The sequence below is a fragment of the Dipodomys merriami genome, unplaced genomic scaffold (assembly GCF_024711535.1).
Source record: "Dipodomys merriami isolate MVZ:Mamm:240054 unplaced genomic scaffold, mDipMer1.0.p SCAF_5, whole genome shotgun sequence".
NCBI lineage: Eukaryota > Metazoa > Chordata > Mammalia > Rodentia > Heteromyidae > Dipodomys > Dipodomys merriami.
Window position 1 is genome coordinate 61,093,556 of NW_027206068.1, and position 141,279 is coordinate 61,234,834.

Below are 141,279 nucleotides of genomic sequence, written 5' to 3' on the forward strand. Positions count from 1 at the left end.
TCCCAAGGTCATGACAATAGTTCAGATTTTCTCTGATGCTTGTTAAAATAGGAAGAAAGACTTTATTCAAGACTATTGTAATAGAGGCCAATGGTGGAGATAAAACAGCCTAACTTCTGGAAATCTAAGACAAGAAGAGGTTTATAACCAAGAGGAAGGATGAGGTCAGTGGATAGAAAATTACTGAGGGGGGAGGGGGGTCTGGGAAGGTGGCTCAGTGGTAGAGCGCTTGCCTTGTATGCATGAGGCCCTGGGTTCGATTCCTCAGCACCACATAAGCAAAAAGAAAAAAGACGGAAGTGGCGCTGTGGCTCAAGTGGTAGAGTGCTAGCCTTGAGATGAAGAGCTGAGGGACAGCGCCCAGGCCCAGAGTTCAGGCCCCACGACCGGACCCCCCAAAAAAAAAAGTTACTGAGGGAAGAGGCTGGAAAGGTGGCTCAATGGTAGAGCGCTTGGCTTGCATGCATGAGGCCCTGGATTCAATTCCTCAGTACCACATAAGCAGAAAAAGCTGGAAGTGGCGCTGTGGCTCAAGTGGTAGGGCGCTAGCCTTGAGCTGAAGAGCTGAGGGACAGAGTCCAGGCCCAGAGTTCAGGCCCTACGACTGGAAAAAAAGAAAGAAAGAAAGAAAGAGAAAGAAAATTACTGAGGGAAATTCAAGGATAAGGTGATTCCTGCTAAGCTGTCCTAACAAGATTATTGTGAAGGCCAAGGGTTTTTATGCTAATTGTGAAAAGTGAGGAACTTCATAAGCTACCAAGAATGATCAGGTATCAAAGTTGGGAGACTATAGGAAGGTCAAAGACAGAACAGGTCTAAAGTTCAGCCCTATTTAAAAGCAGGACTCAGAGGGGCCTACAATTTGGTTAAGGACAGAGCCTCCATCATAAGTTAGTTGAAATCTAGGCATGGTTCAGGACAGAATTTCCATTTAGGTGGGGACCTCATCTGTGAACAAATTTAAGCAGGCCTTAATCCCCATCTGGGATATAAAATAATGCCAAAATCACAGAGGAGAGATTTATCTACCCTTAGAGGTAGAGTCAAGGATTTCTTTTCCTGTGTGTCTGTGGTCTAGTACAGGGCTAGGCCACACTGGCCTCGCTGAATTGATGCTCAAAGGGAGTCATGAATACAAACAGCTGGAGACACAGGGATTAGTATCCACAACTGAGTGAATAAATCTGATAGTTTCTTTTTTCTTGTTGCCAATCCTTGGGCTTGAACTCAGGGTGTGGGCACTGTCCCTGAGCTTCTTTTGCTCAAGGCTAATACTCTACCAATTGAGTCACAGCGCCACTTCTGGCTTTTTCTGTTCATGTGGTATTGAGGAATCAAACCCAGGGCTTCATGCATGTTAGATAAACACTCTACCACTGAGCTACAGTCCCAGCCCCATAAATCTGATATTTTCATCTTGACAAGATTAACAATCCTAATATATTTTATGTTAAACCTCCACATAGACACACACAGTTCAAAATATAGTAAATTGCTAAGGCAGGATTTAGATTTGGCTTCAAAAATTCAGGCTTCTAAATATTATGCTCTTAATTATTATTCTCTGAAGATAGAAGGTACTCATTTCAGGTAAATTAATCACTACTTCTCGCACAATCATACATGATATCCAAGCAGACACAATTTACTAGGATTATTGGGAAAAGCAGGAAAAAAGTAAGGGTTCATGCCCCAAGTGTTTTGCCCCTGTGGTTCTAGACTATAAACCTGTTACCCAGCCATTTATAGCCAAGGCTGCTACATTTTCTAAATCTCATCCATGGGACTAGAGGATACCAGATTTGGGATTGAAGGGTAGGAGATAGATCCTTATAATAATGAGGAAATCAGTTGGTTAGACATGAGGGGATTTTAAGTATGAGGGGATTAAAGAGGGTAATCTATGAACATTAAACCAAAAACAGAGGCTAAACATAGGTGTGAGGACATCTTAGGCCAAAGAGAGAGTAGCCCAAGTAAAAGGATAAGACAAAAAGTTTAGCTAGGTGAGTTGTAACTGGATTAATGAATATAGAACTGGTGAGATGGGAAATGGCTCATGAAACCAGGCTGAAATATTGGTCATGTGGTTATCTTTGTGCAGAGCCTGGTGTGGTGTGGACTCTCAGGGTGCACACCCGGCTCTTCTTCAGTCCTTCCTTACAGGATGGGATAAATGAGGTCATTTTTGGTTTTTATATGTGAAGCCTGTCATTTTTTTTTTTTGCCAGTCCTGGGGCCTGAACTCAGGGACTGGGCACTGTCTCTGAGCAGCTTTTTGCTCAAGGCTAGCACTCTACCACCTGAGCCACTTCCAGCCTTTTCTGTTTCGAACCTAGGGCTTCATATATACTAGGCAAGCACTCTACCACTAATCCACCTTCCCAGCCCAAGCCTGTCATCTGCTTGAGTGGCAGGCTTGATGGGGAGGAATTCTTAAGTTTGCCACTACCTGTGATCCATCTATGGAGCTAAGTTTCATAATTGACCTCTGTGACCATGTCCATCTCCATCAAGTATCACAATTCTTACCAGGAACTGAGATACAGAGGAATCATGTGATGCAGGGAATGGTTCAACCAAGGTGAATGAAACAGAGTATACATATAGTAGAAAAAGTGGGGGATAAGGGAGATGGGAACATAGGTTGCATGATTAAACATAAACTCTAGACTCATTCCAGACTGGTTGGTGTGGACTCATCCCCCAAATTTAATTAGGTAGTATGTAAAGAATGCTTGTCTATGGCAGGCAAGCATTTTATAAAGATTATCCTTCACAAGCTTGCAAGGCAAGTAACATTAAATAAATAACATCTTCAAAGTTATACATTTGGTAAATGGTGAGGGGAAGAGCGGGGGTTTGGGTTGTATCCACATTTTTTTTCTGTGATAATATAGTATCCATTTTTGTAATTACATTAAAACTTGGGACACCAAACATCAAATCCAATCCATACATACCAGAGGACTGTTAGTGGAAATTCAGCCAAGAGTCATCAGAAACTGAATAGAGATGGGGGTAGTTGCCAGTTGCCAGTGGGCAAGCCTGGCCAGCCTAAGACAAAAGGGAGAAATGGAGGCTGAGCTGGAAGGGTTGGGAGGGTAGAAATGGAACTTGGTACTGAATATTAAAAAGCAGGCCACACTTTATGTAAATACATTCCACTCTCTTCAAACTAGCCAATTGTGAGCAGATTGTAAACATGAACTTAGCCAATTGGAGCAGAGAAGCAGGGCCTGCTGTGTTCAGGATAAAAAGGGAGCAGCTTGCTAGATTTTTGGCTGGTGGTGCACCCTATGTAAAAGTAAACCTTGTCTTGCTGAGTTCCTTTCAAGATAGTTTATTCCTATGAAACACCCTAACATCCTGAGCCATTTCTTTCTTTCTTTTTTTTTTGGTCCAGTCGTGGGGCCTGAACTCTGGGCCTGGGCGCTGTCCCTCAGCTCTTCAGCTCAAGGCTAGCGCTCTACCACTTCATAGTGCCACTTCCAGCTTTTTTCTTTTTGCTTATGTGGTGCTGAGGAATTGAACCCAGGGCCTCATGCATGCAAGGCAAGCGCTCTACCACTGAGCCACCTTCCCAGCCCCACATCCTGAGCCATTTCTAACAAGGTCCATGGCCAAGGGGTTGAGAGAAGGAGAATGTGTGGTTCTAGGGGCCATGCTCAACCATATACACACACATATATGTATATACACATATGTCTGTATATATATATATATATATGGGTCAACTGCTTTGAGACTGACCACTCTCATAGCAGCATAATGTTAGAATTGCACTTTCTTGTTTCAATTGCACTTTATTTCTTACAGTTAAACTACCATAAGTGTGTATGTATAGGGAAATCATCTTATATAGAGAGTTCTGTGCTGTCTGCAGTTTGGACACCCTCTGGGAGTCTTGGAACATATTCTCTGTGGACATATAAGGACTACTTTAATAGTGAAATTAATTTAGTGGTTGGGAATAACATCAAAAAAAACAATGAAATATTTCACATAGGGGAATTGTTTTTTAGTGTGTGTACAGTGAGTTGCAAGTCAAAATTGGTTTCTAACTGGGCCAGGCTAGAAAACAAAAGTCAGTGCTGTAGAGTAGTTTTCTTTGGAGATTTCCCTTTATTCTGCTACCATCTATGTTAGTGAGGGCAATTTTCCTTCTCTGTATTCCCAGTTGTCACATGCCAGTAATTAGTAAGTCTTCACCCACACTATAGGATGGATTAACTGTCTAGGTTAGTGAAAAGCTTGAATTAAATTATTATTTTAAAAGAGCTTCAAGTTTATTATTTTCAAATACAGTAAGGGGAAGCACCAACTGTAGACCCAGTACACAAAGGTGGGTTTTGCCTGGGTAAATAGACAAGAGTAATTTGTAATTGACATTTCAAAGAAGTCTAAGAAACAGGCTAGCCTTGTTTAAATCCTAATTACCCTCTTTGTATGTAAAAAGATACTTGTAAAGCTTTCAAAACAACTGGTTCTTGTAAGTAGATAATTACTCCTCTTCCAATCTTGTTTACACTATTCAGAACTTCAGTGAACTCAATCCCCCGCACCCCCCCCCATAGATAGTACAAAGGTTAACTTCAGCTAGCCCTTCCTCAAATTATCACAGATTTCTAATTAGTGAATTCTAAACAGGGTTTCCCTGTAACAATATGCCAAGGACCCATATGATGTGTTCTTTATTGCAATGTACAACATCTGACAGGTTTCCAAGTAACAGGCCACCTGGATATTCTCTATCTGTCAGGAACATGTGGTCAAAGAGGTGGATGAGAGGGTAAGGAGGAAACACAAATCAGGCACAAACTTTCAGGAGTGATGAGGAAAGACAAAAGAAAAATACCTATTTTCAAAACTGTATCATATACTAAAGGCATCTTTTTTTGGAATAAATAATACCCCATTTTAAAAGTTTACAGATAAAAATAGGAAATTATATTAAAAATTGTAGACTAGAAGTTGTTAGAGTGACCTAGGGAAGATGGCAAAGAAAGGTACATTATAACTATACTTATCCTCTTTTGAACAACTGCTTTTCTTTATGGTGCTGGGGACCTCCTTCATACTAACATTCACTGAGCAACTTACTTTGTGTTGTGAATTTTTTTTTTTTTGGGTCCGGTTGTGGGGCCTGTACTCTGGCCTGGGCACTGTCCCTCAGCTCTTCAGCTCAAGGCTAGCGCTCTACCACTTGAGCCATAGCGCCACTTCTAGCTTTTTTCATTTTGCTAATGTGGTGCTGAGGAATCGAACCCAGGGCCTCCTGCATGCAAGGCAAGTGCTCTACCACTGAGCCATCTTCCCAGCCCCAGTGTTGTGAATTTCTACTCTATGCACACACACACACAAAAAAGTGAAACATTTTTAAGGCAAAAAATTGTAATCCTGGGCAAAATTGTTTTCTAGTTATTATCTCTTGATTTCTTTCCCAGTCAGATCCTTACACTGCCTTATTACCAGGGTCCTGCTGTCTACAAATGGTCTTGTTTATTAGGGTCCTCTGTCACCATAAAGTTTCATATGTTCAAAATCTTGATTTAGCAGTGAAAACGCCAGGCAGGGAGCCAACTCTGCTACTAATTAGAATAAATCAAAAGATTTGGAGGGAGTAGGAGGACAAAAACCAGGTTCCAGAAAAGGGTCTATAGCCAGGGTTACTAAGACTGATTGGCAGGTCTGAGAGCTCAGTTAGAGAGGCAAAGAGCTTGGAGAAATGCCAGTGAGGGCCAGAGAACTTGTCTCCTTCCTGATTGCACTTCCTCACATACAGAAAGCATCTGGGGAGCCCCTGTTGATTGTTTTTTCCTCCCCCCCCTCCTGCTCTAGCAGAACCTCATTTCCTTCTATCTTCCTTGCCCTCCTCTTACTCAAGAGATAGGTTTTGATTGCTCCAAGTCAATCATGATAGTGCTATTCCCCTTGGTAATGAGTAGTTCAAGCTGGTGATTGCCATTTCATCCTAGGAAAGGAAGTTGAAGCTGGTGGGGACATGCTTCAAAAAGTTTCATCTTAAAAAGGTCATACAGAGAGAAGAAATGGCCTTTTATTTTTTGGTAGATGTCTCTAGCCTGCCCATGATGAGTACACCAGTGACAGCTAGCTAGTGTCCATGTCACATGACTGTGACAGAGTGGACATGCAAAAAAAGAGTAGGACTTGAGCTGATAAATTAACAATTTCTGGAACCATTCTACTTTTGGAGTTCCTGTAGGTAAGATGATTTTTCATATTGTTTAAGCATTATCGGTTAGTTTTCCTGATACTTTACAACTGGCCTAAGATGACAGTGCTTTTTATTTTTTCTCTATGATTTGTAAAATAGTCTATTTTGTCTGGGAATTGCTCTGTGATGCTTAAATTGTCAATGATGCAGCAGAGAAGGTCAGTTGTAGGACCTCCGCAGATACCCAAATCTGTGGATATTCAAGTCCTTTCTTGTTTGTACTGGGAATCATCCCTAGATTACTTGTAATGTTGAATACAATCTGAAAACTATATAAGGGCTGGGAATGTGGCTTAGTGATAGAGTGCATGTATGAAGCTCTGGGTTCAATTCTTCAGTATCACATAAACAGAAAAAGCCAGAAGTGGTAAGGTGCTAGCCTTGAGCAAATGAAGCTCAGGGACAGTGCCCAGGCTCTGAGTTCAAGCCTCAGCACTGGCAAAATAAATAAATAAACAAATAAATGCTTTGTAAGTATCCACTATAATGTATTATTTAGGGAATAATGACATGAAGAAAAGTCTGAAAATATTCAAATGTATATAATTTCCCTTTCCCCAGCAAGATTTGCTGAACTAGTTGATTCTGCAGATGTGGTACTGAAGAGTTAAAAGTGGCTTCGTTTCTAAGCAGTAGCCCTCCTGTTGCTCATATTAACCTTGGGCCCACCTGAATTTCAGAAACCGTCTTGTTTGTGCTGAAACTGCTAAACCATAGATTACTTGAACAAAGCTACTCTGAAGTCAGGCCCCACTTTGTACTATAGCTGGCCTTGGGTCCTCACAAACTTCTGGAGATGACCAAGCTGGCCCAAGATAAACAGACCACCAATTACTCCCTGATAAGCTTTCACTGTTCTGGAATGTCCAGATGGCCCATTAAGACCCAGCCAGTTTGATAACTCCCTACTACTTCTTATCGCCTTGGAATGCCCTGCTGATGCCTCTGGTTGCTGTAAATTTGTCAGTCTGTGATTTTTTTTTTCCCTTCTCCTTTTGTAACTTTGTAGTTTTTGCCTTTATAAACCCTGTGACATTTCAGCTCAGGGCTCTCCTTCTAAGCTGCGCTGAGTCGGTGTGTAGGACGAGGCCCAAGCTGCAGCCGCCTGAATAAAGCCTTGCTTTTGCATTTCGGAACGTCTGACTCTCCGTGGTCTTCTTGGTGGGGGTACAGCAGTACTGGCTGATCTGGGTGAGTTGGATTCTTTTCATTGGAGCATTTTAATAGAGGAACAATAGCTGAGAAAAGGTCTTTATGAATGTGTTGAGCTTTTTTGGTGTTGACTGCCTCATCCCTTTTCTTGTCTGGGTGCCTCTTCTTCTCCTCAATGTCATGAATGCTGCTACAGTATGCTCCTGCCATCTCCCACTCATTTTACCTTGACCAGGTGTTGATCCTTCAGTGGAACTTTTTTCCAAGCTAAATCTCTTTTTGAGACTTTGGATTTTGATTAATAAAGAAATTAGTTTCTCTCTAGATAACTGGACCTTATACAGGCCTTTGGGGTGGAGGGTGTCCGCATTTCCTTTTAGGTAGATTAGCCACTAGGAGAAGCAGGTTATAACTGAAAGGAAAGCAGGAATCAGAAAGGCAGAGGGTCTGGAAGTTTTTCAAATCTCTAGTTTCAGTTCATTCCTGAGGCTCATGTGTTATCCATATCATGACATCATGGTGTCATGTTTCAGACACTGTGACACGTCATTAGCAGATTTTACAATAAATTCCTTCATTTTCTTATGCTAGCTCTATTACTGTAAACAAAAGCAAGCAAACAACAACATTGGCAGCAAAAACCAATCCTTAAAGTAGTAGTATATTGGTAAGGAACAATTGGTTCTGATTATTCACAGCTCATATTTTGTAGATTTGTTGATTTTCCTGATATAAATGCACCCACTATCACTGATCTCAAGTTACCAAGGTGCCATCTACTGAATGTGGAGTTAAGGAGAGATACCGTGCTTTGGCTCTGGTGAGCTGGTCTGAGATGGCTCCAGCACACTATTGTCTAAAGAACACAACACATAACATACTTCTCAGTTCACAGAAGGTTCAGGGACATGTGCTGATGGCTGCTGAGTTAGGAATTCCGGTATACAAATCTTTTAATTAGTTTCAAATGTGCAAGGTCTTAGACCTTGGGAAGTAGAGGATGTGGGATTAAGATTTTAAATCATATTGAAAAAATGCTCTTTTGGGATAATAATGCTTTCTTGTGCATTGGGAATTTGAGGGGGGTGGAGGGTTTGGACTGGGGAAGGAAAAGAAGTTGGGAATGGAGTTGGGATGAGTGGAAGGAGGCCTGAGTGAAGGCAGGCTTCAGGCCTTGACCGAAAGGAGAGCTCACCTCCTTTGGTGAGGATTAGTTTCAAATGCCTAGATATCTGTGTATATCGGTGTTTGTACTTTGATTAGAATTTAGTCCTTGACATTTATTTATTTATATATGGAAAAGTGAATGTGTTGATGTTACTGATAAGAAGAATAGATCTTACAAACTTAGCTCAGTTGAGACCAAGCTGGAAATCATTAAAAATGTTGGAAGATTCCATTTTAGCATCAATCACATATTTGGACTTAAGCCTGTTGACTGTATTCATTTGGAAACAAGGATCAAAATTCAAGAACACATAGAAAATACTGAAGAATATATTCTCGAAGAATAAAGGCAGTGTGAACTAATTTCTTATATGAAAATTAATTCCAGGTGGAAAGAAATTGAGATATAATACAAGGAAATTATAAGAGTACTAGGGAAGAAAAAAAAAAACTAGCAAAAAGGTTTTCTAATCGAATTCAAAAGGAAGTCTTTTCCAAGCATAATATAAATAAAATCCAGAAGCCTCAAAGGAAAAGACTGATACTTGGATTCCATGACAATATTTAAACCTTTGCAGAGAGAACAAAATAATACTCAGTAAATAAAGTAAAAAGACAAACTGGGGGAAAATTTTTGGAACCCAATGAGCCTTAACAATAAGATAAAGCCAAAAAACTTCATTAAAAATTGAATATATGAATAGAAAGGTCACAGAATGTGAATTCCAAATGACTAGTAGAAATATTAAACAAAGATGCTCAACTTCACAGATAAAGAAATACAAACAAGGGGCTGGGAAGGTGGCTCAGTGGTAGAGCACTTGCCTTGCATGCATGAGGCCCTGGGTTCGATTCCTCAGCACCACATAAGCAAAAAGAAAAAAGCCGGAAGTGGCACTGTGGCTCAAGTGGTAGAGTGCTAACCTTGAGCTGAAGAGCTGAGGGACAGCACCAAGGCCCAGAGTTCAGGCCCCACAACCGGCCCCCCCTCAAAAAAAAAAAGAAATACAAAGGGAAAAAAATGAAAAAGTTTTCTTATTTAGATTGGTGTGCATCCAATTTTTTCTGATACTAATATTAGGAAGATGTGAGAAGTAGATTCTTTGAAAAGCAATGTTGGTGACAAAATGGCTACAATTTCTTTGGAGGGCAATCTGGGAATATTAGAAATGTTTACTATATAGCCAGAAATTCCATTTTATAGAATTTGTCCAGCAGAAATAACCCTACAAGTGGATAAAAGCATAGATAGCATACCTAAGGATATTACTATAGTTTTGTCTGTGTTTAGGTTTCTAGTTTCTCAGAATCTGCTTTTATTTATTTATTTATTTTTCCTGGTCCTGGGGCTTGAACTCTAGGCCTTGGCGCTGTTCCTGAGCACTTTTGCTCAAGGCTAGAGCTCTACTACTTGAGCTACAGCACCACTTCCAGCTTTTTGTGATTATTTGGATATGAGTCTCACAGACTTTATGTCTGGGCTAGCTTTGAACTGTGTTCCTGAGATCTCAGCCTCTTGAGTAGCTAGGATTACAGGTGTGAGCCACTGGCACACAGCAGAATCTGCTTTTTTAAAATGACACTTTCATTGTGCTGTTTTCTGATTAGAAGCACTCAAGTGCACTGTAAGATATTCAAATAACAGTTTTGTTAAAGTGAAAAGAGAATTTTACTATCCAAGATAATTACTACTAACAGCATGCATATTATTTCCATACCATTTTTATGCATAAATACATGTAATAATCTGAACTCTTGCTTTACAAAACTAGGAACCAAATAGATTCAGATAAATATTTGAGATGTAATTTTCCACATTCTAACTCTAGCCACTTGCTATCCAAAACTTAGAAATTGGATGTTGAGAAAATTTAATATTAAATATAATCTGAATTCACTGCCTAAATTTTAACCATTACTGTCTCAATTTGGAAATAAATCGATTTTGAAAGGGATAATTGCATATTTTTTTCTTTCAAATGTTAAATTGTAGCAAACATTGTTCAATAACATGCCTTATGTTTTTGCTTCTAGATATATGATAGACATAATTTCCTATTAGCTCATAAAGATCTTTCTCATTTCTTTTTGTTTGCTTTTTTCTTTTCTTTCTCTTTCCTTTTTGCTCTTCCCTTTTCACTTCCCTGTTCTCTCTCTCTCTCTCTCTCTCTCTCTCTCTCTCTCTCTCTCTCTCTCTCTCTCTCTCTCTCTTCTCTCTCTCTCCCCCATACCCCCGTTTCTCCCTTGAGTCGCTGTCTCACAACGTAGCCCAGGCTGGCCTGGAACTTGTGATGCACCTGCCCAAGTAGTGGGATACATGTGTGCAATCACTATGCCTTGTATGTCACAAATTCCTTTAAAATATTTTGATTAGGATACATTAGTTGTACAAGAGATATTTCATTGTGACATTTCCATATATGCACACAATGTGCCTCATCAGCCTTACTCCCTCTGCCACTCTCTCTCACCCTACTCATCTCCCTTCTTAAAAGTGTTGCAGCTGTCCCAGGCATTGGTGGCGCCCATCTGTAATTCTGGCTACTCAGGAAGCTGAGATCTGAGGATCTCAGTTCAAAGCCAGCCTGGGCAGGAATGTCCCTGAGACTCTTATCTCCAATTAACCACCAGAAAACCGGAAATGGCACTGTGGCGCAAGTGGTAGAGGGCTCACTTTGAGCTGAAGAGCTGAGGGACAGCACCCAGAGATCAAGCCCCACAACTGATTAAAAAAAAAAAAGTATTGCAGCTGGTTTCATTGCTCTATTTTCACATAGGCATATTTACCCTACTGACAGCAGAGCCTTTTTTTTTATTGCTGTGTCATTAATTTTTGTAGTGTATACTTTATTTTTTTCAGTGTATATTAATTGTACCAAGTGGTTTTACCATAGTATTTGAATGTGTATATGTTATATTCTAATCAGAATAACCCTTTAATTGTTTTCTCTTTACTCTTGTACTATTCACAATCTTTCTTCATACATGTCCTATTTTGTTTTTCTTTTTGGTGCCAGTACTGTGGCTTGAACTCAGGGTTCTGTCCTTTAGCTTTTATGCTCATTCCACTTGAACCACATCTCCACTTCCAGCTTTAGGCTGGTTAATTGGAGAGAAGAGTCTCATGAACTCTCCTGGCTAGGCTGTCTTTGAATTGTGATTCTCAGTCTCCGAAGTAGCTAGGATTACAGTTGTGAACCACTTGCACCCAGTCCAGGGTGTGTGTGTGTGTGTGTGTGTGTGTGTGTGTGTGTGTGTGTGTGTGTGTGTGTGTGTGTGTGTGTGTGTGTGTGTGTGTGTGTGTGTGTGTGTGTGTGTGTGTGTGTGTGTGTGTGTGTGTGTGTGTGTGTGTGTGCGCGCCAGGAGGGGGGGGGGACCTTGGGATTTGAACTCTGGGTCTGTGTACTGTCCCTAAGGTTTTCTAGCTCAAGGCTAACATTCTACCACTTGAGCCCAAGCTCTACTTCTGGCTTTTTTGGGTAATTAATTGGAGATAAGAGTCTCACAGACTTTTCTGCCCAGGCTGGCTTTGAACCATGATTCTCAGATGTCAGCCTCCTGAGTAGCTAGGATTACAGGTGTGGACCGCCAATGCCCAGCCCACTTTGTGGTTTAATTCTTAATAAGCATCAAGATTACTTTTGTAACTGAGATAAGATTTTGTTTAACTCAGGTTGAAATTAAAGATTGTTTATTATCTTGAGAAATAACTACCTCACCCTATTATATCAGTTATGTCTAGGATTTACTTTTTACAGTTTAGACTTTTTTTACCCTCTTCTCAGAACTTGTTATGTATGTTAGGAGAATGTTTATTTAATCATATATACTTTTGTCTATACTAGTGATATCTAATAGGAATGTATTGAGAAACACTTATGTAATTTAAAATTTTCTAGTAACTACAAGTTAAACAAGGTAGAAAGGATAGGTCAATTAATTTTAATTAATTATTTTTTTTTTTTTGTCGGTCGTGGGGCTTGAACTCTGGGCCTGGGCGCTGTCCCTCAGCTCTTCAGCTCAAGGCGAGCGCTCTACCACTTGAGCTACAGCGCCACTTCCGGTTTTCTGGTGGTTTATTGGAGATAGGAGTCTCACAGTCTCTCCTGCCCGGGCTGGCTTTGAACCGCGATCCTCAGATCTCAGCCTCCTGAGTAGCTAGGATTACAGGCGTGAGCCACCAGCGCCCGGCTAGTTCAATTAATTTTAATAATATATCTTATTAACCCAGTATATCTAAAATATTATGAGATATAAAATATTGATGAACTATTTAAAATTGCATTTTCTACATTAAGTCTTTAAAATCTGGTATGTATTTAACACTTAACAAAAAGTTTTGATTTGGCTACTAAATTTTCAACACTTAATGGTCCTGGGGCTGGGAAGGTGGCTCAGTGGTAGAATGCTTGCCTTGCATGCATGAGACCCTGGATTTGATTCCACAGCACCACAAAAAGAAAAAGCCAGAAGTAGCACTATGGCTCAAGTGGTAGAGCGCTAGCCTTGAGCTGAAGAGCTCTGGGACAGTGCCCAGGCCCAGAGTTCAACTTCCATGACCGACAAAAAAAAAAAAAAGATCCTCCCAACATGACAAAGTACTTTTTTTTTTTTTTTTGGTCAGTCATGGGGCTTGAACTCGGCCTGGGCACTGTCCCTCAGCTCTTCAGCTCAAGGAGAATGCTCTACCACTTGAGTCATAGTGCCACTTCTGGTTTTCTGAGTTGTTTATTGGAGATAAGAGTCTCACAGAGTTTCTTGCTCAGGCTGGCTTTGAAATTCGATCCTCAGATTTTAGCCTCCTGAGTAGCTAGAATTATAGGCGTGAGCCACTGGCACCTGGTGATGAAGTACTTTTAAAGGACACAGATATTTTACACTGCTTCAGTTTGTTTTTTTTTTTTGGGTCCGGTCGTGGGGCCTGAATTCTGGGCCTGGGCGCTGTCCCTCAGCTCTTCAGCTCAAGTCTAGCACACTACCACTTGAACCATAGCACCACTTCCTGCTTTTTTTTTTTCTGCTTATGTGGTGCTGAGGAATCGAACCCAGGACCTCATGCATGCAAGGCAAGCGCTCTACCACTGAGCCACCTTCCCAGCCACTGCTTCAGTTTTAAAATTTAAGTTAGTGCTAAGATTAAAAAAAAAATCAGTGGAAGTGGCGCTGTAGCTCAAGTGGTAGAACGCTCGCCTTGAGCTGAAGAGCTGAGGGACATCGCCCAGGCCCAGAGTTCAACCCCCACGACCGACAAAAAAAAAAAAAAAAAAAAAAAAAAAAGAGTAAAAAAAAAATCAGTGCCTCAGTCAGACCTTTCAAGAGCTCAAAAGCCATATGTGGCCAGTGGTTGCAAGACCAAATAGTAAAAGCAGAACATCCTCCCTGGACTGTGCTGGTCTAGACATTGAGTTCTAAGCAGATAAAAATCTGTCTTTCTCATCTTGAGAAATAGCTAACTGAACTACACATGGTAGATTCCATAAATAAGGAATCCACTCTTGGGTCCTGGAATGGAGGAGTCATCATGAATGGGTAAATGGTGAGAGGTGACATTTACCTCCTTCTGGATGGAACAATTATTGTACTTAGAAGTCTTTTGAGTTGGCTGTTGCACACAGCAAATGACTTGTGGAGGATATATGTTTGCTCTTTTCAACTGACTTAATATAAAAGCAGAGAATTTGCCAGGCTCTGAGGGCTCACTCCTGTAATCCTAGCTATTCAGGAGGCTGAGTCTCAGGATCGTTGTCCAAAGCCAGCAGGGGCAGGAAAGTCCATGAGATTCTTTTCTTTTTCTTTTTTTTTTTCTTGCCAGTAATGTGGCCTGAACTCTGGGCCTGGGCGCTGTCCCTCAGCTCTTCAGCTCAAGACTAGCACTCTATGACTTGAGCCACAGCACCACTTCTGGCTTTTTCTGCTTATGTGGTGCTGAGGAATGGAACCCAGGACCTCATGCATGCAAGGCAAGCACTCTACCACTGAGCCACCTTCCCAGCCCTGGGATTCTGATCCCCAATGAACCACCAAAAAGCCAGAAATGGAGCTGTGGCTCAAGTGGTAGAGATCTAGCCCTGAATGAAGAAGCTAGGCCCTGAGTTTGAGCCCAGTACTGGCAAATAAACAAAACAGAACAACCCTTACAGAATTTGAGTAATGAACACTTAGGCTGACACAAGGCAAAGGCTGACTTGGGAAAAAGGCAGGAGGAGGCTGCACTGACAGTGGTTGTCTGCTGGAGAAAGAAGGGGGCAGCAGAGAGCCACCAGGCTGGTATGCTATGGGGATAACCAAAGGGCAGGGCAATGAAGAAGACAGTAAGGATGAAACCAAATCAAGAGGAAAGCCAGGCTACAAAGCACAGTGGCAAGAGAGAGGCCAAATCAGGAGAGGATGAGGGTATCCTACCCAGGAAGATGTTGAGAATCTATTGTTTTCCTTATCACATCAATAGGTTTGGTGTTTTCTTTACTTAAATTACAAACAAGAGGAAGATACTTATATTGTTTGCACAAGGAAATTGTAGTACTTGAGGATATAATGGGGATGGAAAAGATGGGGAGAACTGTGTAAAGGGTGACAATGACCAAGATGCATTGTACTTATAAACTGATGTGCTGAATTGAAACCCCTTTGTACAACCACTTAAAGATAAATAAATGAATAAATAAATAATGTGTTAAAAAATAGAGACAAAAGTAAGGGCAGATGGTGATCCCATAGGCACATATTTTTAATAATAATACTTTAAGCCAGGTGCTGATGGCTCACGCCTATAATCCTATCTACTCAGGAAGCTTTCTTCTGAGAATTGTGATCCAAAGCCAGCTCAGGCAGGAGCTCAGGGACAGCACACAGAACCTGAGTTCAAGCCCTAGGATGGTAACAACAACAACAAAAGATTAAATTGTTTTTTTTTTTTTAAAGTAGTTTTGGTGATTTATCTAGCCAAATCAGTGCACTTCCTTCTGATATAGCTATCGTTGTAAATATATGCTTTGTTTTATAACCTGCTCTTTAAAAAAACCTTAATATTTTGCAAGCATCTATTTGAATCTAAAAAACATAGTGTTTTAACACAAAATTTTGAAAAATGTAGTGGTGGGGATTGATCTACAATGTGCAAATTAATTACATACTCTACCATTGGAGCTATATCATCATACTTGCACACATTGTTTATTTTGCTTTTCTGCAGGTCCTGGGACTTAAATAAGGGCCTGAATGCTGTCTGTGAGCTTTTTTTTTGCTCAAGGCTAGTGTTCTATCACTTGAGCCATAGCTCCACTTCTGGCTTTTTTAGTAGTTTGTTGTAGATTAGTGTGTCACAGTCTTATGGGTGGGGACAGGAGGGAAAAACTGGGAGAGAGCCACAGAAGGGGAGTCATTGTTCAAAAAGAATTGTACTCATTACTCATTACCTCATTCACGTAACTATAACCCCTCTGTTTATCAACTACAATAACAAAAACAACAAAAAGGGTGTAATAGGCTTTTCTGTTCAGGTTGGCTTCAAACTGTGATTGTCAGATCTCAGCCTCTGAGTAGCTAGGATTATAGGTGTGAGCCACTGGTACCCGGCCCTGTATACCTTTTTAATATTTCACTCATCTTTGGTAAGATGAACTCATGGTATAGATTTACTCTGCCTGACTTAACCAATTACCAGTTAGAAGACATTATGATTTTTCTATGTTTTAAAATTATTTTAAGCACTATAAATCTTACATAGATTTTTGTGTGTTTTCTTTTTTAAAATTAAAAAATTATTTTATTATACATCTGCTGTACAGAGGGGTTAAGGTTACAGAGTAAGGTAGTAGTTTTTGTGCATTTTCAAAGATGACTTCATTAGAACAAATTTCTTAAAGTGAGATGATAGGGCATGGAAGTGTTTGATTTGCATTGCCAAACTCTGCGCTTGGACAGGTTGTAATTGGATACATTTTTCCTTAGTGCTCATTTCCCTAAATCATCACCAATTATGGATAAGTATAGACTTATATCAGAGAAATGAACAAAAGCACAATGAAACAAAACCTAACAAGTTTACTAATTCAGTTGGTGGAAAAAAAGTGGCATCTCATTTTTAAAACAGCCATTTGTTTTTGAGTCAAGGTCTTACTACTTAGCCCACGTTGGTCTCAAACTCACAATCCTCATGGCTCTGTTTCCTGAACGCTGGGATTACAGGTGTGTATCACCACACATAGCTCTAAAATGAGCATTTCTTTGATAATTATAGATGATAAACTAATCCTCCCCGCCCCTTCCCCATACTGGGATTAGAATCCAGTCTCTTTAGTGACAGGCAAATGCTTTATACCCAAGAATTGACCTTTTTTAGTTTTTAAAAATGTTTGCTCATATTCTCTCTCTGTGTGTATGTGTGTGTCCTGCCTCTTTTTCAATTTGTCCACTATTTTTATTCATCCAAAGATTCTTTGCAATCTTGTAGAGACTCTAATTGTTCACCCTATAATAAGGATATTAATTCTTTCTCCTACATGCTACAAATATTACTCCTATACATTGTTTGCTTTTCTATTGGTTTTTGGGTGGAGTTTTTAAAAAAGATCTTAGGTTTTTAAATAAACTTTCTATTTCAATATCATTTTCAGAATAACTTTAGATTTACAGAAAAGTTATCCAGATGGTAGAGAGAGCCCCTGTATACCTTTGCCCAATTTCTCCTGACATTAACATTGTGTTTATAAGCTCATGCTTCATTTGTCAAAATAAATGGAACTCCCATATGGTTTTAAAGGTGCTGCAGAGGCTCAAGCAGCTCTGATATGATGCTCATTTTCTGCAGTGGGAAAAATTTTTGATTATTTGGAGCACATTTTTCTCCTCACAAAACCCAGGATTTTGTGCATTACTGGTCAAAGCATTAAAGTGTATTTTTTGTGAAATATTACTAATAGTTTATTTGTAAAATTCATTTTTTTAACTGTGAATACCATGTTTTGATGGGCAAAAGCATCCAGAAGTTTGATTCTGAAGAGCTTTGGAGTCTGGAAAGTATATTGAAAGGTTTAATTGTAGCCATGTCTACTGTTGTCTCATATAGTATCCTTCTTGCCCTGTAGTTAGGCTAGCTCACCTTCTGGGGTTAAAGGGCAGAATCCTGAAAAGTGTGCCTAATGTCACCCTCACAGGAAGCATTAGAGCCATTAGAGCACTTTTCTAAAACAGGATATCATCTTTCTCTTTCTAAATTATAGCTTCCCCAGGGAAGGGCTGATAAGGAAGAATGTGGTTTAAAATGGTCTTTCCCTAGAGTTGCATAGAAAAACCTGGGGGTAATGGGGATACTGTGGAGTGTCAGAACTGGCAACCAGGGCCTCAGAAGGGAACCTTAGTGTTTGCTCTACCTCAGAGCAGCCTGGGCGCTTTGTGTAAACCTCATTTCTTTATTCCCCAAAGCAAGGGGGCTTTAAGGATCTCATTCCAGCTGGATATTTTCTCTTAGAAACAGATTTTATTGGGGATGATGGATATGTGTTATGTGATATCGATTGTGGTGATCATTTCATCATGGGTATATACCCACGTCAAAACTTATAAAATTTAAAATATATGTGGCTTATTATATGTCATGTTTAGTTTGGTGCAACTTAAAAAAAAACAAACAGATTTTAGGGTTGAGTATGATGGCATATGCCTCCGATCTCAGCTACACAGGAGGGACTGGTATGAGGATCATTGTCTTGAGACTGGTCCAAGACCTTATCCAAAAACAAAACAAGGCAAAACAAACCCTAAACGCCAAAAAGACTGGAGGCATGGCTCAAGTGGTGGAGGTCCTTCCTAGCTAGTGCAAAATGTAGAGTTCGAATCCCAGTACAGCCCAAATAAAAAAAACAGAACTCCACAGTTTTCATCCAGCTAAAAATCTACTGGGCAAGGATCATTTTTAGTGGTAGGAATACAACCATGGGGACTTCCTAGAGTTTTCCCTACAACTTCCTGTTAAGGCTGTACTTCTATTTACTTTTGAATATATCAGGGCTACAGGTGTGATTCAAGTGGTAGAGCACCACCTACCTAACAAGTGTGAAGCCGTGAGTTTGAACTCCAGTACCTCCAAATAATTTGCTATGTTCACCTATTTGGGAGATGTTTGTTTTCCCAGTCAAGCATTATCCCCAAGTGCTCACTGTGCTTTGGGCTGAGGGTGAGGGGTGAGGCCTCCTGTAGACTCCTACTGCAGTCCTTTTCAGGAAGAAAAGAGAGCCATTGTAACTGGATTGAGTTCTTTGGATTTTTCTCAGCAAAACCCCACTTTGAAGTCTTATCAGTAGGAACACAAAGTCTTATAGACGCACCATATAGTCTGCTATTTAGGTGGGGAGAAGTTAGTAGGACAGCTGTGGAGGGGACTGGCTACCTGCTTTTCCTTCAACACTCTCTGGAAAGCACCTTTCCCCTCTCTTCTATACTTAGCAAGGCATCAGTTACAGATTTGGATTGTTCTACTGAGATCCCTCTCTAGGCCCATCTAAGTACCTACCCTCTACCTATTGCCCAGTCCACACACTTGTCATGTTAATACTGGGTCTCTCTAGGAGGCTCCTTCTGGGTTCCAGGCTTAGAGGATCTCTGGGTGGGCCACCAAGACGATCAGGTTCATTCATTCAAGCTGTGTCATCATCAATCACTTACATACGCAAAGTCTTCCAATCTCTGCATTTCAGGAGGAGCAAACTGCTCCTCTTGAGTTGTGAGGCTCTCTACTGACTAGCTCTACCCTCTCATAGTTTAAGTCCCTATCACTTCCAGATTCCAATCTTTGTTCTAGCTGAGCAGGTTTGCTCCTTCAAGCCAGGGGTATGTGCATGTGTTTTTCCAATTCTCCACCTACCTTATGTTTTCCCGCCACTAACAGACAAATCCTACCTGCCCTAAAACCCAGCTAGAGCCCTATCTTTTTCATGGAAGCTTTTTCATGGATGTTCCAAGCACATTCATTTCAATTAATCAGACTATTTACTTTTTTGTTGGGGACACAAGAATGAATGATAGGCGTTGCTTCTTAGTTTTTGTTTTCTCGTTGTTTCTTGGTTTTGTTTTCTTTCTAAAGAGAAAGAAGAACCCAGTTAATCCGTAATTTCTTCAACCAGAAATAACACCCCCCCTTCTCTGTCTGTCTGTCTGTCTGTCTGTTTCTCTCTCTCTATATATATATATGTGCCTTTTCTCCTTTATGTAGGCACCTGAGCATTGAAAACCCAGGGATTTATTGTATACAGAGATGAAAATATTGGACACTCTGGGGATGGATGAAAAACTGCAGCTGTTGGTGCTTGATTCTTGATTCTTGTTAGGCTGAACATAATGAGCGAGTGACTTCAAAGCAATGAACTATGATTCTTAAAAAGAAAATAGTTGTATTTTCTTCTGCTGCAAGGAAGAATAAAGTCAGTCAGACTATGTTTATGGACAAAAAGAGATTGCTTTGTTAATTAAAAAAACTAGTTTTGTTTAAAAAATGTGTTTGCAATATGGTCCAATCTTTGCTAAAGCATTGGAAAAATTTTGGAAAGATAAGTACTCAATGGTTTTCTTTGGGTGAAGGAATTTACTAGTCCTTAAATAAAAACACTTCCTTTTAACCCAAACTTTTCTATAACAAGCAATTTCATTGTTTTAATCAGAAGGACATTTTCATTTGGGGAAAATGTGCAGAAATAGGGATATCAATTTGGTCCAAATGCAGATGGATCACTTTAGAGACAGTGCAAAATTAAATATTAAAAGGCATTCTGCTTTGTTTATTTAATACAGAGTGAGGACTGGAATGGGCCACATCTACAGGGACCTTTAGCAGATGTGGACTGAGCGTTGCAGTTTCAGGGTAAACACTATAAAAATAAACAAACGAGCAAACTAATGGAATGTGATAGACAGGATGCCTGAGTAATTACTATAAATGCTTTGCCCTTTTTTTTTTGTAAGAGTCTCAGAAAGGACTTTAACCTCTAGGTCTATTAATCTGGCTTCTATCACTGAGCTGAGCTAGTGGCACTTTATGTTTTAAATCATAAATGTATGATTTGCCCTTGGTATACTCTGGCGATTTTGTTTTCTTTCCATCAGAGTTTGTTATCTCATCCTAGAAATGGAAAATGTACGGACTGGTAATAGCATGCCCCTGGGTGTTATCTACAACCTTGAGAGTTTCCCATGCAGGTGGGAATTTTCTCATTCTCAGAGGACCAACAGATCTGCCTTGGCTGCTCTACCTATAAATAAAAATTCAGGAAGGACTCTGAATTCTGGAAAAAGCCTTGACCATGAGGTTGATCCTGTTATATGGCGCCCTTTTTGGGCTTATCTACTGTCGAGAAACATTTGTGGGGTAAGTTTTGCTTTCTGGGGCTCGTTTGAAGTTTACTTAGCTCATTCTTGAAGCCTCCCATTGGATATTACAGGATTATAGGTGTTATGTGTTAAATGTTCTCAAAGTTCTCTTGGCTGGGAGTGGGGGAGAATTGTGGTGGGAAAAATGGGAGGTGATTAAAAGAGATGAATGGCATTGAAAAGGATAAACAAGTGAAAATTGTGGAAACATAGAAATGGATTGCTAATAAAAGGACTTTTCTTTGAGAATAAAGAACGGGATTACAATTGGGAGTACACATGGCTCAGGCCAGGCTGGCCTCTGGTATGTCTGGACAACAAAGGAAAGGTTAGGGGTCTTGTTTAGATAGAGAAATCTATGCAATATATGCAAGTGATTTCGAGTACAAGTTCATTGGCACTTTGAGTACTTGTGGGAGCTGCCATGATGATTGGCAAGTTGGAGCTATAAGTGGGTAAAGCTAGTGTTAAGGTCATAATTAGCCGTTTATCAGCTGCTAAGTAAAAATGGTCTTAAATATAGGGCAGGCAGTTCTGTGACATAAATCCTGGAGAGGGCCTTTTCTTTCCCATGGTGCAAAAGCTCGAATCTGTTTTAGTGAAGAGTGACAAGGATGACTCCATTTTGAATAATGAATTTTCAGCAAATGGATCACACATAACTTTTTTTTTTCCCCCTCTGGTCCTGGGGCTTGAACTCACCTGGGTGCTATCCCTGAGCTTTATCACTCAAAGCTAGCACTCTACCACTTTGAGCTACAGCGCCACGTCCAGTTTTCTGGGGGTTAATTGGAGATAAGAGTCTCACCGACTTTCCTGCCCAGACTGGCTTTGAACTGCGATTCTCAGATCTCAGCCTCCTGAGGCTTTGAACCGTGATTCTCAGATCTCAGCCTCCTGAGTAGCTAGGATTATAGGCGAGCCACTGGCGCCTGGCTAGCATCTCCTTTTAAAGGAAGACTCTTGGGTACCTAAGCATTAACTAAAAGTAATGAGACCCCAGTGGAGAAATTTTTAGGGCATTTGTGGCAGATGGGTCTTAGGAGGCAGAAGAGCCTCGGAGAGCTTATGTATTCCACTAGAGTTCATTGGAAATTGGGTAGAACTTGGTTTCAGAAGACCTACATAGGCCCCTGTCTGTGACTTGTACCTGTTTCTTCCCTATTGCACACATGGACATGAAATTAGCCTGCTTTGGAGGAGGGAGAAAGAAATCTGGTTCTTCTACCCATCTTTTTTTGGGAGGGGGGACTTGAACTCTGGGCCTGGGTGCTGTCCACAGCGCCACTTCAGTTTTTTTCTTTTTGCTTATGTGGTGCTGAGGAATCGAACCCAGGGCCTCATGCATGCATGGCAAGCGCTCTATCACTGAGCCACCTTCCCAGCCCCTACCCATCTTCTTTAAGAATCTATTTGCTAATTTTGAGATCTCTCTCTTCCTCCTTCCCTTCTCCCCTCCTCCGTGTGTGTGTGTGTGTGTGTGTGTGTGTGTGTGTGTGTGTATGCACTTGAGTGTGTGTAAGGAGAGGCAGAAATAGACCTTAATTGGTTTGAGTCTCAACTTCTCCTGTCCAAAAGTTGGGTTTTCAGATGGAAAGCTGATACATTTTCAGTTTCAAAAATGAACAAAACAACAACAAAAAAATCACATTAAGTCTACCCAGATGTGAATCCAATTCCTCTTACAAGCATCAAATTAATTATACCATTAAAAAAAACTTCTTTTCTGAAAAACAAGAACAGGCACGTTTTAAAAGCCAATGTTATGAGCAGCAGGTGTGACTTGACAAATTCTCATTAGCTAAAGGAAGGGTAACTTTAATGGCAAGCTTCCTGCTAAGAGCAGATAGCCTCTTAATTATTATTTAGATAACATTTCCTTGGAGGAAATAAAGCCATTCTATCACCTCTTCATTCTGGAGCTGTGGGTCACTATGCTATTTATTAGCTTCTGGGATGTCAAAGAGATTATTGACTGCTGCATTCATTGCTTATATGCAGAGGCTAATCAGAACAGAAAATAAAAGAAAAAGTGCCCCGAGTTTCACTCTTAAGGTCATATCTCTGTTTAATATTCTTTAGAGACCAAGTTCTTGAGATCATCCCAAACAATGAAGAACAAATTAAAAGTCTGATACAACTAGAGGCTGAAGAACATCTCCAGGTATTTGTGCTAGTAATGGCTTTTGTCTCCCAGCGGGAATACTCTACAGCCAGTCAGGATGATTGACATCCATTCTGGGCTGTATTCTGATTCCTCTGAGGTAGTATGGGATACTAACTCATGGAGTGGGGATTCCATAAAACTGGGCTCTAATCTCAACTACGTGACACTGGGCAAACCATCTTCCTTTCCTATGACTTACTTCCCTAGTCAGAAAAATGGGTATAGATTTACCATTCCCCTAGCTCACAGGTATATTGTAAGAATGAGATTGGATATTAACTGTGAGTTATTTTGAACACCTTTAACATTATTTCCCCCATATAATTAATGATTATGAAATGAATTGGATCACTAAAAAGCCAATTAAAAAATTGCCATTAGAGCTGAAGGCATGGCTCAAATGGTAGAGTGCCTGCCTAGCAAATACTAGTCTCCAAGTTCAAACCCAGAATGGCCAAAACCAAAACACCTTACCATAGTTTTAAATAATCTTTTTTCTGCCAGTTTTAATATCTATCTGTCTATCTATCTATCTATCTTCCATCTATCTATCTATCAAAGAACATTAATAACCATGCCTGGGAGGGAAACATAACACATTTTCCTATGACTGGATATTTATAAAATGCTTGTTGGTATTAATAGTGATTCTATAATGATTCTGGTTATATGGGCTCAAAATAATATTAGTAACAAATTGATTTGCTGAAATCCAGCAATACTAAACTATCTATTTCCCCCAGAAAGTCCCACTCTTTTCATTGGCTTGGCCCTTTATCCTTTTCAGCTCGACTTCTGGAAATCACCCACCATCCCAGGAGAGACAACTCATATCCGAGTTCCCTTTGTCAGTGTCCAGGCAGTCAAAGTTTTCTTGGAGTCCCAGGAAATTGATTATTCCATCATGATTGAAGATGTTCAGGTAATTATGCCTTACTGTGGCCTTCCAGAGGCTTGCTGAGCCTAGAGTACTGTCATCCTACAGTAGTAGTGGCTGAATGCCCCATCCTCTTCCAAAGTGCTACCAGATAAAGGAAAGAGCATGACCTTGAGCCTAAGGACAGGATGAGAAAAGCTTGGTAGTGGGTACTGAGGATCACAATTCCCTTATAAACAGAAATCCCATCTGTTGACTAATATGCAGTTGGTTTGTCTTAGGTGCTGTTGGATCAAGAGAATAAAGAGATGCTATTTAATCAGAGAAGAGAACGGAATGGTAATTTCAACTTTGGGGCCTACCATACATTGGAAGAGGTAGGCATTTCAAAATGAGTATCAGAGAAATGTGCCATTCTTTCTTGTGAGGACAAAGTGGTGGGTGACTTAATAACCTAGACATTATTCTCCATTTTGTCCTAGCCTCTCCAAGTCTCCATAGGATTTCACAGGCAGTACCCATGTCATTGGCTAAATGTAGGACCTGAAGTCTACTTGCCCATAATCACGCAGTTATTATGGAAGTGTTCAGAATGTCTTAAGTGAGCTAACAAACAGCCTTGCCATATTCTTCCCCTCAAAACTCTGGCGCAGATTTCTGATCTGCACTTCTCACAGGATAGCTGTGTTTTATGGTTGCTACTCATGATGGAGTTATGGGCCAATTTGACACCTCTAACTTCCAGACAAGGGTGAAGTCTCCAGCCTGCCTAACCTCCAAGGCCATATGGTAGCAAAGTTTATATAGATTCTTTTGTTGTTCCTGTGTGTTGTTGATCCCTTTCTTTACTTGGGTCACATGATAGTAGGTGGGCTGCCTTTACCTTTTTGTAACAGACCTGTAAAGGTCTGTCTCTATTGGCTGACTTCAGAGTTGAGGAGGGAGGGGTATGAGTGCAGATGGAAGTTGGGGGTTTAAAGGGCCAGGGGGGTAGGGAAGAGACAAAGAAGAATTATCTGGTTGGCAGCAAGTCTCTAATTCACAATTTTAAAATGCAAAGAGCTCTGAAATTTATTTTGCTCAATTTTCCTTGTTAGTCAACCTTCTCTGACCTACACTTATGTAGAGGCTAAAATCTGACCTGACTAGTTCATTTGTTTCACTGCCAGAAATAGCAGTGTGTTTAAATATGAAGCAACATCCCACAAGTAGTACACCATATAATAGACACCATAACCCCCCCTACACACACACACACACACACACACACACACACACACACACACACACACACACACACACACACACACACACACACACACACACACACACACACACACACACACACACACACACACACACACACCACCTGTATCTTAGTTTGGCATGAGGAAGAAACAAGACTTACTCACTCTCTCTGTCCCACACACTGGTGTGTCCCTGGGACAGCAAACATTGACAACAGCTGGAAGAGGCTGTTTTTATCCTGGGAAGCCTCTAGGTGTGCCCAGCAATGGACACAGCCTGGCTGCCTGTAGGATGCACAGAATTTCAATGAACCTTGAAAATCGGTGAAGTGGCCTGGGGCTTGAGGCTGCCTGGGGCTGGTGTTTCTTTGTCCCCCAGCCTGCACTAGCCCCTACATTTTGTAGCACCAACCTCGACACCCCTCCCCCCTCTCCTTTGTGTGTGTGTGTGTGTGTGTGTGTGTGTGTGTGTGTGTTTATGCAACTACCAGTTTGTGTTCTGCTAGTTCTCTTGTCTGGAGAAGCTGTACCTCAGAGCTGGGGGGAGGAAGCTACAAGCAGACCAGACCAGACCAGTGTCATTTTTGTTGTGCACAGAATTGTCTGTACTGCAGCAAAATGGCTTCTCCTGTCCAAATGACTCAGCATCCCTGAGCTGTGATACAAACGCCCCTCACATGCTTCCAGGGAATGGGATGGAGGGAAGGCAATGCCATCATAATCATAGCTTGGCAAATTATCTTATCTCTTCCACTGAAACCCTTTCAGATCTCCCAAGAAATGGATCACCTCGTGGCTGAGCACCCTGATCTAGTGAGCAAAGTGAATATTGGTTCTTCTTTTGAAAACAGGACCATGAACGTGCTCAAGGTACACCCACTAGGACAGCCGTGGGGTTTTGTTCTGGACACTTCTAGAATCCTGCCTCTCTTAGCTTGGCCTGCCAGAGCAGCTTTTATTTCTTTTTCTTTTTTTCAAATCCCCTCTCCTAACCGGTCTTTGCTGGTTTCCAGCAGCTTCCCCCCTTCCCCCCCCCCCCCAGCCCCCCTTCCTTTTTTTTTTTTTTTTTTCTCTTTTCCTGCGCTGGCTGACGCAGGTCTGCAGGAGAGAATTAATGTTCTTGTCCTGAGAGATGCGCTCCCGAGAACCAGGCGAGCTCGCCAATAGAAACCGAGGAGGGGGAGGAGGTGCTTGCCAGGCTGGGGCAGCGGAGGGGGAAAAAGGGAGGAGGGGAGGAGAGGGAGGGAGAAGAGGAGAGGTAGGAGGAGGGTGGGAGGTGTTTTCAGATTCATCAAGGTGGGGGTTGTTTGCTGTTTCTCCTTTTTCTTTTACCTTTTTTTCTTTTTTCTCTTTCTTTTCTCCTTTCCTCCTTCCCTCCTTCCCTCCCTCCCCTTCTCTCCTCCCCTCTCTTTCCCTTTCTTTCTTTCTTTCTTTCTTTTTCTCTCTCTTTCTCTCTTTCTCCCTCCCTCCCTTCCCTCCCCTCCCTTCTCTCCCTCTCTCTCTCTTCCTCCCTCCCTCCCTCCTTCCCTCCCTCCCTCCCTCACTTCCTTTTTTTCTGTCATGGGGCTTGAACTCAGGGCCTTTGAACTGTCCCTGAGCTTCTTTTTGCTCAAGGCTGGCACTGTACCACTTGAGCTACAGCACCACCTCTGGCTTTTTCTGTTTATATGGTACTGAGAAATCAAACCCAGGGCTTCCTACATGCTAGGCAAGCACTCTACCATTAAGCCACATTCCCACATAAAGCTAGTTTGAACAGAATTTAAAAAGCACCAAGTATTTGCCTGAGCTGCAGGAAAAACAAATAAAACCCCCCAAATCCTACAGTATGCCCTCTCCACCAAAGAAGACAACCCAACTTCAAAGGCCAATGCTCTGAAATGAAGGCATAGTTAAAAAATGATGGACAAAAAAAGGCTAAGGTTTAACTGCAAGTTGTTAGCCCTAACAGTACTGATATAGTTTCAAGCTTTTACACTTTGCCCTGAAAAATAGTGAAAATTATTTCCCCAGACTTCCTAGAAAGCGTTTGTTAAGGGGGGCAGATAGTAATGTCACAACTCCCTGCTAAATTTGGAAACATTATGGCTAGGAACCAAACTGACTAACTGGGACAGATGGAGTTCTCCAGAGCTGGGTTTTCCCAAAGCAGGTCTGGGAAGAGTAGTTTGCCTACTTAGTGACCCTGCGTACACTTGCTAATACTCTCTCTCTCCCTCTCTCCCTCCCTCCCTCCCTCCCTCCCTCCCTCTCTACCCCCTTATTCTCCCTCTCTCTCTCCCCTCCCTCTCCTCCTAGCTCCCCCTCTCCCCCTTTCTCTCCTCCCCCGCTCTTCCCCCCTATTTTTCCTGCCATTGGGTCAGGAAAACTCCAGATTATCCATTGGTTTGCATTTTCTTGGTGTTCCCTTTTCTAGATGGTTTGATGGGGTTGAGGTTGTTCTGTGTTTTTGAAAGTTCTCTGCTTTTTATATCTGAACTCTCTGGAGTAAATGACACAAATCACTTTCAACTAAAACTCCCCGCACCTGTGAAATGTAATATTTTAGTGAGAATTTGCATTTCTCATTTACCTTATCTGCTGTGTTTAGGATGCTGCACAGAAATAGGAGTTGATGGCACAAAAATAATCTTTTCCTCCCCATTTACGCATCCAATTGGCAAAGCCACTGTTCCAAATTAAACCCAGCCACTTAGATCATAAAATTTAAACTCTGGAAAGCACCTCTGGAATCTGCCATCCTGGTTCATTTTTCATTTATTTATTTATTTATTTTGTGAAGCACTCAAAAGGTTGTCAAGAGCATTCCTAAATTAAGATAATACAATCTTTGCATACATTTGGAAAATAGAGAAAGAAATACAAAGAAAATAATTTCCCATCATTCTAATTTCATCAATATGCAATAGTATCATAAACTTCGTTTTTCCTCCTCTCTATTCTCTTCTTGTTTTCCTATTTCTCTTCCTTTTTAAAATCTCTCTCTCTCTCACACACACACATTTACACTAGTCCTTTCAACATGGCATCCTGCTCTGTAACCTGTTCCCTCCCCCAGTTTACTATATGTGAACATAATTTTCATGTCATTACATTATCAACAATGATTTTTTTAAAGACAAAAATGAGGAAATCTGCCTGTTGCTAACCTGCATCAAGCTTATATTAATCGAAGGGAGTGAGCAGAGAAGAAAAACCTTTTGTGAGAAGAATGAATCCACAGTGTCATGTTTGCATCCCTTCTCGATCACACTGAAAACAGAGAGGACAGGGAAAGAAGAGGGAGGGGCTGCGGTGTCCTCAGCAGCGGGGCTCTTTACATTGCCTGCCTTGTTTTGCAGTTCAGCACCGGAGGACACAAGCCAGCCATCTGGCTAGATGCTGGGATCCATGCTCGAGAGTGGGTTACACAAGCTACTGCACTGTGGACTGCAAATAAGGTCATTTTGCCTAGAATCCCTCACTTTGTCTTTCTGGGGTCAGGCTCAGTAAGCAAGCACACAATAGACCCTTAGGGTTGGCTGGCACTCTCAGCCAAGCCCTTCTCTTACCACACAGAAAACAGAAAACAGACCCAGCCAAACTTTTTTGGTGGTGTCCCATCGGGGGACCGTGTCACTGTGTCTCTGGGCCTGCCACTGGGCTCTCAGTTAAAAAAAAGACACAACAAGCTAGAGAGATGGAAGGAGGGGAGACAAGTGAGGCAGACCCTAGGGTGAGATTTTAGTGGAAGAACAGATTTGAGAAAAATCTTTGCTGCTTGGAGCTCTGAGGGCTGAGGCCTGAGATGCTAGAAATCTATACAGTCATGAAGGGAGGCTCAGATGGAAAATAAAAACAGGTATAAGAACAGTTTACTTTGACCTACAGACCCGAAGTGGAACTAGGGTGTTTGGGTTGTTGTGAATAGTTCCCAAATCTGATGTTGAAGTCGAGATGTAGCAATATCTTTCTTCCACATGTTTATTGGCACAAGAGTCAAGACATGGGGCTGGGTGTGACTTAGTCTGGTATTTCTTAAGTAATTAAAAAATGACATGCTATAAATCAGAATGTTAATTCATGAGCAAAGGAAATCAATCCACATCAGATCATTCAAGCATGTGCAACCACGTGCATACTGACTGATACATTTTTCCCTTCAATTAAAATGCGCTTACCTTTAGGGTATTATGAAATGGATATTTAACAGTTGAATAATAATGCCTTAGGATGGCTGAGCACAGGAAATGAATAAATTTTAATCCAGCAGAAACTTCAACTCTACTGCAATTGATTACAAGTAGAATGTAATTCCCTTGAATAGAATTTAACTGGTTCTCTGCATCTTTAGCAAAGTCCTCACTTATTTACATAGTTGGTACTGAGTTCTTTTGGAAAGTTACCATGAGTGAGGATTAAGGAATATTAAAAAACTTTTTTCTTTTGTTCATAGTTTGCCATCACACCAGCCATACATACCATTGCTCACCATTTCAGACATTTCACCTGAATTAATAAGTAGAAGGCTACTGCTTTTGAGAGAGATTGGATCTGTGCTCACTCATTTTTACTTCATATAAGTAAATTATTGTGACTGGAATGAAAGTATACACATTGGTATGTCTGACCTATTAACATGGGGAGGAAGGAGGGTAGGAGAGGTGATATTGATGAAGATGCATTGTGCTCACAAATTGGCATGCTGATTTGAAATATTTTGTAGACCTATTTAAAGATAATTTACAAAATAAACATATTAACATTGCTGGAAGACTGGATGGCCGTGTATCAACAGTGATCTCTAGTTCACATTTAGAAAAAGACATGTCGTCTTAATTGTCTGTCCTGTGTTCCCCAGCAAAAGGAGAGTGTGAGACTCACATGTCTGTGTCTCTGCTTAGATTGCCTCTGATTATGGAAGAGATCCATCCATCACTTCTATTCTGGATACCATGGATATCTTCCTGTTGCCTGTTACAAACCCTGATGGATATGTGTTCTCTCACACCACCGTAAGCCTGGATTTCTTTTTTTCCCCCCTTCTTCCACAAGGACTTAGGGAGATGTGTAGGAACTTCAAAAAACAAATAAAAGTCATCTTTCTGTTCTTGATTTACTCTAAACAGAATGCGTAATCTCTCAGTAGTGGCTCTGAAATGAGGCATAGAGAGGTGTTTATAATCATTTTTTATTCTAACACATGATGTCTTTACATGTCATCTCAGCTGGAGCTCATTTCAGCTGTTAGGCTGGGCTATTAGAGCACAGTATTCACTGTGAGTCACCTAGGAGATTTGTTCCAATTATCTCTGCGCTGGTTGTGTGTGTGTGTGCGTGTGTGTGTGTGTGTGTGTGTGTGTGTGTGTGTGTGTGTGTGTGTGTGTTAGAATTGATAGAAAAGAGGTGGCGGATGGCTGACAGTTAGATTGCAGTAGGATTTAGGTAGGCAGCACAATGCATCCTAGCGTTTTACTTAGAATCTAGAAGAAATCCACAGTTACATCTCTAAAAGGAGTTAGACAGGATTTTTTTTCCCCTTTTAAAAAATCTCATTACAAAATACAATTGTGGCAATTGTGACCCTTCATGTATTTGAAATGAATCAGAGCTTCAAGTGTATTCTTGTAGAGCACTGATGACGGCAGTAGCACTGTCAAAGAAACTCATACTAATACTTGTACTCATTGTGTGAGATAGATAGCATGTGAATAAAGGGCTTCACAGGCAGGCCTAGGAGATGCTGCCCATCATGTTCTTCTAAGAGGGTCATAAAAAGCATTAAAATATGAAGAACTCTTTGCAATTCTGCAGTAACCTCACCAATTCAGCCTTACCTTTTCAATAACTATTCTGCCACAAAACTCTCTCCTTACTTTAATTGTGTATGTGAGACAGACAGACAGACAGACACAGAGAGAGAGAAAGACACACACACAGTATTAAGGCTTGAATTCAGGATCTGGGTCCTGTCCCTTGGCTTTTTGGCTCTAGGCTGGTGCTCTACCACTGGAGCCACAACTCCACTTCTAGCTTTTTGGTGGTTTGTTGGAGATAAGGATCTCAGTTGGTCTACTTCAGCTGGCTTTGAACTGCAATTCTCAGATCTCAACTTCCTGTTACAGGTGTGACCTATAGGCAGTGGGCCCCTTTGGCTTTTTTGTTGTGGTACTTGCTAACATTTAACAGAACCAGTGTTTTATGGTACATGGTCTGAAAAGTGTTTCTTTCAGAAGATAAGAGAAAACCCACACCTCTGAGGTCAAGGGTAATGAGTGCAACTAAAAGGGGGCTTCCTGCTAGGAAGCAAAGAAAGGAACAATGTAAAAAGGGCTGTCTGTCTCATTGGACTAAATGAATATCTTCCTTGTTTTCTATATCCTTTTTTTTTTTCTTTTAAAGAATCGTATGTGGAGAAAGACCCGATCCAAGGTGGCTGGCAGCCCTTGTGTTGGTGTGGATCCTAACCGGAACTGGGATGCAGGTTTTGGAGGTAAACACAGGGAGTTATCCTCAGGGATGGTCAGATTGTTGTCAGGCCAGCTAGCTGGTTCACAGAGCTCTGCAGTGCGTCACCCTGCTCAGTCCACTTAAGATTCAAGCCATAAAAAAACCTCCTTGAAAAACACTCCACTAAATTCTCTTCAGAGGAGCGCAAGACTGTCACAGAGCTCTGAGCAGCATTTAATATATTTTATCTCACATCTTGGTTTTCCCACAAGCTGTAGCAAGCAAAGGAGGATTTGGCTTCTGAGCTGGGAAAGCCAGATTTTGCACAATGGCGGGAGCTCAGGAAGCTGTGCACCAACCACTAGAGGGGGTTAAGATCTATTTGGAGGAGAAGCATTACATCATCGATGGGTGCTTCGAGAAGGAAAATTTATAAAAGAGGCACAAATAGGATTAAGAAATTGATTGGAAATCAAAACATTAGCTTGCTGTTCTGATTTTGTTGACTTGTAGCTCTTCTGCTTTGGGGGATTGGAATTTGTTTGGTTTTTCTTCACTAGCCCACAATTACAGGGAGTAGAGTAGCTGGGTTGTTTCCTCTGTGGCATTCCTAACACAGAATCTGCAACATAGAAGGCAATCATTCAACATTTGTAAAACAAATGAATGAATGAGAGCTATGGAACTGAGACAGGACGCATTAGGGAATTGGTGACAGAATAAGCCTGAGTGGTAACTTTGTTCATTGTTTATGTAATTTCTTTCTTTCTTTTTGCATAGGGGAAAAAGTAATCAAATTACTAGACCAAAAATACTGAACAATGCCCAGTAATTCAATGCCATTTTCCCCTCAGAATGTTATCCTTTCTTGTGTGTGTGTGTGTGTGTGTGTGTGTGTGTGTGTGTGTGTGTGTGTGTGTGTGTGTGTGTGTGTGCTGTGTTAGAACTCAGTGCCTTGCATTCTTGTTTGGCTTTTCACTCTAGGCTGGCACTCTACCCATTTCAGCCACACTTCCATTTCTGGCTTTTTGCTAATTACTTAGAAAGCAGAGTCTCTTGGACTCTGGGTTTGTTTCAAACTGGAATCCTCAGACCTCAGCATCCCAAGTAGCTAGAATTACAAGTGTGACCCACTGGCACCAGGCACAGAATCTTCTTCTTCTTCTTCTTTCTTCTTTCTTCTTCTTCTTCTTCTTCTTCTTCTTCTTCTTCTTCTTCTTCTTCTTCTTCTTCTTCTTCTTCTTCTTCTTCTTCTTCTTCTTCTTCTTCTTCTTCTTCTTCTTCTTCCTTCTTCTTCTTCCTCTTCCTCTTCCTCTTCCTCTTCCTCTTCCTCTTCCTCTTCCTCTTCCTCTTCTTCTTCCTCTTCTTCTTCCTCTTCTTCTTCCTCTTCTTCTTCTTCCTTCTTCTTCTTCCTTCTTCTTCTTCTTCTTCTTCTTCTTCTTCTTCTTCTTCTTCTTCTTCTTCTTCTTCTTCTTTCTTCTTCCTCTTCCTCCTCCTCCTCCTCCTCCTCCTCCTCCTCCTCCTCTTCCTCCTCCTCCTCCTCCTCCTCCTCCTCCTTCTCCTTCTTCTTCTTCTTCTTCTTCCTCTCTTCCTCCTCCTCCTCCTCCTCTTCCTCCTCCTCCTCCTCCTCCTCCTCTTCCTCCTCCTCCTCCTCCTCCTCCTCCTCCTCCTCCTCCTCCTCCTCCTCCTCCTCCTCCTCCTTCTTCTTCTTTTTGGTCGGTTGTGAAGCCTGAACTCTGGGCCTGGGCACTGTCCCTCAGCTCTTCAACTCAGGGCTAGCGCTCTACCACTTGAGCCACAGTGCCACCTCTGGCTTTTTCTGTTTATGTGGTGCTGAGGGAGGAATCAAACCCAGGGCCTCATGCATGCAAGGCAAGCACTCTACCACTGAGCCACCTTTCCAGCCCCCCAGAATATTATTCTCATTAAATAATTTTAACATAAGATGACAGAGGTGGTATGTACGCTTTCATATAAGGTAGAGAGAGCCTTAAGCTCTGCGGCTAACAGTTCCCCTGGCATTCAAAGCCCCTGCAGGCTACAGTGACCCACCCCACTTAGTGATCTTGAGCAACTCTGGCTGTGGAGAGAATCAGGGCCAATGGTGGCCGTGTCAAATGTGTTTGTGATTTCCTCACCACAGAAAGGGTGTCAGAGGTTCCTTGCATTTGTGGCTTTGTGACTTGGAAATACAGATGCATAGAAACTTCTACTCTTGGACTCTACAAATTGGAAGATATCCCAGAAAAATGAATGTGATAAACTCCCACCCAAATGGAGGAATTTCATCTATAATATTAAATTTAGCTTCCTTTCCAACAACTCCCATTGAGAGGAGATGATCTAATGGGATAGTTCTTTCTGCCATATAGAAGAAGCATATTCTTAAAAGAAAAGATGTGTCCAGAATCACTTCTGTTAGGATTCTATACTATGCCCTTTCAAAGAGACTTCATCTAACACAATGATAATCTTGCTCTGATTTCTAGAGGTAGAATTTATTGGTGGAATTATTTAAAGTACACTGTCCTTTTGAGCTTTTTCTGCCTCTCACAGGACCTGGAGCCAGTAGCAGCCCTTGCTCTGATTCATACCATGGACCCAGGGCCAACTCTGAAGTTGAAGTGAAATCCATAGCGGACTTCATCAAGAGCCATGGACAAGTTAAGGCTTTCATTACCCTCCATAGCTATTCCCAGCTGCTCATGTTTCCCTATGGATATAAATGTACCAAGTTAGACAACTTTGATGAGCTGGTAAGTCTCTGAAACATTTTAGCCTAGTAACAACATTTATTGTCTGGCCAAATAAGTTGTAGTCATAAAGTTTGCCACTGAGGAAGAGGTGTACTAGTGAAAGGTCTCAAAGATGATGAGATCTAAGCCCAGCTACTGAGAAGATTTTGATGTCAAAGTTTGGACTTTCCTAACTGGTTTCCTTATGAAATTAAATTTATCAAGTTATTATTACTTTAGATGAAAAAGAACCTGGTTTTTTAAATTTTCTTCTCACCTCTCAGCTTCACAAATGCTAGGATTACAGGCAGGTAGAACCTTGCTGAGCATCAGTAATTAGATCTGGCCATTAATTCTGTTGCTTAGGGGAATAAAAACCTCACTTGAATTTGTATCTGAGACTTTTGGACTGGTGGACAGATGCTCTTTGCTAGGTAATGGTGCTCTCTGTAATTCACCTAAAACTACTTTCTTGGGGCCATAATCTGCCATGACAATGTACTGGTATACAATGTAGGGCTTAAAACACTCTTTTTCCTCATTTGATTCTATCTCTCATTCCTGTCTCAGGAATAAACAAATTGGCCACAGCCTTAGATCACAGATGGTGACATCTCAGTAGTCTGAAAACAATTGAGCAACAGTTATCCCCAGCTGAAGAGAATGTGCAGATAGTTCCAATTTGGCTATTAGAATTGGTTTTTGAAACTCATATGTTAGGGAGAAGCCCAGAATTAGGACCTTTTGGATATTTTACCTTCAAATAGATTATTGTCAGCAGCCTCAGGCAAAAAAGAAATAGATTAGTTCAATTCAGACATATCTTTTATCTCACCAGTTGGAGTTATAGACCTGTAGGGCAGTTTTCAGGGTTTTGATTTCACTTTTACCAAAGGGAGAGTAGGGAAAAAGAATGCCAGAATTGGAAGAAACCTAAATATATTTTTATTTTTTGCCCTAAAATACAATTTCATTGTACTTTATTTTATTTTGCTAGTCCTGAGGCTTGAACCTAGGGTCTGTGCGCTGTCCCTGAGCTTCTTTTGTTCAAGCCTACCACTCTACCACCTGAGCCATAGTGCCAATTCTACCTTTTTCTGTATATGTGGTACTGAGGAATTGAACCCTGGGCTTTATGCATGCTAGGCAAGCACTCTATCACTAAGCCATATTCCCAGCCCTAAAATATCCTTTTTTTGGAGGGTCGGTCATGGGGCTTGAATAAAATACACTTTTTATAGATCCAGATAATCTTAAATTGTTCAAACCTGATGCTCAAGTGTCTACCAGATAGTCATTGAGTTGACCTATTTTATATTGGGGGTACAAATAGTTGCTAAAGGATTTTTTTGGTAGTTAAGTGTAGATAAGAGTCTTACAGATTTGTCTTCCTGGGCTGGCTTTGAACTGTAATTCTCAGATCCCAGCCTCCTGAGTAGCTCAGATTACAAGTGTGAGCCATGAACATTCCAGTTTGGACTTCTTTATAGAGAGCTAAAACCTATTCTCTGTGTCTTTTCCACCAGCTTTGGTTTATTAGCTGTTGCTGGTGAGCATGCAAAGTTCCCTTTGGGAGTTAGATCCATCAGTTAAGTGACGAGTAACTTGCTTCTCTGATATCTTGCCTTATTTTGTTTAAATCATCCCAAGTTCTTTAATGACTCACAATATAGGCTCAAATTCTCACACCATTCTCATGGCTGTTTTCTGAACATGCTTTGGATTGCCTATATTCTCCAAGGGCAGATTCTAAAATGAATATGAAACTTGTGCTGAGGGTTAACTAGTGCAGAGAGGAGCGTGGCTATAAACATTGTCATCCAGACGTGCACTTCTGCTAATGCAGTTGAGGGTCACATTAATTTTTTTGGCAGTAGCATCATGGTGTTGACTCATGTTGGGCTCATTGACAACTGAACTCCCCCCCTCCCCACCCCCAGCTCTCTGAGGCTTCAGTTGAGCCAGGTTCCCTCCATCTGGTAATTGTAGAGTTGTTTTCCTGGACCCAAGTTCAAGACCTTACATTTATCCTTAGCAAGGACAGTAAAGCCTCAATCAGTCAAAATTGGAACCCTCAAGTAATGGAAAATATGTTGCTGAGCTCTACTTCTTGGAAAAAGAGACAATCACAGGGAAATAAGCCAAAGTAAGGATGTAGTTAAAAAATCAACTTTCTGGGTACATCCTGGGGTTAATATGCATTCTCTTCAGTCCCCTTATACCCATCTAGTTTCTGTCCACACTCCTGAACAAAGAGAGGTAAAATAATGAAGCACAGAGGACTGAAAACACCTGGGTGATTAAACAAACAATGAAGCTTTTCATGTTGTATTTCTAAAGACCAAAAAAGCATACCCGTGCTTACTTCTCAGTGAAAGTGACTGAAACGAAAAGGGTGTATATGCTTCTGTCTCAGTTAACCAGAACTTCCAGTCTATATTTATCTATTGGGCAGACAAGTTCTTGAGACAGCGGTCATTCTCTCATCTTTTTTTGGTTATTTCCCTCTAGGATGAAGTGGCCCAAAAGGCTGCACAGGCTCTGACTGGCCTGCATGGCACCAAATATAAAGTGGGACCAATCTGCTCAGTCATTTGTAAGTATCTTATTGTGCTGCAGTTTTTACAAATGAACCACTAAGAAGATAGGTACCACGTGAGCTGGGACTGAAGTTTTCTAATCTTGGCCTTTGTTGTTGTTGTTGCTGTTGCTGTTTTTTTTTGTTTTTGTTTTTTTGTTTTTTTTTGGATCCGGTCGTGGGGCCTGAACTCTGGGCCTGGGTGCTGTCCCTCAGCTCTTCAGCTCAAGGCTAGCGCTCTACCACTTGAGCCACAGCACCACTTCCAGCTTTTTTCTTTTTGCTTATGTGGTGCTGAGGAATCAAACCCAGGGCCTCAGGCATGCAAGGCAAGCGCTCTACCACCGAGCCACCTTCCCAGCTCAGTTGCTGTTGTTTTTTGAATTCAGGGCTGGTGCTGTCCCTGGGCTTTGCTCAAGACCAATGCTTTAACCATTTGAGCCACATACCCACTTCCAGCTTTTTACTGGTAATTGGAGCTAAGAATCTCACATATTTTCCTGCTCAGGCTAGCTTCTAACTGCATGATCCACTAGCATCCAGCTTCTTTTTGGCTTTTTGAGATAGAGTCTACTGGCTTTTTGAGATAGAGTCTACTGGTACCCAGCTTCTTTTTATATTTATTTTTGGAGACAGAGTATCTCTATGCATCCCAGTCTGGCTCACCATCTTCCCGTCTCAGCTTCTTGAGTGCTGGATTAATGGGAATATACATCTACATCCACCTGTGCCTGTATGTAAAAGAAATAGGTCTTCATTCACAGAACTCAACCCTACTCAATTTCCCTCACTCAGTTTGAGATCCTCTATGTGATTTTTAAGTATGTAATGTCTAGAATTTACTAAGAACTTACTAAATATGTGAGTTTTGTGTTCTATCCTGGGCTTGTCCAGAACCTTTGGCTCACCTGAAGGTGTTTCAACCTAAAAATGGGCTTTTATTAGAACCTAGCCCTAAAGTTATGCTTTTATTACTTTTCCTGGCCAAGAGGGACTTAATGCCCTGAGAAATTCCATGCACAGTGGGTGGGTACAGAATGGACGTGGCTCTCTGCAAGGACCTGGGTAGGTCTGGAGGTAGGATAAGATCAGTGGTAGAATATATACTTAGCATGTACAAGGTCTGGTTTCAAAATCTGAAACAAAAATGAAAAGGACCCAGATGATTCAGTAGAAAGATGGTTGCAGCCATTTGTCCGTTCAGTATATAGGAGACAAGAAGTCAAGAATAAAGGAGATTTCAGGAATAAGTCTAATAACTTGCTGTCAGACCTTTTGAATCTTTTTTCTGTTCAGTTGGATTGCAGTACAATGCTGTGGAAAATCCCATTGTACCCTGGTATAGATCTTGAGTCCTTTCTTATAGATAAAACAAGACTACACCTACACAGTTAAGTGTCTAAGAGTTCCTTAGTGCTCCCAAGGATCTTTTGGAATCTGGTTCTTCTATTCGATTACTTTAATGAAGCATCTGCTTTGTGCTACCCATTATGCCAACTCTAAAAATACAACTGACTTTTCAATAGGAGGGATGACTGGGAGGATGAAACAATATGTACAATAGATAATGCATGGTACAAAAACATGAATTTGAAGGGATTTGATGGTCACCGAGTCTTTGTACAGGTAAAGGTTGATCATAAGGTAGCTAGAGAAAGGAGAAAGGAGGAATGCTTCTGGTTAGTCACATCCAAGAGCATAGAAGTATGAAATTGTATGAAAGGTTCTTGGAACTTTAAGTAGGGTTGAGATTGCTGGAATGAAAGATGTAAGATGGTGAGTCCAGGGAATCCAGGCTTTTGTGTGTTGTGTTTGAGAGTTTGCAATCCATTTAGAGGATTCTGGAAACCATTGGTGAATTTTCAGCAGGGTACTGAATTGCGGCATTATATGGAGATAGAGCATGTTAGCAGCAGTGTGATGGCTGCAGTAAGCAACAGATTGGAATGCTCTATTTGGTAGCCACTTAGTTGCCATGGTCTTCCTAATGGAAATCTTGGACAGCAAAGGAATGATATTTTACTCATTAGATTCAGCATACTTTATGGAAATGTAAAACTTAATGATCTGGTAGTCTATGTCATAGAAATCTCTCTTTTTTTCAGACTATGGATTTTTTATTTTGCCTGCTTGCTTGCCTGCTTGCTTGCCTGCCTGCCTGCCTTCCTGCCTGCCTTCCTGCCTGCCTTCCTTCCTTCCTTCCTCCCTTCCTTCCTCCCTTCCTTCTTTCCTTTCTCTCTCTCTTTCTTTCTTTCTTTCTTTCTTTCTTTCTTTCTTTCTTTCTTTCTTTCTTTCTTTCTTTCTTTCTTTCTTTCTTTCTGCTATTTATGATGCATAAAAAAAATTTATGGGAGGAAAGAACCCAATGATCAGCATGCTTTATGATTATTTTCAATTTAATTAATGATTTTTGTCAATGGACATACATTTATCCAACTGGAATCAATGTCTTTGTTATGTTTTATATTCAGCTGCTTAAAATTAATATCTTTTTTTTGGGGGGGGTCCGGTCGTGGGGCCTGAACTCTGGGCCTGGGCGCTGTCCCTCAGCTCTTCAGCTCAAGGCTAGCGCTCTACCACTTGAGCCACAGCGCTACTTCTGGCTTTTTTCTTTTTGCTTATGTGGTGCTGAGGAATTGAACCCAGGGCCTCATGCATGCAAGGCAAGTGCTCTACCACCGAGCCACCTTCCCAGCCCCTAAAATTAATATCATTTCTGCAGTGTGTTATATATTTACATTCTAGGCATTTGCTATTCCATTAGGTTGTTAACTATGGTTATTGGGTCTTTGAATTATACCATCATTAAATAATGAAGCTGGATGCTGGTGGCTCATTCCTATAATCCTAGCTACCCAGGAGGCTGAGATCTGAGGATCATGGTTCAAAGCCAGCTTGGGAAGAAAAATCCCTGTGAGACTATTATCTCCAATTAACCACTGAAAACCAGGAAGTGGTTCTGTGGCTCAAGTGGTAGAGTTCTAGCCTTGAGCAGCAAAGAGGCTCAGGGACAGTGCCTAGGCTCTGAGTTCAAGCCCTACACTGACCAAACAAAAATGGTACACCATGAATATGTTTTTATAAACTCTCTTATCCATTACATGATCTTTTGGGAATGTGTTACCAAAGCAAAATTACCAAATCAAATAGAATAAACAGCTTTGGAGCTTTCTTTCTTTTCCTTTTTTTTTTTTTTTTTTTTTAAGAGTATACTTTAAGCTGTTCTTTGGGAAGAGTAATGTGTACAGTTGCTAAGACCTGTTGCATGTGGACTTATCCTCACTTTTATCGGGGGGGGTAGTTCTCCAGGTGGCAGTGGGCACAGACAGGTAGACCTAGCTTGAAACCATGATAACAACTTAAGACTGAAGAGTACATGTCTTTGTCTGGTTAGCTGACAGTGTCATTCGGTGGAGCCTAGAATGTAAGCAGAAAGACATTGTATACTCCTGTAGCCAGCAAATGGGTCTTTGTCATTTTATTATGAGTCTAGTTTCTTTTTTTAAATTTTTATTTATTTTTTATTGTGAAAATACTGTACAGAGGGGTTACAATTACATGGGCAAGATAATGAGTACATTTCTTATCAAGCATTGTAGCTTCTTTTGTTTCCCCTTCCCATCCCTTCCCATCCTCCCTCTGCCCCCCCAATCCTCCCCACCCTCCCCCCACCAAAGTTGTAAAGTTCGTTTTTGACCTAACGACTTGTACTTCTCATTGTTGCAACGGGTCCACCTGTATCCTTATTTAAACAACTTGTTTTTCCCCTTCCCCTCCACAAATTATACCGACATCAAATACAGTAAAAGCAGGGGTTATACTGTGGGGGAGGAACATACAAAGCAACAAAGAAATAATCTTATAAATGTGTTAGAAACAATAGCATGAAAGAAAAAAAAACATTTGAATACAGATCTTAGGGTTCATTTCCCTAACATCATCTTATCTGACCTTTTCTGCTTGTATGAGTCTAGTTTCTCACTCACTGTATCTGCAAGTATTTACGAATAAGGTAGACCTTCGAAGACTTGAGGCTAGTATATTTTTCTTGGTGAGGGGATAGGTATCAAAGACATTTCTAAAAAGCAACTATGGAAGTAGAGGCAGGGCTCAGGTGGTAGAATGTCAGCTTTGAATGAAAAAACTAACCAAGAGTGTGAGGCCCTGAGTTCAAGCCCTGGTACTAGTGCACACATACACACAATAATAAGCAACTATCAGACAAATAGAGATGTGCTCTGTGTTCTTTTAATTAATGCCAATTCTGGGTTCATCTCTTCTAGAGTTGACTGTATAATTTAACCACACTCTAGTACTGACAAACACTGCCTCTAAGGACTAGTCCCAGTTAAGTACTTCTTGCCTCCTAGCCCAGGCTGATATGACTACCTGCTTTTCTGTCTACTTGAGAGGCAGCTGCATGTCTATGGTAGGTGAGATGTCCTAAACATCTTCCCAACCTAGAAAAGGCCTTGAAGAGCTGCACTATTATTGGTGTCTGGTTCAAAAGAAGTCATCCCTAGAGTTCTTTTTCAAGAAAAGAGGCATAGGGAAAAAGTACAGATGAAGAGGCTTGGGTTTGAGCTATGGCTCTGCCACTCTAGAACCAAGTTACCTTGTACCAGCCACACAAATTCTCCCTTGTGTTTTTTGTCTATAAAATGAGTTGTTAAGAGGATTAACAGGTAATGTATGGAATAAAAGTATTCACTGACTCTAGAGCGCTATATAAACTTTGACTACTAGTCAAATGCCTAGTGACTTGCTCTTCTCTAGATAGCTCTGACTTTAATGTGGTCTCATTTGATCAGATTCTAGTCATTAATTGAGAATGATGTTATAATTATATCTGACACTTATTGAATACCTGTTCTGCATATTTTATTGTAACTCCTTCCCTTATTTGCTCTGAGTCTCAGGTTCCTCATCTGTAAAATGGGAGCTATACTAGTAACTAACCTGAATTGTAGTTATTAAATGAGCCAATTTACCATGCACCTAACACATTTATGAGCCCTCAACAAATGTTATAATCTTAGCCATTATATTATCCCATTTAATTCTCACTGTTCTACGTAATAAACAGTGGATATTGGATAAATGAAACATTTTGGGACTCAGGAAGCTAAATGATTTGGTAAGTCAACAGATAATAATTTGCAGGGTCAGGATTCATTCTGAAGCCAGTGTTTGACCCTTTGGGCACTTCTTAGCAGAACTAGCTGTGGGATGTAACAGCATTTATGTTATAAAATAGTAATTTGAAACCCAATTAGTAAGTAAGTGTTTAGTATTTTATTTACCAGACACTGTGATGGCTGCTGTGTGGGGGAGACCAAGTCACAAGTCATAGGAATTCTCAGCATTACAGGTCGAATATCACTCATCCAAAATCAAAAATCCAAAATGCTCCCAAATCCAAAACTTTTCCCACATTTTTTTTTTTTTTGGGTCTGGTCGTGGGGCCTGAACTCTGGGTCTGGGCGCTGTCCCTCAGCTCTTCAGCTCAAGGCACAGCGCCACTTCCAGCTTTTTCTTTCTTTTTGCTTATGCGGTGCTGAGGAATTGAACCCAGGGCCTCATACATGCAAGGCAAGCACTCTACCACTGAGCCACCTTCCCAGCCCCTCCACATTTTTTATTAGCATCAAATAGTTACACAAGGGGGTTTCATTTTGACATGTCCATATGTACATACCATCTCCCTTGATCAGACTCAGCCCCTCTGTCAGTCCCTCTTCCCTTCTCCCCCCACACCCAAATTCAAAACTCTTTCAGCATCAATGACAAGTGAAAAAATTCCACACATGACCTTAGGTGGCAAGTCTGAGTCAAAACACAGCTACAGCTAAAGATGTGGCTTAAGTGGTATAGCACCTGTTTAATAAGTATGAGGCCCTGAATTTAAGCCCCAGTACTGTTTTGCACCCACAAGTACCTTGGCTGAGAAGACAGTTCAGTGGTAGAGTGCTTGCCTAGCATATGTGAAGCTCTGGATTCAATCACAAGCATGACACAAAAGAAATAAATTATCTAAAATATACAGTGATGTATACAGTATATGTGAAACATAAAGGAATTCTGTGTTTAGACTTTCCCAAGATATCTTAATTACATTTTTAAAATTATCCTGAAATTTAAAAAAAAGTCCCAATCCAAAATATTTCTGGTCTCATGCATTTTGAATAAGGGATACTTCAACTGTAATTCATATTAACCTCTAGTCCTCCCTTTCCTGGTAAACCTCTGTTCAAGACACAACATGGCTTCCCTCAAGTGTCCCAACCACATCCTTCTCTTGGCCTCTACCTGACCTTCCTGGGAGGGAACCTCAAGGCCAGTCTATTGCCAACTCTTCCAAGTCATGAATGCTTTCAGCCTTCATAGACTAATGCCATCTTCCTTCATCATCTGTCACATCAGTGGCCACACATCCCTCAGGTGTACATTATTGTACTGGCTTAACTCATCAGCAAAGTTGATACTGGCTATCAGATCTGACATTAGAGCAGAGCCTGCTTCATCTTTAGACTGAGAATCCCCTAAGGGCTGGGACCGCATCTCTTATTCCCATCTTCTCCCACAAGAGAAAAGAAAGTGTCTTCTGAAGAAGGAAGTGGTGTGGGCTCTGCAAGTTGGAGAAGATGCCAATTAGGGCAGCAGACTGGATTCCAAAAGGGCAAGTAAAGTCAAAGGCCCCCGAGAACACCACAGAGAGGCTAAATACAGTGTCCATTGGAGTAAGACCTTTTGTGTTTCAAATTATTCTTGTAATTTTTTCCCACAAGCATGAGTCTATTCAACTGTCTGCTCCTGCAGGCCGGGCATCTAGGGGTCTGATTAGCAGTTATGTAAGGGGACAGTTGGAAGAGTGTAATAAGACTTTATTCTTATTTGTCTGTCAGACCAAGCCAGTGGTGGAAGCATTGACTGGGCCTATGATTATGGCATCAAATACTCATTTGCCTTTGAGTTAAGAGATACAGGCTACTATGGCTTCCTCTTGCCAGCCAAGCAGATTTTGCCCACTGCAGAAGAGACCTGGCTTGGTTTGAAGACCATCATGGAGCATGTACGAGACCACCCCTATTAGGAAACTGTGGAGTAGACAACCACAATAAAAATCTCTTTGGTTTAAAGCAAAACTGGATTGTGATTTTTTTTTTTTGCCAGTCCTGGGGCTTGAACTCTGGGTCTAGAGTTCAAGCTATTCAGCTCAAGGCTAGCACTCTACCACTTGAGCCACAGCGCCACTTCTGGTTTTCTGGTGGTTTAATTGGAAATAAGAGTCTCATAGACTTTCCTGCTCAGGCTGGCTTTGAACTGCAATCCTCAGATCTCAGCCTCCTGAGTAGATAGGCGTGAGCCACTGGTGCCAGGCTGATTGTTCTTTTTTCTAACCAGAATCTGAGAATACCATTTCTTCTGTGTGTGTGTGTGTGTGTGTGTGTGTGTGTGTGTGTGTGTGTGTGTGTGTGTGTGTGTGTGTGTGTGTGTGTGTGTGTGTGTGTGTGTGTTTGTTAACCCTGGGGCTTGAACTCAGGGCTTGGGCACTGCCCCTGAGCTAGTGCTCTGCTACTTGAGTCACACCTCCAGTTCCAGCTTTTTGCTACTTAATTGGAGATAGGAGTCTCTCAGATTTGTCTTCCCATGCTCACTCCACACCATGATTCTCAGATCTCAGCCTCCTGATGTTCTGTTTAGTTTTTAGTGCTGATCCTGGGGTTTGAACTCAGGGCCTAAGTTTTCTTTGCTAAAGGATAGTGCTGTACCACTTGAGTTACAGCTTTACTTTTGGCTTTTGGGTAACTAATTGGAGATAAGAGTCTCATGGACTTTTCTGTCTGAGTTGGCTTTAAACCACAGTCCTCAGATCTCAGCTTCCTGAGTGGCTAGGATTACAGGTGTGAGCCACTGGTGTCTGGCTTAATTGTTTTTCAGGGTACAATTTAGTGGCATTACTCACTATATTCACAATGTTATTGTACCATTACAGTATTCATTTCCAGAATCTTTTGATCATGCTTTGGCTTTTGTCTCTGTGAATTTGTCTCAAATAAGTGGAATCACATAATGTTTATTCTTTTGTATTGAGTTTAGCATAGTGTTTTCAAGGCATCCATGTTGCAATGTCAGCCCTCCATCTTTTTTATTGTTTTATATTTTATAGGGACTGTCTATGTAGCCCAAGTGGCTGAAACTCCCTGTGTAACGCAGGATGGCCTCAAATGTGTGATCCTCCAGCTTTAGCATCCCAAATGTCAGGGTTACAGATTTGTGCCTTCACATGCAGCTAAGCCCTTTTATCTTAATAGTGTAGCATTTTAGAGCTAGCCAATGGACTTTTGAGTTCATTTACTCAATACTAATGAAGCAGCTACAAGGTGGCAGGCATTGTACATATACATCTAGATCCTTTGGTCTCCTTGTCACCTTCTGCTCACCCAAGTCTAGCATGATACATTATAAGCATTGAGGGCCCAAACTTTGACACTCCTCTCTGTCTGTCTGTCCCAGTAAGTTTCAGTCTCCACTGCCACAAACTTCTCTTTAGACATTCATTTCCATTTAGGTTTATTCATGTTGGTAGTGTTTCCTGGGGAATGAAGGTGGGAAGTAAATTTCAACTTGTCTAAATTCTGAGTACTTAACTTTTCTTTGCCTCACATCTCTAGCCAAAAATTATATGGAAGTAGAGCCCCAGCCTCTGTGGTAGACAAAGTGGGTATAGAAATTCAATTTAAGTGTTGGGAGGAGAATCTCTCTTTTTGTTTTTTAAACCAGGCTGGTTCATGGGCCCTGTCAGAACCACTCTAAACAAAGATCCTAGTAAGTCATCCCCTCCACCTGGGTAGCTGACCAAGTTCCTGTTGATGTCTAACTTCTTGGCCTACCTGTTAGGCCAGTTTAGTTAAGAATCCCCTTGTGTTAGTGTTTCCTTTGAGTCATTTTCCATGCATAGATCCCCTCGCTCTGCTGCCTTTTCTGCTTTGGGACTTGAGAGCAATGAGATTCTCATATTGCTGTAGCCCTGACCTCTAGTAGTCTTTTTCTGGTGGGACTAGAGATTGCATGTAGGTCCTCTTGCCTGCTAGGCAGGCACTCTACTACTTGAGCCGTGCCTCCAGGCCTTTTTTGCCTTGGTTATTTGTGAAATCTTGGTTATTTTTAAGGTCTTTTATGCCAGGGCAGGCCTGGGCTCTAACCCTCCCATTTGGGATTCCCCTTATCACTGGGGATGACAGGAATACATCATTTTGCGCAGTCATATACAGCTGGAATAACAGGTATGAGTCATGAGCCATCTTGCCCAACTATTGGTTGAGATAGCATCTCATGAGCTGTTATGCCCAGGATGGTCTTGAACCTCTATCCCTCCAATCTCTGCCTCCAGCTAGCTAGGATGACAGCTTTGATCCCAGCTGCAGTAGTCTTGACTGTCTTCCTTATTATTTCACCAAGTGTCAAAAGGGTTTTCCCTTAATGCTTCTAACCATGACCCTGGGCTATACCTACTCTTACTGTACCTGTGTGCAGGTACAGTAAGAATCATAAGCCATCTCTGATGGGGACAGAGGGATGGGGAAAGCTTGTGGGAACTAAGGCTCCTGGGACAGATCCAAAAGCATTAGTGCCTAAAAAGCCATAGAAATTACGAATATCTTCCATTTTTTTGACAGTTGGCATAATATAAGACATAGAGACTAGCAAAAACCTTATTAAGGGGGCTGGGAAGGTGGCTGAGTGGTAGAGTGCTTGCCTTGCATGCATGAGGCCCTGGGTTTCATTCCTCAGCACCACATAAGCAGAAAAAGCCAGAAGTAGCACTGTGGCTTAAGTGGTAGAGCGCTAGCCTTGAGCTAAAGAGATGAAGAACAGTCCCCAGGCCCAGAGTTCAACCGACAAAAAAAAAAAAAGCGGGCTGGGAAGTTGGCTCAGTGGTAGAGCGCTTGCCTTGCATGCCTGAGGCCCTGGGTTCGATTCCTCAGCACCACATAAGCAAAAAGAAAAAAACCGGAAGTGGCGCTGTGGCTCAAGTGGTAGGGCACTAGCCTTGAGCTGAAGAGCTGAGGGACAGTGCTCAGGCCGAGTTCAGGCCCCACAACCGGACCAAAAAAAAAAAAAAAAAAAAAAAGCAAAAATACCCAAAACCCAAAACAAAACAAAAAACTTATTAATAGTTCCATTCAGACCCCAAAGACAACTGATAATTTATTCAGAATAACACATTCTTTTTGTTGTTGTTGTTGTTGTTGGTCATGGGACTTGAACTCTGGGCCTGGGCCCTGTCCCTCAGCTCTTCTGCTCAAGGCAAGCGCTCTACCACTTCAGCCACAGCGCCACTTCCAGTTTTCTGGTGGTTTATTGGAGATAAGAATCTCATGGACTTTTTCTGCCTGGGCTGGCTTTGAACCATGATCTTCATCTCAGCCTCCTGAGTAGCTAGGATTACAGGTGTGAGCTTCCAGCGCCCAGGTTAATCACATATGTTTTTATTTCCTTAGTGGACTCAAGAACTAGGCCTCAGATCCATAAAAGAGGCCACAAACAGTCTTCATTATGAGTTGCCCTGGTGAAGTGTTCTGGCTGGGCCTGGAAAGCATGTGATCTCTAAGTTGTCTTGGGGTTGCTTGTCTTCACTTTGGTATTGCTCTAGAGGTAATTCCAACTCAGGGTTAAATGATGGCCTTTCCTATCAGTATAAATTTCATCCACCATGATGAGATATTTATTTTTTGGTGCTGGCACTAGGGTTTGAACTCAAGGCCTGGGTGCTATTCCTTAGTTTTGTTTTTGTTTTTATTTTATTTTATTTTATTTATTTTTTACTCAAGGCTGATGATTTACCACTTTTGGTTAATTGAAGACGAGAATCTCATGGACTTTCCTTCCCAGCCTGGTTTGGAACTCAATCCTCAGACGTTAGCCTCCTGAGTAGTTAGGATTACAGCTTGAGACCTTTTCATTAAATTTTTGTCAATTATGGGGCCTGAACTCTGGGCCTGGGCACTGTCCCTCAGCTCTTCAGCTCAAGGTTAGCGCTCTACCACTTGAGCTACAGCGCCACTTCCGGCTTTTTCTGCTTATGTGGTGCTAAGGAATCGAACCCAGGGCCTCATGCAAGCAAGGCAAGCTATTACTCAGCCACCTTCTCAGCCTTCATTAATTTTTTAAAAATCACTAGTTAGATATCACCTGGTAAAAAATATGGTACTAATGGTGAGGACTTTTCCAGCCTGGGAGTGAATTCTTGACCATGTAAATGGAGAGGCTGGCCTTTATCACTGGAAAGGAATGGAAGAGGCATTGGTAAGGGCCCCGCCCAGCAGAGTTGCAAGGGTGCTTGGGAGTCATATTAGCATTTCTGAGGACATGAGTCTGCTCTGGGCTCCTTATAAATACAACCTGACTCAGTCACTGTGACCAATACTCGTCTTCAGACATGTGGTGGATAGTGTTCTTTGGGGCCCTTATTGGGCCAGGCATCTGCAGCCGGGAAAAATTTTTTGGGTAAGTTCTTTTTGTACTTAATATTTCACCAAAATGGGAACCAACTGGGATTGAAAAGGATGATCTGTATTCTTTTTCTTTTTGCTAGTGCTGGGTTTTGAACTCAGGTCCTTAAGCTCTTGCTTGGCTTGTTCGATTACTGCTGGCATGTTACCATATGAGCCATACCACCAGTCCTAGAATTGAGAAGGAAAGGGTGTTATGTCTTAGACAAGTCTTGAGGAAAGAGGACCTGTCTCACCTTTGTCCCTGTGTCCCCCTGGATAAATGACTGCTCCGTGAGACCTGATTTTGTCTGTGAAATTAGAGCAAATAGTCTCCATAGACCTTCTCCAGCTTCCTAATCTGTGAATTCTTTTTCTTCCTATTTCTTATTTGTAAAGTCAGTTCAAGAACCTCCAACTTTCATAAACCTACATCATTAATTCTAAATAATGACCAGAAATGGCTTGTTGGGAATTTCTGCCATGATGAAAGAGAAAAATGTAACTGGGTGCTGGTGGCTTACACTTGTAATCTTAACTACTCAGGAGGCTGAGATCTTAGGATTGCGGTTCATAGCCAGTCCAGACAGGAAAGTCTGTGAGACTCTTATCTCCAATTAACTACCAGAAAGCCAGAAATAGCACTGTGTCTCAAGTGGTAGAGTGCTCACCTTGAGCTGAAGAGCTCAGAGACAGCATCCAGGCCCAGAGTTCGAGCCCCATGACTGACCAAAAAAAAAAAAAGAAGAGAAAAATGTAGGTTTCAGGCTTCATGGTTTCCCCTCTTCATTAATGGTAAAAGCTGTGTAGAGCTGGTGCTTTTGCTTGACTTCTAGGACAAGGAGATCTAACAGGTCTTGTCTAGGCACAGCTATGGGTACTGATAGGCAGGACCACACACCTGTACTCTGTGTATGTGTTGCACACTCATGCTTAACAGGCTTCACATAGAGGCTCTGAGGTTTGCACAGGAGGGAAATTTGGAAGATAGGAGAGATGAAAGAGATGCTTGGTGACTTGCTAGAAGATTGCATTATAATAACTCATTACTTCATAATGCATTGCTATTTGCAAAGAGCTTTCATGTACATTATCTTTTGGATCATGTAACCACTCTGCCAGGCACGGGTGTTATTTTCCTCAATTTAAACATGAAAAAAACACGACTTTAGAAAGGTTAAAGAACCTGCCCAAGGCTACTTAGCTGGTACACAGGGGAGCTGGAATGGAATACAAAAACCAGACCTTTTTTTTTTTTTCTATAACACAAGTTATTCTCCAAATAGAATCGTCTATCTCAATGGTCTATCTATCTCTATTATACTACCTGATTGAGGGAACTTAGGAGCTGTTTATTGAAACAATTATTTATATGATATTATTTATATGACTAATTTTTATAATGATGACTGTTCATACCTGTATGTCTGTTGCCAAATAGCTCAGAGGGGTTATGTGTAGCAGGTGGCCAGGGAAGGAGATTTTTTTTTTTTTTTCACCAGCAGCTCAGCAGAAGGTGTGCCCTAACTACACTTGCTGCTGTATGAGCTGACGCATAGTTCTGTCAGGCTCCCACTGAAGCAATTCACGTGGTTGAAAAATCTCTATTGCTCAGGGTACAGAGCTCTCTGATGATGCACCTGGGCTGAGACAGCTGGGCAGGGCCCCAGAGGGCTCACTGCAGGAGTTGAATGCAGGAAGGGCTGTGTGCCTGAGCTGATTGCTAATCGTGGATGGTTTTAACCAATTGAGTCATTCTCTTCCCGCCTCTCGGTCTGTTCTTGCTCCATAGTAGGGATCCCAGCAAAGGTAGGGCAATCTTTTCTGCCAGAGTTCCCATTAACATGCTCTGGTCGTCCAGTTCAACAAATATGTCTAGCGCAGAGAACTTGACATCTAAGCATCTGAGTGGTTTGGAGACCAGGCAGGAACTTGGGTGGTAGAGAAGATGATGGTTGCTTTTTACCATTCAATTTGCTTCCCTTCTTCTTGATTCTCCTAACTTCTTGCTTTCTGGTGCTCTGCTAGTGTCTTTTGTCCTAGTTGTTAGTCATTTTAAGGATGAGACAATGGCCAGGACATCTGGAGGTGTCAGGCAGGCAGAAAACAGGGAGTAGCTGCAGAACTGGTTGTAGTCTCTGTGGTAATTGGCAAGCATCTAAGAATTCTGTGAAACCATCTTTTAATATTATTCATGGTGGTTGCTGAGCGTGGCTGTGGGTGAAGGTAAGAGAAGCACAAGAACCAGCCACTTAGCTCTACTTACATGATAACAGGGGAAGGGATGGGAGCTCTGTCCCCAAGATTGTCTGAATCATGGGTAAATATGAGGTGAGCGAGAAGGAATCCACAACCATCACTGCCAACAGCCAAGTGGGTTTGAAGACAGCCAGAGGAGCTATCGGAAGACTCATGTAGAACAGGAAAGTTAGACTTAGCAGCTTGTTAATCCCAACATGTTCCCCCTCCTGGTCCAACTCCCTTCTTTTGGAAGAGCTCAAGTTCAAAGTCTTAGAATTTCCAGGATGTAGGCAACCATCGCCATGCTCATGACGTGGAGAGGGCATTTTCCAAATAGAGACCATGACAATGAGGACAATGAGAATGACTGCCCTTCCCACTCTGCTTTTAGGTATCCATGTGCTGATGGTCAGGAAAACAATGTTAGACCCTACCATCACTGTTGCTGTTTAGTACTCTTTGAAAACTATACTTTTGGTTAGGGAAATTTTGGTTAGGGAAAGCTTCATGGATGATATGAGCTTGTCCTGAGACCAGGTAGGAGATTGCCAGTCAGTTAAGGAAAATAGCCAGGATTGCAGGCAGCAATCTCTTTTTCAAAGGCCAAAGTACATGGTGAATTTGGGATTTTTTAGTGGGGGGTTGGAAGTGAAGGACATGGAGAGGTGGAGGATGGGGCAGGGGCTCCATCTGGGCCAGCTAGTCTGCCCTGCCTAGTTGGTATCTTCTTAGTACTACCCACATTTGTTTCTTTAACCTCTGCAGCTTGGATGATTAGATCCTGATTGAAATGGGGTGTGGACTTAGTCATCATCAAGACTAGTTGAAATCACTGTGTTCCATTGCTGTGGACTGGGCCTGGGTATGGGAGTTCTGTTGCAAAGTCACCACTGTGGACAAAGTAAAATGCACACTCTTTGTTTATGGGTGAACATATGCTAGGATTTTCATATTCCCCCAAACCTTCTTTTTTCCATATCCCTCCTTTTTCCCCTTTCCTGTTTCTTCTCTCTCCCCTCTTTTGTGATTGCTCTAGGCAGCATTGCTTTACAAATGCCTAATTTTACCACTAGAGTTGTCAATGTATACACTTTCTAAAATGCCCATTTCTGAGTTGTCTGCTTCTCTTCTGGAGTGTTGGGAGTAGGCTGTGTGAGTTTAGCAGACTGGTCTTAGTCCTCAGACAGGAGGTCCCATTTTAATGCCCTTCTCTCTACTTTTTGAGGTTGTTTTGAGGCTGTTTGCCTTGAACTCTTCATCTTCTCAGGGCTGTCGTACAACTCTTTGTGAGCCTGATGTGTTCTGTAGTCTGTTTTCTGTTGCTATAACAAAATACATGGAGCTGAGTAATGTGTAAAGAAATTTATTTCAGGGGCTGGGAAGGTGGCTCAGTGGTAGAGCGCTTGCCTTGTATGCATGAGGCCCTGGGTTCGATTCCTCAGCACCACATAAGCAAAAAGAAAAAAAGCTGGAAGTGGCGCTGTGGCTCAAGTGGTAGAGTGCTAGCCTTGAGCTGAAGAGCTGAGGGACAGTGCACAGGCCCAGAGTTCAGGCCCCACGACTGGACCCCCCCCCCAAAAAAAAAAAAGAAATTTATTTCACTCACAGATTTGCAGACTACAAGTTCAGGATTGGGGACTCCGGACTCCATCTGTTTGGTAAGGACCCCCAGTCTGCGCCAAAACATGACAGATGGTATCCTGATGTGGGCATGTGTAAGCAGAGATCACATAGCAATACAGGAAGCTAGAGAGAGATTCCGGGCTAGTACCACTTTCACAGAAATGAACTCCAAGATGTCAGCATTAATCACTTTCTAGGGCCTAACAGGACCTGTCTCTTAAAGCACCCACTATTTCCCAAGGTTGCCATACTAGAGACCAAGCTTGCAGCAATGAACCCTTGAGGTACAACTTGAACCATATTCATCATGTAGTAGGTTCAGCCAAGTACTGCCCCACCAGAGCTCCCCCCCCCCCCAGGCACCTGTGGTGCTGTTTCCTTCTAGGACCCTGCGGGGACCAGCTGGGGAGGGAGAAAGTGAGCTTTCACACCGGCTTCTCCTCCAGACCAGCCACCTGCACTGGGAGCTGCTCTGCCTTGGGCCATAATACCTTTGTGCTGGCCTAGATCTCTGGAACCCCCCCAGGACCTTCTAGAACCAAGGAAAACCCTGAGGACCCATCTGGCCTGGACCAGTTTTTCTGATAAAGAGCTGCCACATGAGGCTGCACATTTAGTTCCCTGTGACAGCATCATTTATTCTTGTCAACAGGTCCTTCAGCCCACAGCTCTCTCCAGCAGCCCTTTCTGCATTCACTCGCGTCAAAGAGATGACGCATGTGACAGCATCTAGTGTAGATTCATTTGGGCCTGTCACCTAGCAACCGCTTAATGGCTCCCCTGGCTCCCTGAGCCGGCTGAGAGTTCAAAGGCAGCTTTTCATGTCCAGCCTTCTCCCACTCACCACACAGGCTGTCAGGGCCTCTTTCCCCTGCCAATGCTGCAGAAGCTAAATAATGTATATGAAAGAAATGCAAGACAAACCAGAAAGGGATTGGGCTATGGGGGGCCCCTTCTGGGGCCTTGCAGGACCTGGTAAGCATCAGTGGACCCAGAGTTCAGTCTCACACCCTGGGCTGCATTCAGCATTCATCTCAGAATGCACTCGTATCCTGGGCTCTGGGGCTGGGAGAGGAGGCTACAAGCTCCCAGCTTCTCTTTTCTGGAAGAAGGTAGCGACCCACCTTCCCAGGATGGAGGGTCTGCTTGATTTCCTAGCTCTTCTCAGCCCAGAGGTTTTAGCCCTCAACCCCCAACAGTGAAGAAGTATTCCTTTACATCTTCAGTGAGCTTTGCATGTAACCCAAGAACATTCCTTTCTGTAAAATGTATATGTGTTTTTCATTATAAAGTAATATGACCACATTACAGAAAACAGATACAAGGAGAAAAAAAAGTAAGTCATCCATAATCTCATGACCCGAACTTGAGCGCTGTCAGCATTTGGTATATTTCTGTTGTCTGTTTTCCTTCTAGAGCATCTGCTTTTTCCATACTTGTAATCATGGCACACATACAATTCTGTGTCCTGTTCTTTCACTTAATATTATTTCCCTTCAAGTTATACCATAAGCACTTTTTCACATTTGCCACGTAGTCTTATTTTTAATGGCTATACATTATAACCAAAGACTAGACCATTTCCTCTCATTCGGCCTACTTCTGTCTGGGATTGTGGGTTTGGGGTTTATTTGCCAGCTGAAAGCTCACCATTATCTTTTGCTTTTTTTCCCTCCTCTCTCCCATCCCTTCTTCAGGGACCAAGTGTTTAGGATTAATGTCAGAAATGGAGAGGAGATCAGCAAACTGATTCAGCTAGTGAATTCGGATGACTTCAAGGTACATGGTTCTTTTCAGACTTCTTGACTTTGTTGGGAGAAGATTCTTCTACTACTGGAGTTATTACTTCTGTTCTTGAAGATTTTTGTGCCATTGAGAAGATTGCGGGAGGAGGAGCTGGGAAGTAGATCACAGTGGATGGCCCAGGAGACAAAGACCCGAGCTCTATCCTTCTAGCTGCTCTGGATTTACTTCTTAGATTCTGCCAGGCACTGCCTGAGGGGTAGATCTGACTAGATACAATTGTGAAATGGCCCCTGTTTACCCTTGAACAGATCTCAGCCCCTCAGGGATCAGCTTGGCTTTTGGTAGTGATTGTACAAGAATGAGCTGATTGTGTGTTTTACCTGAACTATCCTTTAGCCTGGTTTGATTTCTATTCCTTTCAGCTCAATGTCTGGAAATCTCCTTCCACCTTTGGTCGGCCTGTGGATGTCCTGGTTCCATCTGTCAGTCTGTTGCCAGTCAAATCCTTCCTGAAGTCCCAGGGCTTGGAGTACTCAGTGACAATTGAAGACCTGCAGGTAAGTAGGCCATGGTTTCAGACTGTTCTTGTGTAGGACTAAGCCACCAGCAGTCAGGAGAAGACCTGAGAGATTTTTTAGGTCTACTGTCACCTTTTTTCATTTGCTAGATGTAGAAATTTCAGGCAGATGAAAGTACAGTAACTTGTTAGAGAAACAGTAAGTCACAGTAGATAGGGATAATGCGTGTGACAGTGTCTAGATTCAAATCCCACAGTTTCTTTGGACAAGTTTCACTCTCTTGGGCCTCCATTTCCTCATCAATAAAATACCAATAAGATCAATAAGATACCAGTCATACTCATTTCATATACTGTATTGAGAAGATTCTATAATCAACGTATATAAAATGCTCCACAGTATCTGGTACAACATAGATGTGCCTTTTCCTTTTGTGTTTGATGTTAGGAGGCAAGAGTTGTGGGTGGGATGGTTCTGGGGACCAGTAAAAAGAAGTGCCCTTCGTGAAAGGGAGACTGTCACCCACTGTGCCCAGTAGAGGGAACGCCACCACCCAGTCCATGGCACGTGTTGAACAGCAGGATAGTGTCTGGCTCACGTTGTCTCCTTCACCGAGGTAGGTTATGGACTAATTGGTGATTTGGCCCATGAGTTTCCTGATGGCGTGAGCAGCTGCGGGCTTACTAATCATCCTCACATGTCACAGACATCTGCCAGGAACCTTCAAAGTATGAGTGGTTATAAGAATTTCTTTGTTTCTGAATGGTTTCCCAAGCTGCGTTTTTCAGAGGCACTGGGTACCAGATGCAGGCTGATGGCTAGAGATTTCATAGTATAGAATAACCAAATAGCACATATGTTCTTTACAGAGAGTAAGCAGGTTTTGAATGGTAGAATATAAATTGGACACCAAGAAGGAAAGTTTTATGGCTGCATGAAAGAAATATGACCTCTATTTTTAAGAGCAGTATAATATATATATATATATATATATAATGTATACACACACACACACACACACACACACACATATATATATATATATATATATATATATATATATAATTTTTTGTGCCAGTACTGGGGCTTCATTTTTGGGTCTGGACACTGTCCTTTAGCTTTTTTACTCAAGGCTAGCACTTTACCAATTGAGCTATAACTCCACTTCTAGGTTTTGGTGGTTAATTGGAGATGAGAGTCTCGTGGACTTTACTGCTGGACTTTGAGCTGACTTCCAACTGTGATCCTTAGATCTCAGCCTCCTGAGTAGCTAGGATTATGGGCACTGAGTCACTGGTACCTAGCCAGATATTTTAGTTTTTAAACTGTACCATACTGATCATGAAGGTCAGAACACAGACGATAATGACTTTTCTCCTGAGTATTAGAATTACAGTATATATTAGAATGCTTCAGTAGAACTGACAATATTAGAAAGTAGTCATCTTAGAAAAAATAAACACAGATATTTTGTTGTTCTATCCCATAGAATTGATTCAAACCCCCATAAAACAATGAGATTATAATGTATGTTGTTGTGAAAAATCTAAAGCTCTTTGAGAAGCAGACACTATGAACTTGCATTTCCTCCTACTATAATCTTTCGTTTGTATAATTGGCCCTCTTTAAGTCTTGACAGTTGGGCTGCCATCTTAGCTGGCCCCAATATCAAGCCAGAGCAAGAAAAAAGCCAGATTTTCCATCTTTACTGGATCAATTCAACAACATGTTGTGTCTCTGTTTAGGCCCTTTTAGATAATGAAGATGAAGAAATGCGACACAATGAAGGGCAAGAACGGAGTGGTAGTAACTTCAACTATGGAGCTTACCACTCTCTCGATGCTGTGAGTGCTTCCTGAATTTTGTAACCTCTCTCCTTCCTTCCAGCTTCAGTACATTATCTTTTTATTGAGGGGCTAACACATGTGCACTTTCATTCCTTTCCAATTCTCAGGCTGTTTAACTCCACCAGCACCTAAGAGCGTAGTGAAATGTGAACAGGACATTTCCCCCCACATCCAGTCTCCTTTCCACAAACAATCTCTTAAGGAAAGCGGTGAAATAATTGCAATCGTTTTCAGTCTTTGTAATTCAACCCTCTCCCCCACCCCCCACTATAATCTTTTGCCTGGAATAAAATGTTATTTATTCCGGGCAAGTCGACAAGTAGTTATTTCCAAGGTTAACCAAATATTTCCATTCATTTATCACGACAACTTATAATGTATAATATTAGTTACATAATGCATTTTGGTACTGTGCGTAGTTAGAAACCACTTTATATAGATGACTTTCAAGGTAAGCCAGATTTTCAAAATGAAAAGCTTGGAGCAGAGTAATTTCATACAAAAGGGAGAAATCAAAGGGACTTGAAAAATCAAGAGACTGTAAGTATGGGACTGCACCCTGAAGCCCACACCATTTTCTTATGTCATTTCTCCCCCCCAGCGCCCCGCCCCCAGTGTCTGCTTCATTAGCCTGATAGTTTTAGTAGCTCAGGAACTCATTCTCAAATCAAAATTTATATCCTCAGCTGGGTTTCGGTGGCTCATGCTTGTAATCCTAGCTACTCCGGAGGCTGAAATCTGAGAATTGCAGTTCAGAGCCAGACCAAGCAGGAAAGTCTGTGAAACACTTATCTCCAATAACCAGACCAAAAATTAGGTACAGCACCCACCCAGGCTTTGAGTTCAAGCCCTTATATTAGTGCACACGTGCGTGCGCGCGCGCGCGCACACACACACACACACACACAACTTATTCTCCTTTCACCTGCCTTAATGAATGTTCTTCATACATAAACAATGTTCCTGTTCCTGGAATACTTTTTTTTTTTTTTTGGTCAGTTGTGGGGCTTGAACTCTGGGCTTGGGCGCTGTCCCTGCGCTCTTCAGCTCAAGGCGAGCGCTCTACCGCTTGAGCCACAGCGTCACTTTCAGTTTTGTAGTGATTTTTATTGGAGATAAGAGTCTCACGGACTTTCCTGCCTGGTCTGGCTTTGAACCTCGATCCTCAGATCTCAGCCTCCTGAGTAGCTAGGATTACAGGTGTGAGCCACCAGCGCCCGGCTCTGGAATACTTTTTGTGAGATGTATATTTTAAGTTGCTTTTCAGGATGAGTGGTTGATTATTTCAATCACTGAAATGACCATTTTCACTTCTTTTCCATGATTATTCGTGACTTTGTTTGTTGTGTATAAATCAATAACACTGCCCATTGACCCTTCTTTGTGACCAGTAGCATACATCTGCCAAACTGATGGATGAAGTTAAGAGTTTGGTGGTCTGGGTCATTGAGGAAAGCAGAGCTCAAGGCTAACACAGCCATCAAACCCATGACAGCCTCATGGCCATGGGACTCTCCCCAGCTGAGTTCACCAGTTGCGAATGGCCCTTGAGGATTATGGGTGTGGGGGGCGGGAGGGTATCTCCTGGCTATCTGAGCCAGGCTTTGGTGCCTGGCTCCCAACTATCTCCTGCTCCTTCAAGGACTTTTGCTGTGTATCTCTGAGCCAGCTGCCTCCTCTTGTGCTCATTTTGGGTTCTTTCTAAAAACAGCTATGAACAACTCATAGCTTACAACTGTTTAAGCTTGCTTAGGTCTCTAGTGGGAATTTCATGATTGTCTCTGCCAGAGTTTTGGTTCCACAGCCTTTGTTTGTGTCCTGGAGGTAGTTGATAGTGTGATTTTTGAATCTTATATCTGGATATAGCATTGGAATTTTAACTTTTCCTGGGTGATTCTCTTTCTTTTTATGGCCCCAGAGAGCTACCTTGCTTTTCCTCATCTCTCTAGGGGTCAGTGTTGGGGATAAAGTTTCCAAGCTGTGTTGGAAGCCAAATTTGCCCATTTCTAGTTCAACTTCCAGTTCTCTAATATGGTAGTTTCCTCTTCATTTTTTTGTCATCTATGGTTTCTCCTTTTTGAGCTTTGAAACTCATTATGAGTCACTTCTTCTGTACTTTATTTGGTTGCCTATGTATTTGGGTTTTTGTTGTTGCTTTTTGCTTACTTGTTCACTTCTGCTCAGTATGTTATATTGACTGCCAGTCCATAAACCCTTTAAGCTATTCTGTATTGATTGCACCTTTTCCTTCTGTGTTTAGCTCTTTCATCCAATCTTAAGTACTACACAAATTCATTTCCTTCTTTTGACCTCCAAATGGCTTGAAAAATGACAATGGATAAACTATTTAAATCAAATTTTCTTTTCTTTTCCCCCCTCTGAAAGCAATTGGATATATTCTTAGCATTCTTCGCTACAATTTTCAAGTCTTTACCACTTGAAAGTGGGGTGCCTGTAATTGAGGAGATTTTAAGCAAGATGGCCCACAGAGATAGAGACATTATTAACAGCATTTATGAATGCAACTATTTTGATTTATTTTTAAATTTTTTACAGTGTATTTAATATATGTGTGTGGTATTAGATACATGGCACAAGCTTTATTTTTGCCCATAGAGAATGTGCTTAGTGGGGTTGTTCTGCTGGTCCAACCCAAGATGAATAAAAGACCACACTTTGTAGCAATAGCTGTGTAATTTGTAGCAATATCTGTATAGTTGAGTGTACTATAAGTTTGTGGACAAATGCAAGGTATTATTCTTCAGAAAATCGCACAAAAGGACTCTTTAGACACTTTCTTTGAAATACGCATTTCATGCTGATAATATGGTCAACCGGAAGACATAGTTTAAGACTGACATGATAAAGTTCACACATACCTATCCAGAGCTGAACAAATTTTAAAAAGGCCTCCTTAAACCAGGCACAGTGACCCAAAATCCCAGGTCTTGAGAAGCTGAGGCAGAAGGATCTAAATTTGAGGCCAAGTATGTAATGAGTCCCTATCTAAAAAAAACTGTTAAAAATTAAAAATGTCCTTAGATTTACTATTTTCTGCTTCAGATTTACCATGAGATGGACAGCATTGCTACAGATTTTCCAGACCTGGCCAGAAGAGTGAAGATTGGACAGACATTTGAAAAGAGGCCGATGTATGTCCTGAAGGTGAGGTCCCAGGCCCTTGCAAGGTCCTAACTGAATGTAGCCAAAAGCCTACATTCCAAGAAGGATCCAGCTGTTTTACCACTGAAGGAAATAGTGATCATCTTCTCCCCACTAGATCTGGACCTGGCAGAGGTTCATTGTTTAATGAGAGACAGTTAGAAGGAGCACATCTCATTCCATGTTTTTGGCTGAAAGACAGGAGTAGAGGGGAGATGGCTAGTATTCCAGAATGTTCTAGCCAATCTTGCCTTCATTCCCAAGCAAGGAAAGGTGGAATAGACTTATGAACTTAATTCTACTTACTTTTAAAAGTTAGTTAGGAAGCCAGGTGCTGGTGGTTCACACCTGTAATCCTAGCTACTCAGGAGGCTGAGATCTGAGGATCACAGTTCAAAGCCAGCCAGGGCAGGAAAGTCTATGAGACTCTTATCTCCAATTAACCACCGGAAAACCGGAAGTGGTGCTGTGGCTCAAGTGGTAGAGCACTTGCCTTGAGCTGAAGAGCTGAGGAACAGCGCCCAGGCCCAGAGTTCAAGCCCCACAAATGACCAAAAAAAAAAAAAAAAAGTTACTTAGGAAGTTAATTTTAGGGTTGTTAGAATATTACCCCCAGCCTCTGATCCAAATTTTCAGATATTTCTAACAGATACAGGTTTGCATTGGCAAAGGAGATAGAAAATGATGACAGTGACATAAATGATATAAACAACCCAGCTGACCAAATCAAAAGGAATCGTAGCCTATACCATAGAACAATTGATGGCTCAAGGATTTGCCAAACCCTCAACTCCCTATGAGCCCTTCAAGACCCCAGACTTATAGTGAACCACTGGTAGGGGAGACCTGCCACTGAGCTGGTTGCTTTAAAATAATTACATTTAGATTATTTGCCCATCTGATGGGGACTCTGGCTTCATTAGCACCAAGCTCTGACCTAAGGGGTCCAAACACTGTGGCAAAAGCAGGGGGCAGAATTCATTAATGCCATTTACAAAGCGCTACAGTGAAGCCCTCTTCTTCCTAATTTAAAACTGAATTCATTTATTGCATCAACCCAACAGCCTGCTGTACACACCCTTGTGTCTCTCTCTGTTGGGATACTATTTGAAGCCTTTCAGAGACATACTATTATCTCTAATGGCACCAGCATTCTAATCCACAATAACAATTGGTTTTCCTTCCCAATTTGCTCCCAGTGCTGGAGAGGTTCAGGCTGCCTGGAGCTGCAGCCAACCAATTACGCTTGCTGGTCACGACTAAGCCTGATAAATAGATGGGGCCCTCAGGAACATTTGGTCTCTGAATTATCTTAAATGAGTTAAATGAATAGGATCGAGCTGGGGAGAGGAGAGGTGAGTGGAAACTCAGGCAGGCAGGTCATTTTCTGGCCTCTTCTCTTCTGCAGTTCAGCACGGGAGGAGACAAGCAGCGGCCAGCCATTTGGCTGAATGCAGGCATCCATTCCCGCGAGTGGATCTCACAAGCTACTGCCATCTGGACGGCGAGGAAGGTCATATCACTTTGGAACTAGCCAAGGATCCTGATGGGGCCAAGGGAACCCTTGCAGGCCAGGGGAGTCCCATATAGCTGGGTCTAAGGGACAAATGAGAAGATGCTCTGTATAGAATGGGGTCTGGAGCCCCAGTAAGCTGGGGGCTCTTCAGAGGTGACAGGTAAATGGTCAAAGCCCCTTGGCCAGCCCTCTGTGGCTAAGTGACAAAGTGGCAATGATTAAGCTAGTGCACAGCAAACGTGGGCCTGAAGCACTGACCTACAGTGGGCTCTACAAAGGGAACAAAGCAGTACTTGGCACCAAAGATAGAGTAGCTTTGCTCAATCCCCCAAACCCCACAAGACCTCTGGGTCCTTGCTAGCATCTTCCAGAAAGTCTGTTTCAAGCCAGCAATGAGAGGGAAGAGCAGTGTACATAGAATCTCTTCCCTGGAAAACATGAAGAAAGCAAACATCCATCATCTCATTGCTGTTGGCACAATTATAAGCCCTGTCCCTGGATTTTGAGGGGTTCAGAGAGCTTTGCAGAGAACCATGCCCCTGTGTGTGGGGGGGCGGGGGAGGGATGGGTGTCAAATCCTAGGAAGCTTTCAACGGTGGAGGCTGTTCTGGGAGCATCCATTCTAGGTACTGGGTGTCCTGGGAAGACATAAGGTTAGACCTAGCAACCAAGTCTGCCATAGCTTGATGGAAAGTATGTTGTTTCTGCTTAGATTGTATCTGATTACCAGAAGGATCCAGTTATCACCTCCATCTTGGAGAAAGTAGATATTTTCTTGCTTCCTGTGGCCAATCCTGATGGATATGTGTATACACACACCCAAGTGAGTAATCCCACGGGGCTGGGGTAGGACTGAAACTGGCTTGGCGACATCCCTGCTTTGCAGAGAGCCTCTACCCACACGATATTATGAGCTTTGTGAGGATTTCATTTGCTCAGTCTCAACACTGAGAATCACTAGAGACTTCTTTATTTATTTAGTTTTTCCCTAGAGAGAATAGTCTAAAAGAACTCTCTATTATGGGTCTTGAACAATTATCAACGTTTTACCAATTGTTTATTCATCTTTTTTCTCTCCTACACAATTTTCTCCTTGAAGTATTTTAAAACAAATCCTAGACACGTTCATTCCCCCACAACTACCTATGTATGCATCTCTAGCTAACTATTATTATAAGAAGAATAAAAAAATTTCCTAAGCCCTATACCCTACTGACACATTTGAAAAATTAATGGAAATTCTTTAATATCATCTAACTCCCCCAATTATCTTAAAAATGTCTCTTAGGAGTCAGTGTGTTGAAGTCAGTAAGGTCTGCTCACTGCATCTGGTGGCTGTGTCTCAGCTGCCTCTCTTATTCAGCAGCAGAAGCACCCCCACACATCCTTTTAAAATGTCATTCATTTGCAGGAGAAACCAAATAATTTCCTGTAGAATGTCTCACATTTTGAATTTGGCTGATAGCTTCTTTGTTTTGCCATTTAATTTGTTTCCTTATTCCCTAGTTGAGCTTTTGACTGAAATTCAGATGGAGTTATTTAGGCAAGAATAGAATAGGTGCTGTGCACTTCTGGGGCACTGGGTATCACAAAGGTAAAGGACCATCAATCTCACTTCTGTAGAGGCTGCAGAAGACTCACTTGGGACTAGCCTGGTCCCAACTTGCATACAAAGTTTTTCATCAGTGCATTTTGGGGGAGTCCCATTCTGTCTCTGTCTTGCTCTTCTTTTTCTTTCTTAGCAATCTTGGGGATAGAACTCAGGGCCTTGCACTTCCTAGGCAGGTGCTCTACCATTTTAGCCATGCCTCCAGACCTTTTGCATTGGTTCTTTTCAAGTTAGCTTCTGACCTGGGCCAGGGCTGGACTGTGATCCGCCTACTTAACACTTCCCTGTGTTGCTGAAGATGACGGGAACACACCATTGCACTGTAGCTGGGATAACAAGCATATGTCACCATGCCCAGGCTTTGGTTGAGATGGAGTCTCATAAGCTTTATGCCTGGGCTGGCCTTGAACTTTCACACTCCCCTCCCTTTCCATTTACCAAATAGCTAGGTTGACAGGCTTGAGCCAACACACTCAACTGGATGACAGTCTCTTTCTTTTTTTTTTTTTTTTTTTGGTCGGCCGTGGGGCTTGAACTCTGGGCCTGGGCGCTGTCCCTCAGCTCTTCAGCTCAAGGCAAGCGCTCTACCACTTGAGCTACAGCGCCACTTCCGGTTTTCTGGTGGTTTATTGGAGATAGGAGTCTCACGGTCTCTCCTGCCCGGGCTGGCTTTGAACCGCGATCCTCAGATCTCAGCCTCCTGAGTAGCTAGGATTACAGGCGTGAGCCACCAGCGCCTGGCCTGACAGTCTCTTTCTTAAAGTCAGAAGGGCAAACCTTCCTTGGTCTGGGGGTTGAGAACAGGCTGCATATGTAGTGAGGAAAGGAGTCCAGGGTCACAAGCAGCTCAGCCATCTCTTGCAGTCATCTCTTATTTCCTAGAGAAACCATTCACTGCTCTTATTGCATGACCTACTCTGGGTGTTTGGTGGCATTTTCAGAATCGCTTTTGGAGGAAGACACGGTCTCTGAACCCCGGAAGCCGCTGCATCGGTACTGACCCAAACCGAAACTGGAATGCTAGCTTTGCAGGTAGGCAGGAAATGACATTGAACAAACCTGTCCCCCTGAACTGAACAGAGCTGAACAGAGCCAGCATCCAAAGAGTTTCATTGCTCCATTCACAAGAGACGTATGTGCAGGTCTTAGGCTCTTTATGTTTATACATTGTTTTTATTTTTGATTATTGTATTTTGAAAGAATGATTCAGTATTGCCTGGCTTCCTGAGAGAATGGTGGGACAGAGAGTATTTGCATTATGAGTATAATCATGATAATTTTTCTTTTCTTTTTGGTTTACATATGCATACACTTATTTATCTGTCTACCTACCTATCTATCTATATATGTATCTATCTAATTTTTTTTGTAGTACTAAGGTTTGAACTCAGGATCTAGACACTCTATTACTTAATCCATGCCCCCAGGCATTTTTGCTTTTGTTATTTTATGAAGAGGTCTCACTTTTTAACATGGCTGGCCTGGACTGCTATCCTCCTATTTACAATTCTTGCTATACTAGGAGTCAGCCAATTGCTATTGCTACTGTACCCAGCTTTTTATTGTTTGAGATGAGGTCTCACAGACTTTTTGTCCAGGTTAACTTTAGACTTCTGAGCATCTAGGATTACAGGTAGGAGCCATTATACCTAGAGAGTTTTTGGGGGGAATATTTTTATTATCTTTACATAGTTACACAAAAGAGTTGCCAGTCAACAGAACAGTTTATGAATACAATGTATCTTGATTAATGTCACCCCTTTCAATATTCTTACCCATCCTTCTCAATCCATCCCTTCTCTCCCTCTTTTTTTAAAAATTTTATTGTAAAGGTGATATACAGAGGGGTTACAGTTACGTAAGTAAGGTGATGAATACTTTTCTTTTTTGAACAGTGTTACTCCCTCCCCTCATTTTCTCCCACTTCCCCTCCAACTTCCCTCTCCCCCAAGCTGTAAAGTTCATTTCCAGTATATTGTGTTGTGAGTATCACAGTTGCATTAGTTCTTTTGTCCCACCACTTCTGTGATTCTCCTTCCCTTCCCCAAATGAGATAAACTTATAAGAAAAAGGGTACAGAAATTAAAAAAAAACAGTGACAACAAAGGAAAGAAAGAAACTAGCTGAAAACAGTACACTAAAAACCCTCTTGTTTCCATTTCTTCAAGTTCATTTCTATATTCCCTTGCTCTTATTTTTTTAGGATATGTATTGATTTTTTTCTGCCATTTAACAAAGTAGTTGATGCACACAATGCATCTTGATCTGCATCACTCCTTCAACATGTTCACTCCCTGCAACCCATCCTTTCCCTTAGTTTTCTTGATTTTGTGGTTTATGCAATGAATTCTCTTTAATTTTTTATTGTTATTATAAAGGTAACATACAGAGGGATTATAGTTACATAAGTCAGGTAAAGATTACATTTCTTTTTGAACAATGTCACCCTTTCCCTTGTTCTCTCTTAGTTTTTTCCTCCTGTCCCCACTCACAGTTGTATAGTTCATTTTATAGTGAATTCTTACTGCATTCTTCCTCTTTCCCCCCTCTTCATTCCTCTCCCCATCTCCCCTGGGCCCCATCCCCCTCTTGCGAGTACCCATCTCCTGTTGCATAGAAATACCACAAAAATCATCGGGGGTGGGGAATAATAACCATAGGAAAGGAGCTGTTACGAATGTGGGACCTGTGGGTGTCAATGTCAAGCCAGATTTTCTCATAACTAGGGTTGTTGCGCACACACACATATACATACATACCACATACCCTCCAGGGAGCTGTATGGTGAACTAATACTGAAAGCAATATTTCTAAATGCTTGTCAAAGAATCAAGAAATTTTAGCCACAACAATATATTATTTTTGGCAGTGGTTGGCCATTAAGATCTGAACCAAGAGAATAAGTTGACACCAGAATAAATGGAGTCATTTTCATTATTTATTGGTATTCATATTAATTATCTAGCATACTTATTAATTACAACTCATTCTCAAGTATGATATTAATTATGTATGACAACAGCTATTGGCACAATACAAGGTCAACTCTATCCATTTGAAGAAGTCCTAACAATTTTCCTCTTCAGCTGTGGTAGCTCCAACGCCCCTGGCCTCCCTCCCTGCCCTCCCTCTCCCAGGCTCCACACCTCGATAGGTTCTTATGGAACATCTGCCAGTGGCTGTCTATTCTCGCCCCAGCTCTGTTGGGGACTGAGTACCTCACTGTTGTCTTCTTGGCCTGTGGGTCACTGTTTCTGGTTGGCTTTCCCCGACAGGAACAGGAGCCAGTGACAACCCTTGTTCTGAAGTATACCACGGCCCCCATGCCAATTCTGAAGTGGAGGTGAAATCAGTGGTAGATTTCATTCAGAAGCATGGGAATTTCAAATGCTTCATCGATCTGCACAGCTACTCTCAGCTGCTGATGTATCCCTATGGGTACTCTATGAAGAAGGCGCCCGATGCTGAGGAGCTGGTGAGTGATGGCAGCCTCTACCTGGCCCTGAGGCTTCTGGACCTTGAGGTCCAAGGTGGCCAACTACAGCCGAAGAGCAAGTCTAGGCATCTGAGTAGGTGTCATTAAGGGCCTAGACCTTTGGGATGAGCTATCAGACCTACTGGGGACAGGAGGAAGACAGTCCCTCTTATTTCTGTGTCTCCTGTGAGTTTCAAGAACTGTAACTGATAGTCAGGGGCCCGTGGCTCACACCTAGCTACTGAGTTCTGAGGATTGTGGTTCAAAAGCCAGCCAAGACAGGGAAGTCTGCAAGACTTATATCTCTACTTAACCACCAAAAAGCTAGAAGTGGAACTATAGCTCAAGAGGTAGAGTGCTAGCCTTGATCACAGAAGCTCAGGGACAGTGCCCAGGCCCTGGTTCAAGCCCCAGGAATAGTTTAAAAGCCCAAAACAACAAAAACAAAAACAAAATGTAACTGACCCTGCCTGGCTGTCTCACTTATTTTCCTGACAGGAGCGTATCATGTGTCTATGGTTTGCTAAGAGCTGTGTGCTTGGCACCATAGCATACATGGGGGAGGTGCCCTTGCTCTGATCAAGGAAGAGGTGTAGGCCATTGCCCAGGGGAGTTCAGCATCCTATCCAGTGAGTCACCTCAGAATGAGGAGTTCTGGTGAGGACAGGGCTGAGATCAGCAGTGTGACATGAGCGTAGGCCACAGCCAGCCCACAACCCTCAGCCAGAGGAAGCCCCACCCAGGCTCGTGGCTAGGTGGGGACTAGTTTCTGGCTTTCTCCATTCCAGGGTTTCCACTTGAACATAACTTGGCCTTCCCTCATGCTCTGGGACATGACACTTCTCTCCCAGGGTCAGGACTCAGGGTCTGTCCTTTCTTACTCTGCTCCTTCCTTCCCAGGATGATGTGGCCAGGCAAGCGGCTGAAGCCCTGGCTTCCCTGTCAGGCACCAAGTACCAAGTGGGCCCAACTTGTACCACCGTCTGTGAGTACTTGCTCGTGTGTGTGTGTGTGTGTGTGCACGCGCGTGTGTGCGTGTGCACGCCCTTTAGACAGTGCTCCAGGAGGAAAGGAGGTGGAGGGGAAAGTTACACTCCTTAGGATGTTGCCTGATTGTTCTTGTGGTTAGTAATAGACTAGATTTATGTCCAGCCTGCGTGACACTAGCTGCAGCAGACAGTTGTCTTCACCAGCGTCCTCTGTACGCTTGAGCTATTTGTCACGTGCCCTTATGAGTTATGTCCTGTCAGCTGGGTAGAAGCTGCATTCTTCATCTTGCATTAAGCATCTTGACATAGTGTATCAAAAGGTTTAGCAAGCCCGTCCTTCTCTTTTCAAAGGGAACCCATCTTTGCCATGGCAGATTGCTTGTGGTGGTGGTGGAGGGGTGGGGGAGGGTCTATTTTCCTATCAGAAATGAACAAGGAGGATTAGAGGGTCCTTCCTTTCAGGCATCTAGAAAAAAATCCACCGTGCTCCCAAACTGTTTTTTTGTTTGTTTGTTTTCCCCAAACAGGGTGATGCCATGTAGCTTAGGCTGGCCACAAACATTTTTTTTTCTTTTTCTTTTTTTATTGTCAGGTGATGTACAGAAGGGTTACAGTTACATAAGTAAGATAATAAGTACATTTCTTGTCAAACCTGTTACCACCTCCCTTATTTTTCTCTTACTTTCCCTGTCCTGCTAAATCCACACCCCCCCCTCGAAAGTTGTACAGATCATTTCCAACATACTGTCTTGTGTGTATCACTGTTGCATTGGTCCCCCCTTGTCCTTTGTCTCACCAGTCTGTTGTTCCCCTTCCCTTTCCTAATTCAGATAAATGGATATACAATACCAAGTTACCAAAATCAAATACAAACGTTTACTCCACTAGCCTCAGCCTCCTGAGTGCTGGGATTATAGGTGTGGATCACACCTGGTTTCCTGAACCTAGTTTTGAAGCTCAATCCCTTGCAGCCATATTTTGAGGAGATACCTTTGTTTTAATTCCTAGATGAACTATTTCATCAGAGCAATTCATATCCCTTATTTTGGGAGTCAATCTACTAATGCTCCTGTTTGGAAAAAAAAAATTGCATTCTCAGATGCCAATGTAAATGTAAAGCACAATTCTAGCCCCCTCTCCAGTGTCTTCTCTTTCCAACTGTTGATCCCTCCAGAGACTGCAAGCTTGCTGTTGTTTCTTTCCTCAGTCCTGGAATTCAGCACCATCACCCCGCCCCCACTGTCCCACTAGATTTCCCCTCAGCCCTTGTCTTCTGGAAGATGCTACATTCTCCACTCCCCCTTCTCCATCTCAGTGCTGAGTTCCATCTCCGAAGGTGCTCCATCTCAGCACCTTCCTCTGCTTCACAGGCCAGAGAGCTGCATAAAGCAGTTAGCATGATGCTGGCATTTGTGTTGCTAATTGCAGCAACAGTCTATTAATTATTCATGGTTTATTATTATTTATGCTGTGGAATGGGAGCTCTTCAGAGGACACATCCTGAGACGTTCTCCACCCTCTCTGCTTGATTAGTCAATCCTGGACCCATGGGGACTTGCTAGGATCCTGGAGAGAAGGCTTCTCCAAAGATCTGTGGAGGTCACCAGGGTCCCTGTTTGAGGGTCAGAGAATGACCTTGTACTCCCACATCAAACAAATTCTTCTCTCCAGCCTGAGCTGTGCTAAATCAAGGGACACTCACCAGATGCCTTCCACAGAAGAGGGGGAAGCCTCTCCTGGAGGGTCGAGGAGCCCAGAGTTTCTTCTCACATTCAAAGCCTGTCTTCAGTATTCTTGATAGGCTTTCCCAAAAACCCAAAGAGGGTTTTTTTTTGTATAATCATACTATCTAATTTCAAAGACTTCTGGCATGTACTATGGACACACTTGATATTTATCTTTTCTTCTTAGATTAACTGTTTAAGTGAAAGTAATTCTAAAACGGACTTCTTAAACACAGCCTACAGAAGAGGTTTCAGTCCGCTTCTTCGTGACTGAGTGGTTTCTGAAGAGTAGTTGCTATATCCTGAAGTCATGCTTTGCCAGGTTGGACTGTAAGGTCCTTCTGCTAAATAACCCCAGCTTGTTTTGTCCCTTTACTTCTTGCATCAGCTTTTTAGAGTTTTTATGTCTTCTTCCTTCTGTCAGACTATAAGTGGTTGCTTGAATTGTTCTTAGACCAACTACCTTTAGCAACTGGTTCCCTTCCTCTTCACTCATCCTGATCCATGAAGGGCTTAGATGTAAATAAAGTACGCTCATCTGACTCATGGATATGTCATGAATATTAAAGATGTGTGTGACAATATTATTTATCATCAGGAAAGACTGGGAGTATTTCAAATGCCAATCTGGAGTGTCCTGCACAAAAACACTTTTTATGCATTTAGACAATAAAGCACTAGGCTGCACCTGGATGAATGAGGTGAATTAAAATGTGCCAATAGGGAGGAACATTCGGTTGCTCATTGAGAAATACAGTGTGTAGAACAGTGTCAATAGTATACTCCTGTGTAGGCATGGTGGTTCATGCCTATAATCCCAGCTATGTGGGAAGTGGAGATTTGGAGGATCAAGGTTCAAGGCCAGCCTAGACCAACAAAAAATGGAGATGAAACCTCATCTCAATAAAAAGCTGAATGTAGTGGTTCTTGCCTGTCATCCCAATTACTTAGGAAGCAGGTACAGGAGGATTGTTATCTAGGTTGGTGTTGACAAAAACCACAAGATCTTTTTCGAAAAATAAATAAAGCTGGAAAGTGTGGCTGACGTGGTGGAGTGCCTATCTAGCAAGTATGAAAGGGTTGGTTTGAACCTAGGCTTTGTTTGTTTGAAACAAACAAAAATATGTTCTCATATTTGTTTGATTTTTGTCAGTTGTGGGGCTTGAACTCAGGGCCTGGGTTTTTGCTAAACGCTAGCATTCTGCCACTTTGAGCCACAGAGCTACTTGCTTTTTTTTTTTTTTTAAAATAAAGAATAAGTGGACATAGATAAATGGATCAGGAAAATGTAATCTATTTATGCATATATAATGGAATTCTATGCCTCCATCAGAAAGAATGACACCACCCTTATTTGTTAGGAAATGGAAAAACTTGGAAAAAATTATAATAAGTGAAGTAAGCCAGACCCAAAGAAACATAGGTTTCATGGTTTCCCTTTTCTGCAATAACTAGTATACGTCTAGGATAATCTTACCAGACAAGCAGAAAAGGTCAAAAGCTATGTACATATGACCATACAAGATGATGCTAAGTGAAATGAACCCCAAGATAAGGACACAAGATGTTTTTTTCTTTGTCGCTGTTGTTTTTAATATACTATGTGAATTTTTTGTTTCCTTTGTATGTTCTTCCCCCATGGTATAACTCCTGTTGTCACTATATTTGATTCCAGTGTCCTGTATTTTGTATATAAAATTTTCTAATTTGGGGAGGGGAAGGGAAATAACAAAATGCTGAAACAAGGATACATGTTGACCCATTATAACAATGAGACATACAAGACACTAAGTTGAAAACAAACTTTACAACTTCGGGGTGGGTAGAGAGAAGAGATGGGGAGGTGGGGAGGGAAGGGATGGTAGGGGAAACAAAGGAGGAGATAACAATGCTCAATAGGAAATGTACTCATTGCCCTACTCATATAGCAGTAACCCCTCTGAACCATATCTTTACAATAAAAAGTATTTTAAAAAAAGAATAAGTGGACATTGAGCAGGGACTTAAAGTGAAGTTCATGAACTCGATCACTTTAATCCCAAACTATAATCCTTTTTTTTTTTTTTTTTGCCTTCCAGAATAAAAAAAAAGTTGAGATACTTGATTCTGACATATAAAGAACCTCTAGAAAGTTAAAGTAGCATTGTCTGTTTGGACTGGGTAAAGAGAGGCTATGGAAATGGCAGAAGGATTTCAGTGAACAGCAGAGCCTCAGGGAAAAATCTTGGTGGAAGCAAGATTTTTCCTGCTTCTCTCAGGAATAAGGGAAAGGTGAAAAGACTTGCCTTTTGAACAGACATGTTAATATAGATGGAAACGAAGTAGACTGAAGAGATCCAGGGCTTTCTTCTCAGGTCCACTAGATTTAATTCTAGCATTGTCATTTCCACCTGGAAGTTCCCAGATAAACAATCCATTTTGTACCTTTTTTTTTTTCTCATCTGTAAAACAAGGACAGTAATACCTTCCTTAAGGGTTGAAAAGACAATGAGCATAAATATAAACTTTTAAAATATAATAACCAGCATTACTTAGATGCTGAATAAATAATAGCAACTATTGACACTATTTTTTTTTTCTTTTTATTGGTTGTGGGGCTTGAACTCTGGGACTGGGTGCTGTCCCTGAGCTCTTCAGCTCAAGGTGAGCTCTCTACCTCTTGAGCCCAGCACCATTTTCAGTTTTCTGGTGTTTAATTCTCCAATTAAAAGTCTCGGACTTTCCTGCCTGGGCTGGCTTTGAACTGTGATCCTCAGATCTCAGCCTCCTGAATAGCTAGGATTACAGGCACAAGCCACCCGCACCCCACCTATTGACCCTATTTTATCCTACAAGATCAGCAATGTTGCTCTCTTTTAACCAAATTTGTCTGTGAAGTGGAATTTGAGTGGGAAGAAGCAGGAAAATAGGCTCCATGCCCTTCTCAAGCCTTTTGGCAAAGGGATTCTTAAGGAATGTGTTTCTTTTGCTCTGTAAACCAGTTATCTCTTGCTATGTAAAGAAGTTTTGAAACTTAGCAGCTTAACACAATAAATATTTATTTCCTTATATGCTTTACAGGGTTTAGGAAGTCAAGAGACACTTAACTGGGTGTCTATGGCCCAAGATTTCCTGTGGGGTTGGGGTCAGATGTTTTCCAGGACTGTAGTGAACCCCAGGCTTACAGGGCTCAAGGAAGCGTTTGTAGTCTGGCTTACTTGGGTGTGGTGGGGCCGGGGGTGTCTGGTGAGTTAGTGCTTATTATTGGCAGGAAGTCAAAGTTCTCCACATCCATCTCCTGATTGGGCTATTTGAGTGTCCTTACAACACTGCAGCTGGCCTTCTTCGGAGTGAGTGACCCAAGAGAGAGCAAGGCAGAATCCCAAGTTCTTTCATGACAATTCCATTTAGGCTTGTTAGTTACAAGGTTGGGCCAGCCTTTTCCATGTTGGCAAGGGCTACGAGGGTCCTTGGGTTTATGTTGGAAGTGCCTACCATACACTTTGTCTATGAGAAGATTAGTTTTGAGTAGCCTGAGGGATTACAATGAGTTAGTGGCAGAATGGAGACTTTCAAGTCTCTTAGTTTGAGCTGAGTACAGACTTTCATGTTGTATTGTCCTAAGACCTATGGATGGAGCCAATGTGTCCTTTGGGCATGTATATTATAGGGAGGCGATGGCTTGCAGAAATAACTCTAGGCTCCCAAGGAACCCCAGGCAGGTAGAGCTATGGCCCTTTCTGAGTTTTAAAGGCAACTGGACTTCAATCATGTTACTCTTTTGACTTACAGATCCAGCTAGTGGGAGCAGCATTGACTGGGCCTATGACAACGGGATCAAGTACTCATTCACATTTGAGTTAAGGGACACTGGGCACTATGGTTTCCTTCTGCCAGCCAATCAGATCATCCCTACTGCAGAGGAGACCTGGCTGGGGCTGAAGACCATCATGGAGCATGTGCGGGACAACCTCTATTAGACCAGGGCCTCCACACAAAGTGAAGGTCATGAACTTGATCGAACTCAAGTATCTCAACATATTTTGATTCTAGAAGGCCAAAAAGGATTGTAGTGTGAGATTAAAGTGATCAAGTAAATGAGTTCTTTTCTTCACAGGGGAGTCAGAGCCCTCTGCGTTGTAAAGCGCCCAGGTCAGTCCCCTTCCAGCCCCACTCCTGGTGGGGTGCCCATGAAGAACATGTCCACCAACATTCTCAATTTGGTCCCGTTGTTCAGCTGAACCTTTCCTTTCATGTGCTGGTTGGACAGGCCATACTCAGGGCCATCCTTCCCTGGCAGCATGTTTCTACCTCACCTTTAGAATATGTCTGATGGTTCTCAAGTCTCTTCCATGTCTAGCCAAGCCAAGGACTTGGTGGGGACCCATGGGACATTCTGTGCTTTGGTTGGATCTCAAAGAAGCTTTCTTTATCTCCTTCAAGAACATATTTTTCCCTTTGCTACCTTCCTCTCTCCATCCTTTTCTCTGCTCTTCTTGTTGAGATAGGGCCTTGTGAGATTGTCCAGGCTGGCCTAGGTTCAAGAGATTCTCTTCCTCTAGCCTCCTTGTAGCTGGCCAATGCACCTGAGAAACATGTTTCTTTAAGCAACAAATCCTGTAGAGTCATCAGTATTGGCCTCCCCATCATTGGTCTGAATATTATGTAGAGGCTTTCTTCCCATCTTTAGCAAAAGTTTCTAGACACCACATTTCTTAGCACTTCCCTTTATTATTCAGTATTCTTGGGATCCTGAAAAGGGATTAGTGGCCCTGTAGATGATGCTCACCCACAGGATTTCAGAAACAGTGGTGACCTGGACTGCAGGATTCCTCACATAGCCCTATTTGCCCTGATTAGGCTCATCTCCACTTCACTTTTTGAACTCACTTCAAAGGTTTTGCCCTCACCCCACAGGTCCTGGATCACCAGGCTGGGCCTCCCCTCTGCTCTGGGTATTCTCAGGGTCTCAGCACAGTCCTGCTGGTGTTCTGGTGTATCTTGTGCTTGCTTCTCTTCCCCTGAGCTTTTTTTCCCCTTAAAACTTACCTTCTATTTTTCATTCTAGACCCTGGGTACCTCTGTGGAACAAGAATTCATTAGTCACAAGCCTCTTGTCCATCTCTTCTTACTATGTACCATCTGTTCCCCCTTTTTTGTTTTGTTTTTGTTTTTATTTTTTTTTGCTTTTCTCAAATGTGTCTGTCAATCTTAACCTTCTGCCTCAGATCTGCACAGCATCTGGTGTGTCCTCATAAGCCAATAAATATTTAATATAAGCCTTACGATCCTCTTCTGTTCTTTGCTTTCACCTGAATAGAGCCAAGCCATGGTTTTGAATATGCAGCTCTTTGTGATGTCAAAAGTCAATTCTAATCCCTGCCTATATTGTGTGACACATAGGAAAGCCTTCTTGATCATGCTGAGGGGCCTCTGGGGTAATGTTATCTTGGTGATTTCACTTTGGTCTGGGTCTTGCTCTTCATTTCTCAACCCAGAAGCTTGCTATTCTTGGGGTCTGTGTTGATTAGACCCGGGGATGCTGACTCACGCCTTCAGAGCCCAGACGAGGCAAATGATAAAATCAGAATACAAATTTATTAATTTACACCATGGCATGTAACTGTTTAATGGATTGGATCCTCACGTCGGCCTGAACACTACATTCTCAGTACATTCTCTCCCAATAGGCAAGATACATGAGAAGCCAAATTATAATCAGAAGGCTGCTTAGTGAGTGAGCATCAGAGCAAGGAAAGTTAATTACAGTCTCTGATTAGAATTTTTAATAGCACCCAGCTTTAATAGCATGATATATCTAGTTCTGTAACCAGAACACACCTACCAGCCAGCCAGCTGGTCACTCATGCTGGCTAGACAGGGCCTCGGGGAACAGTGCCTTGGTAGGCACAATGATGCTTGTCTCTGTGAACTGCCTATGTCCTGGCTCCATATATGATCTCTGTCCTCAGATTGAGATGGCTGTTTCTGAGGGTTTTTTTGAGGGTAAGGTTCCTTGAACAGGAACCACACACAAAAAAAGAAAAGGAATGATACCCATGATACTGTCATTAAACAGAACTTAGTTCATTCAGAGTCATCAGGCAGCAAGAAAGAAAACAAGTTATAAGGTACCAGAAGATATCAACAAAATTTGCCATCTACACATGAGACAAAGGATATATGAAGAGCTACAGATCAATGGGAAAAGTATAAATAAAACACAATAGAATCGTAGAGAAAATACACAAACAAATTATTAATGTAAAACATCTGATAAGCTTATGAAGGGATGACTAGTGATACTGTGACATATACAAGACTTCAATGAGATGTATTTTATTTACTTTTATGCCGGTACTGGGGCTTGAATTCATGGCCTCATGCACTAACTTGACTTTTTTGCTTAAGGCTGGAGTTCTCCCACTTGAGCCACACTTCCTCTTCTGACCTTTTGCTGGATAATTGGAACTAAGAGTCTCAGAGTTATCTACTTGGATTGGCTTTGAACCTACATCCTCAGATCTCAACCTCCTGAGTAGCTAGGATTACAAAAGTCAGCCACTGTCACTTGGCTGAGATGCCATTTTATACTCATTCAATTTTTAAAATTCAAAAAGTTGGAGAGGAAGTGGATGGTAGTGTGTCTTGTACATTCTTGATGAGCAGGTGATTAGAAAATAATTTCTCACTATTTTCTGAAGTTTATACAATGATCCAGCTATTCCTAACCCAGAAATAAACCCAAGAAATTATTTCAATTATCTTATAGGAGATATATTCAAGGACTATTTATCAACATCAAACACCTAGAAACAATTACAAAGACCATCAGCAAGAGAATAGATGAATAATGTATGGTATATTCACATGATGAAATATGAACATGCTGTACATCAATCAAAACAAAATTAAGGACCGGAGGCACGGATGGCTCAAGTGGTAGAGCCCTTGCTTAACAAGCACAGGGTGCTGAGTTTAAATCGTAGACTGCCTCCAAAATTTAAGTATGAAAGATATAACAATGTCTAGAAAGGTATAAATGATAGAAATCTCACACACACACACACACACACACACACACACACACACACACACACATCCATATGCACAGGGACATTCACATGTGATTTTAAGGAAGACATGCAAAACTTGATTAAACTATATAAAAGGGAAGCAAGGCTTAACAGACATGCTCAGAGACCCTCTTCCTGGTTAAATGTACAGAACCCCCTACCATCCCAGCAGCTATATTGGTGGCCAACAGTTCAGGCCCCTCCCCCATAGAATTGCTCTTGGCCAATTAGGGGCTGCCTCATTCAGGAGGTGCCTGTCTTTCCTTACCTGCCTCCCAGAGTCAGTCATCTCTGTTTAGCTGAATATAACAGCATATTCTTTGCCTCGAGGTAGGGGCCAGCACTTCCATGTTCTAGGCAGCTCCAGCAGACTCAGACAAGTCAACCTTGTTTAACTCCCCCCCCCCCCCATTCTCCTGAGATCAGTGCAATTTCAAAAGATGATTATATATGGGGAAAGGCTGGAGGGTTAAGTGGAGAACAGACTGGGCCTAGGGTCACAAGGACTCTAGATTGTGTTCTAGGTCCTGCTTTCTCAGTGTTTATGAGTATCAATTAATTAATTTGATTGATTTTTGTAGTGTTGGGTATAAACCCAGGGACTTGTGCCTGCCAAGCATGTATTCCCCATTGAGCAACTTTTCCAGCCCAATTATATATATATATATATATACACATATATATATATACATATACATATATATATATACATATATATATATACCATTTGAGTCACAGCTCCACTCTGGCTTTTTAATGATTAATTGGTGATTAATTGGTGATAAGAGTCTCATGGACTTTCCTCCTGAGGCTGGCATTGACCTTCAATCCTCAGATCTCAGCCCGAATGACTAGGATTGCAAGTGTGAGCCATAAGTACCTGGCAATATACAATTTTTTTTTTGTCAGTCATGGGGCTTGAACTCTGGGCTTGGCGATTTCCCTGTGGTCTTCAGCACAAGTACCCTGCCGCTTGAGCCACAGCACCACTTCCAGGTTTCTAGTGGTTTATGGATCAGTCTCATGTAGTTTCCTGCCCGGGCTGGCTTTGAACTGTGATCCTCAGATCTCAGCCTCCTGAGTAGCTAGGATTACAGGCGTGAGCAACCGGTGCCTAGCTGCAATATATGATTTTTTTAAAACTTATTTAAATAATTTTTTAAAGATATCAACTAATCAGACAAGTGCATCACTGATCAGAGATTTTGATTAATCTATTTATATGAACCTGAGCCCAATTGTTAAAATTTGTATAAAGATATAAAATTTTAACATATAAAGAAAAAAATTAGCACAATAATTTTATTATTTAAGTTGCATTGAGTATCTCTTATGTGTTGAGGACAATTTTATTTTATTATTATATATAATTTATATATTTTATATTTTAAATATATTTGTATTTTTATTTTTAGTTATTTAATTTAATTAATTAATTTATTTTGTCAGTCATGGGGCTTGAACTCAGCCTGAATACTGTCCCTCAGCACTTCAGCTCAAGGCTAGTGCTCTACCATTTGAGCCATAGTGCCACTTCTGGTTTTCTGGTGATTTATTGAAGAGTTTCATGACCTTTCCTGCCTGGGCTGGCTTTGAACCACAATCCTCAGATCTCAGCCTCCTGAGTAGCTAGGATTATAGGCATGAACCACCTGCACATGACTATTTTTTTAATTTTTTAATTTTATTGTAAAGATGCTGTACAGAGGGGTTACAGTTACATGCATAAGGTAATGAGTACATTTCCTATCGAGCATTGTTACTCCCTCCTTTGTTTTTCCCCTACTAACCCTTCCCTCCCACCTCCCCAACTCCTTCCTCCCCCCCCCCCCGATATTTTATGTTTTAATGGAACTAGGGTTTGAACTCAGGACCTTGAACTTGTTAGGCAGGTGCTCTCACTTGAGTTATACCCTCAGCCTGTTTTGCTTTAGTCATTGTTCCGTTAGGGTCTTGCATTTTTGCCTAGGGTCAGTCTCAGATCATGATCCTCCTACCTACATCTCCCAGTAGCTGGGAACACAGTTCTGTATCACCATGTCCAGCTACTGGTTGAGATAGGGTCTTGCCAAATTAAGTAGCTGGAATTTCAGGTATGTACTACCATACCCAGAGCTGGGTTTTAGATGTTGGCATTGCAGTGGTAAACAAGCAGACAATATTCATTCTTGATTGGAAATCTCAGTGTAGTTAGAGGGACAGGAAGCATTCAGATAGCAACTAAATTAAGAAGTTAATTTGGGTAAAAGAGAGCTGCTATAAATAAAAGAAGACAGACTGCTAGAAAGAGATCGATGGGTAGTAGCAGACCACTTTAGACTGAGAAAACTAGAAGAGGTGGCATTTGGGCATGGGTTGCTAATTATTCTTATTTTTCATATTCTTTGTGTACTTCTTCATGTGAAAGAGGTGGGTTAGGTTTTATTATCTACATCTTATACATGGAAAGCTCTCAAGAGCACTATATTTAAATTTTTTCCCTTAGTCGAATAATTAATACATTCTGTTCTCTAAATGAAGACCCCAGTGTAAAAGAAAACCTAGACTACTGTATTATATCTTCCTAGAGCCACTGGTGGCTCATGACTGTAATCCTAGTACTCAGGAGGCTGAGAGCTAAGGATTGCAGTTTGTAGTCAGCCTAGGCAGACAAACATGCTAGGCTATTATCTCCAACTAATCAACCAAAAAGCTGGAAGTAGAGATGCACGTCAAGTGGTAGAGCACCAGCCTTGAGTGAAAAAGACAAGGAACAGCACCCAGGCTCTGAGTTCAAGACTCAGTATGGGAACATACTTAATACAAAAAGAAATCTCCCGTTCCTTAGTCATTCCCTATGATATATGTCTATATGTTGATATATAGATATCACTCTCTCTATAAATATAAATATATATAAATATATTATAGATGCCCCTGTAGGATATTAAAAACAAAAGATCACTGCCTGAAACCTTCATAGACCCAGCTTGTAAGCCTGATCCTGTCAAGAATATGAGGTTAACTCTGAGTTTCACAGGTCCTGGGAAGGTCCTGCTAATAAATCTATTTTGGGTGAAGTTGAGGGTATGTTCCAACTTTGGAATGTTCTGTGTAGAGTGCATTTCTTTTATGTTACTATATAAAGACCAACTATGCAGAATCATTTGAATCATTATCTTCCTCCTCCTCCTTATCTTTCTGTTTGATGAATTCTGGAATTTGGCCAACCCAGGCAGCTTGTAAAATAAATTCTCTCTGCTATTTGTATTAAGCCTTAAATCATGAACACCAGCTGTTTCTTGTATTGGAGGCAAAGCTCCAGGTGTACTGGGGGTATCTAGGGAGTACAGACTACTCCCTGCCCCCGAATATATATGGGAACTACGGTGCAGCTGAACAATTTGCTCCTTAATGCAGAAAGTGCGCCTCATGCCTCTCTGTTTTTCTCTGTCTCTGTCTCTGTCATTCTGTCTCTGTCTCTGTCTGTCTGTCTCTCCTACCAGCCATCCTTAGCAGCTAGTAAATATTTGTAGATTTGATTGCTGCAAGCAGACAGTTAACAATCAAATAAACCATATTCTCAACAAGTTTGGGCAGCAAGGAAAGTGCTTTTTCCAGCAAACATGATAAGTAGAATTCTAGAAAATAGATTGGAATGCATGTCCCTAAGTTTTAAGAGAGACAGAGCATAAATTAAACATCCAGAGATAAAGAAGGCTTGATACTGGTTAAATTGCTTGTAGTTTTGCAATGATTAATAGTTTAAAATGCTTTATAGATATCAGATAATTAAATTATCACAACCACCTGGCCACCTCTGAAGGCTCAGCCTTATTATCTTTTTTTAACTTTGGAGGGGAGGAAAATTTAAAGAAGTGAAAGAACATGCCCAAATGTATATGGGCCGTTAGTTTTCTTTTCCTTTTTTTTTTTATTGTGAAAATACCATACAGAGGGGTTACAATTACATGGGCAAGGTAATGAGTACATTTCTTATCAAGCATTGTTGCCTCTTCCTTTGTTTCCCCTTCCCATTCCTTCCCTCAGCTCCCTCAACCCCCGCCCCAGCTGCCCCCTCGGCCAAATTTGTAAAGTTCGTTTTTTGACATAATGTCTTGTGCATCTCATTGTTGCAATGAGTCCATCTGTATCCCTATTTAAACAATTTGTTTTTTCCCTGGGCCGTTAGTTTTCAAGACTAGTTCTAGATTATTGCTGAGACAGCACACAAGATTTGGAATTTGTTTATGAATGAGAGTAGCTTTAAATTCCTGCAGTCCTGCTGGTCACACAGCCCACCACTATCAGTCTGGCTTCTTGAATTTTCAGGAGAACTCTGGAGCCAGGTCTCACTTGCAGGCTGCCATTGCTGGTGGAGAGTACCACTGATGGCTGTTCCTTTAGGTCCTACACATGAGATTACCTTCCACAGGGGAACTATGGGTAATGTTTTAATAGCAAACATTGGGAATGGGCTGAAGACTAGTTCCACTGTTTAGGGAGGGACATTATGCTTCTTGTAAGGACAATCTGCAGAGGCACCTACCCCATCTAGTAGCCTCTTTCAACCTTGGACAATAAAACATCTACTTCTCTCAACAAGCCAAATAGATATATTCTGTGTAAATAATTTTGCCGGGAAATGTATTAACCCAGGTAAGCCTTTCATGGGCAGAGCCGAGGTTTTATTTAGTTTGGATCTCTAGCGCCTGCACACACAATGGAGCCTCCATCATAGAGATCCAGTCAATCTACACCTGTAGTAGGGTCCGCCTCACATGTAGGGCAGTAGGAGCCAAGTGTCTTCCTTCCGCTTAGCTAAATGGCTACAGCGTTCTTCCTGAGTATATCATGGTATTGTTCTTTTCTGATGGATGTGAGAAACACGGGGTGGGGTGGGGGAATAGGTGGGGGGCGGGGGAGGCTGGGAAGGGATGGGAAGAGTAAACAAAGGAGGAGGCTACAATGCTTGATAAGAAATGTACTCACTATCTTGCCCATGTAATTGTAACCCCTCTGTACAGTATTTTCACAAAAAAAAATAATAATAATGAAAGCAAAAAAAAAACAAACACAGAGGACAGGGAAAGCAAAGAGTCTGTTTCAATGTCAGCAGACCTCAGAGAAGCCAGGTTGCGGGGGGCGGGGGGAGGGATGACTCATCTCATCATTGTGAAATGGTTTTTCCAAGATGTTCCCAGAGGATAGGTTTTAACTTGGTTAAGATGGCAAAGAAGAAGGTTCTAGACCTTCCTAGCTCCTTGCTGCCCCAGGGCCATCAAGAGGATCAACATCTAGCAGGTGTGTCTCTGTAGAGCTTCAGGACTCCCTGGCATCTGACTCTTGTTTAGAATTCTTCCGTTTATTTTGTAGCCAGAAATCTGTTAGAGTTGGAAAGGGAGGCAGAACCCTGAGCTGGGGAAGGCCCATGTAGAAGCAACCCTCGTCCTGGAACAAGATTTTCTCTCCTACTCCTTGCCAGTCTTACAGAGCAAGGGTCCAGATGCCAGCTTTCAAATTGCCAGTGATGTCATCACCTGTGGAATTCAAGCCAGGAGTCTGGGGGGGGGGAGGAGGAGGAGGAGGAGGAGGAGGAGGAGGAGGAGGAGGAGGAGGAGGAGGAGGAGGAGGAGGAGGAGGAGGAGGAGGGGGAGGAGGAGGAGGAGGGAGGAGGAGGGAGGAGGAGGAGGAGGAGGAGGAGGAGGAGGAGGAGGAGGAGGAGGAGGAGGAGGAGGAGGTAGAGTTTTTTTTCCAGTTAATCAAATTTTGATTTATTTTACTTTTTATTTCTCTGAAGTGTGGGTCCAAATTCATAGCTCCTGCCCCAGCAGCTACCATTAACACTTAAGCCAGGTAAGGCTCAGAGTGAAGGTGTTGGTTGAGACTTAATGTCCTGTGTTCAAAATTCTCTCTCTCTCTCTCTCTCTCTCTCTCTTCCCTCCCCCCCAGATATCCTCAAGAATATCTCGAATTGTCTCATGATTCTAATACCTAAGGTATTTCTGTGGTCCTGGGAAAGGCCTCACTTTAATTTTTTTTTTTTTTGTAGGCTCTCATACAATGCTAGGCTAGTGGTCTCCCTGGAGCTATAGGAACCATATCGTCAGCCTCCCTATTCTTTTTGTTTTAAATTTGTTTTGAGATAGGGTCTCACTAAATTGCTCAGGCTGGCCTTGAAGTGATTTTTCTGCCTCAGTCTCCCCGGATTACAGCCTGTGGCATCATGCCCGGCTAGATAAGCCTCATTCTCTTTCTTTTTAAATTGTACAAAGGTGCTTCACTGTGATACTTACCCACGCACATATCTGATCAAACTTATCCCATCTATGTTACTCTCAACATGATTGCTTTTGAGTAGTTTTTAATGGGTTTCATCAGACTAGTTTCATAATACTTTCATGCTTTATATATATTTTTATTTTTGTTGTTTTTTGGTTGGTCGTGGGGCTTGAACTCTGGGCCTGGGCTGCCTCTCTCAGCTCTTCAGCATAAGGTTAGTGCTCTACCACTTGAGCCACAGCACCATTTCTGGTTTTTGATTGGTTAATTGGAGATAAGAGTCTCACGGGCTTTCCTGCTCGGGCTAGATTTGAACAGTAATACTCAGATGTTAGCCTCCTGAGATTACAAGCATGAGCCACTAGCACCCAGCCTTTGTATGTATTTTAATCATATTCGTGCCATAGCCCTTTCCTTTCCTTTCCCCCACTCTCAGATGTTCTCCCCAGCTAACCATCTCTCCTTAACAATCAGGTCATGTTCTTATTTTTTTCATATATGAGGGAATATATAACAATATCTTTCTGAGCTTGTCCTGGCCTCACTCTTATTATAAGTACCACTTTCCAGGGTCACACTACTTTCTCCTTTTGTTCACAACCAGTTCCCGAACATGGATTTTAAAGCCTGGAGTAAGAAAGTCTAGCAGGAGACAGATTACGATGATGAGCCAAATCCTTGTGCTCAAAATGGAATGCCAACAGCAGAGAGCTTGTCAGAAACAGAATCTCTGGCTCTACTCATCGATCAGAATCTTCAGTGAGCGTAATTCTCAGGTAATTAAAATACACAGCAACATTTGGGAAGCACTGAGCAAAAGAAAAATATCGCTAATTACACCTCACAACATGACAGGTGATCTTTATTCACGCTTTACATTAGACTCATGTGGGTGTTCTTGCAAACTACTCATGCTTGAGCCTCTGTACCACATCATAAAAACAGAGCCTCTGAACATCACTTTTATCAAAATCTCATGCTACTGGACGCAAAGTTGAGTACTACGTGTGTGTGTGTGTATGTGTGTGTGTGTGTGTGTGTGTGTGTGTGTGTGTGTGTACACGTGCGTGCGTGTGAGTACTGGGGCTTGAACTCAGGGCCTAGGCACTGTCTTTTAGCATTTTTGTTCCAAGACTAGCACTCTACCACTTGAACCACAGCTCCACATCCAGTGCTGGGTAGTGAAGTGGAGATAGGAGTTTCACCAGCCATCCTGATTGCTCAGCCTCCTGAATAGCTAGGGTTACAGGTGTGAGCCACCAGCACCTACAAAGGAGCACATTTTAAAACCAAGTTTCCAGTGCTATTTTTCCAATGTCTTATATATCAGTGGGGAGATCCATGGATCTCTTATGTTTCTGTACATCCTCTATTGTATCAAGGATGTTAGAACAGTAAACAGCCTTAGGAAAAATGTACATAATTTTTCTCTTTGGAGTTAAGGGCAGATTTAGTGTCCAGCATCATAAATATAATGTCTCTTGCAAAGGAGGAGCAAAGGACTTGGTTCATTGCCTATTATAAAAGTTCAGGGACATCTGATGACAACTCTGACACATAAAGAGCTTGAAAACTTGTCACTCCTGCTTTCTTAACAAACAAAAAGCTGAACAAACTGAAAATCAATGACTTTTCTTTTCTTTTTTTTTGTTGGTTGTGGGGCTTGAATTCTGGGCCTGGGCGCTGTCCCTGCACTCTTCAGCTCAAAGTGAGCGCTGTACCTCTTGAGCCACAGCACCACTTCTGGTTTTCTGGTGGTTTATTGGAGATCAGAGTCTCATGGACTTCTCTGCCTGGACTGGCTTCAAACCATGATCCTCAGATCTCAGCCTCCTGACTAGCTAGGATTACAGGCGTGAGCCACTTAAAACCCAGGCTTTCCACACTTTTGTGGATCTTACCTGCTAGAGCCTAACACATTCCCCTAGTTACAAAATCCTCTGGTGTATTTGCAGGGGGAGAAGAAAGTTAACCATTTGGGAGAAATATATCCAGATCATTCTTCATAAGAAAGACCTATTTACAGTGGATAGAAGTTTTTGTTGTTTTGGCAGTACTGGGGTTTGAACCCAAGGTTACACACTTGTAAGGCAGATGTTTTATTATGTGCCTTTTTTTTTTTTTAAGCCTAGTCTGCTGAGTGAAGACTACAAGTGACTTTTTGTTTGGAAGGATGGCTGGTGCTAGGGCTTGAACTCGTCTTTTTTTTTTGGTTGTGGGGCCTGATCTCTGGGCCTGGGCACTGTCCCTCAGCTCTTCACTTCAAGGCTAGCGCTCTACCAGTTGAGCCACACCTTTAGTCTGGCATTTTACTGGTTAATTGAAGATAAGGATCTCATGAACTTTCCTGCCTTAGCTGCCTTTGTACCTCAATCCTCAGAGCTCATGAATAGTTAGGATTATAAGTGTGTGCTACTAGCAGGGCATGGCAGAATGAGTCTTACCTGACTTGAGGGAATGGAAGTCACCAAATGTACCTCATTTTGATTTTCCTCTCTCCCCCAAAGGAGAAAAGAAGTCAAAAATCATTTGCAAAGATTACAACTCAGAGACACACCAAAAGATATTGAATCAAAGATTATAGAACATCTAATTTCCATGCCCCATACTGTTAGATTTTAATTGGGTTACTGAAAGGAAACGATCATGCAGCTTTCGGGCAGGTAAGAGAAGTTTATTCCGAACCGCTGGCCCTTAGCACAGGTTGGAGATGCACAGGGCCAAGAGCAAGCAGCTTCCCCACCCAGGTTTAACTAGGGAAGGGGCAAGGAGAAGGTTTGGCCAGGTGGGGAAAGGTATGGCTGGGTGGGGGGAAGGTGTGGCCATGCCAGATGCCACCATGACCTCAGAACCTGGGAACCTCCCAAGGCCAGTCCAGGAAGTGATCTCAGAGAAGGGGAAGGTAGCTGCCTCCAGGTGTGCCAGTTACTGAGGTAACACAGGTACTGGGCAGAGACTTAAAAGAAGACTCTTGCAGGGGCCTTTCAGGGGCAGATCTTACGTTCCAGGCTTTTTTAATAATTATAAAAAGGATGCAGACTCTATGGTTACTTCCTGATGGCAAGTGGCATCCACATTAGGGGTAGGAGGAAGCGATGTCTGGTCCGATCTGGGAGAAGGCAGCAGTAACTATTCCTTGGTGGTGAACATGAGTGTGGGTCTTAGGATGAAATCTGAAAGAAATCTTACAAGGCAAGGGCTGAGCAATAAGAAAAATATTAGAGAGCACACAAAGAGCAAAAGGAAGGGTTCTGGGCAGAAAATAAAAGATTAAATAATTTGGCTACTTTGGCTAGTTCCTATCTCCTGCATTCCAGGCTGTCCTGGAGTTGGTGAGAAAGACCCTAGTTACTTTTGACATCTGGCAACTAGGTGGGAAGAGCGTGCTAGACTTGTAAGCAGTTAGGATCTGGGGCTGGGTTGGAGTGATTAAGGGCCTGATGGGAGACCTTGGTAGATGTCTAGATTATAGAGTATGTATTTGAGACCCAGGAAGCTGACAAAGCTAACAGCCCTGAGTCTAAGACTCACTATAAATACAAATAGCAGGTAGCAAAGGCAAGAATGTAAGTTCCTGTCCTGTTAGAAGGTAGACAGGTATGGACATTAGATGGGCAAGCTTATTAAACATTTCTCTTGATCTCCTGGCTTTGATTGATTTTGAAAGGATGAATGTAGAGTGGCTCCATGTAGGATGTGACACCATCTCCTCTTATTTCTCTCCACGGTCCCTTGTTCCCCAGACTGGCTGGGTCCTGGGGGTCTAGGTGGCCGTTGCTGGGATAGCTTGTCCCATCTGGCATTCGTGGAGTTTGAACTCAAGTGCTGGGCACTATTCTGAGCACTTCTGCTCAAGGCTAGTGCTCTACCACTTTGAGTCGCAGTGCCACTTCCAATGTTTGGCTGGTTAGAGATAATAGTCTCTTAAGGAGCTGGGAATGTGGCTTAGTGGCAGAGTGGTTGCCTAGCATGCATGAAGCCCTGCGTTTGATTGCTCAGTACGACATAAACAGAAAAAGCCAGAAGTGGCACTGTGGCCCAAGTGGTAGAGTGCTAGCCTTGAGTAAAAGAAGCTCAGGGAGAGTACCCAGACCCTGAGTTCAAGCCTCAGGGTCTTGAGCTATGCTTCCTGCCTGGCTCCTTGCTGGTACTTGGGAAAGGGAGTCTTTGAGGGATTTTTCTCTGTCTGGGCTAGCCTTGAACTGCAATCCTTAGATTGAATGAGTCTTTGCTACAAAAACACTTTTTATTTCTATCTAAAGCAACAAGGAGACCAATAGAAATAATAAGTAGAGCTTACCTGTGCCTTATCAAGAACTGACCAACAAATACTTGCCAGAACTATTTTTTCTGTGAGTCAGGCTAAAATACTGCAGAGGGTGAAATCTGCACTCTGTAATGACCGACCTTAGTAGAGTGATGAGAGTTTTCAAACAGCAACTGATTAACTGAATATAGCACTTAAGATTGAAGCCATTGTCGGCTTTGTATCCAGGCTTGCATACCTGGAAAGCACATATTAAAACTTGACAAACTTAATAGCGCACAATTACTTTCATAGGACATAAAGAACAAGATGTTGATTTTTACATCAAAATCACAGTTAATTTAGTTACATAATTACGTTCATAAATGGATATAAAGAATGAGATGCTGATTTTACAGCAAAATCACAGCTAACTTAGTTACATAATTACTTTTATAGATGGACATAAAGAATGAGAAGCTGATTTTATATAAAAATCACAGCTAACTTCCTTAATTACTTTCATAGATAGACATAAAGAATGAGATACTGATTTTACATCAATGTACTAATCTTGACCTTATTTAAATTATAGCCAACTTAATTATATACCAATTTTACTAATATTTTATAATAAGCTTTATCTTATAAAAATTCAAGGCATACTCATACCATCTGCTACCTTCTAGAGTCTCTTGGGGTTTGTTTTAATTTCTACCTTTTTCCATTTTGGAACATACATTTAAGACAATTCCTACTTCCCAAATCCTTTCTTATCCAAAGAAACCATTTTTGTTTTTTTTCCGAGGCTTTCTTCACTAATTTTTCTCTCCCATTACATTTCCTTATCTCCTTACTGATTTTTTAAATTGCATTTTGAATTAACTCTCAGTTTTGAACTCAAATGATAATTTTTTTTCTTAATGTAAGGTAATAACCCATAGACACATTTTTTTGCAAGCCAATGTTTCCCATTTGGTTTTAAAATAGGGAGAACAAGAATTACATGTAGACTGGCTGGCACTGAATTACAAGTCCAAACTGAACAAATTTGAGGAATCTCAGACCATTTTGGGTTTTTTTTTTAGTTTTTTTTGTACATATTATATCTAATTGCAAAATAGTATTGAAATTTAAAGTTCCATATTAGGTGATGATACATGGTCCAAAGGAGGCCTGATTGGAGTAATCCAGTATGTGACCTCAGAAAAGGTCACATAGTATCACAGGTACTGGGCAGAGACTTAAACAAGACTCACAAAAGGGCCTATCCAGGCAGATCTTACACTTACATTTGAATTGCCAGGAAATTTTTTTTTAAAAATTGGTACGTTGAAAGCGCTAATGGAGAAAATAATGCCAGAGCAGACAGGCAATGTCAATAGCAGAAAGATGAAAACTAAAGGGAATGTAGCATAGTTGTAGGGTACTTGCCTAGAATCTGCAAGGCTTAGGGTTTGATCCCCAGCAACATATACACACATTCTCTCTCTCTCTCTCTCTCTCTCTCTCTCTCTCTCTCTCTCTCTCTCTCTCTCTCTCTCTCTGTCTCTCTGTCTCTCTGTCTCTGTCTCTGTCTCTGTCTCTGTCTCTCTCTGTCTCTCTCTGTCTCTCTCTGTCTCTCTCTCTCTCTCTGTCTCTCTCTTTCTCTCTCTCTCTTAAAAGGAAGTGTTAGGAATCAGAAACACTGTAATAGAATTGAAGAATTCCTTTGATGGCTCATTAGTAGTAGACTGGAAAAGGCCAGAGAAAGAATCAGTGAGATTGACACTATGTTCAGCAGAGATTCCTCAAATTAAATGCAAGAGAAAAAGAATGAAAAAAAATAAAGACAGGACAGAGCATCAAAGAACTGCGAAACAATTTTAAAAGATGTGGCAGACATGTAATTGAAATATCAGAAGGAAAAAGACCAGAGCAGAAAAATATATTTGAAATACTATGGCTGAGACTTTTCCAAAATTAATCGCTACCAAACTGGTTATCTAGGAAATTTAGAGAACATGAAGCAGGCTATATACTCTACCTAGACATATATAATCAAACAACGGAAATGTAAAGTTATAGGCCAGAGGGGATTTCTAGGCACCTGTGTGGTTCATGTCTATAATCCCAGCTACTGAGGAGGCTGAGATCTGAGGATCATAGTTGGTAGCCAGAAAAGTTCATGAGACTTTTTCTTTTTTTTTTTTGGTTGGTCATGGGGCTTGAACTCTGGGCTAACTCTGGTGCTGTCTCTGCGCTCTTCAGCTCAAGGCGAGTGCTCTACCGCTTGAGCCACAGTGCCACTTCTGGTTTTCTGGTGGTTTATTGGAGATAAGAGTTCATGGACTTTCCTGCCCGGGCTGGCTTTGAACCATGATCCTCAGATCTCCTGAGTAGCTAGGATTACAGGCATGAGCCACCGGCACCTGGCCACGAGACTCTTATCTCCAAATAAACTCAGGGACAGCCCCCAGGCCCTGAGTTCAAGCCCCAGGACAGACAGACAGACAGACAGACAGACACACACACACACACACACACACACACACACACACACACACACACAGCACCAGAGGGGAAGCCTGCCCCCACTTTCCCACGCAGAATCAAGAATAAGATTTTTGTGGACTTCTTGTCGGAAACTATGCAAATAAGAAAAGAGTAGTGGAAGACACTGTTGGAAGAAAGACCCACCAGTCTAGAACTTTATATCCAGTGAGATTATCCTTCAAGAGTAAAAGATCAATACTGTCTCAGTCAAGCAAAATCTGAGGGCATTCATCACCACAGCTTGCTCTGCAAGCAATATTGAAAATGCCTCTGGGAGGAGGAAAGAGATAAGTCAGAAATTCAAGTGTACATGTAGAAACAGAAGGAGAAAGGACTAAATGATGGTAAAGTTGAATGTTTTTCTCACTCTTCACTGATCTGATCAGTGGTTTAAAGTAATTATGGTGATGAGATATTGCATGATGACAGCATATAAGTAAATGACATACGCCTTAGTATTGACATAAGGGATTCAAGGAAGGAATTGGGAATATGTGTTACAAGGTATCTTACATTTAACATAGTAGAATATTATTTGAAGGTGGACATAGATTAGTTAAAATTATATTGCAAACTATAGGGAAACTACTAGGATAAAAGTGTTACCATACAAGAGGAAGAAAATAAATTCACCATTACAGTTGTAGACATCACGCCTATTCTTTCAGAGATTTATAGGCGAAGTGGGCAGAAAATCAGTAAGAATATAGTTGAGTTGAATAGTAGCATCAATCAGCTTGAGCTAATCGACATTTATGGGATAATCTATCCAACAGCCATAGAATACACATTCTTCTCAAGATCACATGGAACATTCACAAAGATAGACCATATTGTGGGGCCATAAAAAAGATCAGCAAATTTCAAAGAATAGAAATCATGCACGGTTCTCTATGCTTACGATTCATGTCCTGTAATTCAATCCACTGGCTTTGCAGGTGTCACCTGGACCTCTCTGTGAAAAAATAGGGTTCAAAGAACAGGCATAAATGCTGACATTGCCACAAGGGATAAAGTTCTTGGTCTCAGAACCAAGATTTGGGTATCTTCTGCCAGTATCTACAAACTTTCAAGAGGCATTTAACTTTTTAGCTTATATAAATAAAGCAAAAATCTCCAAACCTTTTGCAATTCTTGACTATCTCTTACAGCTTTATTTTTTCCTATCTAAACCAACACCTACATATCTAGATTAATCCAATCCATGGTGAGTAAGGCCAATAATTTGCCTACATTGTGTTTAGTTCTTTTGGTCTCACATCAAGTCTTCCTCTCCCCAACACTTCCCCCTGCTATCATGCACTGGGACTTGAACTCAGGGCCTTGTCCTCTCATTGGGCTTTTTCACTTAAGATTGGCGCTCTACCACTTTCGCTCCAGTCAAGCGGTTCCACTTCCAGCTTTTTGCTGGTTAATTGGAGATAAGAGTCTCATGGACTTTTTTGTCTGGGCTGGCTTAGAATGGAGATCCTCAAATCTCAGCCTCCTGAGTAATTAGGATTACAAGGCATGAGCCACTAGCGCCAGGCCAATCATGTCAAATTTATCTCAACTAGTTAACCACTGACAGTAATCATATCAGCGTTCCATTTTCCATGAAGTTTTATGGAATGTTCACAAATGCTGCTGTTTAGAGGAAAGCAAAGGAAGAGGAAAAAAATGAACTGGCAGGCTGAGCTTCCTCTACCCAACTTGCTGTCCTTCTATGCTTGCCCCACACAGGCTTTGCACAGGAGATAGAATTCAGCACATTGGAGCAATGTTGCTATGTAATTTGTGGAAGCGAAGACCAGCCCGAAGTCAACATGACCCCAACAGTAAGTTTGAAAAGGACTGGTCTCAAATCCCTGCCTGGGGTGATAGTCGTAAAGCTTCAAAATCCCCACCAGCACCAGCTCCGGAGGAAACAACCTTGCTCACAGCGATGCGGATGCCTAGTATTCCGCCCGCCCCCCCATATATTAATTGCACTGATAGAAAAAGTCTCCAATAGCTACCAACCTTTAGTTAACTAGATTTTAATTTTAAAAAATCAAGATTTTTGTCACCCAAGGCTATGGAAGAGAAGGAAGCTTATAGACACAGCAGCCTGAAGCTTTTCAAAATTAATTGAAGTAAGATTAGGCCAGCTTTCTTCAGAATTTTTTTTTTTTTCATCTTGTACCCTTATAATTAAAAAAAAATTAGCCTGTCACATCCAACCTATGTAATTATATTACTTACAAATTCTGCAAAATACCATGTACTCATATTTTGTATTTTATGAAACACAAAAATTGAGATTAAAAATAGAAGCCTTAATCTTCCCTCCGCCCCCTCACCCTGGGGGAGGAATGACTCTCACTTCCTGATTAGCAATGCAACGCACTGCCCTTGCGTCTGACTCACCCGCTCCCTCTAATAGGTTTGAATAGTCTCTGAAATGAATGGATGCTCTTTAATTGGGGGGGGACCTCTTCTTGCTGTCAAAGGGCCATTTAGATATTTATAACATCTTTTGAGGGCCATACAAAATTATCAATACAGGCAGACAGTTGCAGACAACAGATAGGAAGCCGATGTGTCTATCTATCATATACCAAATGATTTTGAGGGCCTTATATGATCAGAGAGCTAAACATTCAGAAACCTCCCTACCCGATCCGCACCCCTTCCAGCCTGTACATTATTAAATCTACCCTCTGCCTGTTGTCCTACAGTTAAGAATGGTTTTTATTTTTTATTTAAATGTCCAAAAGACTCCTTAGTGACAGCAGTTGTTCTATCGTGTTGGATACCATTTCCTTTTTGGCCCTTTCTAGAAATGGTTTGGTGGGGCCTAGTCAGGGACAGCATGTTTATGATCCTTGTGTTTCCTCTGCTTCTCTCAGGCCTGCGTAGGAGGCCCGTGCACCCCAGGGGCTGCAGTGTTTAGCCTGAACTGTGCTTCCTTCTCAGAACAAGAAATGATTTCTCTTGTCTTGCTGGGATCAGGGCTTCTACCTGCAGTTTATCCCCTATATGATGTTCATTAGCTAGATCCTGAGGGGCCAGACCACCAGGCAAAACGTGGTAGGAGCTGAGAGACTGAGTATCCGCCTCCTCCCCCCGCCCCCCCCCCCAAGTCCAGAGAGAGAACTCAGTAATTGAAACTAGGAAGCAGGTCAAAGATTTGGGGTTTCTAAGGCAATGATTACAGAGTTGGACATAGAGGCAAGAACAAAAACCTAGGAAGTGAGATTTGTTCCCTTAAGCACTGGGCTTTCAAGTCATGCCAATGAGCGAATTGACAGACAGATGAAGCAATAGATCAGTTCCAGACAGTGGCCTGGGTCCTGTACAGGGTTCCTAGGGTCACTTGGATGAATGACATGGCGCCAGCCCATGAGGAGTTTGCTGCATACTGGGGACTGCCTGGAAAGCATTAGTCTGTGCTGTGTGAGAATAGGCCAAGACATGACTAGCTGAATTGGGTGAGGGGGTTTGGCTAGGGGGTGGGAAATCCTGTGTGAGATTTGCAATGAGAAAGTAGACTTCCAATCTCAAATCTCTGGCCTGTTAGCCCACCTCTTGATGGGTCATTGTTTTCTGGGCTTTTCAATACTCAGTTTCTTCTGAAAGCACCTCTTTGGTATACTTCTGGAAGGTGAGCTAAGCCTGTGTTTTAGTGAATTCAATCACATTTGGAGTGTCCTGGGGAGCAGCTAGTTTAAGAGTTGAGGGGGCAGGGGAGCAAATCCTCTTGTTATTCAAAGAATTCAGTATAAAGGATGGCACTCCCATTTTTCTGTTGTTTTAAAGATTACTTTTGGTATCTTAATTTCCATAAAGCACCCAAAGGGGACTTGTGGAGATTAAACATCATTTAGTCTGGGAGTTTTATTTGTGAATGGTGGAGCATCTCATAATCTCTGGAGCCCCTCAGGGTGGTCCCCCACCAGCAGTGGGAATTAATATCTTTAATGAGAAAGGGATTCAAAAGGACCAGAATCAGGTTTCTCCTGGGCTTTTTGATTTGCTAAACTGAAATTCTACCCTTTTAAGCAACTCCCCCTCCCTGCTCCTGTCCACCCTTCCCTGGGCACAGGCCATTCTGCTTTCTCTCTACAAATGTGATTTACTCCAGGTACCCAAGACTTCATCTTAAGTTACACTTAGTTTAATCAGTTGCTCAGCACACTGTGTGCAAAGTCAAACCCTTCTACAGGCAGCAGGCTCTAGCTCCCCTGTCCTTCCCTCTGGCAGGACCACAATGATTTCTTGTAGTCCTGGTGTTCATGTTCATAAACCTACATATTGCTGCTATTATTATTTTGGTTTCACTGGGGTTTGAACTCAGGACATTATACTTGACAGGCAGGCACTCCACACCTGAGACACATTTCAGCTCTTTCCTACTTTACGTTTTGGATACGGTCTTGTGGATTTTGCCCATACTGGGGCCTGGACAATGATCCTCCTTTCATGCTTTTGGAGTAGCTAGGAGTATAGGGACATACTACTATGCTGGGCCCTACATTTTACTCCTTAATTCTTTTTAAATTTTAGCATTTTCTTTTTTCTTTCTTTTTATGCCAGTCCTTGGGCTTAAACTCAGAGCCTGGTGCTATCCCTGAGCCTCTTTGTGTTCAAGGATAGTGCTCTACCACTTGAGCCACAACACCACTTCTTGCCTTTTCTCAATAGTTTATTGGAGGTAAGAGTCACACAGACTTTCCTGCCAAGGCTGGCTTCCAGGTGCAATTCTCAGACAGATCTCAGCCTCCTGAGAGGATACTAGGTGTGAACCACTGGCACCCAGCTGTTTTAGACATTTTCTTTCTTTTTTTTTTATACTTTTTATTGTAAAAATACTGTACAGAGGGGTTACAGTTACATGAGCAAGGTAATGAGTACATTTCCTATCAAGCATTGTTAACTCCTCCTTTGTTTGTCCCCTACCATCCCTTCCCTCCCACCTCCACAACTACACTCCTCCCTACCCCCCTGCCTAAATTGTAAAGTGCCTTTTTCAACATAGTGTGTTGTACATCTCATTGTTACAACGTGTCAACCTGTATTCCTATTTAAGCATTTTGTTTTTTCCTTTCCCCTCCTCAAATTAGAGAAGTGTGTATACAAGATGCAGAGCACCGACATCTAATACAGTAAAACAGGGGGTATAACGTGGGGGAGGAACATACAAAGAAACAAAAAAAAAATCACATGGTACATTATAAATATGTTAGAAACAAGAGGCAAGCAAGAAAAAAAACCACTTGTGTCCCTATGTTGGGGTTCATTTCGCTTAACATCATTTTATCTGGTCATATGTACATAGCATTTGACCTCTTCTGCTTGTCCCAGACATATACTAGTTATTGCGAATAAGGGAAACCATGCTTTTTTGGGCCTGGCTTACTTCACTTAATAGAATTTTTCCAAGTCTTTACATTTCCTAACAAATGGGGCAATGCCATTCTTTCTGATGGAGGCATAGAATTTCATTGTGTATATATACCACATTTTCTTGATCCATTCATTTACTGAGGGGCATCTGGGTTGGTTCCATATCTTAGCGATGGTAAATAATGCTGCAATAAACATAGTTGTGCTGGTAGCTTTAGTACGGTCTTGTTTGTGATCATTTGGATAAATTTCCAGAAGTGGGATTGCTGGGTCATAGGGGAGCTCTATGTGGAGTCTTTTGAGGAACCTCCATACTGCTTTCCAAAGTGGTTGAACAAGTTTACACTCCCACCAACAATGCAGTAGGGTTCCCTTCTGACCACATCCCCTCCAGCATCTGTTGTTATTAGAGTTCTTTACTATAGCTATTACAACTGGGGTGAGGTGGAATCTCAGTGTTTTGATTTGCATTTCTTTTATGGCTAGAGAAGTTGAGCATTTCTTCATATGTCTATTGTCTATTCTTATTTCCTCTTCAGAGAAGTTTCTCTTTAAGTCTTTAGCTCACTTATTTATCAGGTAGTTTTTTCTTTGAGGATTTGTTGTTGGGGGATTTAATTTTTTTAGTTCCAGGTATATTTTAGATATGAGACCCTTGTCTGTTGTATGGCTAGTGAAGATTTCCCAATCCATGGGCTTTCTATTGATCTTGCTATGTCCTTTTCCATGCAGAAGCTCTGCAATTTCATGCAATCCCATTTATCCAACCTTTCTTTGATTTGTTGTGTTTCTGAGTCTCTATTAAGAAAATTTCAGCCTGTGCCAAGGAGACCTAGGGTTTCTCTTATTCCTTTCTGTAATGTCTTCAGGGTGTCTGCTTTGATTCTGAGGTCTTTGATCCATTTAGAGTTGATTCTGGTGCAGGGTGATATGTAAGGATCTAGCTTTTTCTACAGGTGATTAACCAATTTTGCCAGCACCATTTACTGACGAGGCTGTCTTTGTTCCATTCTATTTTTTTTTTTAGCTCCCTTATGGAAGATTAGGTGACTATAGGTCTGTGGGTTCATTTCTGAGTTTTCAATTCTATTCCATTGGTCCTGAGGTCTGTTCTTGTGCCAGTACCAAGCTGTTTTGATTATTATGGCTTTGTAGTAGAGTTTGAAATTTGGTATTGATATTCCTCCAGCACTATCCTTTCTGTTAAGGATCGTTTTTGCTATTTGGGGTCTTTTATTGTTCCATACGAATTTTTTTTTTTTTTGTAAAGATACTATACAGAGGGTTACAGTTACATGAGTGAGGTAATGAGTACACTTCCTCTTGAACATTGTTACCCCCTCCATTGTTTTCCCCCATACGAATTTTTTGATTCCTGCTTCTATTTCATTGAAGAACGAGGTTAGAATATTGATAGGTATTGCATCGAATTTGTTGATAGCCTTGGGAAGTATTGCCATTTTCACAATGTTGATCTTTCCAATCCAGGAGCATGAGAGTTTTTGCCACTTCCTAAGTTCTGCTTTGATTTCCTTTTTCAGGTTTTTAAATTTTTCATCCTAGAGGTCCTTCACTTCTTTAGTTAATTCCTAGGTATTTTATTTTTTATGGGGCTATTATAAAAGGAGTTGCTTTCCTGATTTTAGCCACGCTCATTGTTGGCATACAGAATTTTTGAGGGTTAATTTTATACCCTGCTACTTTGCCAAAGTTTTGAATCAGCTCAAGTAATTTGGGAGTGGAGTCTGTAGGATTCTTTTTTTTAATTTAATTTTATTTTATTTTTTGGGTCCAGTCGTGGGCCTGAACTCTGGGTCTGGGCACTGACCCTCAGCTCTTCAGCTCAAGGCTAGCACTCTACCACTTGAGCCACAGCGCCACTTCCGGCTTTTTTCTTTTTGCTTATGTGGTGCTGAGGAATCGAACTCAGGGCCTCAGGCATGCAAGGCAAGCGCTCTACCACTGAGCCACCTTCCTAGCCCCTGTGGGATTCTTTAAATACAAGATCATCCCTAAGATATGTACTTAAATGTTTTTTTTTCTTTCATGCGATTGTTTCTAACACATTTATAAGATTATTTCTTTGTTGCTTTGTATGTCCCTCCCCCACAGTATAACCCCTGCTTTCACTGTATTTGATGTCGGTATAATTTGTGGAGGGAAAGGGGAAAAACAAATCGTTTAAATAGGGATACAGGTGGACCCATTGCAACAATGAGATGTACAAGTCATTATGTCGAAAACGAACTTTACAACTTTGGGGCGGGGGAGCAGGGAGGGTTGGGTGGGGAGGGTGGGGAGAGGGGGAAACAAAGGAGGAGGCTACAATGCTTGATAAGAAATGTACTCATTATCTTGCCCATGTAATTGTAACCCCTCTGTACAGTATTTTCACAATAGAAAAAATAATAAAAAATACAAGATCATGCCATCTGCAGAGGAAGAGTTTTACTTCAGCTTTCCCTGTTTTAGACATTTTCTATTGATTTTTTTTACCATGAAAACTAAAGTTTAACTTTTCCAAATTCCCTTTAAATATTTATTCATTCATTCATTCCGAAGTATATAATACAAGAGCCTGTAAAACTTCCATGTTGTGGTAAAACTGAAATTAATGCTTACCCACCATTCATCTTAAGAACAAGAACATAACACTACTTGAGTAACTTTCACATAATCCTCAGATACACTCCTTTTCTTTCCCCAGAAAAACTCATTGCTCTGTGTCTATTTATTTCCTTACAACTATCAAGCACACATATATTAAGCAATATCTTGTTTTGTGGATTTGTATAAATGGAATCATACAGTAAGTGGTCTCATTTGGCTTTTTTCACTTAACATTATATTTTGAATTCATCCATGTGGGTACATAAACCTGTAGTTGATCTGTCTTCTCTGCTCTGCTGAGCCTTTTGCTTGATGGCAGCTCCATTTATTTATTCAATCTTGTGCAATTTTTTTCTGTGTAAGAGTTTCTTCAGGGTGAGTAGGGGTAGATTTGTTAGGCATATAATGCACAGTATTTTTTTCCCACTGTACTAGGTAAAGTCACTCCAACAATTTTACTTTCAGTGCTGGAAATTGAACCCAGAACTTTTGCATGCTAGACAAGTGCTCTACCACTGAGTGAGATCCTCATCCCCAATTCTAACAATTTCCTACTAGTGCCTTCTCCCATTTAGAGCTTCATGAGTGGTATTGCCACATTCTTATTAGTGGTTAGTATTGACTGGTTTTCTTCCTTCCTTCCTCCCTCTCTCCCTCTCTCCTTCCCTCCCTTCCTTCCTCCTTCCTCTCTCTCTCTCTCTCTCTCTCTTATTTCTTTTTCTTCTTTTCTTCTTTCTTTCACCAATTTGGTGGTATGCCAGAGCATTTGTATTTCTCTGATTATAATTTTTTTTGTAATTTGTGAATCTTCTATGAAATAACCTTTCATGTTTTTTTGACCATTAATAATTGATTCATATGTTGGGCACCAATAGTTTATGCAGGTAATCCTAGCTACTCAAGAGGCTAAGATATGAGGATTGTGGTTGGATGCTAGCCTAGTCAGAAAAGTCCATGAGGCTATCTCCAATTAAAGAGCATAAAGCTGTAGTGGAGCTGTGGTTCACGTGGTAGAGCACTACCCTTGAGCACAAAAGCTCAAAGACAGTGCCCAGGTTCTGCTCCTGGACCAAACAAACAAAACAACAACAACAACAAAACCTCAAAAACCCAAACAAACAAAACCCCCAAAGATTTACAGATGTTCTTTTTTAAAGTTATTTTAAAAATTATCTTTAAGTAGTTGTACCAAGGGATTACCATTCACCAAATCAATTTATCAGTACCCAGTGTATCTTGATCGATGTTACTCTTGTCATCATTCTCCCCATTCCTCCCATTCCAACCCCTCCCCTCAATTTAGGTTCATTGAGTATTATGACTGCATTTCCCCAACTTCTCCTCTTCATTTGTCTAGCCCTTCCCTTACAGATGTGCCTTGTATATGCTGTTATACATATATCAGTTCAATTTGAGATGTCTTCTGCTCTCAATCAAAAGTCTTAGGAATGTTTTTTCCCCTTTTAGATAGTCTTGCTAAGTTGCTCAGGTTAGCATTAAAATTTTAGCTTCCTGCCTAAGTTATCTGAGTGGCTGGGATTATAGACATGTGCTACTTCACTCATTTTAGAAATTCTTAATTTTTTTATTTTACTGTGCTTTCCTTTATTGAGGTATACAGATGTTGCATTTATTACAGTGAAGCTTTATGACATCCTGCATCAAGCAAACTCTGTCCAAGTACATGTGTTCACTTTGTGACTGTCACATTTTGATAATTTCCCCAGTATTTTAATTGTTCCATTTTTAAAATACTTTTTTATTGTAAAAATGCTGTACAGAGGGGTTACAGTTATGTGAGTAAGGTAATGAGTAGATTTTTTTATAGAGCATTGTTACCTCCTCTTTTGTTTTTCCCCTACCATCCCTTCCTTCCCCACCTCCACAACTACTCTCCGCTGCATCACCCCCTCCCTCCCCCTCCCCCGCGCCAAAATTGTAAAGTTTGTTTTCAACATAGTGTCTTGTATATCTCATTGTTACAATGGGTCTTCCTGTATCCTTGTTTCAGCATTTTGTTATTTCCCTTCCCCTTCCCAAATTAGAAAGATGTATATACAAGATGCTGGGCACCAGAATCAAATACAGTGAACACAGGGGGAGGAACATACCATAGAAACAAAAAACCACATAGTACATTACAAAACGTTAAAAACAATAGTAAGAAAGAAAATCTTAATTGTGTTTATATTTAAAAATCTTTTTGAGACAGGTCTCCAGAGCCTGAAACTTGCAGCCTGCCTCAGACTCATATTCCTCCTGCTTTAGTCAGTCAAGGCCGGAATTACAGGTTTGTGCCACCACACCAGGCAGCTCATTGCTACTACTACTACTGCTGCTGCCACCACCACTACTACTACTACTACTACTTATTATTATTATTATTAAAGACATAGTGGCTCACTATGTTGTTTAGGCTGGCCTCAAACTCTTGGGCTCAAGGGATCCTTCGGCCTCAACCTTCCCAGTAGCTCATACCCAACTTACCCAACAAGTTCTTCATTTTAATGTAGTTGATTTTTAATCGGTTTTTCTCTTTATGGGAATTTTTTATTTATTTTATTTTCTTGACTTTTGTGTCTTATTTATAAACACAATTTCCTAGCCCAGTGTCACAAAAAGATCCCCTACATTGTCTTCTTAGTGTTTTGTAGTTTTTCCTTTATATTTAAGAATTTTAATCTGCCTGGAATTGATTTTTGTATGTGGTATGAAAGAGATTTCATTTCGTTTCCTCATATGCATCTATAGTCATCCTGGGAACATTTATTATATAGTCCCTCTGTTTCACATTGATCTACTATCAAGTAGATTTGAAAAGATGAGTTTCCAAATATGCTTGGGTTTGTTTCTGGGCATCAAATGATCTATTTGTCTCTCTGCAATATTAAATTGTCTCGATATTTATAGCTTTTTAATGCCTTTTAATATTTGGTGTAGACAATTCCCCTACTTCCTTCTTCAGGATTGTCTCGATGATTCTTAGGATCTTTGATTTTTCATATACATTTAAATCAGTTTGTAAGTTTTGTATAACCGTTGGGCTTTCTGGGTGGATTACACTGACTGTTGGGTAGTAAGGATAATTTTATGACATTTCATTTTCTTATTCAAGAATATAGACCTCAAAGGATTTCTCATATATATATATATATGTATATATATATATATATGTGTGTGTGTGTGTGTGTGTGTGTGTGTGTGTGTATATTTGTAAAGGGGGGTTAAAGTTACAAAGGGGTTATAGTTATATGAGCAAGGTAATGAGTACATTTCCTATGGAACATTGTTACACCCTCCTTTGGTTTTCCCCTACCATCCTTTCCCTCCCCAACTCCTCTGCCACCCCCCCTCCACCCAAGTTGTAAAGTTCGTTTTCAACATAGTCTTGTACATCTCATTGTTACAATGGGTCAACCAGTATCCTTGGTTCAGCATTTTGTTATTTCCCTTTCCCTCCCCAAATTAGAAAAATGTATATACAAGATGTAGGACACCGGCATCAAATACAGTGAAAACAGGGGTTATACCATGGGGGAAGAACATACAAAAGAAACCAAAAAATCACATAGTACATTAAAAACAACAACAACCAAGATAAAACCTCTGTGTCCCTATATTGGGGTTCATTTTGCTTAGCATCATCTTATATAGTCATATGTACATAGCTTTTGACCTTTTCTGCTTGTCTGGTAAGATTATCCTAGACATATATTAGTTATTGCAAATAAGGGAAACCATGGGAAACCATGTTTCTTTGGGTCTGGCTTACTTCACTTAATATAATTTTTCCAAATCTTTCCATTTCCTAACAAATGGGGCAGTGTCATTCTTTCTGATGGAGACATAGAATTCAATTGTGTGTGTGTGTGTGTGTGTGTGTGTGTATATATATGTATATATATATATATATATATATATATATATATATATATATCACATTTTCTTGATCCATTCATCTACTGAGGGGCATCTGGGTTGGTTCCATATCTTAGCGATGGTAAATAATGCTGCAATAAACATAGTTGTGCTGGTAGCTTTAGTATGACCTTGTTTGTGATCATTTGGGTAAATGCCCAAAAGTGGGATTGCTGGGTCATAGGGGAGCTCTATGTGGAGTCTTTTGAGGAACCTCCATACTGCTTTTCAAAGTGGTTGAACAAGTTTACACTCCCACCAACAATGCAGTAGGGTTTCCTTTTGGCCACATCCCCTCCAGCATCTGTTGTTATTAGAGTTCTTGACTATAGCCATTCTAACCGGGGTGAATGGAATCTCAATGTTGTTTTGATTTGCATTTCTTTTATGGCTAGAGAAGTTGAGCATTTCTTCATATGTCTATTATCTATTCTTATTTCCTCTTCAGAGAAGTTTCTCTTTAAGTATTTAGCCCACTTATTTATCAGGCAGTTGTTTCTTTGAGAAATTGTTGTTGGGGGATTTAATTTTTTGAGTTCCAGGTATATTTTAGATATGAGACCCTTGTCTGTTGTATGGCTAGTGAAGATCTTCTTCTGATCTATGGGCTTTCTATTGATCTTGCTAGCTATGTCCTTTGCCATGCAGAAGCTCTGCAGTTTCATGCAATTCCATTTGTCCAACCTTTCTTTTATTTGTTGTGTTTCTGTAGACCTCAAAGGATTTCTAAAGATACACGATCAAAGCAAATGATCAGTTCACAGCCATATACACAAATGATGAACCATGAGTAAGAACCAGCAGAAAAAGGACAGAGCCTTCAAGAATTGTAATGATCTCACATAGTATATACATTTTTGTATGTTTAAAGAAGCAAAGAAGTTCTAAAATAGATAAGGAATTTGGATAACTTGAGCTAAAAATATTAAATAGAACTTCTAAAAGTGAAAAAGTGAATACCATATTGTGTTGACTATAAAACAGAAATGATTATAGATGTACCATAATTTTATGTGCCATCAAACACTGCCACTTATCACTACAATATGTCACCAATTGTGTGAAGCATCTTGATTTCAGAGGTGTTAAAATGCAGGGGAAAAACGTTTCAGAATCAGCATACTATAAGTAATTGAAAATTGAAACTTAGCAGATCGATTAAATCACATATTAAATTCAGTCAATGAGAAAATCAGTTAACTGGAATAAAGAAACAAATGTTTGATACAAATAAATTTTCTAAAATGTAGCCCAGAAAGACAATGAAATTAAAATACAACAGAATGGTTCAAGGTCTTGAAGGATAACATGAGAAGGCCTAAGAAGCGACTCCAAAGCTCTAGATGCAGGTAAGAGAGAATAGAAAATACAATAGCTGAAAAGAACTGCAAACAGTGGAAAAAGAGTGATATTCAACTACAGGAAACCAAATGGTCCTCAAGCCAGGAGAGAACAAAAGAAATCTGTACCTAGATGTATAATGGTGTATCTGAAGAATATATGATAATAAAATTATAGAACATCAAAAGCAAAGAGATCTTCAAAGCAATGGGGAATAGGGAAAAAAATCCCATCCTAAGCAAACATGAAGTAGACCAACTGATTAAACATCTGAAATAGAAGCCAGAAGATTGTTGGGTAATTTTTTTTTCAGTATGTTGGCAGAAACAAAATAATCAATCTAGAATTTATGCCCATTAAAACTCTTTCAAATAATTTTCAAATGAATACAAAGAAACTTCTGCTCAAGGAAAGTTGGAAAAGAGAGACTTCAATAAAAAAAAAAGTGACCTTCGACATAGGGACATCTTTTAGGAGGAAGATGCAGAAGTGTTTCCAGAAATCCGCACAGAAAGCGTGTTTACCTCTCAGGTAAACACCTCTTTCTACAACTATTTAGCATCTGTAAATTCTTTTTGTGCTAACCCAGTGATATGTTAGAAAAGTTATTAGTCAAGTATTGTATATCACATTTCAGTTGTTTGAGGCTGAATTGTGTAGGTATCTAATCTGCCCATCTCCAGGAAAGAAAAGTGCTCTGACAAAATTTCTTAAGGGAAAATTTTAGGGAGTCTGTGTTAGGAGTCCTAGAGTACAATGTACTCTCCTGAGACAGCAATCCACAATGGTCTACCTTTCCATTACCTGTATGCTTTTTTTAAGTTTATTGTCTACTTACCCCATTAGAAATGTCAGGACCAGAGCTGTGTCAGTCTCCATTTTACTCCTTAGATGTCAGCAAGTGTCTATAAATGTTCCATACCTATTTACTGAGCAAAGGATTAATGGATAATTAGTTATGAGTGAGAAACCACTACAAAGTATTAAAATGGCCAAGCAGAGCTTCAAATTCAGCCCGTGAAAGTAATGCTTTTAGAATTGGTGGCTTCCCATGTACTCTGCCGTCCAACATGGTAGCCTTGGGGCTACTGAAATTTTGATTATAATAAAGAACTTAAGCCCTCAGTCACATGCACCACATGTCAAGTAGCTAATGACTACTCTACTGGACAACATGGATGTAGAACATTTCCATTATCACAGAAAGTTCTATGGAAGTGCTGCTGTAGAATTTCCAAGAATTCCGAACTGTTCCTCTCTGCTTCTCTCTCTTTTGCTCTCACTTTCATTCTTTCTGTCTCTCTCATTCCTAAACCAAAGTCCAGGAATAGTTGTCTCATTGTGACTGACTTAAAAAGATGCTTTTGAACAAGAAGATGCTGGGAGCTTTTGGTGACTAGTACCATTCTCACTTTTTTCCCCCTCTTCATCCTGAGCTATTTGTTGTTCACCAGCCCATTCTTTTATTCCCATTGCGGCTGAAGCTGCATGTTGCTTGCATAATTGCTTTCCTTTCTAGTTTCCTTAAACTCTTTGCTGATGCTACTGTCTGAGAATCACCAAGGTCGGGGCTCTAGGAGAGCCTGGGGCATCTGATCAGCTGACCCATGAAGTAATGGAATAGGGCAGGAGAGGCCAGGACCAGGGCATTCTAGCAACAGAAGAGCTCTTTCTCTGCACATGGCCAGTTAATTGGGCATTCTGGGATAGTATGGCTGAAGAGGGGGGCTTCTGAAAACTTCTGGTGACAGTTAAGTGGCCTTCTGTTGGCAGCCTGTGTGTAACAACTTGGGTGGATTTCATCTCGGTCTTTTCCTACCTCTTGTAGATTTTCTGTTAAATTTGTCACTCAGGCCTCTTCTTTCCAGTATGACTGCATTGTTTTCTCCTACTATTCCCAGACCATAATTAGGAGCAGGGGGGTGGGGAGGGGACGGGCTTCCGCAGGACTGAGAAATGAACTGTACATGGAGAATTGTACTCATGACTATTGTGGTCTCCATGTCCTGCCTGTCCCAGCAGACTGGTGACACCCTGAAGAGAGAGACAAAACATCTTGGTTGGATTTTTTTCCCCTATACAGTACATACTTATTTAGCTCCCCTCCCTGTTCTCTTCTCTGTTCTCCCCTCTTGTCCCTTGGTTGCAACTGGAATACAGACCTAGTACAGACTGCAGCTGCGACTCAGGGTCAATGCCTTTGAAATTATAATACATTATATTTTGTAGGCTTCGCCAAGTTTATTCACTCAGGCTGTCTCATCTAATGCCCCAAAGCCCCTGTGAGGTAGGGAGGGGAGATATTATTGACCCCACTTAACAGTTAACTGTGACTAGATTAGGCCAGAGGTCCCAGATCCTGAGCACCCCGTTCTCTGTCTCTGAGCCCAGTGGTCTGTCAATGACGTCCATGCCTTTCTGTGTAAGATATGGCCCAGGGACAGTGTGAGTGGATGGGGAGGGACCAGGGATGGAAAAGAGCAATTTTTTTAGGGGAGGGAAGAAAGGAGTAACAGCCCAGGGCTACTAACTACCCCTCTTTGTCTGGGGATGGAAGATTTGATGTTCAGGAGGGAACTGGCCTAGCCAACCTTTTTCCCATCCCTGAGAGGAAAGAAAAGATGAGGATATGGCTTTCTTTTCCTTTTTTTTCCCCCTTCTCCCAGCAGTGGGTGGGGAGAGGTCTGACCTCAGGGAACCACATGCTGGGTCCCCACAGAGCCTAATACCCATTCTCAGGCCAGGTCTGCTGGCCTTTATGTGTTGTACTGTCTGTCCAGAGCTTGCACCATGCTTGGGCACGAGGAAAGCCCTTGAAGCTTGCCTGGAGGAAGAAGCATGCAGGGTATTCTCCCAGGAAGGGCCTGGCCTGTCTCCTGTGGACAGATACTCTTGGTCTACAGCTTTATCTTGGCATCAGCTTGGGGCCAGATGAATTTCACAGGGTGAGTTGTTCGTTCAGTGGGAAGGAAGACCAGCTGGGAATGAGAAGATCCAGATCTCTGTGTGTGTGTGTGTGTGTGTGTGTGTGTGTGTGTGTGTGTGTGTGTGTGTGTGTGTGTGTGTGTGTGTGTGTGTGTGTGTGTGTGTGTGTGTGTGTGTGTGTGTGTGTGTGTGTGTGTGTGTGTGTGTGTGTGTGTGTGTGTGTGTGTGTGTGTGTGTGTGTTCATCCTGCTAGGTGACCGAGAGTTTCCCTAGTCTCATCCTGTCATTATCCCTTCCCAAATCTGGAGTTCTTAGTCCAGGGTTCAGAATTGTTTTTAGGGTCCCAGGAATTCTCCAAAATCACGTGTCACAGTGTTTGCATAGGTACTTCCTTGGGAGTGAAGGGTACATAGCTTTCCTGTTTCTTGAAGACTATAGTGATCTCTACAAGGCTATGTACTCCTACTCCAATAGATGTATCCCTGTTGTCCTTCAAATAATAGTAAGTTCTAGTATATACCAGGACCTCTGTGAACATGACGTATAGATGTTCTCAGAGAAGAGGAGACACAGCCTAGAGAAGGGTTCAGTCTCAGGGCCGTTACGGGTCCCCTGAGCCCTTGTACTCTTTGCCTTTCTCCCCTCTTCCCTTTCTTCCCTCTATTCCCATGTGTGTGCATACACAGGGTCCTTTCTGTCCCTTCCTTCCCTGCTAGGCTTGGGTTTGGAGTGACCACCAGTTCTAAGCTAAAGGATTGCCTAGCTCTTAGAACTCTGAGTCCTTCCTGCCAGATCTCCACACTGGCCCTCTTCTCCACTCTGCCTCTTTCAAGTGCCCTAGACTTCCGGGAGGCACCCAATGCAGCTTCTTCTGTCTTCTCTATGTCTTTCCAGGGACCAGGTTCTTCGAGTCCTGGCCAAAGATGAGAAGCAGCTGTCACTTCTCAGGGATCTAGAGGGCCTGAAGCCCCAAAAGGTGAGGACTGCTCAGGGCTTGGGGCCAGCTCTCCCTCACTCCAGCAGGTACACCTCAGCAACTTGTCCAGCTCTCTACACCCCGAACTTGCCCACCTAGGAACCCACCAATGATCACTAAATTGTGGGAAAGTCACATGTGGTTTCTCTACCTTAACATTCACTTACAAACCTGGGTGGTCTTTTTAGCTCTCCCCTCTCTCACAGATGTAGGGGGCAGTTGCTGAATGCATCCTGGAAACAGCTGGAATGTCCTAAACCCACACAGGAAGCACAGATGTCCCTGGTGGGGTGCTATGAAGCACTGGGACTGGACAGATCTACCTCCTGACTGAAATCACTTAGCTTAGCAAACCTGTGTTTTATTTGGGCTCCTCCTTGTCAGCTGGAGTGTTTGTTTTTCAGAACATTTGTCTCCACCAGTTTTCATAATGGAAAACAATTTCTACCATGATAATAGAAGGGTTTTGTTTGAGAGCTGGAGAAACGACTGGCTATTTAGGAAAGTAGCCCAAAGCCCTTGCTTCTATTTGTATGTGTGTCCTTGTCATGAGACATTTTCTAAGTGTCTACAGTTTATAAATTGAAAACCAAGCACAGAACCTGATCTCCGCTTAGGCCTTTTCTGCTTTTCCAGGAGCAATGGCAGTCTCCTGCTTTCTACTGAAGTCTTTGTCTATGTTAATGTGCCAGTGATGAACAGTCTCACCTTTAGGAACTCTTCAGTGCTCTGTGGATCCAGGCGAAGCTGCAGGGGGATAGAGAGAGGGAGAGAGAGACAGAAAGAGGGAGGGAGGGAAGGAAGGAGGGAGAAAAATGGGGGGGAGAGAGAGAAAGAGAAAGAGAAAGAGAGAGGTGCATAGAAGTAGAGAAAGTGACTTTAGCCACTTGGAGAGTGTGCTTGTTTATTTGTCTGTCTTCCTGCTCACCGTAGAGCTTTCATTATGGAACAGGAGCGTTATTAAATATCAGAGAGGAAACCCTCTGGCTCTCCAGGGCGCCTATAAGATTTGCGCAGGGAAAAAGGAATAAACACAAGTGTTTTTCTTTTCTCGGTGACCCAGGTGGACTTCTGGCGTGGCCCAGCCAGACCCAGCCTCCCTGTGGACATGAGAGTTCCCTTCTCTGAACTGAGCGATGTCAAAGCTTATCTGGAGTCGCACGGCCTGGCCTACAGTGTCATGATAAAGGACATTCAGGTGAGGTCCCGTCTGGTATTGTGGTGAGGGTCTTGCCCTTCACATTCTTCTTCGGATGAAGGCCCATCATGATGGAAAAATGGGCTAAAAGCTGCCATTTGCTTTTGAATCTCTACATGGAAATGGACACACGAGGGGAGGAATTAAGTTGTGCAGGTCTCAGAGAAACTTTAAACCTAGAGTTCATAAGGGTGGGGAGAACTCTTAGCAGGGCACCAGGAAGGACTCTCTGAATGAGTCCTCCTGTGGAGGACTGTAGCTAGCAGCAAAGCTCGAGATGGGGAAGATGGATACAGGAGGAAAGTGCTTGAGTCTTTCCTAGCTTCTGATGGCTTCCTTTGCTTTCATGTCCTATTCCCATTGTGTCTCAGCTATGCAGGACACGGGCGTGAGGTGGAGGTGGTCCATAGGAAAACAAGCCCAGTGGGAGCCCTGCCGTGCTCCCACTGCATCTAGGTCTGAGAGACTGGCTGCAGAGGAGGAGGAAGGGAAGCCTGTGCTGGCACCCCAACCTCTCTGCCCCCCACTTGACACTGCACCTGCTAATGTCTTTCCTGAACACCATGAAACTCCAGCTCATCTGTTCTATCTCCAAGGATATCCCAAAGACCCTCTGATATGTACTGACTGCACAGATTCCTACCAGAACAAGTTTTTGGGGGGTACCACTCAGTGTAATCCTGCTCGGCTGCCTCCTTGTACAGATGCTGTGGCTGGCCTTGTACCTGTGGAATTGTATCCACTGAGACTCATTCCCAAACGTGTGGCTCAGCAATGATCTCTTCTAAGGGCACTAAGTGTGGGAACATGGAGCCTCCCAGAGCACATACACTTGACACCGCATGCCGAGGGATAAACGCATTAGGCAGCATTCCTTTCCCAGGCGATTGCAGGGCTGTGACACTCACATCCATTCAAAGTCCTTTATCCTTCATCAGGCACATCTGTTTCCCGCCCAACATGTAAGGGTGGGATGTTTCTCTAATTAAATGCCCTGCAAACAAAAATGGAAAAACTGCCCCAGACAAAGGAGGCCGCCACATCAAAAGGAAATAGAACTTCACTTCTCATTTTCAGCCTGCTCTTCTATTTTGAAGTTCATATTTCCCTGCTTCTGCTATGCCCTGAAAAGGGGTGGGGAGGCACTCAGCATTTGACAAACACATATGCACTGACCGTGGAAAGGTTTCTTTATTTCTGTATATCAGGGACAGTTCCAGAGGCCCCCAGTGGTCCCTCGGGAGTTGTCATCTGCCTGTCCTCTACAGATGTCTCCCCTGTATTTCTCTGGGGCTTTGTTGTCCTTCTCAGGAACATGCTGTAAACATGTTAGAACAGGTTTAGAAGGTTAGAACACGCATGTGCAGAGGGTCCTCATTCATAGGTCCACCTTTGTCTCCTTGGCTGCCTCTCCTTCCCCAACCAAGGCTCAGTAATATTATTCTTGTCATCTTTACATTCCTGTTGCTGAGGCTTAGTTGGGGTTTACTAACTGTTAGTCGAATTAATGGGTGTGTGAAAGAAAGAGGAAAGGAAAAAGATGTTTGATGGCTAAGGCTGAGGGGAGTGTGGCAAATTACTCTACCACTTGAACCATAACTCCACTTCCAGCTTTTTGCTGGTTAACTGGAAATATGAATCCTCTTCAGACTGGCTTTCACCTGTGATCCTCAGGTCTCAGCCTCCTGAGTGGCTAGGATTACAGGCATGAGCCACAGGCACCCTGGCTCATAAACCTTCTTGAGAAGGAAAGTACTTCCTCTCCTCCCTGGCTCGGGGCTTAGCTGCTGCTTGAGAAGATGAGGCGGGAGCATTATTCAGTCCACATACAAACACAGAGATGCCTACTGTGTGCTGGATTTTGAGCAAGGTACTAGAAACACTAAGATTAAAAAAGAACAAAAAAAAAAACCCCCAGAGCTGTATGCAGGGATCTTGGAGGGTGTGGGGGATGGGATGGAGGGGAGTGAATGGGTGATTACAATAGAGTGGCTGAGAACAGGTTGCTATGGGAGCGAATGTGAGAGAGGCACCGCTAGTCCTGGTGTGGAGAAAGGAGGTAATTACGGTGTGACTGAAGAGCTGGGAAGGAGGAGAGGGGGAGGGGCAGGGGGCTCTCAACCCAATAGGTGATGAGCTGGATCCCATTGCAAAAAGGCCATCCTCCACCCTCTGCAGACACTAGGATTTTATCCTCAAGCCCTGGACGCTTTGAGATGATCCGATTTGCATTTGTACTCTGACAGTGACAGCGTTGAGCGAGGGCCAGGGCCAGGGAGAGACTTGACAGGCAGGAAGGTGGTAAAGAAATTGCAGTGGGCCAAACAAGAAATGATCTGATTCCAAGAGAGCTCTATTTGCATTTAATTTTGCTTCACCTTCTCATTTGTTCTTTTCAGCCCTTTGGTGGTTTTTTTTTTGTTGTTGTTGTTTTCTCTCTAAGATGAGTCACTATGGAAAAGCCACACACCGGCAATCAGTGCTGTGGGTTTTAATGGCTTTTATTTTCTGATTACAAAAATTAATAAATATTCATGTTAGATGATTGGAAAAATGGAAGAAAACAAGTCACCCGTGCTCTGGTCATCTATAGTCAATTACCATTCAGTGTAAATATTGCATGGCCAACTTCTCCCTCTCCGCTGGATTGTTCCCATCAGCATACAAACTGACAGTTATTTGTCCCATCTTCAAAACCCCTCTTGATCTCTTCCCTTCCCTGCTCTGGGCCCACAACATTTTTTCCTGTAGATCAAAACTCCAGGAAACACTGGCTTTTCACATTTTTGCTGTGACCACCTATTGTCTTGGCCAATCTGTCTGCCCCTTGACTTACCAGAGAGTCCTTTAATTAATAATGGCACGTGACACTCTAGGTCCAACTCAGAGGTCAGCTGTCAGTGTCTATTTTTGACGGGCTCAGCTGGTCTGTGTCTTCCCAAATCAAGTGTGAACTCTGGGCAGCCAAGACACTGAACTGCCCTGGCTCATTCTCGTCTTGCTGATCCACTGCCATAATAGTTTTCCTTTTCCCAGCTCTGTCTTTAGACTTCACTCCTCCATACTCCCATCCAGGTATAGATGCTAAATCCCTTCTACTGAATGCCAACCACCTTCTCCATTTCCACTGGGTGTCTGATGGGCATCACAAATCTTATAGGTCCAAACTGAGCCTCCCCACCCCCATCTCCTCCCTTGGGCTTTCCTCAGTTCAGGAAACTGCAGTGGACTCTTCCAGACACCCAGAGCAAGAAATCTGAAATCATTCTTCACTCTCTCTCATAGCCCACAGCTAACCTACCAGCAAATCCTCTGCGCTGTTCTCAGTCTTTCTCAGCACATCCCATACTACCACTCTACGCTAGCATGCCATCGAGCCACCGCCAAATTAGCCCAGTAGATGTCTGACTGCTCTCTCCAGTCTCCCCCTTGCTTACTCTGCCTCTCAGCAGCCAGAGGGGTCCTTTAAAAACACACAAATCTAAGTTAGGCACCAGTGGCTCCCACCTGTAATCCTAGCTACTTAGGAGGCTGAGAGCAGAGGATCACAGTTTGACATTAGCCTTAGCAGGAAAGTCCAAGAGAATCTTACCTCAAATTAACCACCAAGATGCTGGTAGAAGAGCTATGGCTCAAGTAGTAGAGTGCCAGCCTTGAGTGAAAAGCTAAGGGACAACTTCCAGGTATTGAGTTTAAGCCCCAGTATCAGCACACATGAATACATACACACACACACACACACACACACACACACACACACACACACACACTACACAAGGCTAATTGTGTCCCTCCCCAGCGTAAGACCCTTCAGTGGCCTCTTCCCAACACTTTCAAAGAAAAAGCCACAGTCCTTAAAGGGGTCATGAGGCATCGGTTCTCTAGGCTCTGTTCCATGTCACTGACCATTCTGTCCCTGGCTCTTGTAGACTTCCTTGATTTTCCTCGAACTTCCTTGACCTATTCTTGCTTTAGGGGCCTTGACCAGTCCCTATCCCTAGAATGCAATTCCTGCTCATAACTGCATGGACTCATTTGCTCACTGCTTTCAATTTTGTTGGATTTTTGACACAAGGTCTTGTTATATAGCCCAGATCTGCCTTAAACCTGGAATCCTCCTGCCTTATTAGCCTTCTCAAGTGCTAGGATTACAGGCATGTACCACCATGCCCAGATTTACTGTGTGTGTGTGTGTGTGTGTGTTGGTACTTAGTACCAGTCACTCTCCCTTAGCTTTTTCACTCAAGGCTGATGTTCTACCACTCGAGCTACAGCTCCATTCTTTTTGGTGGTTAATTGGAAATAGAAATCTCATGGCTTTTCCTGCCCTGGCCAGCTTTGAACCATGATCTTTTTTTTTTTTTTTTAATTTTTTAAATTTTTTTTGGGTCTGGTCATGGGGCGGCCTGAACTGTGGGCCTGGGCGCTATCCCTCAGCTCTTCAGCTCAAGGCTAGTGCTCTACCACTTGAGCCACAGCGCCACTTCTGGCTTTTTTCTTTTTTGCTTATGTGGTGCTGAGGAATCAAACCCAGGGCCTCATGCATGCAAGGCAAGCACTCTACCGCTGAGCCACCTTCCCAGCCCCTGAACCATGATCTTTAGATCTCAGTTTTCTGAGTTGCTAGGATTACAGGCATGAGCCACTGGTACCTGGCTCGCTTCACCTTATTTTAAATTAGACCCTTCTTCTCTCCCATCTCCCCAGATTCCTGCTCCCCTCTTGGCATTTACTACTTCCCTGTCCTCCATCATCAACAGCTTTCCTTGTTGATCTGCCTTCCCAGAAGCTCCAGGAAGAGACAGAGCTTCTTTGTAGCTTTCCATCTTCTTTGTGCCCAGTACGTGGTGTGCACTCAACAAATGTTTGCCCAACAAAAGGGTTTTTAAAGAGCAGAAGGGCCATTGCCAGGTGTGGTGTGGTGTGGGTGGCAGCTGGAAAGATGAGAGGAGGACAGCCAAGAGCACTGCAGGAGAAGACAACAGGAGGGAGCAGTCATTGGCAAGGCCCCAAGGTAGAAGTAGTCTGGCTGGATCTGGAGGGCAGGGACAGGAGAGGACCAGTCCCCTGTTTTTGGGCCACATGAGGGACAGGTGGCTGGCTGACATCCAAGTTATCATTTCCAACAGCTGCCATGTTTCCTGTGAAGGAATCCCGATTGTTTTAGTCGTGCTGATTATGATCTATCACGGAGTCCTAGTGTCACCCTGCCGTCCATGTCAGTGTGCTGGTTGTCATCATTGCTAACATTTGCTAGCAACTACAAGCCAGGCAACCTGGGATGAATCCTAATCTTCACAACACTTGAAAGTATGTGGTAAAGGATGTGATTACATGACCCACGTTTTATGAGGGGAAACTGAGGCCCAGAGAAGTTAGTAATTTACTTGAGTTAGTGATACTGTCAGGGGCTCAGTGGAGACAGCCTGGTTCTGCAACCAAACTCTGTCCTAGTACCACCTGCCTTCTTAGCCTTCGTGATGGCTGCTTGTATGGTGTTTCAACTTGACTTTGGGCAGTGAAGCCAGGGCTTCCATTTTGACCACTGAGAGACTCCATTCTAGCACCAGATCTGTAGCCTTCCTCCACTTATGGTGCCTCCATAGCAAAGGTCAGCCTGGAAGAGAAAGGGACATACCTGCTGCCAACCCAAGGACTCCACATGCTTCCTTGATTTGCATGCATGCGTGTCTGAATTGGAACTCAGTTGTACAGAGGTCAGGCCTCTGTTCAACTTTCAGACTCAGTGTCTTCCCTTCCCATCCCTGGGGGTGCTGTTCCTTGCTTAATGCCCATACCCTTTCTCACCCCTGTCATAAATGAATGTAACCAAGGTATCACTGCTCCTGTCATGGTACGGTTTCTAGGGAGGTAATGGTAGGCTTATTTCAGAGTGTCTTGATCTCCTCTCATTCTCATTTCCTGAGGAGACTGACAGGGCTGTCTTAGATATCCTAAATCCATGGCCTCATCATGGAAAGGGATCAAACATTTTGTGCAGTTTTCAGGCCTGGGTAGATTAATGTTCCTAGAATCTGGGCCCAGCTGTGAGGGCTGAGCATATTCCCAAGGCTAGGAGGGAGTTTGCAAAGTTGTTTGCAGTTTGATCCAGATCTCTCATTTGCCTCCAAGCTGCTTTGTGGAACAACGCATAGTCCCTTAGGGACTCTCTTCCTGTGGGGATCCCTGGCTATGTGGGAAGAACTGGGTCCTCTGGGTCCTTTCTTTCCAATTTCTCTACCCCATCTCAGACCCTTACTCTGCCTTAGGACATTGAGCAAGGAACCCCAAAACATCATTCTAGGGAGGCCTTAGCAGGAATAGACCAGCCCTTGCTAACTGCTTTCTTTCTACAGCTGTTCTCCACAGCTGGCTGCACTGGCCCACCGTGGCAGACACACATTGGTCACAGTGGGCCTCTGTGATTTCCTGGGAAATCCTGGGATTTCCTGGGGAGGAGACACATTCCTTTAGTTAGACCTTCCCAGAGTCATGCCTGTGAATGGCTGGTGAGAATCAGGACTCCATCAACCATGTCTCACTGAACCAGTAATCCCAGCTGTGCCCAAGTGGGAACCCCTAGCCTGGCCAACCCAGCAAAGGAAAGAATGCAATTATAACTGAGCCTCAGACATTGGTTTCCAGTCTCATGTTGAAATGTGTGAATTTGAGAGTTGTAAGTAAGGGGACCAGATCCTCAGGGATGAGGGAGTCACTGGCCAGCAGCAGCCTCATCTGTAATCAGGGTGCACCCCCCTGCCCTTCCAACCCCTGGATTGCAGATCTTACAGCTGTGACTTCACATTAGCCATTAGAACATTAGGTTTGGGTTATGTTTGCTTATTTAAGTGTCCTTAATCACTGAAGAAGTATAAGCACATTGCAAAGATATAAAAATAGAGGGGAAAATTGCTTGCTATCCCAACAGGTGTTTGTGGCATTTTAGTGTACATTTTTGGTATTTTAGTGTCTTCTTTTTCTGTGTTTGGAGGTACTTGAGCTTTGATTTTTTAACTACAAATTTTTAATTGTAAAAATAATATGATAGGGCTAGGAGTCGTGCTTTTCCTGTCTGTAATCCAGGCTACTTTGGAGGCTGAGGTAGGAGGATACGAGATCCTACCTGAAAAACAAACTAACAGCAAAAGGACGGAGAGTATGGCTCAATTGGTAGAGCACTTGAGCCCCTGAGGTCAATTCCCATATGGCAATTAAAATAAAAAAAAAACAGTGTGATGGATTTCTCAGATGTTAACTTTTTGCATATTTGTGTTCTCTCCTCCCCTTTCTGTCTCTCTATATATTTATACATATAAACATAGAATTATATTTATCTGTCTGCTTATCTATGTATATACTATGTTGTTGGCCTTTAATTTTGGTAGCTGGGCTTAAGAAATCAAAGTCTAGGATATCTGGTTCTTACCTTATCTTGAATACTTGTGAGCTTTGCTATTAAGTCCTGCCACCTCTCCAGTCTGCTTTATCTCTAAAACACTAAGAATTAAGATATAAGAGATGTCCTGGAATCTGACCAGCTCAACTGATATCCTGGGGATAAATATGCTTAGTAACTCAAAAGGCACTGGTCTGAAATACTGCAGAGCATTTTCCAGACTTGTGACCCAGAGCTGCAGATAAGAAGCATCTATGGGTTGGTAAGATTGTGGTGATAAGCATTCTCTGGGGCTGAGGGCCCAGGTACTCCCCACACTGGAGAGTCCGTGCTGAATCCTAGAGTTCCTCAGCCCCCCACTGCCAAGGTAAGGGCATAAACTTAGGTGAAAAGCACCTGTCCATCTCACTGTGACCCAAGCTGTCCAAAGTGTCCTAAGACGGTGTGGGTGAGCAGTGAGTAGTGAACCTAACCTATGTACTTGATTGCCTTCTCTATGGCCAGCGGGAAGTGCCACAAGCAAGTTGGTCTTAAGGGCATTGCCCTAGATTCATCCAAGCTGTGTTTAGGAGGCAGTTAAGACAGTGGGTTAAAGACCATTGGCATATCCACCATTATTTTGACTGTTTTGTCCAGACCCAGCTCTCAGAATGGCTTGGAAACCAGTTGTCTAGGCTATTTTGGGGGAGGGACGATGTTGGCAGTCTGAGAAACCTTCTATTCCCAGCAGGAGATCAGTGTCCATAGGTCAGCGTGGGTCATAAGCAATGGAATATGTATAAAGAGTGAAGGCAATGTTGAGAGTAGACAATGCCGATCCTTTCCAAAACATCTTCAAATCCAATGTTACATTTCACCCTATGAGGTAGTGTGACCGATAATGACTGTCTCATTATAAAATGAGGAAGATAAAGATAATAATAGAGTAGATGATATCAATGTCCTTTACAGGAAAAATGAGACAAGTGTTTTGAGCTCTTCTGGAGTGGACAGAAAAAAGTGTCCTGTGAAAGATCTTGTATCCACAGAAAGATCTGGGTCCTCCTGCTATATTTTTCCTTATAAACAAGTCATTACTGACCATATTTGCTCTAGCTGGTGAGAAACTAAGGTTACAGTATGTTCCATATTTGCTCTAGCTGGTGAGAAACTAAGGTTACAGTATGTTCCATACACAATTGGTAGCAGTAGCCAGGCGCTGGTGGCTCATGCCTATAATCCTAGCTACTCAGGAGGCTGAGATTTGAGGATCACAGTTCAAAGCCAGCTTGGGCAGGAAAGCCCATGAAACTCTAATCTCCAATTAACCACTAGAAAACCCAAAGTAGTACTGTGCCTCAAAGCCTTGAGCTGAAGAACTCAGGGACAGCATCCAGGCCCAGAGTTGAAGCCCCACAAATGACAAAGAAACAAAGAAGGAAGGAAAGAAAGGAAAGAAAGAAAGAAAAAAAGAAAGAGAGAAAGATAGTTGGTAGAAGAAACAGACTTAGAACCCAGCTCTTCAGATATCCTGTCCTGTGTTCATTTGAGATATGGCAGCATGGATATCAGTGTTTCATCAGGAGAATCACCTAGCAACCACATTTCCAGTTGTGTGGCTCACACTCCTGGTGGCTTATTCCCCTGTGTTAGTACTATCTTAATACAGCTGGCAGAGGCAGGGCTCAGAACAGGCCAGGTAGCTCAACTCTCTCCTGTCTCCCAATGTATGTTCCTGTCTCCTAGGTGCTGCTGGATGAGGAGAGAGAAGCCATGGCGAAATCTCGCCGGCTGGAACGCAGCACCAGTAGCTTCAGCTACTCCTCTTACCACACGCTGGATGAGGTAGGTCAGTCTGGGCAAAGTCTAGGCTTTCTTGTGCCTCTGAGCCCCATGGAGTCCCCAGACTCAGACAGAAACCAGCGAAGAATGCTGGGGTCTATTGGAGACTGCCAACTTGATGAGTGCAGAGAAGAGATTAAGTAAATGTCAAGTAGGCAGACAGGCAGCTTTAGAAAGAGCTCTAGATGTGCTGTATTCATAAACTACTTTGTTGAATGGCAAATCTTTTGTACAACCACTCAAAGATAATAATAACAATAACAAAGACTCCAGAGGAAGGAAAAAAGAGGTCTAGAAGCCAGGAGTCAAAAAGAAGAGATCAAAGTTTAGCAGAACAGCCCTAAGCAGGTACCAAGCTGAGAAAAGGATCTAGGCACACTAAAGTAGAAATACATCACAGGCAGAATAGGCAGAGGCTCTCTGTTCATATCCCATCCTCTGCCCAGTGATCCATTGACCCCTTCTGCGACCAGTCCTGGTGCTCACCCCATCGATGAGTACTTAAGGTGTGAGGGGTGGGAAGTCAGGCACATTGGAGAGCCATTCTAGCAGAATCAGCAAGAGTTGCCTTCACTTACAGAGATGATAACAGTTAGAGCAATTATGACCAATGGTGACTTGTTTATAAGGGACAATACACAAGGAGGACACAGGGATGTCCACCCCAGAAAGAACTCAAGACACTGGTTCCATTATTTCCTATAAAGGACATGACATCATTGATATCATCCACTCTGTTTATAAGTACGTTTCTCATTTTGTAAGACCTGTAGTACAGGATCCATTTGAGATTCATCTATTTCTTGATTCAGTTATGTATATTGAAAGGACAAAAGAATGAATTAATGTAGTCTTTCACTTATTGATGACAGAGATAAAGCATAATTTTTACGTTCAATGGACTGAGAGTCTAAAAGAGTTTGTGAGAGATCTTTAGATGGATTGGATGGCCAAAGAATGAAGGCAGAGAGAATTTCCACCAGAGAACCATTTCTGGAGGTTTGAAAAGGCTCAGCCAATGTTGTTCTTCCAGGCAAAGTCATAACTGCATTTGCAAATGCCAGACTCCCTGCTGGGCTCACTGCTCTGAGCTCTGAGGGCCTGTTAAGATTTTATTCCTATTCCTCTTCCTCCACCACCTGCCTCTAGCTTACCACTTCCTCTTCTTCCTCCTCTTCCTTTTCCTTCCCTTCCTCTTCTTCCTCTTCCACCGGCCACCTCTTCCTACTCCTTCTTTTTACTTCTTCTTCTCTTGCTCTTCTTCCTCTTCCTCTTCTTCCTCCTTTTTGGAGGAAGGTTTGGACACAGGGACTTGCAATTTCTGGGTAGCCTGGCACTCTACCACTTGACACCACCCTGGGATTATTGCTGGCCACTTTTGAGACAGGCTCTTTTTTTTCCTTTTTTTTTTTTTTTTAAATGTCGGTCATGGGGCTGGAACGCTGGGTCTGGGCGCTGTCCTTCAGCTCTTCAGCTCAAGGCTAGTGCTCTACCACTTGAGCCACAGTGCCACTTCTGGCTTTTTTTGTTTATGTGGTGCTGAGGGATGGAACCCAGGGCCCCATGCATGCAAGGCAAGCGCTTTACCACTGAGCCACCTTCCCAGCCCGAGACAGGCTCTTGATTCCCACCTGGGCTTGTGCCTGAGCTGGAAGCACATGCATAGACTAACCATTGCTGCTGGAATCACAAGTGCATGCCACTGCATCCAGCTAGCTGCCATGGAGATGGAATCTTGCTGGCTTTTCTGCCCTGCTGGCCTGAAAATTCAATCCTCCCAATCTCCCAACCTGGGTCTTCCACATAGTTTGGGATGACAGGTGTGCACCTTATGCCTTACTATGGGTTGAGAAAGGGGTCTTGTGGACTTCTTTTGAGATCCACTAGCTAGGATTACAAGTGTGAACCACTGGCAGCCACCTGGATTTTGCAGGGTTCTTTTAGACTCTTAGGGAAAGTGGAGCAGCAAGGAAGAGGGTAAAATGGGGAATGAGAAAATTCAGAGATGTTTGAGGTTCTCTTCTCTACCTACTCAATTGCTAATCGGATAGACTCCATTGCTTTTAGATCTATAACTGGATGGACAACTTTAGAACTGAGCATTCAGATCTCGTCTCCAAAATTTACATTGGCAACAGCTTTGAAAATCGGTCCATTTTTGTCCTAAAGGTAAAAGCTCACCAAAGGTAACAGTTTAAATAGAAACTCAATAGCGAGAGCCTCTGGCAGAAGGCCGGGCTCATGGGGAGTGGCAGGGTGGGAGTTTGGGGCAGAGGAAAGATGTTGCATACTACTGCCCCCAGATGACCCATGAACTTTGAGATGTGTCATTTAGGGACACACCCTTGTAGGTGTGGCCAGGTGATGATGCAGTGGTGCCAGGAAGTAGTGGGAGGGTTGCTAAGGAGATGGAGCAGCAGACAGGCAGTTGTCACCTTGGACTTGGGGTGAATGGGTGAGTCAGTGTTCTTCCTGTTCGTTTGGTTGCTTTATCTATTAACTAGGAAAAGAAGTATGCAGAGGCTTCATTTGACAATGACTGAGGTCATCTGGCTCAGAGAGTTCCACAGATAGGACTGAGCCTCCAGGGAAACCACGCAGCCCTTCACAGGGCCACTGGAACAGAACTAGAGCAAATGTGGCAACTGCAGTGCCCTTGGCCACGAAGGAAGCAGGTGGATGCATGCAGATCCCACTGGGAAACAATCCTTAATGCATGCCCTAAAGGGAAGCCAGGAGTGTGGACCGTGTGGGACACTTGATGTCAAATCCCAGGGTACACAGGTGCTGCTGATCTTGCCAAGGCTCCAGTGGATGTTCCCAAAGAGCCACATGGCTTTGCCTAACTTGGCCTTTCATCTGTTTCTGCTTCCATCCTGGACCAGACACTATTGTAGTCTCTCTAAAGCTAAGACCTTGCACGGCAAGGGGGCATGTGTGTCAGGAGTGCTGACCCTTAGACCCCTCCTCAGTTCTTTGGGGCATACCTGGGCCCATGACAGTTTGAGAAGCACTAGTCTTATGACATTTCCAACACTCTCAACTTTGTGCTTCTGGGTGGATCACTTTGTCCTGCAAGTATACCACCGCAAGCCAGAGTTCCCTCCATGTGTGCACCTCCTGGGCCTACACACAGGTACCTGTATGCACCCCCTCACCTGGGCTAAAAGCAAAGGACACATGCATCCTTCCTAGGTGGTGAGAGTGTTTCTGGGGCTTCCTTCTAGGAAACCTAGGGGCAGCAGCATCACTGTCTCTGGACATATCTCTGTCTGGGGGTCTGTTTCTTCCCCTCCTGCAGTTCAGCACTGGAGGGTCTCAGCGCCCAGCCATCTGGATTGACACTGGGATCCACTCTCGGGAGTGGATCACCCACGCCACTGGCATCTGGACTGCCAAGAAGGTCAGCAGGGAGCTGCAGCTGAGAGGCAGCCACCAGGGGGATGGGGCTAGTGGGGAGGGGCTGCTCACACTGCAGTCAAAAAGTTAGACTCAGTTCCTCTAAATTCTGGACCTTCAGGCTAAGCCACCATGTGCTATGACTTTATGCAAGTACAGGGTCTACGTCTCTTCTCTGTCTTTCAGTTATTTCAAACCTAAATCTTTGTTTCTGCATGCGGGGATATTCAGATGGCCTGACGCCACTCTTCCTGTATTACTGGCTATGCAAATGTCCTGCGCCACCTCTGAGTGGCCCAGCAAGGCCTCTTATCTGTCCTTTTTGCAGATTGCCAGTGCATACGGCAAAGATCCTGTTCTGACAAATACACTGAAAGACATGGATATCTTCATAGAACTTGTCACCAACCCAGATGGGTTTGCTTTTACCCACACCATGGTGAGGGCACCTGGGGAATTAGCTTGGGGTGAGGGCTAGGTTACCATGGTCTCTGAAGCTGGCCCCTTTAGGGGCTTCCTGCAGAGAGCCTGGCTGAGGACTGGAGGGCCTCCAAGGGCTGTGGCCTTGTGCCCTGCAACCTCCTGCCTACTGCTCAGGGAAGATCTGTGCTCAGGCCTCTCCCCAAGGCCCGGCTTCAATCTCCCAATCAATATCTGATCTACAATCTCAGCAGGCTCAGCCCCATCCTGTCCTAGAGGTTCCTTCCCTTTGCTCCTTTCTGCCCCACCAGACCCCTGTTCATGGGTCAGGATGTCAGCGCTCCTATCCCTGGGAGTGGGCCCAGTGAATGAGGTCACCTGACCTGGACTTTCTCAGAACCGCTTGTGGCGGAAGAACAGGTCAAGCAGACCAGGCATCTTCTGCATTGGTGTGGACCTCAACAGGAACTGGAAGTCAGGCTTTGGAGGTATGGCACTCTGTGGTTGTGGGGTAGGGCTGGATGGTCCCTAGCAGGTTCTCCCACACTGTCAGATTGCACTGACTCAGAATCTGGGAGGCAAGGACAACATCATTAGCTAACGTTAGTCATGGCCCCCCACCAGGCAAGCATATGCTAAGACCAAGACTGACTGTGAGATATGGCGAAAGATTGCAAGTGTGTCAAATGGGACACACAAATAGGGGCCCTAGGCTCCCTCAGTGGGGACAAACTGCAAGGGCTCCAACTCTAAACAGGTCAAAGAGAGGCCCACAGAAGTACAAAATAGTCTTACTACTTGTTCAAAAGTCAGAGTTTACAGTTTCTCCACAGGGTCCCCAGGCCCTCTGGAAAGGAAGCCCAGCCTAAGGAAATGGTTCATTCCCTGCGACTAGAGAGCTTTGTTTGTTGGTTTATTTTTGTGCCAGTACCAGGGCTTGAATGTCCAGCTTTTCTGCTCAAAGCTGGTGCTCTGTCTCTCAAGCTACACCTCCATTTCCAGCTTTTTGCTGGTTAATTGGAAATAAGTGTCTCTTGGATTTGTCTTCCCAGGCTGACTTTAAACTGTGATCCTCACATCTTGGCCTCCTGAGTAGCTAGGATTATACGCCACCTGTGCCCAGCTCTATTTTTGTTTTTGTTTTTGTTTTGTCCTGACTTCATTGCTTTGTGATTCTGGGCTGGTGGGTTGTTGAGTTGGTGATACATACTTATAGGCTGTATGATAACATTGCTGGTTGGGCAGCTTTCTCCTGAAGTTCCTCAGTGTTCTTCTCTGATTGTTGCTCTCCTTCACATGCGAGGAACACAGGAATTAGATAGGGAAGCTGAGAACTCCAGAGAGCCCCGAGATGGGAACCTGTGAACCTCAGGCCTGCAGTAGTTTGATAGGTGGAAGGCTGGTTTTAGCCAAGACAAAAGCTCTAGGACAAAGTCTCAGATGCAAAGTCCCTCGGCTTCCAGATGAGAATAACATTGTATGTTGGGGACGGAGTTTGGCTCCACAGGGAGCAGTGCCATAGGCTGATGACCAAAGTAACTGAACACTGTAGATTTGGATCGTCCATGGCTCTGAAAATCTGGTTCTTGGAGTTTGTTTACATTGAAAAATTAAGACCGTTCCAAAGCACTGGGGAGCAAGGCCCCCCAGCCCACATGGTGGGGATCCCCAAGAGTATGTCTGGGCTGCAGGTGGAAATATGACTAAATAAAATTACATGTTTCTACCTCCGCAGGGACCTGGTTTGTCTGAGTGAACACTGATATGGGCCTTTCAGACTGCAGTCAGTGCTCACATGCTTAGCCCAGCCAAGTAGAAAGACAAATTATTTCTTGAAGAAAATAACTTTTGCAGGTTTCTCCAGAGAGAGAAAGAAAATCTGTATGTATACAATGTAAAAAACAATTATCAAAAAAAAAAAAAGCCTGATGGGACCAAAAGAGCTCCCATAATCTCACTACCCAAAGATGACGGCTTTTAATAATTTACCATGTCCTTTCAGAGATTTCCCTTTGCTGTAAATTACATTTTTAGAGAAGGAAAAATAAATAGCTAATGAATCCATTAGCAGGTACTTGTGAAACATGCAGGCTCCGAGGACCTTGACTGTGACTTGGAGAGGCAGGCAGCTAATTCCCATTTGGTCCGAGGAAGATTAGTTTATTCTGCTTAGCTCCAACCAGAACTAATGGCCCGAAGTGTTTCTCCATATTTGGGCAAAGCCACCTGGTTGTTGGCAGGGGAACTGCTTTGCTTGCGTGGGCTGCACACAGACAAAGCTTTCAGCATCCTCTGCTCTGCTCATCTGTTGCTATTTGTCATTAATCAAGTGGAGCAGGTGCAGAAGCTCCTGGCAGACACAACAAACAGGGCCATTGTTAGCAGGACCCGTGCCATATTAGAGGGCTGCTGCTCACCACTTTGCTCTGTAGGCATGTTCCCTTCTTGTCAGTGTCCACCACACCACATAAGGATTGTCCAACCAAGATGGGATTGTGCACCCTGGTGATAGAATGGCATCTAGGCTGCCTATGACCAGAAATAGCAAGTGCCTGCGTTGGTAACTCAGGTAGAAAGATTTTGTGTATGGTTTTCTTATTGCCTTGAACTTGATTGCATCATGAGCTGTCTGCAGACAATCCCTCACTGTGCCCACCTCATCTGTGCTCTCAGTGTGAGGACCATTTTGATCTAGCTTCCTGTCCCTAAAGGCAAGAGAAGTGCTCTGGCATCCTCAAGAGAAGCCGAGAGTTCCCTGGCCTCTGAACTGGGCTTGCGTGCTCCCTCCATTTTAGAGAGGTGGAAGAAGAACTGGAAAAAATCCTTTCTCATGTCCACATAATCCACAAATCTTGACCAGTCTGTCTTAACCCTCTACAACAGGGCCTTTAACGAAGGGAAGACAGCCCAACGTGAGTGGCAGAAGGAAGGAGAAACAAAGAATAGGAGATAGGACAAGTTCAACTTGTCAAAAAATAGAAGCATGACTCCTCTTTGCCCTCTCCTCCAAGTAGGATTCCCCAGGAAGAATTATCAAAGGCCTCCCGCATCTGTGGTTCCCTAGGCTAGCTTCAACTGACTGTGGGGAATCTTAGCTCCCCAAGTCCATGGAGCTCCTGCAACAAAGCTTGAGCACTCAACTAGCAGCAAATCCAGAAAGGGTCAGCCTAAGGATTGCTGCTCCAATCAGGAGGCGGGGATTGAGACAGAGTCCTAGGATTTCCTCTCCTGGCCTGTTTTCTAATAGAAATGCAATCAGAACTTACCAAAAGGATGAAGCATCAGGGCTCTCCATAGGGCTATGCTGTTACTGAATCATGGTGTGGCTACACTCTTTTGATGTATGAGACCAAGTTATGCAGTAATAACAAAATACTTCTCCAAGCCAGGTACTAATAGCTCATGCCTATAATCCTAATTACTCAAGAAGCTGAGATCTAAGGATTGTGTTTTAAAGCTAGCCCAGGGAGGAAAGTCTGTGAAACTCTTACCTACCAAAAATTCAGATGTGGAGCTGTGGCTCAAATGGTAAGCGTGTCAGTCTTGAGCAAACAAACAAACAAAACCTCCCACAAATACTACTACTACTACTACTCAGGAAGCTGAGATCTCTGAGGCTCATGGTTTGAAGCCAGCTGGGGCAGGAAAATCTATGAGATTCTTATTTTCAATCAACCACCAGAAGACCGGCAGTAGAGCTGTGGCTCAAAGTGGTAGAGTGCTAGCCTTAAATGAAAAAGGTCAGGGACAGTGCCCAAGCCCTGAGCTCAAGCCCTATGACCGACAAAAATAAGGAAAGAAAGCTAACAAACAAGAGCCCAGATCCTTAGTTTGAACTCTGGTACTGGTACACAAATAAATTAAAAAAACAATACCCCTCCAAATTTCAGTAGTTTAACACTATAAGTTTATTTGGCATGCATACTAAAGACCAGTGTGGGCAGGTGACTCTTGGAAGCTTTTTCCAGTGATGACAGAGGAATGCTGCTTTTATTAAGAATGTTTTGCTTTCAGCCACCACAGACAAAGATAATATGGAGGTCACCTTTATGCTTAATAGCCTTAAACCAGGAGTGACATATCATTTCTGCTCATATTTTCATTGGTCAAAAGCTATCATATGACCTCAACTAAATTGTAAAGGAAGCTGGGAGACATGGGGGGGGTTGTTTTTGCAGGGACAAGGGGGAGGGTGAGCTCTAACTGTCTTTGTCACATCTCTGAATTCCATCCCTTTGAGGGGACTTCATTTTACTTCCAGGAAATGGTTCCAACAAAAATCCCTGCTCAGAGACTTACCGTGGGCCCTCACCTCAGTCAGAGCCAGAAGTGGCTGCCATTGTGGACTTCATCACAGGCCATGGGAACTTCAAGGCTCTGATTTCCATCCACAGCTACTCTCAGATGCTCATGTACCCTTATGGCCACTCTCTGGAGCCTGTTTCAAACCAGGAAGAGCTGGTAAGATTGGCTGCTCAGGGCTTAGGGGGAGAAGGAGGCCACTCCCCAGGAAACCCCGTATTTGGCACATAATCAGAGGGTCTGGACCAATGGGTCCATAGCTACTTTTGATCAAGTTTGAAACTGGAGGTGCTGCTGGGTACTGAAATCTGAGGATTTCGGCTCAAAGCCAACCTGGGCATGAAAGTCCCTGGGACTCTTATCTCCAACTAACCAGTGAAAAGCCAAAAGCAGAGCTGTGGCTCATGGGGTAGCAGCATGCTTCCCTTGAACACAGAAGTTCAGGGACAGCACCCAGGCCCTAAGTTCAAGCCGCAGGATCAGCACCAAAAAAAGCGAAACAAGAAGCCGTAGCAGGTGCTGAGCTCTCTTCTCACAAGTGCTATCTGCACAATTGGCTTCCATGTTTCCCCCCCGGCTGAGGGTGCAGGGGTGCTGGAGAGCTCCTTTGAGGCCTGGCCTCTACCTCTGGCTATCATTTGCAGTATAATCTTGCCAAGGATGCCGCCAAGGCCTTGTTCGAGGTGAATGGAATCGAGTACCTTTTTGGCAGTATCAGCACCACCCTCTGTGAGTAAGCCACATCCCCCTGAGCTCAGGCAGGTGAAGCTTGAGCTGCTTGGTAGGCTTGGCTAGACATAGAGCAGGACTCAGATCTAGCCAGGCTGGGCCAAATCTGTTTCCACCTCTGCCCAGAAGGGTAGACACTGGTACCCAGGAAGTTGCTCCTTTGTAACCTCAGTGCACATCTCTTGATGTCTGGCTTGGGACAATGTCCCCTGAAAGGAAACATACCCAAGCTGATGGTCTCCAGGAACTTTCTTCTGGCAGGGGGGAGAGATGGGCAGGGGGAGAGGGAGTGGCCTGGGATTGTTGGGGTGGAGGGGGTGGGTTGGCTCTAGAGTGCCTCTTTACCCTCTACCCTCTGACCACACCTTTTCTTTCTCTTTGGGGGCCTTTTGGTTTCAGATGTGGCCAGTGGAATCACCGTGGACTGGGCTTATGACAGTGGCATTAAATATGCCTTCAGCTTCGAGCTCCGGGACACAGGGCGCTATGGCTTTCTGCTGCCAGCTTCACAGATCATCCCCACAGCCCAGGAGATGTGGATGGCAATACGGACCATCATGCAGCACACCTTGAATAATCCCTACTAGCCAGAGCAGGCGGGGCTCTCACTCCCTCTTCAAGACGTGGGGCTCCTCCTGCAGCCCAGGATACTCATCCCCTCCCTGCACCCCCGTAGGACCCTTAGGAAATAGATGCAAGTTTGAACAGGCTTTGCTGCCTCTTGTGTCGGCTGCCATCCTTCTGGGTCAGTGTTAAGTGCTACCTGCAGGAACATGAGGGGCCTGAAGGCTGGGCCATTCCTTCCTTCCTGTGTTCTCAAGGCCAGAAGAGAAGCCTCACCTCTGCTCCCAGCACATTTTAACATGACCTTCGAAGGGACAAAGTTACCTAAAGGACAAGATCTCCAATTGTCAGATTTTTTTTTATAGCACCTTGGGGGGAAAAGATGGGTCTAGACAGAGAGCCTGACAGGTGATACATTTTCCAGGATGAGGAGGGGGGTACATCTCAGTGGGCCCCATTAGCCCCATACTGACTGTGAATAAGTCATTGGTTTGTGATCATTAAGCAGATATATGTATATATATACACATATATATGTCAAGAGAGTTATATAGGGAGGCAATTTTGAGACCCTAATGAAGCATCCTTCCTTCTGTCTTCCACCCTCCTTTACCACAGACAAATTGTAAGGGGACAGTGGAATCGCTGCTCTGTCTTCAGATACCTCCTAGAACAAGAAAGTAATTAATAACTGAATGGGTGGCTTAACTTTGTGGCAGAACTACTAGTTTAAGAAAGGGGTGGGTGAGTTGGGGATATGCATGAGTCAGCCCCTAGAGGTCACAGAGACCAGGAAGAGAGCAACTTGTAAAGGAGAAGCTGGTAGAAGGAGGCAATCTGAGATGCTCAAACCCTAGGCTACCCACTAAGGTGCCCAAGCAAGAAGCAAATCAATGAATTGTTGAGGAAGGGACTGGGCAGGTGTCAGCGGCAGCCACATAGGCCCAGTAAACCACAATGGTGCATCTGAGCAAAGATGGAGGGGGTAGGCAGGCGAGAAGCCCCAGGGGCTTTAGCAAGAAGACAAAAGGCCATGGCTATGGTAGTACAATGAGCACTGGCTGGGCTTATGAGTACTTAGGACCAGACCCTGTGGAGTACCACATTACACAGTTCTACAGTAAACATTCTTTATAAGTAGGAGTTCAGTTAAAAAGTTATTCAGCAGTTAAAAGAGTATCATAAAGTAAGGGCTGGAAATATGCCCTTACTTACCATGCTCAAGTGGTAGAGTGCTTGGCTACCTGATCTCAAACTCCAGTACCGCAAAAATAATAAGAATAAATAATAATCATATAGTAATTACAGCAACTGGCAGTATAGTCGTTTACTATCATTATCAATTACTTGTAGTATATGGAATTGTGTGCACCATACTTTTAGATGAATGGCAGCAGAGTGAGTTGACTTGTACTACTATCACTACAAGTATCCAAGTAATGAGTTGCACTGCAGTGACTTTATGGTGGTTTCCAGGGCACTGGATGATGGGAAATATTCAAAAAGCTCCATTATAGCCTTATGCAACCACCAACACTGGTGACTGACTAAACCATCATGTGGAATATAACTGTATTTTGACTTCTGTTTTCAAAATGGCTGCTATACTAGACTCCATTATATCACTGAATTACAGTCAGGAAGAGTGAAGGGTATAAACAAGCCAGATGAGTTGGCTAGTCCCTGGACTTAAGTATATATCTTACTGGTTGAAAGGGCTGTGGATGTAGCTCAGTGGTACAGCACTTGCCTAGCATGTGCAAAAGCCCTGTGTTTGATTACTTCAAATAAGAACTATACCTTAGTGGTTGGAACTGAGTCTGGGAAATTGCTTTGTAGCTGGGCACATTGCTACCCCAAATAAAAATGGAGTTCTGGCTGGGCACTGGTGGCTCACACCTATAATCCTAGCTACTTAGGAAGCTAAGATCTGAGGATCATGGTTTGAAGCCAGCAAAGGCAGGAAAGTCTGTGAGACTCATCTCTAATTGATGACCAGACAACCAAAAGTGACACTGTGGCTCTGAAGTGGTAGAGCATTAGCCATGAGTGAAAAAACTCAGGGACAGCACCCAGGCCCTGAGTTTAAGCCCCATGACCACCACCACTAGTAGCAACAACAAAAAATGGAGTTCTGTGTACAGGAAGAAAGGGAAGAATGAATATTGAGAAGGTGATGAGCTGCCTCAGCTTCTGTGAGGGGCCTAAATTCAGTTTCTTGCTCTAGTCTAGGTAATCAAAAAACCATAGAACTTTCCAGATGTAACCCAACCCCCTTGTTTTGTACCTATAAATATTGGGGCTTCTGGATCCTGAGACTTGCATAAGATTTATACCCTAATGACTGAGAGACCACTAACAGTATCCATTAATCTAGGCCTAGCACTCTGCTGATTCTCCAGGACAGAGACTCTACCACTAGGGTCTCAGCAAACTCAGAGAGATGATGGCTGACAATTCAGTGTAGCAAGCAAGACTTAGGTAAGTGTTAGAGAAACGACTGAAGAATTACCAAAGAATCTTCTTTTTTTTTTTCCTTACATAAAACAGAGGCTATTTTTCCTACTAAATATATTATTCTCAACAGAAGCTCAGTTTTTCTACATTCTATGTGTATGTGTGTGCTTTTTTGCCCAACAAAATTGCTCTTTTTTAGGTATGTTTTTTCATCCTGTTCACCAGTAAAATTTATGAGCATTTATTTAAAAGAAAAAAAAACACTGGAAAAACTGAAGGGAGAAAAGAGCGATTATACATATGGAAGGCCATAAAGAACAGCAGTGAACTGGTGTGGTTACTGCGTTCTTAAGAAAACAAACCAGGCAGCCAGCTTGGAATGCGAGCATCCTGTGTGAGGCAGGCTAGTGGCAGAGGCCCAGGGTGATAGGTCAATGGCTGCCATCCAAGTGTCCAGTGAGGTCCCCTCTGCTTCCCGCAGCCCCCCTCCACCTCCCCTCTGGCCACTCTGATAGAGACAGACAAAAATGACTTAACTGCAAAAATTTAAATGAAAACTACAAGGCCCATCCGGACCATGAGTTGGTGTGGGCCATGAGCGAATTCCAGGGACTCAGGGCCCGAAGCACTTCAGATGAGGGGAGAGGAAGGGCCTGCGGCAGACCAGGGGCCAGAGCTCAGCTAGGGGCAAGTCCAACAGGATGGCCTTGCAGAATGTGTGTCATTATTTCCAAGGATTGTTCCAAACACTCGGGCTCTGTGAGCCTCAAAGGGTGAACAGCTGTCCTGTTTGTCCTTCAGGGCCTGCCCTCCCCCCCCTCCCCCCAGAAAAACATTATCTGTCCCTTGGTTGACGACAGAGCTGGGCGCTGCCACTGCCAGCATGGTCATGTGTGTGTGGGGGGGTGGGGGGGATGTCAAGGATGGGCTTTGCAGGATATTCCCAGCAACAAGTCCATTTCCTGGCATTTCCTGTTGACAGTCAGTGCTGACTGTCCGCTTGCTGTGGGCCTCGGAGGCAACAGCTGGACTGCCACACTCTCCTGTCCTGTCCCCACAGCGGCCTGCCTCAGTGGACCAGACTTGTCCCATCTCAAGTTTGGGGTGGGGAGGGATAATATTCTTCCCAGACGGTCTAGGCTTCCAAGGGTCTCCTTCCTTAGAGATGTGAACATCTTCCCAAACCCATCTCACTGCTCTTGACCCTCTCTGGCCTGGTCCTGAAGGTCGATGTGTGTCCCGCCTCCTCCTGCCTTCTCCTGCCCAGATTCACCAAGCTCTGTGGCTTTCATCCCCTTCCCTTCAGCCCACCTCGGAGTACTCCCCAGAGCAAAGCTGAGACCACAGGACGGGAGCGGGGGTATTTCATAGAACTGTGCTGGAGATGCAGAAGGAAGACAGAAAATAGAGAACTGAAGATGTCTTGGCGTTGGAGTCGGTGGCTCACTCATGGGGTAGCCTCAGCCGGTCTTTGTTCTTCCTCTGCCAGTCCTCACGTTTCTGGGGGTAACCCATTTCCCTCTCCTGGAGTGTACACCCCCCTTCTTTCCCCAAACTTAGCAGAAGCACCCTCACTTCCCACTGAGTGGGGTATGAACCCTTACTAGGTTCCCTCGGACACAGGCATCTATTCTGAGAGTTGGGCCGTGGAGTGGCATTTTCTTCTTCCAGACACAAGTTTGGCCTCCTCTTCTGGGGAGAACCACCACAGCACTTGACAGCGACAGCTCTGCGGCTTCCCAGCCAATGACCAAGTGTCTCCTTGGCACTCTGTTATAAAGGCAGAATCCAAGGAGGCCTCCCAAGGACCTTGTCTTCCCAGCCTCTTGCACTGTCCCCAGGCTTGGAGACTTCTGGCTACTGCAGTTTCTCCAAGCACAGAGGCCAGGCTTCAGAGGCCAGAGCTGCGTGGACTTGCCACGTCACCTGAGGGCTGAGTTAGACATGGGCAGGGGTATGGGTATATATTTGGAGGTCACTGTCACTTGAAAGGGACAGGAAGACTGGTCAGGTAGGGCTTGGGATGGGGAGGCAGAGGAAACAGAGGGAAACTAAACAAAGCTACCTGCATTGTCATTGGTACCCAAGCCTTGAGGCCCTGACAGGGTGGAGCTCACACGTGGTCCCAGGCAGCCCCTGTGGATTTGGTCAGATTGGGTTACACCTGTCTGTGATGAGAGCTAGAGCCCAACAATGTCTTGGTGAGCCCCCATTTTTCCTGCATGCTGTGTTAGTTCCAGCACAGATCTGGTGCTGTCTCCCAAAACTTTTTTTTGGGGGGGGTGTCCAGTCGTGGGGCCTGAACTCTGGGCTTGGGTGCTGTCCCTCAGCTCTTCAGCTCAAGGCTAGCGCTCTACCACTTGAGCCACAGCGCCACTTCTGGCTTTTTTCTTTTTGCTTATGTGGTGCTGAGGAATCGAACCCAGGGCCTCAAGCATGCAAGGCAAGCGCTCTACCACTGAGCCACCTTCCCAGTCCTTCCCACTACCTTTTTTATTCAGAGGATATTTGGGTCCATTTCTCACCAAGGAACCATGGGGCCCATGGCGGGGTGGAGGCGACACCGAGAGCTGGATCTCAGCCCCAGCTGCTGCTACTGTGGCGTAAACCCCACAGAATCACTTTGGCAGTAGAAGTGGAGATGAGGAGTCCCCTTCCATAGCCTGGTGCCCAGAAATGGATGTATTCTTCACAGAGCAGGGCAGAGGATCGAACAAGATACAGGAGCTGGATGGGCACCAGGCCCCAGCTTGCTCTAGCCCAGAAACAAGAGAACTGGCTGGAGGATGAGAAGACGGGTCACTTTCCAACTGGCACATGTGTACTGCCTGTCAGCAAGCAGGACAACAGTCCAGTTGTACGTGTGGTAATGGTGAGGCTATGACCTAAGTTATTTCATGTTACACAGAACAGTAGCTTTCAGGCTGTTCTTTACCTTGAGTGACTCCATTGGATAAAACAGCAGTTTGTTTTGTTTTGTGCATGAATCCTGCTGCCAATGACGGTGCATCTTGTTTGTGCAAGTAAACAACCACCATCTGGCCAGCTCAAACCATGCGACAGACTAAGAAGATAATTTATTCTTGCAAAAAAAAAAGATATTAGCTGTTATGAACTTGTGAAATTAAATCAGGAACACATGTCTACATGGGTGTACCAAAACCATATCAGATAAAAACAAAAACCAAACAAAAAGCCTAAGAGCTTATCAAATTCATTTGACCAATGAATGATGCAACTGCTGAACTTGGATCATATTAAAGAAGGGGCATTGACACTGAGGTACAGCGGCATCTACTCGCTTATCATCAGACTATCCAATGCATATGTGGCTAGTGACAGGTGATGAACTTCAGCTTCTGTTCTTGGGGCTTCAGCTCAGCATAACATCAGTCTCTGCTTCACCTGGCCTCCTCATGGTCATTTGTATAGAGCCAGTAGCTAGACCCAGCTTAGCACCTTGACCCAGCTTGTGCTTTGGCAGCTCAAGGACTGGACTCCTTATGTTAATATCTTATCTAACCACCTGTAGTGACTCTATTTGCATCAGCTTTTGCCTTCAGCAAGGCCTCTTTGAACCCTGCACCACTTGAACCCCTTCTGTAACCTGTTGTATCATTAAGAGTAATGTGTGACTGGGAGTAAATATTAGCAATGAAGAAAGTGGCGCTGTGGCTCAAGTGGTAGAGCACTAGCCTTAAGCTGAAGAGCTCAGGGACAGTGTCCAGGCCCAGAGTTCAAGCCCCATGACCAACATAAATAAATAAATAAATAAATAAATAAATAAATAAATAAATAAATAAATAAAATTAATGTTAGTAAGGTTGGAATAAAAGAATATAAACATACCTGTTTATATTTCTGATATAGCCCACTCATAACAAAGTCCTTAAGGCTATGGGAGCAGACGAGTCCCCACTGGTAGGCCTTCAGTCAGTTGACCCTCAGGCCAAGGGTAGAAGCTAAGGTTATCTTTCCAGCTGCCTTGTTCCCAGCCATTTTATCAGGGACGGTGAAAAGGTGCCAGAGCTCAGAACTCCCATCCTTCCTTCCCCAGAGATCTGATCCAGGTGCAAAGGGAGGAACAGTTCTCAGGCACAGCCAGGAGACCTCTGCCCTGGGTTTAAAAGGCCCCTGGTCTCATCCTGACCTCAGCTAGCTTCAGAATGCAAGGGCTGCTGATTTTGAGTGTGCTCCTGGGGGCTGTCTTCGGCACTGAAGACTTTGTGGGGTAAGAGTGTAGAGAAGAGGGGATTCCCCGAGGGATGATGAGAGGATTTATCCCGAGTCAATGTGTGGAGGAGACAGACAGACAGACAGACATGGGAGCACAGCCAGAGAGTATAGACAGGTACCACCCTGGCACAGTAGACTACTGAGGGAGGGCAGAGCTGGGAAGGGTCGGGCAGTTAGGGAAATCTCCTGAGCCTTGAAGATTGCTGAGCTCGGAGGAGGAGTTTTCTGAAGAGGAGGAAGGCAGAGGAGGCCTGGTTGGCTTGGGGAGAGTGAAAAAAATAGTCTAATCTAGGATGAGGGCAGAAACCAAGTCTCAAAATAAAGACAAAGAGAAAAGAGATGAGGGAGCCCAGGTCCCCCACCTCCCTCTCATTGCTGAGAACATTCATGTTTGCACTTGTCTGGTTCAAACATTCTATGTCCAGCCTGGCGACTCAGGCCACCGTTCTCAGCCTACATGGGGTGGCTGACGGCCGGGACAGGGGCGTCTTCATGTACTCAGTGACAACTCACTCTGCCCAGGCACCAGGTGCTCCGAGTATCAGCAGCCAATGAGGCCCAGGTACAGATGGTGAAGGAACTGGAGGATCTGGAGCATCTGCAGGTCAGAGGCAAGGAGGAGGCCTCCTTGAGGCCCAAGGAAACCTTCCAGAACACCTGAGCCCACCCCAGAGCTCCGCTGCCTTCTGTAGCCACCTGGTGCTTGGGATGATCACTGTTAGGGAGTAAACTTCAACTCCCTCCTTCCAGTTTCTGATCTTTCTGCCCTTGAGCATCTGACCAAGTGTCAGAACCCCCTTTCCATTTCTCTCTCTCTCCTTTTCCTCTCTCCTTCTCCCTCTTTCTCCCCCCCCCCAGCCTCACCACTCTGGCCATTTCCTGTCCACACAAGACATTCTTCCAGTCCCCCAGGTTTCCCCTTCTCTCTGTTCCTTTCATGCACACCCCAGCCCCCATTCTGCAGGAGGTTCTGGTGTCCACACCCTTTCCAGGCTGGGCCTGTCCTAGTCTGCTGTCCTAGTTGGTGTCACCAGCCCACTGTGATAGTGCTTGTTCCTCTCCTCTCCAGTTGGACTTCTGGCGGGACCCATCCCGACCTGGCACCCCCATTGATGTCCGAGTGCCCTTCTCCAGTCTTCAGGCTGTCAAAATCTTCCTGGAATCACATGGCATCAGCTACACGATCATGATTGAAGATGTGCAGTCACTGCTGGATAAGGAAAAGAGGCAGATGTCCTCCTTCCAGGCCCGGGCCCAATCTACCGACACCTTTAACTACGCCACCTACCACACCCTGGAGGAGGTGAGGGCATCCTGGTGGGCACTCCCCACAAGCAACATGCTCTTCATCAAGGTGCAATGTGGGCCAGAGAGAGCCAGGCTGGCTTGGGTGTGGGTGGTTCCTGCTCTTTCCATGTAGCCAGCATTGTCTGGGTCAGGGCTGCAGAGGGGCGAATTGGGGTACCCAGGAAAGCCATGAAGACCCTTCTTTTCTTTTTCATCTCAGATCTATAACTTCATGGACCTACTGGTAGCTGAGAACCCACAGCTTGCCAGCAAGATCCAGATTGGTAACAGCTATGAAGGTCGTCCCATTTACATACTAAAGGTAATGCATGCATGCCCAACTATTGATGTACAAAGACACATTTGCAAGGATGCGCCTGTCTTCCTGCGTGGGCTCCTTTGGGAAGTGTGAGGGAAAACACCGTGACATACATTTCCTGCGTAAACGCTGAGAACATCTAAGTTTCCATGCCGGCCCAGAAGTGTGTACACAATTTCAACTTCGATGTGACTCAAGTGTTCCCAATCAGTATGGAAAGTATCGTGGTCTGGGAAGTCCAGAGAAACCATTTTGTTGGTGACCTTCCACAGAGAATGATCTGGGCAGCAGAAGAGGGTCAGGCCTGGAAGTCAGGCTGGTTCCTATTGGACTGAAGGCAGGAGGTCAAGATCTGTGGGATCCCTGTCCGGTCCCCAGCCCCATCCTCACCTGAAGGATGGCCCCACAAACAGAACTTTCACCTTAGATATACAGAGCAAGTGGCCTCTGGTCCCAGTGCGTTCTCTTTCACGGGGCTGAGACAAGGTCACAGTTATGAATTGTCCCCTCTACCATTTTCCTGCATCCTGCAGTTCAGCACTGGGGGTGACAACCGTCCAGCCATCTGGATCGACACTGGCATCCATTCCAGGGAGTGGGTCACCCAGGCCAGTGGGGTCTGGTTTGCAAAGAAGGTAAGGCTGAGGGGAATGGAGCGTGCTCATCTGGTGGGCCATTGGTGTCCAAGGCTCCCAGGAGCCTGGATCTCCCCTTTCCCTTCTAGAAGCATCGACCACAGAGGGAGTCCAGGGAATGCGTCTGTTGCTCTAACATGCCAGACGTGTTGCCTTCTCGCCTCCTATTCCCACCAGATCACCCAAGACTATGGCCAGGACCCAACTCTCACCACCATTCTCGACAGCATGGACATCTTCCTGGAGATCGTCACCAATCCTGATGGTTTTGCCTTCACGCACAGCTCGGTACGGGCTGCCTCTTCTCAGGAAAAGCAGAATCCACCCCTGAGACCCATAAGCCAACATTTAATCTCAGGAGGGCCAAGTAGAGCTGTCCTTCTGGACTGGGGACACTCAACATTGGCACTCACTGGCATTTTGGGTGGTTGGGTCTTCGTTGTGGGCAGCTGTCTTGTGCATGCCTAGCAATGTCTTGACCTCCAACCCACTAGAGGCTAGTTTTAACTCCACTCCCAGTCATAACTCAAACCATCTTCAGACACCATGAAATGTCTTGATCAGAGTCAAGATGGTCATCAGTTGAGAGGTCCTGCCCCAGCCTTTCCTGCAAATGCTGTGTCCAGTGGTCCCACATGAGCTGTGGGTTGATTAACCCTTCTCCTTCCTCAGAATCGTATGTGGCGCAAGACTCGGTCCAAAACAGCAGGCTCCATCTGTGTTGGGGTGGACCCCAACAGGAATTGGGACGCCGGCTTTGGGAGTAAGGCTCACAGTGATCTAGGAGGCAGTGATGGGAAAACCCCAACTAGCGTCTCACCCTACCTTTAAATACCTCACTTCTTTTCTGCCCGGGGACATGGGGTGGGGGGTGGGCTGTCAGTCCTGCTCAGGCAGGACTGTTCCAGGCAGTACTTAGAGATTTGGGCCCTTGTCTGTAAAAAGCAAGTTCCTTCTGAATGGAAGGAAGATCTGAAAGCCTGGCTCCAGGGTTGCTAGCTTAACTTCCTTCCATTCAGAACTTGCCCCTTCCTCTTCCAGCCTCTGCCCAAACCTGGCTGTGGAGGGAGGCAGAGCCCCAGATTGGCCTTTCCTTAATCTAGGAATGGGACCGGACACCTCCTCTTTCCTTCAACTTCATGCAAAAAACTGGGAGGCCTGGAAGCATAGAAGCAACACCACATGCCAATTATGCCCTTGGTCTGCCCACAGAACCCGGAGCCAGCAGCAACCCATGCTCAGACACATACCGTGGCAAGTTTGCCAACTCTGAAGTGGAAGTCAGATCCATTGTGGACTTTGTGAAGGCCCATGGGAACATCAAGGCCTTTATCTCCATCCACAGCTACTCCCAGCTGCTCCTTTACCCCTATGGCTACACATCACAACCAGCCCCTGATGAGGAAGAGCTGGTAGGTGCAGACTTGTCTTTGTCCCATGGGCTTGGATTTCCACCATCAGAACTCTGGAGGGCAGAGAGTCTTCAGGGTGCCCAGCACCCCATTTCTTTCTGGCAGCGCTGATGGGTTGGGAAGACTAGCATGATGGAATAGCCTTGCTTTTTCTGAGTGACCGAAGTCATTTCTTTTTTCTTCTTCTTCTTCTTCTTTTTTTTTTTTTTGTGCTGGCCCTAGGGCTTGAACTCAGGGTCTAGATGCTGTCCCTTAGCTTTATTGCTCAGGGCTAGTGCTCTATCACTTGGCCATAGCTCTACTTTGAACTTTTTGGTGGTTAATTGGAAATAAAAGCTTCACAGACTTTCCCGCTCTGGCTGGCTCTGGACTGTGATCCTCAGATCTCAGCCTCCTGAGTAGCTAGGATTACCAATCCTTCGCTTGGCTGAGTCATCTCTATCATATGAGGAAGGCAGGCAGAGCTAGACTTTGAACTTGGAGCACTACCCCTGGAGCTGCAAGGGCATCAAAAGACAGGGAAGTGCCAGGCAGCCATCTTGCAGGAAGAGAGGGTTCAGGTGCTGTCAACTCCAGGGCTGACCTACATGGCTAAGAAGGCTCCTTGCCAGGGACATGCTTCTACTGCTGCCTGTTCCTGGACCATTCTGTCAGCCCCCAGGCTGACCTGGTCCTGATAGAAGGCCCTACCTATTTTCTCCAGGATCAGCTGTCCAAGTCTGCTGTAACAGCCCTGGCTTCTCTGTATGGGACCAAGTTTAAGTATGGCAGCATCATCAAGGCAATTTGTAAGTGGCTATCAAGTGGCTCTTTCTGCCCAAGGTACCAGGTCTGGGAACATAGGGGGTGGGGATGAGGGCCCCCGTGAATGGTTTTCGTCTGGGCCATCTGGAAGGGTGGTCATGAACTCTGACTTGAGTTTCTTCTGAGCCCTCTTGTCCCCTGAACCTGGGTTTAAGTCCAGCCTTGTGAATAGATGGCATGGTGAGTTCTATAGGGATTTGTACATCACCAGGCAATTCTGCTTTACAAAAAAACCAAAAACCACTTCTCCTCCATTGCCCTTTACTTAGGGAATCTATTCAGTCTTTTCCCCACTGACTTCCACCATACATGTGATGCCCCAGGGAAAGGCATTGCTACACCAAATGAAATTCAGTTGGCAAGTGTTTACTGAGCACCTTCTCTGTACCAGGTCCTGCTATGTGTGTCAGGGTGAAGAAAACAAGCAAAGATCAGGAAAGTTACACGACAAGCAGTTTAGCATTAGGTGACACTGACAATGAGCTTAGTGTTAGGTGACACTAGTGTTAGTGCTCCCTCTGGAGCAGGACGGGGTGAATCAGGACAATTAGGGTAGAGGTTGAATACTGGGGCCAGAGGCAGGCCCCATCGACACAGGGGAATTTGAGCCAACCCTGAAGTGAGGGGGAGTAAAGAGGCTATCTAAGAAATAGCCTTCCAAGCAGGGGACCGTTTTAGAGCAAAGGCTGGCGCTGTGTGATCTGGCTGGAGTGTTTGGGGCCTAGCCAAGTAGATCAGTGTGATGCCTTTGAAGGTGGGGGGGAGGGGAGAGGAGGGCATGGGAGGGCTAGAACTGACTTTGCCTTTTAGTGGTTGTGACCAAGTTTTAGGGGACAAGCAAGTTGTCATCTTACCTAAGGCTGATCTCTTTGGATCCCAGGCTTTCTTTAGAAACTCTTTCAACCCTGGGTCAACTGTTTCAAACTTGCAGCAGTGTTGAGCTAAACATCTAACTTGCATGTGTGGGAATATCACAATGAGTCCTTTTGGTACACTAATTGGCGCTGCTCATTCAACAAAAACCCAACATGCTGCTCACTCCTGTTATGCAGCCCAATCCAAGGAGAGTGCCTTCATGACCTATTATTTACTGCAAACTTGGACAAACTTCCTTCTAGAAGATAGGGGACAATTTTGCTTTGAGTCTGAATCTGCACTTTCTCCTACAGACCAGACCACCAGGGGTTAGGGGGAGAGCAAATCTAATTTCTCAAGAGGTATCATCGGGGGGTGACGGTTGGGTGGAGAGTTTTCAGACAGGCTTTTGTAATCACATTGCTTTTCTGGCATTCCCCAGAGGATAAATAGGACATTACTGGGCTCCTCTTTGGGCCTTGGGCTTAGTGCCAGCCGGTGATCCCTGGAAGCTAGGATGTTTGTCTACAGTAGACTCCGGTAGACCCAAACTCCACTTGGCCATGCATGTAGCTCTGGGCTTTGGGTCACCAACCAAGTTTGTGAAATTTCCAAAGTAACTGACCCTTGCTCCTTTCTGCTCCTGCTCTTGCCCCAGATCAAGCCAGTGGGAGCACTGTTGACTGGACCTACAGCCAGGGCATTAAATACTCCTTCACCTTTGAGCTTCGAGACACGGGGCGCTATGGCTTCCTGCTGCCAGCCTCACAGATCATCCCCACAGCCCAGGAGACATGGCTGGCACTTCTGACCATCATGGAGCATACTCTGAATCACCCCTACTGAACCAACCCTGTGGCTCCCCCACCCAGGCAACCAAATAAAGTTTGACTGTATAAGGAGCAAGATCTTGGGGGCTTGTGTGTGGAATGCACATAGTGTGGCCACCTTGTCAAGCAGGGGACAGAAATGATTGAATTCCTGCAGGTCTCAATGGAAATATGTGGGTGGTTGAACTAGATGACCCCTAAATTCCCCCACATTCCAGGGTGCTGTGAAGTTGTACTTAAAGGCATCTGTTCTAGCTAGACCACCCGGAGCTTAGCTTGCCAGTGGGGTGATTTGTTCCTATCTCTATAGCAAGCAGTAGCTACAGCTGCTAACCAAACGCCTGGTACCCTGTGGTGCAAGGAATTCAGCACGTGCGATAGTCTAGCTGGTTGTAGCCATTCATCTATAAAAGCAATAATCTGGATGTGAAATATAATAATCCTGGTGGCCACTGCTGTCTGAAATAGATGTTTTAAGCCAAGTAAAACAGACTTAAAGCAAAATGTGGTCTTCTACTCCCGAATTACATTGGGAGAAGGCAATTGAGTGAAATGAAATCATTCACTGAAGATAAAGAATAAGTTTTGATCCTGGGGTATTTTATTAATTGTAGTGAATCACAAAGGCTTTGCCTTTAGGGGTAGAAGTGGTTTACTTTTCATTTGCTATGTCCTTCTTGACAGGACTCCAACGCATCCCTGTGTGTCCTTGTTTCTACTCCTTCCTACAGCTCTTTAGAGTTGAGTTCTCTTCCTTGGCTTGGTTATGCCAAGGCCTATGATAGTACACTTAGTGGTAAGCGCAATACATAGAGTATCCCAGCTTTTAAGCTAGGATCGACCTTTGTTTCTTCCATATCTTCTCCTGTGAATGTGGACTGGGGGTTAAAGCTAGGTAATAGGATGTCTCCAGCTCTATTGACTTGAATCTTCTCTTTTTCACATAGAATAGCTTTTCTTTTTTAGAAAAAGGGATATTTGTTTTCATCTTGGAAATTTAATATTGCTTTTCCTACCAAATGTTCTAATATTCTTTTTCTTTTTTTTTTTTTTTTTGGTGGTGGTGGTGGTACTGGGGTTGTACTTGCTAGACAAGTGCTCTACCACTTGAGCCATACCTCCAGGCCCTTATCAAACATTCTAAAAAATAAAAAGAATGAGGCTCACTAGACATAAGCTTCTGTATAAACTTGTGACACAAGGTAAAAAGGTGTTTCTAGCTCTAGAGCTAGACATGGCAGTATAGAAACTGTAATCTCAGCACTTAGGAGTCTGAGCAGGAGGATAGTTTTAGGCCTGGTACTTAAGGAGAAAGTGCTTCAGTCTTTACAAAAAGGTAATTCTCTTTATATTATCTTCTGAAAAGCACTTCTCTTCAATTCCTGCATCAAAGGATTATAGATAAGGTAAAACCCATTTTGACCACTGAATCTGGCCAAGTAGGAAGCTAATCACCTTTTGTTTAATAAGTGCTGAAAGAAAAAAATTAGCATGATGACACATCTTATATAACTGGATATTTTCTACATTCTCAGAGCTGTACTTTAGAAAGCAAGGCTGAAGCAAGATAGAGGCTTTTGGAAGTTGCAAAGTTCTGGAGCAATGCAGGTTCCACAGGTGGGGGACTATGTTTCTGTTTTCCTCTCCGCCCTCACCACTCAGCCAATGTGTGCCATTCACTAACAACGTTAATATCAATAATAATACATTTCCATTCAATGGAGACATGGCAGTGCATAATTTAATTTTTTAGCTGCAAATATGTTTTTTCCAACCGATAGGTAAAAAATTTAAACCTATAAAAGTTAGATCTAAAAATAATTTTTATAAAATATTGCAGCTTCTACAGAAATAAGTCTTATTAACTTTGAGGAGTTTAGGATAAAAATAAGTAAACAAGATTAAATTCAAATTCGGAGTTAAATTCAAATCTCAAAATACAAATAATTCATTCCCCAAAGAAACAGAAGAGGCCAAGAAATGAATGAAAGATACTGATTCTCAGAAATGCCTTGCCTGTTGAAGAAAAACACACCATTTTTCTCTCATCATCTGTCATAAAAATAAGACTGAGTACTCTGTGTTATAAAGGGCCTGGAAAAAATGACAGAAAGATGGGAGGATATATTTGTGCCACCTTTCTGCAAATTTGACAATTTCCATACAACATTTTAAGTACATTTTCTGCCCAGAAAATCCACTTGGAAAAACTAATTTTATAAAAATATTTGAGCAAGTTAAAATATGTATTATTCAAGAAAATCCTCACGGCATTCTTAAGTGGTGCTGCTATCAGCTTACATTAAAGAAAAACTCGGCCATCTCAAAAAAAAAAAACATGAGAATGGAGTAGTAAAAAGCAAAGAAAAAGGAATGTTAAATAATGGTCAGCATTGATGCCCACATGACAGACACATTCATAGGACAGAAAGAGCATCGTGATGTCATTTAAGGTCCATGTTGATATGGGAAAATGGTACAGCACT

The 141,279-nt window shown here is 43.1% G+C and overlaps 4 protein-coding genes across 5 annotated transcripts; all 4 read left to right on the forward strand.

The window, feature by feature from the left end:
- Positions 1 to 20,850: 20,850 nt before the first annotated feature.
- Cpa2 (carboxypeptidase A2) lies at positions 20,851 to 44,095 on the forward strand. The gene is made up of 11 exons (XM_069996769.1): positions 20,851 to 20,915; positions 23,000 to 23,081; positions 23,872 to 24,006; positions 24,243 to 24,338; positions 25,977 to 26,078; positions 28,550 to 28,648; positions 30,092 to 30,202; positions 31,590 to 31,680; positions 34,194 to 34,393; positions 36,884 to 36,968; positions 43,856 to 44,095. Exons 1-11 carry the CDS (start codon positions 20,851 to 20,853, stop codon positions 44,041 to 44,043), a joined length of 1,254 nt encoding a protein of 417 aa, XP_069852870.1. The 3' UTR covers positions 44,044 to 44,095.
- Positions 44,096 to 48,385: 4,290 nt separating this feature from the next.
- On the forward strand, positions 48,386 to 74,261 carry Cpa4 (carboxypeptidase A4). Of its 2 annotated transcripts, none has more exons than XM_069996768.1 (11): positions 48,386 to 48,461; positions 54,007 to 54,088; positions 54,478 to 54,612; positions 56,319 to 56,417; positions 59,484 to 59,585; positions 60,991 to 61,095; positions 61,811 to 61,921; positions 63,649 to 63,739; positions 65,989 to 66,182; positions 67,083 to 67,167; positions 72,667 to 74,261. In XM_069996768.1, the coding sequence occupies exons 1-11, from the start codon at positions 48,394 to 48,396 to the stop codon at positions 72,852 to 72,854; spliced, it is 1,260 nt and encodes a 419-aa protein (XP_069852869.1). In that variant the 5' UTR covers positions 48,386 to 48,393; the 3' UTR covers positions 72,855 to 74,261. The 2 variants fall into 2 exon arrangements, with proteins under 2 accessions (XP_069852869.1, XP_069852868.1); XM_069996767.1 differs by having other exon boundaries at positions 48,394 to 48,461; positions 65,983 to 66,182.
- A 30,368-nt stretch (positions 74,262 to 104,629) lies between these two features.
- On the forward strand, positions 104,630 to 126,140 carry Cpa5 (carboxypeptidase A5). The gene is made up of 12 exons (XM_069997312.1): positions 104,630 to 104,650; positions 105,009 to 105,173; positions 106,048 to 106,129; positions 107,193 to 107,327; positions 116,449 to 116,547; positions 118,612 to 118,713; positions 119,846 to 119,947; positions 120,272 to 120,382; positions 120,761 to 120,851; positions 124,625 to 124,824; positions 125,310 to 125,394; positions 125,794 to 126,140. Exons 2-12 carry the CDS (start codon positions 105,067 to 105,069, stop codon positions 125,979 to 125,981), a joined length of 1,302 nt encoding a protein of 433 aa, XP_069853413.1. The 5' UTR covers positions 104,630 to 104,650; positions 105,009 to 105,066; the 3' UTR covers positions 125,982 to 126,140.
- Positions 126,141 to 132,581: 6,441 nt separating this feature from the next.
- Positions 132,582 to 138,854, forward strand: Cpa1 (carboxypeptidase A1). Its single transcript, XM_069997313.1, has 10 exons — positions 132,582 to 132,646; positions 133,174 to 133,255; positions 133,721 to 133,954; positions 134,159 to 134,260; positions 134,791 to 134,892; positions 135,070 to 135,180; positions 135,565 to 135,655; positions 136,105 to 136,304; positions 137,008 to 137,092; positions 138,622 to 138,854. The coding sequence occupies exons 1-10, from the start codon at positions 132,582 to 132,584 to the stop codon at positions 138,807 to 138,809; spliced, it is 1,260 nt and encodes a 419-aa protein (XP_069853414.1). The 3' UTR covers positions 138,810 to 138,854.
- The last annotated feature ends 2,425 nt before the right edge of the window (positions 138,855 to 141,279 follow it).

What these genes read in the sequence shown, in the direction of transcription:
- Cpa2 (XM_069996769.1), top strand. Translation starts at nt 20,851, where the DNA reads ATGAGGTTGATCCTGTTATATGGCGCCCTTTTTGGGCTTATCTACTGT. An exon ending in CACTGTGGACTGCAAATAAG is followed by an intron (nt 28,649 to 30,091) that starts GTCATTTTGCCT and finishes GTCTCTGCTTAG; the next exon opens with ATTGCCTCTGATTATGGAAG. An exon ending in TAGACAACTTTGATGAGCTG is followed by an intron (nt 34,394 to 36,883) that starts GTAAGTCTCTGA and finishes ATTTCCCTCTAG; the next exon opens with GATGAAGTGGCCCAAAAGGC.
- Cpa4 (XM_069996767.1), top strand. Translation starts at nt 48,394, where the DNA reads ATGTGGTGGATAGTGTTCTTTGGGGCCCTTATTGGGCCAGGCATCTGC. An exon ending in CCATCTGGACGGCGAGGAAG is followed by an intron (nt 61,096 to 61,810) that starts GTCATATCACTT and finishes GTTTCTGCTTAG; the next exon opens with ATTGTATCTGATTACCAGAA. An exon ending in ATGTGTATACACACACCCAA is followed by an intron (nt 61,922 to 63,648) that starts GTGAGTAATCCC and finishes TGGCATTTTCAG; the next exon opens with AATCGCTTTTGGAGGAAGAC.
- Cpa5 (XM_069997312.1), top strand. Translation starts at nt 105,067, where the DNA reads ATGCAGGGTATTCTCCCAGGAAGGGCCTGGCCTGTCTCCTGTGGACAG. An exon ending in TTGCTTTTACCCACACCATG is followed by an intron (nt 120,383 to 120,760) that starts GTGAGGGCACCT and finishes GGACTTTCTCAG; the next exon opens with AACCGCTTGTGGCGGAAGAA. An exon ending in CTGGAAGTCAGGCTTTGGAG is followed by an intron (nt 120,852 to 124,624) that starts GTATGGCACTCT and finishes TTTTACTTCCAG; the next exon opens with GAAATGGTTCCAACAAAAAT.
- Cpa1 (XM_069997313.1), top strand. Translation starts at nt 132,582, where the DNA reads ATGCAAGGGCTGCTGATTTTGAGTGTGCTCCTGGGGGCTGTCTTCGGC. An exon ending in GTCCCATTTACATACTAAAG is followed by an intron (nt 134,261 to 134,790) that starts GTAATGCATGCA and finishes TGCATCCTGCAG; the next exon opens with TTCAGCACTGGGGGTGACAA. An exon ending in TTGCCTTCACGCACAGCTCG is followed by an intron (nt 135,181 to 135,564) that starts GTACGGGCTGCC and finishes CTCCTTCCTCAG; the next exon opens with AATCGTATGTGGCGCAAGAC.